Source organism: Cheilinus undulatus, unplaced genomic scaffold (assembly GCF_018320785.1).
Source record: "Cheilinus undulatus unplaced genomic scaffold, ASM1832078v1 Contig1, whole genome shotgun sequence".
NCBI classification, from domain to species: Eukaryota; Metazoa; Chordata; class Actinopteri; order Labriformes; family Labridae; genus Cheilinus; species Cheilinus undulatus.
In genome coordinates this window covers 173,966-283,688 of record NW_024571676.1, presented here as the reverse complement: position 1 = coordinate 283,688, position 109,723 = coordinate 173,966, and the positions used below count along the sequence as shown (strand labels likewise).

At 40.5% G+C, this 109,723-nt stretch overlaps 3 protein-coding genes across 6 annotated transcripts in view; 1 reads left to right on the top strand and 2 right to left on the bottom strand.

The window, feature by feature from the left end:
* The first annotated feature begins 943 nt into the window (after positions 1-943).
* Positions 944-57,909, top strand: tmprss3a (transmembrane serine protease 3a). Its single transcript, XM_041782390.1, has 14 exons — positions 944-1,010; positions 1,181-1,212; positions 2,838-3,072; positions 9,870-9,983; positions 14,799-14,915; positions 16,552-16,675; positions 17,103-17,222; positions 17,634-17,680; positions 20,018-20,183; positions 29,698-29,867; positions 30,192-30,287; positions 30,365-30,507; positions 32,203-32,355; positions 57,829-57,909. The coding sequence occupies exons 1-14, from the start codon at positions 944-946 to the stop codon at positions 57,871-57,873; spliced, it is 1,629 nt and encodes a 542-aa protein (XP_041638324.1). The 3' UTR covers positions 57,874-57,909.
* Positions 57,910-57,943: 34 nt separating this feature from the next.
* Positions 57,944-99,202, bottom strand: pknox1.1 (pbx/knotted 1 homeobox 1.1). Of its 3 annotated transcripts, none has more exons than XM_041782398.1 (11): positions 99,135-99,202; positions 87,917-88,032; positions 73,783-73,910; positions 72,801-72,972; positions 70,593-70,793; positions 68,652-68,802; positions 68,423-68,520; positions 68,029-68,157; positions 67,870-67,946; positions 66,488-66,651; positions 57,944-63,195 (listed from the first exon to the last, which is right to left on the bottom strand). In XM_041782398.1, the coding sequence occupies exons 2-11, from the start codon at positions 87,965-87,967 to the stop codon at positions 63,014-63,016; spliced, it is 1,353 nt and encodes a 450-aa protein (XP_041638332.1). In that variant the 5' UTR covers positions 87,968-88,032; positions 99,135-99,202; the 3' UTR covers positions 57,944-63,013. The 3 variants fall into 3 exon arrangements, with proteins under 3 accessions (XP_041638332.1, XP_041638333.1, XP_041638334.1); XM_041782399.1 differs by having other exon boundaries at positions 68,685-68,802; XM_041782400.1 differs by lacking the exon at positions 87,917-88,032 and having other exon boundaries at positions 99,135-99,195.
* Positions 99,203-103,919: 4,717 nt separating this feature from the next.
* The window catches only part of ndufv3 (NADH:ubiquinone oxidoreductase subunit V3), a 17,751-nt gene continuing 11,947 nt past the window's right edge, over positions 103,920-109,723 (bottom strand). For both annotated transcript variants that reach the window (XM_041782405.1, XM_041782406.1), the window contains exon 4: positions 103,920-104,206. In XM_041782405.1, the coding sequence (XP_041638339.1) occupies positions 104,049-104,206 (158 nt within the window). In that variant the 3' untranslated portion in view covers positions 103,920-104,048. The remainder of the gene's footprint in view (positions 104,207-109,723) is intronic.

The window sequence follows — 109,723 nt, the reverse complement described above, 5'->3', positions numbered from 1 at the left end:
GCAGTTTCAGCTCATGCCTGCCACTGCGGCCATCTTGTTAGCCAGGATTACTCCTCTGTTGGCCATTCTTTGCCAACAAGAGTGACACTGTGGTCTTCTGTTGCTGGAGCCCATCTGCTTCAGGGTTTGTCATGTTGTGTGTTCAGAGATGCTCTTCTGCACGCCTCAGTTGTAAAGAGTCCTTACTTGGTGCCTTCCTATCAGCTCCAACCAGTCTGGTCGTTTTGCTCTGACTGGTGGCATTTGGCCCAGAGAACTTACTGTATATTTTTTCATCTTTGTAGATGTTATGATGGTGTGTGAGCAGGTCAGCAGCATGTGAAATACTCAGATGAACAACCATTGCACGTTCAACAAATCCCCTGATCTGATGCCCAGTTTGATCTTCAGCGCATCGTCTTGACCATGTCGACATGCCTAAATGCACTGGTTGCTGCCATATGATTGGTTGACTGAATATTTGTGTTAATGAGCAGTTGAACAAGGGCACCTAAGTATACCATATTAAAACAGCAGCACACATTAAGGATTGAATATCTCATATTTCTTTAACATGACCTGAACCTTCAAAGGACATCTTAGAAGATGTCTGACCTCTCCTGCTGTACCTGTGCACAGGTGTATTCATAGGAAGCAGCTGGACAGTGAAGCCGCTGAACGACGTCCGTCCAGTGACCATCAGCCTCCTCCATCACTCCGTCTCTTTGAGGACACACGTCTGTAATCCTACCCTCTCTGAGTGGGAGGTACGGGTCACCTGATCCCCACTCCAAGAGGCAGCAATCACCTGCTCAGGTGTCTGTTTGTTACAAAGAGTAGGCCCAGCAGGAGGCCAGCCTTCAGGACAGACAGAGCAGAGGAAAAGGGAAAGAAAAGACAGGAAAGGATAGGGAGGAGACCAAGAGAGGAATATAAGGGCAGTAGGAGACTTTGAGTGGGGGATATGGTCTTAGACAACGCACAGCTGAGCGTGGACAATGGCACCATGACAAAGAGCTTGGTGGAGATCAGTACGTTGGATTTATCTCTGACTCAGGAGTAAAACTCCTCAAGCCTTTCTCATGAGGATTCCTGGAGGATTTTTATTTTCATCATAACTTTGACTTTCTGTCATCATTTCTGTCTTTATTTCTCTCCCTTTTTTCTTATTCTCCTGTTTTTCTTCTCTTTTCTCTTTTAGATCCTGATGCCAACATTGCAGCTCCACCAGTAGTAAGTACACAAACTAAAGTCACTTAAAGAAGTCTGTGATCAGCACACAGTAGGACAATTATGTGTATCTTTCTGTGTATTCTGTGTCGTGATGCCATAATAAACTGTTACATCAAAAGTGCTTTATAGATGGTCAGCTAATGAAATTATGACAATTGATATAAAAAAAATAGAGCAGAAGGTGATGCAGAAAAGGAAGAGGGAGAGGATGAAAGAGAAAGAGGAAAATCCTAACAAGTGAAGAGAGTCATGCAGAAAGGGACATGAGAGTAGAAGAAGGTGCAAGAAAATAGTTTAGAGGGAGATACAGAAAAAGAAGAGAAGGGAGGGAAGAAGCTGTACAGTCATGGACGAAAGTATTGGCACCCCTGGAATTCTTCCAAAAAATACACCATTTCTCCCAGAAACTGTTGCATTTACAAATGTTTTTGGTATACACGTTTATTTCCTTTATGTGCATTGGGACAACACATAAAAACAGAAGAAAAATGCCAAAATTGACATAATTTTACACAAAACTCAAAAAATGGTCCGGACAAAATTGTTAGCACCCTTTTACAGCTGTGGGTAAATCATTTTATTTAAAGCATGTGATGCTCATTTAAACTCACCTCAGGCAGTAACAGGTGCTGGAAATCTAGAAATCACACCTGAAGCCAGTTAGAATGTCTAAAAGTTGACTCAACCTTTGTGTTATGTTTCTGTGTGTGTCACACCAAGCATGGACAAGAGAAAGAAGAGCCCAGAGAGGAGACAGAGAAAAAGACAGTACAGGGTGATGCTGAAAAAGAGGGAGAAGGAGCTGCAAGAAAAAAGATTGAAAGGAGGTGAAGAGACAGGAAGATGCAGATGAAGAAAGGATGATGGAAAAGAAAAAGAGAGAAGAGGAGAAAAAAGAGGAAAAAAGGTGATGGAGATGCAAGAAAGAGAGAAAAGGGAGACGCAAACAAAAGAGAAGAGGATGATGCAAGAAAAGAGCAAGTTTTACTCAAAAGAGAATAAGGAGATGTGGGAAGAGAAAACTTGGAGGTGCAGATAAAGCGAAGAGAGATACAGAAAGAGAGAAGTATTTATGAAAAGACAGAGATGCAGAAGAGACAACGAGAAAGCTGTTCTTGACTTCCAGAAGGTGTTCAACTCTGTGAGTAGAGATTGCTCTCTGGAGGATCCTGGAGTCCCAGATATCCCACGTTGTTCATCCAGCTGATGTCTGTTCCATATTCTGGTCCAGAGAGGGCTGTGAAATGTGTTGGCTCCACCTCTGACTTCTTTCCAGTAGATTCAGGGGTGAGGCAGGGGTGGGTCTTAGCCCCTTCCCTCTTCAGTATGGACTGGATAATGGGGCGGGTAACAGGGGCAGTGAAGTGTGGAGTGTCATTTAGTGATGTCTAGATCGCTGATCTAGACTTTGCAGACTCTGATGCTTATGGAGACTGTAGATGCTCTTGTGGGGTCTCTTATCAAGGAGGCTCAAATGTTGTGAATTTCCTGGGCCAAAACAAAGATCCAGGAATCTGGGATTATCTTTAACGCTGCCATCATATTGGGGTCTGTAGATGGTGAGTGCATGAAAGTTGTAGAGCAGTTCAGTAAAAATTTCCCCTCTTCTTCTTCTTCTTCTTTAGGAACCAAAGACAGAAGCACCTGAGCAGCCGGACCCCTCCAAGATAGAGGTGGTCTCGGTGACAGAGGAAGACCTCCCTACCATTGAGACCCCCAACACGCTGAATGTCAGCCCCCTGGGCAGCTTCACCACTGAGGCCCAACCAGAGAACGAATCTGCCAAAACTGAAGAGACCAAACCCCCAACAGCACCCAGCCCGAGCATGCCAATCACCAAGGTGCAACCCTTCATGAGCGGTGAGACCCTACGGTGGTATTACAGTGTGGATAAGGAGGTTAGGGTTCAGAGTAGAGTTACAGAGAGATGTGACTGAAATGTGAGAGGACTAACACACTTAGTCATGAGGAGAATGGAGCTACAGCTGTCCCAGATTTAGGCGTATGCTCTGCCCTTTGTTCAATGGTTGTTGGCACTTTGATATATGAAAAAACCCACCAGATCTTTCTGTCTTATTCCTATCCATCCTCTTCAGTGTTCAGTGTCTTCATGCATTGGCATCTACATGCTTGGGGTTGGGTCACAGTGGCCACATCCACACATCCTCCCTTGTCAACGTTTTCCATCCCATCTTGGATGATTTTGAGGCAGTCCCAGGATCGTTGGGGTATTTAAACCGAACCATAAAGTTCAGGGTCCTCTATCGGTCTTAAAAAGATCCCTGGTTGCATTACATTCAATTCTCAAATCAACTGTTTGATGTTACCTCCATCTGTCCTGTGCTCCTTGAATCTATTGAGCCTGGTTTATGTGACACCAATTCCAAAAAAATTGGGGCGATGTGTAAAATGTAAATAGAACAGAAGTCAATGACTGTCAGATCTCATAAACCTATATTTTATTAACAGTGGAACATCAACAACATATCAAATGTTGAAATTTTGATAGTTTACCATTCTGAGAAAAATATTAGCTAATTTGAATTTGATGGCAGCAAGCCATCTCAAAAAAAAGTAGGGGCAGGGCAACAAAAGGCTGGAAAAGTAAGTGGTACTAATGAAAAAAAGCTTGGGGCGCATTGTCAGATTGCAGGAAAAACTCAAACGGAGGACCCAAAATGCAGATAAAAACTCAAGGATTTAATTAAACAAACAAAAGAACTTACTTGAAACTAAATCACTGGAAACAAAAATCAAAGTCTATGAAACAAAACAAAATTCACAGGAGCACGAGGAAGAGCATGAAGAGTAACAACAGGGAAGACATCTGACGAACCGATAAAGGACAGGGAGAAACACTGAGTTTAAATACACAGGGAGTGATTAACAATGGAGGACAGGTGTGGACAATCAGACACAGGTGACAATGGTGAGGGTAATCACAGAGGAGGGAAACTGAAGCAGGAAGCAAAACTGGAATCACACACAAGGGAAGGCAACTACAAAGTAAAACAGGAAACAGGGAACACTTCACAGGACAGAACCAAGAACTTCACAAGGACTAAGAGACAAATCCAAACACGAGAACTATAACTAAGGAAGCACAGACAACACAGGAGGATACAAAGAACCAAACACAAGGAGGGAAACTCAAACACAGGGAGGAAAACTGAACATGAAACACAGGGAGTAAAACTTAGCATGAAATACAGGGAATAACTAAACATGAAACATGAGAAGTGAGACTAAACATGAAACAAGGAATAAACTATACATTAAATACAAGGAGTAACTAAACATAAAACACAGGGAGTAAACTAAACATGGACAACAGGGAATACTAAACATAAAGCACAGAGAATTAGCTAAAGAAGGAACACAGGAAATTACTAAACATGAAGCACAGAGAATAAACCAAACATGAAACACAGGGAGTAACTAAACACTAGGAGTATACAAACTAGGAATCCTAAATACAATGTAAAACTAGAAACATGGAAATCACAGAACAAACAAAGGAAAACACGAGGGATCAAGAACTAAACACTAAATAAACTGAACTACACAGAATAAACACAGGAAAAACACTAGAGAATCTCAAAAACATAACAAATCAGAACCTGGATCATGACACACATTTGCAACTATCCAGGTTTATTGGCAGCAGATCAGTGATGTGACCGGTTATAAAAGGAGCATTTTAGAGAGACAGAGTCTCAGAAGTAAAGTATGGCAGAGGTTCACCAATCTGTGAAAAACTGAGTCTCAAAAATGTGGAACAGTTTCAGAAAATGGTTCCTCAATGTAAAATTGTGTAGGCATGGAATCTCCTACTATCTACAGTCCATAATATCATCAAAATCTAGAGAATCTGGAGAAATCTCTGTGAGCTATAGGAGCAAAGCTGAACGGGCCCTCAGGGGCCACTGCATTAAAACAGGCATGATTCTGTACTGAAATCACTGCATGGGCGCAGGAACACTTCCAGAAATCACTGTCAACACAGTTGGCCGTGCCATCCACCAATGACAGTTAAAGCTGGATCATGGAGAGAAGAAGCCAAATGTGAACAGGATCCAGAAACACTGCCGTCTTCTCTGGACAAAGCTCATTTAACATGGACTGAAGAAACATGGAAAACTGTTCTGTGGTCAGATAATCCAAATCTGAAATTCTTTTTAGAAACCACTGACGATGTGTCCTGCAGACTAAAGAGGAGAGGGAGCATCCAGCTTGTTCTCCTGGCTCAGTTCTAAAGCCTGCATCTCTGATGGTATGGGGTTGCATTAGTGCCTATGGCATGGGCAGCTTACACATCTGGAAAGGAACTATCAATGCTGAAAACTAGAGAGAGGTTTTAGAGCAACATATGCTCCATCCAGGAAACATCTCTTTCAGGGAAGGCCTTGACTATTTCAGCAAGATGATGCTAAACCACATACCACATCCATCACAACAGCATGGCTTCACGGGAGAAGAGTCTGGGTCCTGAACTGGTCTGCCTGCTGTCCAGACCTTTCACCAATAGAAAACATCAGAAAAGGAAAAATCCAGCAAAGAAGACCCAGGGCTGTTGAGCAGCTAGAATCCTACATCAGACAAGAATGGGACAACATTCCTCTCCCAAAACTCCATTAGCTGGTCTCCTCACTTCACAGATGTTTACAGACTGTTGTTAAAAGAAGAGGGGATGCTACATGGCCCTGTCTCTCCCTAGAAGAGAGAGAGGAGGAGAGACACGTGAAGAAGGAGGAAGGAGCCTCAGGATAAAAGGTTGGGAACCACTGCTCTAGACCATCTGTGCCAAGACAGCACTAGTTTAATGATTATTCCCTGAAAAACCTCTTAGAAAGCACATGTACAGCCCTGTACACGGAGAGACAAGAAACAGGACAGAACTTCACCTGATCCTCTGTAACTCAGTTTACCTGTAAGGTGTGTGAACGACATCATTACACTGCACATTCATATTGTCCAATGAGAGTTTGGTTTGACCTGCTTCTAGTATAATGTGTGTTTTGAACACCTGGTGATAAAACTGTATTTCTGACAAGGCTCAACAGCATTAAAACTTGGCTCAGCCCAGTCCTGGTTGAGACAAAAGGTGCACCTATTTTGAATGGGCTAAGACTGCTACAGACAAGAAAGGAGATGGTATTTTTTTACATCAAAAGGTGTTGAAACCCCTGCCTTTCCAAAAACGGTTTGTTAGGATGGCACCACACTCAGACTCATACACCTCTTCTGCTCCTTTGTTTCAAAAACTTCAAATTCTGAACATTCATGACATAAATATTTATCAAATGTGTTTTAATTTATTGCATATTATATGAAAATAACATCCCAGAGCACTTTAAAAATCATTTTAAAAGAAACTCAGGTTCATTTACATTCAACCCATCAAGCTCTAGATCTTCATCCTCCTAAATGTTTAATGAGCAGAGGTCAATTTGCCATAAGATACAGGGGCACCACATTATGGAACAATTATTCCCACCTGACTCTGTTACTAAAGCTGTCTGAAACTTTTGGCTGCTGTTGACTAACTTCTGTTGTCATGATTTTGGGTTTTTGTTGTCTAAATTTTTTGTTACTTAGGTTTCTTGTGCTCCTTGTGTTTGATTTTCTAACTCCTGTGTTCCCTAGTCTTTGTGTTTCCCAGTTTAGTTTCTAATTGTTTCATTTTGTAATCCTCATCCCTCCATGTGTTCTTTGTTTTGCTGTTCAGTGTTTCCTGTTTTATTTCTTCTCCTCGTGTGTGTTCTCTGGCTTTCTTCCTGCCCTTGTGTTTTTCCTTCCACCCTGATTGCCTTCACCTGTGTCTCATTGTCTTCACCTGTCTCACTGTCCCCTTCAGTCCCTGTGTGTTTCCCTGTGTCTTTGTCAGTTTGTCTGTTTGCTTCCTGTGAATCCTCAGCATGTTAACCTCTCCAGTGATTTTTTTTTTTTGGTGAGATTTAGGTTTTGTATTTTTTAGCCTTTAGTTCATTTTGATTTTATTAGCACTTTTGTTGTAGTTTTTGAATTTTTAGGTAAAGGGTTTTGCATTTGGGTCCTTTGTTTTTGAGTTTTTTACTACACATGACAGTTGTGTTGTTGCTTGTGGATCTTAGTTCTGGTGAGGTGAGGTCCTGTCACATTCTGTACTCCACCATAATCAGAGGTGTCAAAAGTATTCACATTCATTACTCAAGTAGACGTATAGATACTGGGATTTAAAAAGACTTCTGTAGAAGTTGAAGTATCAACTCAAGCTTTTTACTCAAGTAAAAGTGTAAAAGTACTGGTTTCAAAACTACTTAAAGTATAGAAGTAAAAGTAATGTAAGGGGGAAAAAATGCCATTAAGGACAAAGCTTAGGCCGTGCCACTACCCCACCTCCCCAAAAAGCATTTTTCTAAAAGCCATAATGACTATAATGTTATACTAAAATGTTAATATTGAAAAATTTGGGATGCACCTGCATTTATGCCCATTGAAAATGAACACATTTTCATATAATGCGAATACATTCAAGAACCATATATGTGACCGAAGCCAGATAAAGTTCCTGCAAGTCGGCATTCCGGTGGTTGAGAAAAATTGATACAAAGTCGTTTTCTTCAAAATGATCATTATTCGTTTTTTCTCATTTTATGCAAGTCCGACGTTTAAACTACCCATTCGATGTAAAAAGTAACACAAATGTGATATTTAAAAGCGCTAATTTTGTGTTTAAAAATGCCCTATTCTCACAGTTGCTGCAAGGATAGTGAGTGGAGGGGAAAGCGAAACTGCGGGGTGATAATTGGCCACTCAGTCTGCCATAGTTCCCCAGTTTCGCCCATTTGAGTTGGACAATAACAAACACCGCATGGCTCAAACGCCAACCCCCTCGGCACGTATACAGCTGTTTCTAGTTATCACCTTTATCAACAAGCCTCAAGATGCACCCTGCAGCGAAGAAAAGTAGAAGAGATGATGAGGAAGCAGCAAGAATTATCAACAGACTTGGGATGACTTCAGGATCACTCGACAGTGAAAGTTTGATGAAGGCGGATTTCTTATGGGAATATTTTGATGAGCGTCACCAGTCCAATTCAGAAGCTTGGTTTGGGTGGACTTTATGTAAATGTGGCCACAAACATAAATATATTTTTTATTAGGGTTTCATGTGATAGATCAACATAAAGTGGTGCATAAATGTGAAGTGAAATTTTTAACAAATAAAAATCTGCAAAGTGTGGTGTCCAAAAGTTTTCATCCCCCTGGAGTCAATACTTTGTAGAGCCACCTTTCTCTGCAGTTACAGCTGCAAGTCTTTTGGGGTATGTCTCTACCAACTTTGCATATCTAGAGACTGATATTGTCCCATTCCTCTTTGCAAAATAGTTCAAGCTCAGTCAAATTTGATGGAGAGCGTCTGTGAACAGCAGTTTTCAAGTTTGGCCACAGATTCTCACTGGGATTTAGGTCTGGACTCTGACTGGGCCATTCTAACACATGTATATGCTTCAGTCTAAACCATTCCATTGTAACTGTGGCTGTGTGTTTAGGGTCATTAGCCTGCTGGAAGGTGAACCTCCGCCCCAGTCTCGAGCCTTTTGCTGATTCCAACAGGTTTTCCTCCAAGATTGCCCTGTATTTGGCTCCATCCAGCACCTTCCTCCACATGGTTTGGTGTGTCCCCCACATGGCTTTTGGCAAACGAGACTCCTCATAGCTTTTTTCCAATAATGTCTCTCCTCTTGCTCCTCTTCCATAAAGGCCAGATTAGTGGAGTGCACCACTAATAGTTGTCCTGTGGACAGGGGCCCACCTGAGCTGTGGATCGCTGTGGATCTCTGCAGCTCCTCCAGAGTTCCCATGAGCCTCTTTGTTGCTTCTCTTGCCCAGTCTGTAAGTTTAGGTGGACAGCTATTTCTCCATAGATTTGTAGTTGTGCCATGCTCTCTCCATTTTGGGATGATGGATTGAACAGAGCTATGAGAGATGTTTAAAGCTTAGGACATCTTTTTATAACCTAACCCTGCTTTAAACTTCTCCACAACTTTATCCCTGACCTGTCTGGTGTGTTCCTTGGTCTTCATGGTGCTGTTTGTTCACTGATGATCTCTAACATACATCTGAGGCCTTCACAGAACAGCTGTATTTACACTGAGATCAGATTACACACAGGTGGACTTGATCTACTAATTAGGGGGCTTCTGAAGGCGATTGGTTGCACTGGATTTTATTCGTGGTGTCAGACTCCAGGGGGGATGAATACTTTTGCACACCACTTACTTTTCAGATTTTCATTTGTAAAAAATTTTAAAGCCATGCATAATTTTCCTTCCACTTCATAACTTTGTGCCACTTTGGGTTTGTTTATCATGCAAAATCCCAATAAAATATATTTATGTTTGTGGTTGTAACATGAAGTAATGTGGAAAAGTTCAAAGGGTATGAATACATTTGCAAGTCACTGTAACTGTTTCTGTCATTTTATGTATTTTTTTAATGTGCAAAATGAAATAAATAAAAATGAATAAACCTTTTGCTAGTTGACCTTGATGCAGATTCATTAATCAGGTTCTATCCTACCATCTGTTGCTATTTTGATTACCTAGTTTTTTAGTTAATTTTGTCTCATATTTCCTTGCTGTAGAAGATTCTGAATTATTTTATATCCACAGAAGAAGACTTGGAGAAAAGCTGGAAGAGCAGACTGCTGGCCCATCGCTTGGAGCTGCTCATCTTTTCCTGCACCATCTTGGCCGTCGTCCTCATTCTGGGCATCGGTCTCGGAGGTAAGGAGCTGTTCTGTGAACCAGTTAGTAATAATGGAGCTGCTGTAGCATGGCATGCCTTTGCCTCATCAATATTTGATGCCGTCCTTACCTGTTATATAATTTAGGTCCGACCCACACAGAGACCACACAAGGTCACTGACACATTGTCCCCGATATCCAGCTCCAATTTGACGGTCTGGTGTGTCGTGAGTAGAGTAGAAACTGACCTTTTTTACTGTTAAAGAGGAGGGAAGATGGAGAAACTCTTCAAATTCTTTGTGGTTATTTAGAACCTTTTCATCCTAATTTGGTGATATATCTATACAATGTGCTCTGAGTCCAGGCCGTCTATATTCCTGGACTAGTAGTCATTTGGAGGCCCATCTCTTTTCCCTAATGGTGATCAGTACTGGTGACATATCCATTTTTATGGCACTAATCAGACATTTTAGCACAAAGGAAGCCACCAATTCATAACTTCAGTCTGTAAGGACTATATTAAATTAAATTAATATGAAGACATTTTGTGTTTTTTGAGGGGCTTGGACCTTCCTGTTTGGGTCAAGGGTCCTCCACAGGGACTCTTTTGAAAATCAAAAACTATTTTGTTGCTTTTTTATCCTCTCTGGGCTCATGATTACATTCAGGATACACGTCTAAATCACTAAAAGTAATCTTAGATGTGTACCTCATGTGTGGTACATGACTATAATTACTGTGTTTTGAAGCCCTTTGGAGTATGAGGCCCCAGGCAGCTGCCTACCCAGGCCCGCCCCTGCCTATGGGCAGACTAGCAAAGCGCATCACCGGGGGGGGCCTCACTTGGAGCGTTTCTTTCTTCTCTCTGTACGTCAGACTGGTGTGTGTATGATAAATATGATCAAGGTATGTTTAGACAGTGCTGTCCTGGTCTTCACACCTTAGTCAGTTACCTTCAAGATATCTTTTTTGGAGATCGGTGCCATCAGTGATCAATTATGTTCGTGGTGTCCGCTCGCTCTGCCCCCTCCCCCTCCTGTGATTTCACCTGCTATTCTGCATCCTCTCTTGTCAAACATCACTTTCTGCCATTGTTTAGTTTGTGAATTTCTGATAAAACTCTGTGAAGTTCCCGCGCTGGTTCTGATCAGGAATTAAATGACATCATCGAACTTCCTCGCAGAAATCAGCTGTTTTGAAATCAGGTCGTGGCTGAAAGCAAGTAATGAAGAGTATGATTTATGATGTTTCAGTAAAAGAAAGGCTACTGCTGCCAACACTGGAGCAGAGACAGTGAGGAAGAGAAAGAAGCTAAACGTATGAGCTGCTGTCTGTGAGGGAGGGGGAGGGATGCAGGGGTGTGTGGGGAGGTGAGGGGGTCAGGAGCAAGCAGATATCTAGTAAAGTAGGATTAATGTTATGATGAGAATAGTTAGTTTTGGCCAAAAAGTTAGTTTTGGTCAAAGACACAGGTCTGTGGTAGTTTTTGGTATGTTATCCCTGATAAACACTTAATTATAACTAAGAATTGTATCACTGCAACTGTCTCAGGCTTTATTGCAAAAACCTTTTATTTCTTATTATTGTAGTAATATATTTTTCTAGTTATTTCAAGGTATTATTATATGAGTAATGTTCAGTGAATACGTCGGGGTGGGGCGGGGGCTAGTGTTGGGGCCTCACTTTGGCCAGGGGCAGCCCTTTACCTCATGGTAAAACCACCCCTGTATTCCTGGACTTGTAGGAGTCAGGACTAACCCAGACCACTCCAGGAGGAGCTGGTGTCAAATGTTATCGTGTTGATAACAGCTCACAGTCAGAAGATCAGATGTTTTCAATCAAAATGCTCAGGTTTCCCTGTTGAACACATGCTGATGGGATCAGTGTACTACAGCAGACTTCGTGTGAATGCAGCAGTTAGAAATGAATCAGATACACACGAAGGTATACAGACACCTTCCATGACTTTTCCTCCTCCATCATGAGATATTCATCAGGGTTCTGAGTGACACTGCATAGGAAAAGGACCAGACAGCAGGCAACAAGAAATACTATTTATTAAATAACAGTCCAAAAGGAAAACACAAAAACTTGTTTCCAAAGTCCAAATACAAATAATTCCAGAGGTACAAAAACCTAACCTTGCAAAGCAGATGGATACGCCCACTTCCTTGTTTTTTACTGGCGAATCCATCTTGTTAAGCTCCCAACTGAACCGTTTGGGCCTGCTTAGAATGTGAAAGGACCAATCAGCAACGCCGGGCAGTACTTTCAGGCACGGCAGAGTCGTGACGTAAACAAGCAGCAGCAAGAGCTGGTGCAAATATGGCAGAAGAGCTTAGCGTGGATGCTGCTAAAGCATAAGTTTTAAAAGAAGAACAAAGAACAGCAGTGAGTTGTTTTCTTTAAAACGACAAAAGTTAAGTACTTACATGTCTATAGTTGCCATGTTTCGTGTTATTCCCCTTAGCTGTGCGCCACTAATAAGCAGCTCAACAGCGGCTACGTCATGTGTTTTGTTGCTCTTATTGGGCCGTAGAGGTGTGACAGACAGAACGTTCATCCAATCACACTCCGAGTTTTTTTCAAAGCCTCTGCCTTTTCTCAAACATTTCCTATTGAAGCTTTCCCAGATGGATGTGTGAAACATCTGGTGTGTCAGGTTAACAAAAACCAGAAAAAGCATGAGAACGTATGAGGAAACATGGAGACATCACAAGAAGACAAACTGTTGGGACAATTTTCCAAAAGAGAGATTAAAATGTCACTGTGGTGGTAGGAACCAGTCAATGCTCATTTCTGATGAGTGTCCATAAGTCATATTACTGACTTCGTCTCTATTTATTATTGAAATGAACACATTTTGCACATGCATGCAACATCCAAAACTTTGGTTTTCTAAAATAACTTCAAGCATGATCAAGAAACGTTTGGCCTGAAGCTCCTACCTTCTCCAAACAAGCAAAGAACTGATTATTTTGCCACCTGCGTGACCTGCCCTTTATGATTACTGAACTCCACCCACACACAAAATATGTCTGAAATTAATGATAAATAAAATAATTTACTTAATTTTGAGTTTATTTCCCCCATAACTTATTTTCTTACTTAAATCAGTTTTAATGATCTACTTAAATGGTTTCAGATATTAAATGCCTTTTCAAAATAACATACACTATCATTCTAATGGCTTCTACACAAACAATGAAGAGACTCTAGGTTTCTCTCAAAGTCCAGGATCCTTCTAACCTGATGTGCCAGATAGACTGTTCCATATGGATATATTTCATATTGATCTGGGAAGGCTCCCATAGAAAGCATTTGGGAAAGGCAGGACTTTTCAGAAGGTGATTGGAGGAACATGGTCACATTCATGACCAATCAGAGCGACAAGACAACATGACATTCTGTGCATGCCCTTTTCAATGAGCTGACCGGCTACCACAGATGTAGATTGTTAATGGTGGAGCCAAGGTTGGTCAGGAGATGTAGGCTACCTAAACATCTTCTCTGCCAAGACAAACTTTCAGTGTGCCTCTGCTGTTGTTTTAAAAATAAGTGTGGTCCAGCTCTGATTAAACTGCCACTTACCTACAGCTACATCCAAGCTAACAGCTACTGCAGCAGCAGCAGCAGCCATAGGATACACTGGCAGACCTCACCTAAAACAATAAAAACCCATGCTAGAGCAGACCGGGAGAAGAGCAAAAACATTTTTTCTGTCATGAAAAGCTTTCAGTTTGCTCTCTGCTCTTATTTTGATAAAGACATGTTGTCCAGTTCTGACGAAAGCACCGCTGTGGCTACATCCGAGCTAATCACTCCACTAGCAGTCATTGTGTGCAACCACTCACAACAACTTACCACCACCCCGTAACTCTCACAAACTCATGCTGAAGCAGGTCAGCAGAAGAGTGAAAACATCGTTCACATCATTGAAAGCTTTAAGTGTTTTTGGCTCTTTATTTTATTCATTCATACGGTCCAGTTCTGACAAGTGCTGCTATGTTGTAGCTACGTTGTAGCTACATTGTAGCTGCATTGGGGCTAATCGCCAAACTGGAGGCAGCCACTGGAGTCAGCTAGTCCAACTTAACCCCACCCATGGCTACCACCTCGTTCTTCTCAAATGACACTGAGTGATCAGCACAATCATTTTGGATTGGAGCTTTTCGAGATGGAATTGCCTGATGGCAGGGGTGGGGTCCTGCAAATTCCCTTGCTTTCCAATGATAAACTGAACTACTTCAACATCATAACAGGATGTCCATAACATGAATGCTCAACAAGCAGAGAAGGGAAAGTTAGGCAAATAAATGAAAGTTAACATCGGCATTGACATTAAAATCCTAGACTGTAGGAAGTGCCAGAGGAAGCCTAAGTGATGTCAGACAGAAGAGAGCCTTTTACGACAGTATGTGGATGCTGTCATGTTGAAAACACGGTCTAAAGCTGGACATTAACGTTGTGATTTTCAGATGATTCAAACACAAATTTTGAGACACATTCACATATTGAAGTCGCACCCACTTTCAAGGGTGATCATGCATCGTTTGCAGTGCACAGGGGGACACAACACACAACCGTGGGCTTAGCAGTCACTCCTGACTGTTTCATATTTTGGTCCTTCAACAAAATCACCATGACAACAGCAGGAGAGCCTTTCTGATGCCCCCTGAGAGCAAGTTTGTTGCTGTTTGTGATCAGCTAAAGTTTTAAAAGGAGACTCTAGAACTGTGAGACCTCTCTGTTCACTTCTCATTTGTCTTGCTTTAGAGAAGTAAACAGAATGAAACTACTGAAATCCTCCTGCATTGCTATGAGCTCTAACCTCTTCACCTTGTCTGTGTTCAGTGGGTCTGAGCTGTGTGGGGAAGTTTCGTTGTGGCTCTTCGTCTCAGTGTATCAGTGCCTCGGCTCAGTGTGACGGAGAGATTCACTGTGACAACGGAGACGATGAGCTCGGCTGTGGTGAGACAAATAAACACACATAAATGTGCTTAAATGTTTAGTGTATAAAAGTGTGTTTATGAGCGACATCGAACTGTAGGAATCTAAATGTCAATGCTTTCTAGTGAGGCAACCAGGGGAATTCTAAAAGTGATAGGTAAAATCCAAGAATCCAAGATGGCAGTATGTGCAGGGGACCCTCCCTATGAAGACGCAGAAGGCTTATTTAGTGTTAATAAAATGAAACAGTTTCCTCTATCAGGTGATTAAACAGGGATGTAGATACACTATGTTGCCAAAAGTATTCGCTCACCCGTCCAAATAATTGAAATCAGGTGTTCCAATCACTTCCATGGCCAAGGGGGGAATAAAATCAAGCACTTAGGTATGCAGACTATTTCTACAAACATTTGTGAAAGAATGGGTTGCTTTCAGGAGCTCAGTGAATTCCAGCATAGTACTGTGATAGGATCATCCTATTAGGATGCCACCTGTGCAACAAGTCCAGTGGTGAAATTTCCTCACTCCTAAATATTCCACAGTCAATAGTCACTGGTATTATAACAAAGTGGAAGCAACTGGGAACGGCAGCAACTCAGCCACCAACTGGTAGGCCACGTATAATGACGGAGCGGGGTCAGCGGATGCTGAGGCGCATAGTGCGCAGAGGTTGCCATCTTTCCGTAGAGTCAGTCGCTTCAGATTAGCTCAAGAACAGTGCGTAGAGAGCTTCATGGAATGGGTTTCCATGGCTGAGCAGCTGCATCCAAGCAATACATCACCAAGTGAAATGCAAAGCGTTAGCTGCAGTGGTGTAAAGCACGCCAACACTGGACTCTAGAGCAGTGGAGACGTGTCCTCAGGAGTGACGAATTGCGCTTCTCCATCTGGCAATCTGATGGACGAGTCTGGGTTTGGCAGTTGCCAGGAGAACGGTACTTGTCTGACTGCATTGTGCCAAGTGTAAAGTTTGGTGGAGGGGGGATTATGGTGTGGGGTTGTTTCTCAGGAGCCGTGCTTGGCCCCTTAGTTCCAGTGAAATGAATTCTGAATGCTTCAGCATACAAAGAGATTTTGGACAATTCCATGCTCCCAACTTTGTGGGAACAGTTTGGGGATGGCCCCTTCCTGTTCCAACATGACTGTGCACCAGTGCACAAAGCAAGGTCCATAAAGACATGGATGAGAGAGTTTGGTGTGGATGAACTTGACTGGCCTGCACAGAGTCCTGACCTCAACCTGATAGAACACTTTTGGGATGAATTAGAGCAGAGACTGAGAGCCAGGCCTTCTCGTCCAACATCAGTGTGTGACCTCACAAATGCACTTGTGGAAGAATGGTCAAAAATTCCCATAAACACACTCCTAAACCTTGTGGAAAGCCTCCCCAGCAGAGTTGAAGCTGTTATAGCTGCAAAGGGTGGACTGACGTCATATTAAACCCATTGGATTAAGAATGGGATGTTACTTAAGTTCATATGTGAGTCAAGACAAGCGAGCGAATATTTTGGCGATATAGTGTATTTTATTATAATAGCGCATTTATAACATAGATTAACATAGGAGAGGGAAATGCTCAGAAATGTCTGCGACTTTGAGTTAAACGTTAAATGTCTCCTTTTGTTTTTAAATTCTGTTTTGTCTGATTTTGTGTCAGTGCGTCTGAGTGGGGGGAGCTCGGTCCTGCAGGTTCAGAGAGGGGGGGTCTGGAGGACGGTCTGCTCAGAGGGCTGGAACAACCAGCTGGGGCTCTCTGCCTGCAGACAGCTTGGATACTCCAGGTTTGGTTTTATCCTGTAACTTCTTCTGTTTGCAGGATAAGAATTTGTTTTGTCCAAATTCATCTTCAAGTTCTGTGTGTGTTATTGATCTAGACTGAAAAAGATTGTTATGGTTTCCAGAGGATGAACCCTCTAAATTCAAAATAGAATACTGGCCATCATCATCTTTTGTTACTGTTTTGAATAAGAATCCCCTGGTGGTGATATTTACATGTTTAAAGGATGCATAAATGGTCAGAATGATGTAAACATGTGAATCATGCAAAACTCTTCTGCAGGAGTCACATTACTAAAATACAGGGCTGAAATTATAAATTGTTAATCCTCTTTAATGCTTGATTTAGTTTAGGAATTCAGACTGGTAATCAGGTTGAAAGTTCAGTTGTCTTTTGATTGTCAGTGCTGCAATCTGTCATGTTTTTCTCAGATACGTGGAGTCGTTCTTCGTCTCTCTGGCTTCCATCGAACATGACCTTCAGTTACCTCTTGTGTCCATAAACATGAGCCAATCAGAGATCATCAAGCTGCAGAATGCCACAGCTCTCAGGTACACAACACAGCTTGTATTTGAATGAGTGAGAAAACATGCAAACTAGATATTAGTGATCAGTGACATCTGGAAGAATATATACTTTCCACCATGCACAAGAGCCCCAACACAGCAGACGTGATGTCTTATCACATCAAGCTCTGATAGGAAAGCCTGACCAGCTTTGTTTGGGATTTCAGGGGATTATTTGTGTTAACACAGGAGATGGGGCAAGTCAATAAAATAAGATGTCCAAGTTACTGTCCTAAATAGACAGTTTACTCCAATAAAACATCAGAACCTGCTAATTTGATTTATGTTAAGCAACTTCTTCTTTACTTCTCTCTGATTGTGAGAATCTGAACTTAAAGTCATCTTAAATGTTTGCTGAGTTTGTCTGTGATCTCCGCCTCGTCCTCCTTCTCACAGTAAAACTCAGTGCAGCTCGGGAAAGGTGACCACTCTGAAATGTCTCGGTGAGAGAAAACTCTGCAGACTGACTGGCATTAACTTTTATTTTCCAAAAAAATTAAGATGAAGTTGAGCACATGAGGTTTAGGACAAGCACAAGTTTTTGCAAGGCTTGCAAATGTGTTTTATTCTGTGTGATCTTGGTTTAAAGTGCTAACATGACTGATGTGTTCTGTGTTTGCATGTGTTGTATTGAATTCTTGCATGTTAATCTCCATGGAGTTTAGATGTGTAAAGGTTTTTCAGTGTCCTATGATAAAATCATCAATAGTATGTTTATTTCAACAATTATAAGAGCTAGTACTTTTCATTTAAATGTATAATATATACAATTTTTGCACTGATGTCTGAATTAATTCTTTTTTGGTTTTATGTAAAAGAAAGCAAGACTAAACTCTAAATGCCAAAAGAATAGACACAACCAGAAAATTAAGGGGGAAAAAGTACATAACACAGTTTTTCTGCAGTTTTGTAATCAGCAGACCAATGCTGGTTATTTGAGCTGAACTTTAGAGGCTCCGCCCATTTTAACTTTATCCAGCATTGTAGTCACATGTTTGTTTGTGGATGACTGTTTTTAAGTTTTGCATTTTGTCAGTTTTATTAAATCATAAAATTTCCTAACCTGACACGCCAGGTGGATGAGCTTCACACATCCATCCGGAAAACCACTCATAGACAGCAATTGGGAAAGGGCAAAGGCTTTGAAAAAAAACTCGGAGTGTGATTGGATTAACATTCTGTCTGTCACATGGGCCAATCAGAGCAACAAAACGTGACGTAGCCGCCAGCAAGCTGCGTCCCTCCCAAAGGAGTAAACTCCATAAGGACTGCATAATGCAAACCATGGCGACTGTAGACACGTCAGTACACAACTTTAGTCATTTTTGAAAAGAAAACAACTCACTGCTGTTCTTTGTTCTTCTTTTAACGAAGAAATGTCAACAAGTTCTGATAAAACTGGCGCTTTAGCAGCATCCACGCTAATGTCTTCCTCCATAATTGCACTGGCTTCTTGTCACTGCTTGCTTACATCACAACTCTGCTATGCCTGAAAGTACTGCCCCTTGACACTGATTGGTCCTATCACTTTCTAACCGGGCCAAAACGGTTCAGATGGGAGCTTTGCAAGATGGATTCACCAGTGAGAAACACTGAAACAGGCGTATCCATCTGCTTTGCAAGGTTAAAAATTTCCCAGATTTTAATGCTTTTGAGGTTCCTCTTTGCACATCAGTTGCTGGGCTTTTCTCCATGTAGTTTGCATTTCTCCATGTGCATGCGTTCTCTCTGGTTATTCCAGCTTCCTCCAACAGTATAAAAACATGCATGTAATTAAACTTGTGAGCAGAGGTGTCAAAAGTATTCACATTCATTACTCAAGTAGAAGTATAGATACTAGGGTTTAAAAAGAAGTATCAACTCAAGCTTTTTCCTCAAGTAAAAGAGTAAAAGTACTGGTTAGTAAGGGGGAAAAAATGCCATTAAGGACAAAAGCTTAGGCCGTGCCACAGGGGCCTATAGTGCACTACCCCACCTTCCCAAAAAACATTTTTCTAAAAGCCATAATGACTATAATTTTATATTAAAATATTAATGTTGAAAAATTTGGGATGCACCTGTTTCAGTGGCATTTATGCCCATTGAAAAATGAACACATTTTCATACAATGCAAATACATTCAAGAACCATATATGTGTACTACTGAGCATTAACGTGTTTCATGGAGTGGGAGATATGATGACTATAAGTATTGGTCTTCCTGGCTACCAACCTCCTCGCTGGTGCTTGGTTGGGACATTTTGCTCGAGTTCTCTTGAGTCTCGGCCACGGACATCTTCGTACTAGGCTACATACGTCTGTTATTTCCTTGCTGGAGTGTGACGTGATTTGTGTCGCACACAGGTGCGATGGATCACGTACAAACCAATAGGGTATCAGAATGGTATTATGTTTATACTTCTCATCCAACCACAATCAAATTCCCTCTATCCAGATGGCAAGATTTATCTGGATAAGGTTTTTTATTTGTGTTTTTTTTTTTTTTTTTTAAGATGAAAAGTTGGCTGAAAAATAATTACTCCAGTAAAGTATAGATACCCAAAATTTCTACTTAAGTAAGGTAACAAAGTATTTGTACACCTCTGCTTGTGAGTACCTCAACATGCATGATGTAATCAGTGATATACATCACTGGAATAAAACTTTTCACTGAAGTATATCAAAACTGCAGATGGCTGCTAAAAGTGTTTTTATGGAAGAATGTTTGTGAATTTTGGCCTGTGTTTGTGTCAAAGCCTCAAAGATTCACTAAATAAACAGTAACATGTCTCCTTTCTCAGAGTGTGGCTCTCGTCCTCAGTACACCACTCGTATCGTTGGGGGAAACATCTCAAGCCGGGGTCAGTTCCCCTGGCAGGTGAGTCTGCACTTCAGCAGTGAGCACCTGTGTGGAGGCTCCATCATCACATCACGCTGGATCATCACTGCTGCTCACTGTGTGTACGGGTACGTGTAAACTAAAATCATAAACATGTCAGATGTGAACAAATATGTGAATACTAACTTAAAAACATGGGACTCACTGCCTTATAAGGATTAAGGATACATTTTAGGCTTTCAGATACCAAATTCTATACTTAAGTACATGCATCCGTATCTGACCGGATATCAGAACTCACTGTCCCTCTTCCTATTCTTAACAACAGCCCTTAAATCATTTCAGCGGCCCTCTCATGCTGTATGCAGTGAAGTTGCTAATGATAAGAATGAATGGAGGTGAATTCGCTATGAGCTAAGAGGACAGTGGTGCTTCTTTAACAGCTTTTCTCCCTTATATTGCCATGAAAATGCTTATTAAACACAGTGATTGACTATTTAACAAATAAATTTCATGAGGTACTGGTTTGATTGAAATGACAACTCAATTTGAGACAACAAGATATTCATGATGTGCCCTTCAAGGAAGGGCCGGTTCTAAGAGTCCCCTCATTTTGTGAGCAATGGGAGCCAAGTCACATTTAGGAGATGGTTCTTCTTTTTTTGTTGCTGTTTTAAGATCCCTAAAAAGAGCTGCAATTCCCATCACTCTTAGACCTTTCAGACTGGCAGGCTCTGTGCTGGCTCCAGTTCCCGAACCTAATTTTGAATCAGCTGGCATGTGTACACTGGAAAAAAAAAAAAAAAAAAAGGTTCACAACCTGAAAAAAATTGGTTCTCAGCTGGAACCAAAAAACAGTTGGTTTTTCTCACACACTGTGACATCATCAGTGGGTGTGTCATATTCTAGGTTGTGGAGACAAGCAAAAAATGGAGAATAAGTGGTCTGCAGGATGACTGAATGTCTGGTTATGATCTGGGCATCAACAGAATTCCAGGTGAAGCTGGAGTAGTACAAGGAAGAGAGAACTATATGCTGAACTTGCAGAAGAGATGTCAGTGAGCATTCACACAGAACATGCTAGGCTACAGCAGACGGGTGTAGCTGCTCTGCATGATCTAATGAGTTTAAGGTAAAAATGGAACAAAGTACAATATTGGTTCGATTGCACTATATCAAATATTTTTGAAGTATTTTGTTTTTCACCAGAAGGCCTCTGTGTTTGGCACGATTTTGCAATGCAAGTTTCAGATTTGTATTTTTCCACCTCAGTGTATCTCATGATCTGTTTGGGGTCACAGCCTTCGTCAGAGGAAACAAGAATTAAGCTAAAACTAAAATAAGTGGTTTTGACAATGGCATGCTTTTTACTGTGGATATGAGGGATACTTTTATGGGCTGGATTATTCAGAGGCTTCAGATGGAGACTCAATGGGAGGAAAAAGAGAGGAGAAACTTTAATAAAAACTGAAGTCACCTGCTGATGGAGGTGTGTAAAACTGTGCACCCATAAAGACAGAGTTGGTGCTGTCAGGATTGGGAAGCTTCTGATTGGGAATAGCGGCTCACAGATGCCTGCAGCCTGCATCACTCCCCATCCAGAGTTGCCTTACTGAATGCCGGTGTTTTACCGACCTTCCCCAACTATCTGAAGATAAATTGGAGAAACTGACCCCGACCAGAAGAGATGAATGGAAATTTATCATCCAGGTAAGTTTATGGCTGTGGCTTTATTCCCCTAATGCAGGGTTTGACAACCTTTTCTGCTGAAAGAGCCATTTTTGCCTGAATCCCTTTCCAGTAAATCTTTGAAGAGCTGCAAAACACATTAGATTCTTACAATGAAGGTGATGCAGTCAATTAAGTCCAAGCAAAAGTATGTGGCCAGCCATCGATATGTTTTATCACACTGAAACTCTGCAGTTAGTCAAGTTATGTAATTCTTACTTGGCATTCTAATCATATTTTTCATTTTGATGCATTTATGGATTTAGAACTACAATAGAAAAAACTGCAAAAAAAAGTGCTATTAACAGCCAATATTTTTATCCTTAATGATACTGATATAATCATTATTTCTTTATAATGATAATAATAATAATAATATCTTGAATTTATATAGCGCCTTTCAAGAAACCCAAGGACGCTTTACAGGAAAACACACTCATTACACTAACTGTCAGACAGAGTTAATGCATGAGATTGTAGTAGCCTACTCTTCGCCTACAGAGGAAACCTTCTCTACCTTATTTCCTATCTCTGTCATATGCTGCTGTCTGTCTACGTTACATGCAGTAGGAAAGACACGTTGCTGATCAATAAACAACAGCATCCAAGATCACTGTGTAGTATCAACGACACAGTCAGAAGGAAAAATCAAAGTAATCACGATAATCACTAAAAATACCCACGAGAGAGTAGGATCAGCTGTTTGCAGTCTTTCTCCCTCTCTTTAGCTGACAGATATCAGACAGCGCCACATTATGAGTGACACATGTCAGCACCATGGACAGCGCTACATTAACAGACACAACATTTTCGCCCCCCCTCGTGGCCCAATTGTTAAAAAAACCTGTGTTAAAGTGCCTTCTTGGGAGCCAAAACGTGTGTTAAAGTGCCCTCTTGGGAGCCAAAACACATGCTGAAGTGCCTTCTTTGGAGCCAAAAAGCATGCTAAAGGCTAAAGTGCCCTTTTGGGAGCCAAAACGCATGCTAAAGTGCCCTCCTGGTTGGCAAAACACACTAAACTGCCCCCTTGGCTGGTTAAAACACACTAAACTGCCCTCTTGGCTGGTTAAAACACACTAAACTGCCCTCTTGGGTGAAGAAAACACTAAACTCCAGAAGACCATTAGGACTAAGAAATACTATGAAACATTACTGCTGCTATGACTTTTAATGTTGGAAACTTTTTTGATCTATATTAAGCTAGAACTATATCTCACAGAACCAGTTTGGATTATCTGGTACTAATATGGTGTTAAAATGCACTAGAATACAGGAAATGGCATCTACTTCATTGAAAATGTTCTGGGGGAAGACCCCCAGACCCCCTAGGGATTTATTTATTTATTTCTGTGTGTTCTTCACAGTCCAACAATGAATCTACACAGTTCTTGTGGATGCTGATCCTAACTACAATCTAACTTGAGTAGTAGTAGTAGTCTGTCTAGTTAGTGTGTTTTAAGGCTATATAATGTGCCATTTGCATAACATACACTGCTTGGCCAAAAAAACGTTGCCACCTAAAAAAGGTCACACACTATAATATTTTGTTGGACCGCCTTTAGCTTTGATTACAGCACGCATTCACTGTGGCATTGTTTCAATAAGCTTCTGCAATGTCACAAGATTTATTTCCATCCAGTGTTGCATTAATTTTAATATTGATGATGGGAGAGTCTGACCACTGCACAAAGCCTTCTCCAGCACATCCCAAAGACTCTCAATGGGGTTAAGGTCTGGACTCTGTGGTGGCCAATCCATGTGTGAAAATGATGTCTCATGCTCCCTGAACCACTCTTTCACAATTTGAGCCCGATGAATCCTGGCATTGTCATCTTGGTATATGCCTGTGCCATTAGGGAAGAAAAAATCCATTGTTTAAGAAATGAGAAGTTACTCATTGCATCAGCTGGGGTTAAATAACTTGTTGCCAGCTGAAAGATAATCGCCCATGCAGTAATTATCCAATAGGAGGCTTGTATCTATTTGCTTAGTTAAATCCAGGTGGTGACTTTTTTTTTGGCCAGGCAGTGTATAAACATGTCTAAAGTGACCTCGAGAACAGGCGAAACTTAGTGCCCTCTTCAGTGATGAGAATGCGCTGTACCCTATGTGCCTTTTTTTTTTTTTCGCCCCTGCCCTCAAAAAAGTCTGTGCACACCTCCACATGTTCAGGTTCCACTGCACATGTTGCCGACGGGCCTGACAGTGAAGGGTAGTCATGGCAGGCCTCCTGGCAGCCCTATTAGACCGGAGATTGTTTGCGTGCAATCTGTTCCGGATTGTCTGGGCAGAGAGCCGTCAGCCATACTGTCCTGAAAACCTTGATTGCAAATCTGCAGAAGACAGGCTACAGTACCTAAGTGCTGACAGGGTGAGGAAACGGTCTTCTTGGGGTGTCGTCTTCTTGGGACGCTACTTCGCGGCCTGTCTCTGACATCCCCCGATATATGGAACTTGGCCAGCTTGGTTTTGCAGAACACCATCTTGAAGTTGCTCTATCGCATGGGCCCTATTCAGATCAGTCAAACGTGGCATGCCGATTCTTGGAGCAGACATCTACTGACCACTGTAGCAGGGCCCATGCTCACAGGTGCTGCCAATCAGGCACCTGATTGGCCTCTAATGGCTGCCTCCACTGCTCTAAATACCTCGGAAGCTTTTGATTTGATTTGATTTGATTTGATTTATGTGGATCCCCATTAGCTATGGCAATGCCAAAGCTATTCTTCCTGGGGTCCATACAACAAATTTACAATGTATCAATGCAATTTATGTCCCATACAATACAATCCATGTTCAAATACAACATAAAACACAAAGAAATACAAACAGATACACAACACAACAATACATGGACAATACAAGACAGCTTCCTAGGTCAGCAGTGGTATGTAGTATTTACATATCATGATGTCAGTACAGGTCTACATATATTATGTATATTGGTCACACAATTAGAACTCAAGTTTCTATAGCCCATTGATGTTACATCCAGCGCCATTGAAACTCAATCCCAGAATCAAATTTGACAGAATTAAAACAGATTTGACAGTTTCCCAAGAACTATATCTGTTGCAAAAAGGTGTCATGCTTGTACTTACAATTGTCCAGTATTAAATATTAAATCTCTATGGTGAACAGGTGTTTCTTGACTAACTTCTTAAAAATTATTTTACTATTTTGTTGTGTAATGTTGTCTGGTAGTTTGTTCCATTCTTGCATAGCTCTGTACATAACCATTCGTTTAATTGTGTTTGTTTTTTTTTTTATTTTGGTAGTGTAAAATTTCCTCTAGTAGCATGTCTGGTTGCATAGCTATGTGTATCAGAACTACAATATACCTTTTTATACAAGATTGATGTTTTTTTGTTATTAAAATATTTTTAAAGAAAACCATCACTGAGTACAATAATATTTTCTTAACTGATAGCCAAGGAAAAATAAGATCTAATTTGTTCACAGACCACAGTCTCCATAATTTTACTCAACACAGGCAGCAGACTTATAGGACGACTATTAGGTCCAGAAAATGACTGTCTTGCATTCTTTGGCAATGGTGTTATTTTTGCCTTTTTTCATTCTTGTGGACATAACATTTCTATTAAACTTTGGTTGATGATATGACAGATCACCGGGGCAATCAAATCAGTCACCATTTTCAGAAGCTTACCGTCTAATCCATCAATACCTGGTGGCTTATCTTTACAATTTCTCAACACGTTTTTTATACGACTAATATTTACACTATCAAAATTAAATTTACAATTTTTCCCTAAAATAATTTCATCTCTTATTAATAAGTATGATGATTCATTATCCATGTCTTTAAAGTTGTTTCTTAAATCATTGATTTTTTTAATAAAGTAATTATTTAGGTAGTTTGCTATCTTGATGGGTTTGGTGAGAAAAAGTCCTTCTGTCTCCAAGAAAGATGGAGTAGGTCGATGACTCTTTCCCATCAGACTGTTAAGTGTACTCCATACTTTTCTGCTATCATTCTTTATCTCGTTTATCCTATTTTCATAATATAATTTCTTTTTCTTTTTATTTAATTTGGTTACAAAATTCCTTAATTTACAGTACACTTGCCAGACTGATTTAAAATTAGATCTATTTGCTGTTAATTTAGCTTGATTTCATTCTATCATATATTCTTTTAATTCATTGTCTAGCCACGGTGTACTGGTACTTCTGACGGTAAACTTCTTCATTGGCGTATGTTTCTCCACTACTTTCATTAAAACAATGTTAAACTTCATCAGCACTTAGTCTGGATTGGTTTCCATTAAAACATCTGACCAACAGAGGCTACTCACCTCCTCTCTAAATTTAAGCTGATCAAAGTTCTTGTATGATCTTTTCATGATTACCTCCGGGCCTGGCTTTGGCATTTTAGTTCTTCTAGCAAGTGCCACTACATCATGATCGCTGCAACCAACAGGTACTGATACAACTTTTGAACATAGTTCAGCCACGTTGTGGGGGGGGGTGTTGCAGGTGTCCCTGGCGATATTTTGAAGGTTCAGGTGTCTCTTACGTTGCTTTCAAAGTCCAGGGAAGGGTGGACGGGAAGGGATGGGACAGGGGAAGGTGAGGGGTTAGCGTGATCCCTGGCCGATGTTTGAAGATGAGTGGGTTTGGGGATACGGGGGGGATGAGGGAGGCGCGGGGGGTCGCGCACTTCCGCATTCATACCCTCACCCATGCACATGCAGGGATAGTATGAGAGAGGGAGGGGGTAGTGCACTCTCACACTCACTCATTCCCACTCGCACGTGCACACATACACACACACACATACACAAACACCCACACACAGTCAGATAGGTTTGATCACGATGTGGAAATACTTCTCCACGCTCTTGCAGTCCTTGAAGTATTTCTTCTCATCTTTGTAGGTGACGATGAGAGTGGCTGGATGAATTATCCCATTTCTAATTTTCTGCTCTTGTAGTTTCTTTCTTATGTCCTTGAACTGGGCTCTTTGCTTGGCAACCGCAGCTGTCAGATCTGGGAATATCCTCACTTTCATGTCCTCAAACACGATTTCTCCTTTTTCCTTTGCCAGTTTTAGAATGGCTTCTCGTGACGGCTGTGTCTGTAATCTGACTATCATTGCTCTATCTCCTGATAGATTGGCTGGTCCGACTCTGTGGGCTACTTCCACCACCAGCTCCTCTGGAAGTTTCTCCTTGAAAACTTTTTTGAAGAGTTGTGCCATGTATTCAGTCGGATTGCCTTTTTCCACATTCTGCTTCAGTCCAAACACTCACACATTATATTTGCGGCTATGTGCTTCCAACTTTTCTGCCTTTTCTTCTAGCTTCTCCACTTTATCTTTCAGCTTCTCATTCTCCCTTTTGAAGTTGCTTCTGTGAAGTCTCTAGCGCTGCAGTGCGCTCCTCCGCATGAGTGAGCCTCTCTTTACATTGTTTTACTTCTGCTTTCACTGATGTGATTTGCAGCTGGAGTGCATTGATTGCAGCAGTATGATAGCTCTCTTTAAAATCAGCATTTCACTCTGATTTTCGCTTAAACTGTCGAGTGTTGCCATTGTTACCCGAGGGCTCCGATTAGACACAGGTGTGTCCCCCGATGAACTGGACTGATCAATCGGATTCTTATTCCCTTTGTTCTTCTTTCCTCTTGTCATCGAGCCACTTCAAGTCACCTTTGTTACTTTACTTTTCCGTCTTGTCTCACTTCAATCTTGTCTCATACCAAGAATTAGATCAAATTTTTCAAAATGTTTGTGGAGCTCCACTTTCGTGCGTTCACCTCTTGCAACCAGACATGACGTTGTTTTCATGTTGGGAAAGATGTTTTCACTCTTCTGCTGACCTACTTCAGCATGAGTATGTGATAGTTACAGGGAAAGGGTTACTTGTGGTGTGAATGCTTGTGTACACTGGCTGCTAGTGAAGCCATTAGCGAAGACTTAGCCACAGCTGCACTTTTGTCAAAACTGGACATTTCTTGATACAAAAAAGCACATGGAGCAACACTGAAAGCTTTCCATGACAGAAAAGGTGTTTTCACTCTTCTGCCAACCTGCTTCGGTATGACTGTGTGATAGTTAAAGGTGCAGTGTGTAAAACTGAATATCAACACCTAGTAGTGGGTTCTAAATTGCATTTCTCTGCTGGAAACTTTGGCAACCAGTTGAATTTAATGTGTATCTGTAATGTGAATACAATACAATACAATACAATAACTTTATTTATCCTTTTTTTCCTCTATGTTACCATGGAAACATGTAAAAATCCAAGATGGCGGCATCCATGGAGGGGACCCTCCCTATGTATGAATTAAAGGTTTATTCTGAGTTGTTTTTTGTAAAATAGCTATTTTTGAATTTAGATGACTAAATACTTATTTAGATAGACTGTCTTAGAAATGTTTTGCTTTATTTTACCAAGTTTGTTCAGCTAAATGCTACCAGGCTAAATATTACACACTGCACCTTTAAGGGGGGAAGGGTTGCTTGTGTGAGTGCTTGTATACCAGGCCAGCTAGCGGAATGATAAGCGCAAAATTAGCTAGAGCGGCACTGTTGTCAGAAATGGGCAGCATTCCTTTAGTAAAACAAGTGCATAGAGCAACACAGAAAGCTTTAAAAACAATGGTGTTGCTCTTCTGCTGACCTGCTTCAACATGAGTATGTAATAGTTAGTTGGGTTAGTTGTTGCAAGTGGTTGTACACCAGGCCTGCTAGTGGAGTGATTAGCTTGGACTTAGCTGCAGCAGTGGTTTGGTCTGAGCTGGACTAAGTCTCTTTATTGAAACAAGTGCAGAGAGCAACACTGAAAACTTTCCATGACAGAAAAGATGTTTCACTCTTCTCCTGGTCTGCTTTGGTACGGGTTTCCAATCATTACGACAGCCTTGTCCAGTGTATTCAGGGCCTGCTAGCACATTAGCGGTTAGCTTGGATTACTATTCTTTCCCGTCTCCTCCCCACACAAAACAGCACAGAATAAAGGGAGGGTATTCTCTCAGCGTTCTGCTAACATTAGCACTGTGGTTGACTAGATGTGTCTGTGTAAACACACCTGTTTCTGTGTAGCCAAATAAAGACATTGTGTATAACATTATGTAAAATTTAATCATTCTTTCAGTTTTATGGTTTATTTATGGTCCCCATGCTCCATTTAGAGTTTGATTTATTTGGAAAATATTTTGCCAAAGCAGTGTTATTTATTTTATTATCATTTTACTACTACTCACACTGTGATCTATGTTTTTAATAAAAATACAGTTTTATATCAAGCATTATGTAAAATTTTTGCTATTGTGAGAATTAAAGGATTTCGTCCAACAGTTTTTGGAAAAATACGGATCTCTGAACAGAGCAGGAAGTAGGATCCTTCAATTCTCAAACCCACAGCCTTAACAGCACAATTACACACCAAATAATCACTCTGCCAGAACACACACTTCCGTCAGGCATTTCAACAGGCATCCCAGGTAGATGCAGTCAGCCATATACTAGGTTTTAGCCTAGTCTTGTTACCTTCAACTTGCAAAATTATACAGGGCAGCTGTACCTGATTACCACTTGGTATCTGAATGCCCAGATGCATAGTGTTGTCCATAGTAACTGAGTCAACCTCCATCACTCACTGTAGTGTTGGACCAGAATACCAACTGCCTCCAGTCCTATGTTGACAAGACAGAAACTTTTGAAATGAGCTGAGGGTTTCTGCAAAACTCTCAGATCTACTTCCATCTTCTTGTGCTATATCAACATGAACACAAACACAGGAATCAGATTCCTAATCAACCTGGCCAGATGATAAACAAGCCCCTCATTTAGAGAATGAGTCTAAATCCTGTGATTGGTTCGTTCAGAAAAAGAACCAAGGAAGTAAACCGTAAACATGAACTAGATGTTCTTCTGCTGTTTGCCATCAGGTTTGCAGACCCATCCATGTGGGCAGTTCACGTTGGTCTGACGGCACAGCCGCAGAACGCAGCTCAGTCCCTGTCTGTGGAGCAGATCATCTACCACGCACGCTATAGACCCAAAGGACTGGACTACGACATCGCACTCATGAAACTGTCCACGCCTCTGGTTTTTAATGGTAACGGTGCCTTTTTTAGACATTAAGGACACTGCTCTCTCTCACCCTGCTCTTTCCTCATAAACTCATTCATTCAACTGAGTAACTAAGTCTTAGCTGTTTCTACATCACTTTTAAATGGCGTAAAATGTTTACCTTGCTCTGGACAGGCCATCTATATTGAGCTATCCAAGGGGGTTGGCTGCTTCCTACATGTATAAAATCTTCACATTTTTTAACCTTTAACAACATGTGCAGCCTCACATTGCCCTGTGAGGCTGCACATATAACCTCCTGGCATTTGTAGTCCATTGAGAGTTTGTAGTGCATTCCTGTCCTCTCTAGGCCTTGTGGAGCCAATCTGTCTGCCCAACCACGGAGAGGAGTTTGAGGAGGGGACCATGTGCTGGATCTCTGGATGGGGGTCGACGAAGGAGGAAGGTGAGACACAAACTTCATATTAACTTTCATCACTATGTGCTATCTTGTGGTTCTGATTTAAACGGTTGTATTTTCAGGAGAGACCAGTATGGATCTGCATTCAGCCATGGTGCCGCTCCTCTCCACTAAAACCTGCAACCAGCTGGAGGATTATGAGGGTCTGATCTCCTCCTGGATGATCTGTGCGGGATACTTAGAGGGAGGAATAGACTCCTGCCAGGTAGACATTAATGCTGACTTTTAATATAAGAGGAATCAGTGATTTACTACTACTACTACTACTATTACTACTAATAAAAATATTTTAGATTTATAAAGTGCCTTTCAAGAAACCCAAGGACGCTTTACAAAACACATAAGACTTGGACGGACTATGTGAGGGATAAGATGAATGTTAGGAGTACTACACAATCTTGCCTTTTGAAATATGACGTATGGCACATTATGGACACTCCCTTACAGTACATTATCCAAGTCACCAGTTGAGAAGATTCTAGGTAAACTGCCTCTTTTCAGCTACATTTTAAACTTTTTTCTGTTTGAATTCTTGGAACATTGCAGGAGAAGCAGCACGGCAGGATTAAACTTTACAAAAACAGACACAAAATGACTCTTTGGTGTGTTAAGATGCAAATTAAACCCATGACCCTGTTTATACCTGGCATTAACACAGATTAACATCCATTATGGGCATTCTGATACCAAGTGATAATCCTCAATGCCTTGTGTAAAATGCAAAATAAAACAGACTGATATCTGATAAGTCAGACAGCATACAGATGATGTCTGGGAATTCTTCATCTGGATTGGAGTGGCTGCATGGATGCTCTGCTGTAGTTTTGTGCTGCTTACTTGACCAAATATGATTATTCTCTGCTAAGGGCTGCACAGTCTTACACCCAAGTGCTCCCTGTTCAATCCAACCCATTTTATTTGCATAGCACATCTTAAAAACACTGAAGTTTACCAAAGTGCTGCACGGTAAAAACACAAAAATAGAACACAAACACAGCAGAAATAAAAACATTAGGAGGAAAGAAATAAAAGCAAATAAGAATACCATAAAATCAAGAAAAGGAAATATAAACACATAATAACAACATCAAAACAAATAAAAGCTGTAAAAACACAGGTATTAAGAAATTAAAACTCTCATACTGAATTAAAAACCAAAGAATAAAAATGAGTTTTTAGATGTGATTTAAAAGTCGGTAGGGTGGACAGTTGGTAATTCATTGCACAATTTAGGAGGGACGCACTGCTCAGCCCTGCCTGACTCCGTGGCTCACTTCTTGTTTTTCATTGAGGAGTCATCTCAATCCGATTTACACACATTTACACATCTATTTACTGAACAGTAAACCAATGTTTTACTAAAAGAGGGCTGTGTGATCTCAGAATGCTCTTGAAGTAGCACTTTACATTTACTGGGAAGGCCCTTTTAAACAGCTTTTCTCCCTCATTACGTGAAATTCATCCCGGGAAATAAAAATGGCGTTTTACTTTTTATTTAGTAAAAACAACTTATGGAGGCTCAATTGAAACAAGTAAACAGCGGTGGACAAGAGTGAGCAATGAATGTGTTCTCGCCATCTTTAGGTTTGTTTTGTATTGAGGTAGAATGTACATTCCGTGTGTTTAAGCAAAACTGAATTCTCTTTTCAAAAGGTAATCATTACCAGTCTTTGAACTGGAAATTTTGGGAGTTGTAAAATCATGAGATATAATGTAATTAGAATCCTTTTAACTACATTAGACATGCTTTTACAGACTAAATGCCATTAGAATGGAATGGAAATGTAGACACTGACTATCTTTTTTTTCTGCAACCATTTGAGGCTTTAGAGTTTTGGTGATCTGGTCAGAGAGATTGGAACTTTATCATCTTATTTTGTCTGTGTCACTGTTTCTTCAGGGTGACAGTGGGGGTCCTTTGGCCTGCGAGCACTCGTCTGTTTGGAAGCTGGTCGGAGCCACTAGCTGGGGAATCGGCTGTGCGATGAGGAATAAACCAGGAGTTTACACTCGTATTACACGTTCACTAAGCTGGATCAGACAGCAGATGGAGGTCAGTACCTGAAGAGCTGTTTAGGACATGAACAAAGGTCTGAATTGAGGAGACATAAGACTGGTGTTAACCTAGGGTACTGGTTTCCAACCTCGGGACCAGGACCACCTGGAGGGGGGGCACAAGGCCTTGCCTGCTCTGAGGTTGTCAGAATTAGATTTGCAAGCATTTGATAAAATCCAAACAAAACACTCATTAAATGGTTAAAACAAAGGTCTTCGAGAGAGATCGACATGTTGGCTTATTTCCTTTGTGTTCTGTTAACCTTGAGACCAACATGGTCATATATGAGCACAGGAGACACAGGTTACAAAAACTTAATAAACCTTTGAACAATAAACAGCTATCCATGCCTTCATAGCCCTGACGGACACTTTTCTAGTGAGCCTGAAACTTGGGTGACTTCAAAGATTGAACCCACACAAGAAACCCTAAAATTGAACGCCTTTTGATCCATTTTTTTAAAATCAATTTTTCAATAGTTTCTGCCGCTAGCAGCTAAAGCTGTCTGCCGTATTGTCTAGTTGTATCCCACAATGCATCATGACAGGCCAGTGGAAGGCTGTTCTGTCGTTATGTCAATGCTTTGCCAAACTGTGCATGTCTTAGATCATGCAGGAGACAGCCTGAATAGCTCATAATGGAGAGAAAGAGACAGACTGTGACATGTCCCTCTGTGTCTCTGCAGACAGGAACTGCTTTGAATATTGACTCAAGTAGAGCCATTTTGAAGAAGTGCATGTTTTTTTAGTAAATGTGTGAATATTTTGAAGACTTTATGCCACAGAATGATTTTTTTTTTTCACTTTTCCTTAGTCATATGGTTTACTGCGTGTAATACATACAAACCTTTGAGTTTTAATTTGTTTTGTTTTTCCTTTTTTCTTTATATTCCCATAATGTTTTTAAATTTCCAGTGGCATTACTGCAGAACACATATTCTCAAAGCCCAGGTTGTTCTGAAAAAAAAAAAGATGTTTATAGCTTGACTTTGCACCTCTGGGTTAATGTTTTACAAGCTTTTTGAGACAGTAGGTCCAAGGAGACCCACAATAGTTCAAAAATAGCTTAATGATCAAACTGATGTGGATTTTTGACAGAAGTGTGTCTTTTTGTTTTCCTTCATTTTGGTAATGTGGAGCTCAGCTCTTATTAGACAAAAAAAGGGGGCTCCAAGAAGAAAAATATCTAAACCTGAAATTATCAAAATCATAATTTCTCTAAACTCTAAAGCTAAGGATAATTGTGCATACAATACAAACTTTTTAAAAACTCACTAAGAATGTCTGGTATGCCAAACAACATATTTAGTTAAAATAAAATAAAATAAAGAATTCATCATTTCCAACATTGTGGAAGGTGGCCATGGTTAGCTCAGTATTTAAATCAGGGAGTAATCCAAATATGAAGTATCCTATTGGTTATTTCTAAAGTAACAGAAAAATGGGTAGTCACACAACTAACTGATCATTTTAACAATGGCCACACTGCTCTGCACCTCGAGCAGTTTGGTTTTGTGCCCACCATTCAACTGAAACAGCTCTTAGGCTCTTGAAAAATGAAGCCAAAAAATTGCAAAAAAGTGCAAAAAATTGTAATACAGCGAGTGTCCACTTTAGGCTGGCTGCAGGAACACCGGAAGTCCGGAACATAACACGTGTTAAAAAGCCATTTTTCGTAATAGAAACAAACTGGTTTACAGCCTGGTTCAAAAAACCAAATGCGTCTCATTAGCTAATGTCTTCATGTGCTCTCACTGTACGGGGGTACCACAGTTGTTTTGATTATATTGAGGAAAAACCTCACTGCACACTGACTGTCAACCAGAATGCTAGCTAGCTAGCTGACAGGAAGTTGAGTTAGTGGGCGGGCTGTTAGGTTGATCCAAAGTTCGGTTGAGACAGTGATTTCAATATGGAAGCCTCCACAGATTGGCTTCAAAGCTGTTCGAGTCCACCTATTGTAAACAGAGGGCTGACGTCACACAGGGTTTCTCCAATTCTTTTTACAGTCTATGGTTGGACCCTTCCAATCAAACCTGCAAGGGTACAAGGAAAATAGCACCAAAGAAGATATAGTTTGCAACCCACCAATTAAACCAGGAGAAGATAGAAAAGGCACAATTTATAATTTAAAGCAAAACCCATCTTGGTTGTGTACCATGTCCCTATTGATAGTTTTGCTCCCTGTAGATCGGTGGTTCTCAACCTTGGGGTCGGGACCCCCTTGGGGGTCGCGAGACACTAAGAGGGGGTCTCCAGAATCCATGAAAAAATTAAGAATATTTTTTGAATTAAACCATTGCCCCTTTACACCAATTTTGCCAAATTCTAACCCCTTTTCATAATTTTTTTCCCCCAACAATTTTAACACATTTTTACCTATCAACACCTATTTTTGTCATTTTTTAACCCTTTCCACTACTTTTTTCTGCCTGTTTTTACCACTTCTAAACCAATTCTTGCCACTTAAGCCTAATCTTGCCCCTGCTGACCCATAATTACCACTATTAGCCCTTTTTTTTTTTTTTTTTACTAATTTTGACACCCAATTTGTCCCACTTTAACATTTCATTAGCTGATATGCCAATATTTGCCAGTTTAACCAATTTCTGCCAAGATCTACATGTTTTTTCTTTCTCACTTAACCCTTTTTTCCAAGTTTCTATCAATTTTTCATCCTATTCCACCTAATTTCCACCCATTTTTGCCAATTTAAAGTCACTTCAGACTCTTTTAACTCATTTTTCTCCACCATTTATACTCATTTTTGGCATTTTTATGTAATAATTGCCACTTCTAACCCATTTCTGCTACTTTTATAATCCAATTTCACCACCTTTTCCAACATTTTTTGCCATTATTAACCCATTTTAGCAATTTTTAATCCATTTTCTTTCCTTTTTTTAACAAAAGGGACTTACATTTTTAAGAAGGCTATTTACTACACAAATGATTAAAACAATATCTGTGTCTTTGATAAGTGTGGTTATTTTTTCTGAAAATATAAATTATGGATGTCAGAGCTTAACTTTACAATAGACCTTGTTTTTGCTGACACCCATGGGCCCCCAGTTTGACTGGGTGCCAGAAAGCTCCCCCCTTATGGGCAGCCTTGTCTGCACACGACTATTCTTAACTGTGCATGGCTGTGTTCAACCACCTTCAGTTACAATGGGGGTCCCCGGTCTCTGGCACCTTTATTCTGGGGGTCACCAGCTGAAAAGGTTGAGAACCACAGCTGTAGATAACATGAACGCCGACTCTGCCTAGTGACTGACCTGTAAACAACACTTAGTCACATCCCTAGAAACTCTAATCTGGTTTTTGCAATTCAAATTTGGCAACATTATGCTTGAATCAATTAAAATAATTTCAGATTTCTCTGAGCTTGTGCACAAGATGGATTTGCAAAACTAAACCAGCTAAGGTTAGCTGCTATCATGGCTGACTGGTCATTACTGCAGTCTCTGTGTGTGATAACCCTCGTATATCCAAATATTTTCTTTAAACAAGTAATTTCCATTCAGAAAGTGTACTGTTTACTTCCTGTTTCTTAAGCAGACGTGATGTAATGACTTTGGTCGATGGGTGATGATGATGTAATGACGTAGACTAAACATCTGATTGGACGACATTGAGTGGGTAATGTCCAAAGCTCTAACATGGGCAGAGTCAAAACGCTACAAGAGAATATTAATCTAAAGCCAGGTTGTTTTTTTAAAAGGTGAAACTTGACCTAAAGTCAAATGCAACAGCTGTTTAGCAGCCTAATGTCAAATCGTTCTCTCGCTACAAGTGATGGGAATTCTGTCTCTTTTCAGAGATCCTAATCATTTGGCTTAGTTCAGTTAGAAGAGCCAGCTCTTTCAGCTCTTCATTCGGTACCACTTTGGCTTTTAATAAATCAGAGAAATTAAGCATTTTTGACCCATGGGTTACAAAATATATATAAATAACTGCATGCATTTTTCAGAAAATTGTTGGAGTAAATCCTTTTATTCTCAGAATAGCACAAATTTTACAAAATGCTTGACATAAAACTTTAATTTTTTAGATAATCAAGTACCAGTTCTACAACTTTTTAATATGCTGAAAGCTGAAAGTTATTATGTTTTTACATTAAGCATGAAACATAACGTGAGTAGTCTTCTGGCCATCCATCCATCTTCATTTGCTTATTCGGGGCCAGGTTGCAGGAGTAACAGGCTAAACAAGTCCAAAGATACCCCTTTTCCATCAAAAGAACCAGGTGCTCGTTCGGTGCTAGTGCTTGTGCCAGTGCTTAGTTGGTTCTAATCACGTTCTTCATAAGAACCGATTTGGTTTTCCACCGGCAAGGAGCCAAGTTGGAGCCACGTCATTGCGTCACCGTAAAACATCAATATGTCATTGCATTTTACCCAAGGACGCTCGTGCCATGAGGAAGTAAACGAAGAAACTATGGAGGAGTGATGATCCTGGCTTTGCAAGCCTGCATAAAGATCCAGAGCCAAAAATAAAACAACTGCTACAGGCCATCCATCTTCGTCGGAGTCACAGGGAACAGGACTACGTTTGAGAGTACAGGTAATTATCAAAGACGTTTTGATTCATAACAATGAACGTGTTAGTGTTAGCATTTGCTAGGCTACTTAGCTTCGACTACGCTTGCATCAAGTATATAGCAGTTAAACAAACGTAACAAACTGACGGTGATATCTTTGTTTATCATTATAGATGGTCTTTTGGCTGACTGTGTGGAGGTGCCTTCTAAAAGAAATGACTACAAGCTGGAGCTGAGCAAGAAAATGTCTATGACCTGCTGTGTACTCCATATTTAACCATGCAGATCGGTGATTTTCTTTGTGTGTGACTGAAGGCATGCTGTTCTATCCAAATAAACTGTAATGAGATGTACAGATGTTTGTATTTAAACAGCCCTTTCCATCATGCTGTTCACCTTTGGCTGATGCTGTAATTGATGCTCAAGGACTCATGACAAGTTATTGTGACATTCATGTTTTTGTTTTGTACCCTGCGCTGTTGTTTGACTTGTTTCAATAAATTGTTTGAGATGAGGAAATCACCATTGCATTCTTTACTGAAATGTCCCACCTTTTATGTCAGTATAACATGAACTTTTTACATTTTCCATAGATTTATCAAAATCTACAATACAAATCAGATAATGTACATGCTAGGGTAGGGCAGTGTATCTGTCTAGTTTGGTGTGAAAAAAGAAAACGATAGTTACGTATGTAACTATAGTTCTATGAATCCCGAATGACTGCCAGAGGCGGTGCTTTAGCACTGGATTGTCAGTCTTGCACATGTGCAGGTCGAGTCTTACATACCAACAGAGTCACTTGTGACCCCCTGATGACCCCGGTGAGTCTATATCTTCCGGTGTCGTCAGGTGCTCAGTCCCTTAATATTCTCTCAAACCACAAGAATTCCAAGTGACTGAGCCCTCTGGCGTTCATCTGGGATTCATAGAACCGTAGTTACATACGTAACTATCATTCTATTTCATCCCTGCTGACCGCCAGAGGCGGTGCTTTAGCACTGGATGACTTGTATCAACAAGGTCACGAGGAATCATCAGGATGGATGGCTAAGGCACATACCTTAAAGGGAAGAAGTAGTAGGGTGTTGCCACATGACTGCCTCGAATGGCTGGGCTGTTGCAACGTTCACCCTGTAAAACCTAGAAAACGTACTGTGTGATTTCCATGAAGCTGCAGCACAAATAATATCAAGTGGCACACCCTTTAGGGCAGCCCATGATGTCGGCACACCTCTTGTAGAGTGACATCTAACTCCAGATGGTGGTGTGTGGCCACCTGCCTCATATGCATGGGAGATAGTGTCAACCCAGTAAGCCAGGTGCTGTTTAGAAACAGCACGGCCCCTGGGGACCCCCAAAGCACACTAACAGGCATTCTGACTGTCGTATGGCCGCAGTGGCATTAATGTAGGCCTCCAATGCACGTACTGGGCAAAGAGGCTCAGAAGGAGTGCCCATGTCAAACCGTACGAGACGAATCGGCTGACTAAGGGTGGATGAGGACAGCACCTTAGGGAGGACGGAGACGTCAGGCCAGAGTGTGATGCCTGACCTGCCAGGGCTCCACCTGAGACACCTGATTGACAGAGCCTGCAGCTCACCTACACGTTTAGCCGATGCCATTGCCAAGAGGAATACAGCCTTCATTGACAGCCACTTAAGGTCCAGGTGCCCCAAGGGCTCAAAAGGAGATAAACATAAGGCATCCAGCACCAGTGACAGATCCCACACTGGTGCAATGGGTCGTGATGGAGGGTGCAATCTACGTGCAACCTTTAAAAACAGGGATACCTGTTGGTGGCTACCAACTGTGCTGCCATCCACATCAGAGTGCTGACAGGATATTGCAGCAACATACACCTTCAGGGTAGACGGAGACCGTCCCTGATCTAGCAACACCTGCAAGAATGTCAATATATCTGAGACTGGGCAGTGTACTGGGTCCACATCCCTTTCACAGCACCACCTGTTAAAAAGCATACAAAAGTCGGGTGGACGGGGCTCATGCACTTAAAATAGTGTGTTGGACTTTATCACTGCACGTCGGCAAGGCTCTCGATGTCCTGCAGGGGCCAGACCCAGAGCTGGAGGCGACTTGGGTTGGGATGCAATATCCGACCCCCCAGCTGGGATAGGAGATCCCTTCTGGTTGGGAGGCGCATGGGTGAGCCATTGCAGGGTCTGCGCAGCAGATAAAACCAAGCCCTGGCTGGCCAGAATGGGGCCACCAGGAATAGTCTGTGGCCCTCCTGAAGGACCCTCTGAAGTGTTGGAAATATGAGGAGGACAGGAGGACATTCGGCCAGTCGTTAGCCAGGGCATCCTGGCCCAGAGAACTGGGTTTTTCTGCCAGGGAGAACCACAGGGGGCAGTGGGTCGACTCTCTGGAGGCAAAAAGATCCACCTCTGCCCTCCCAGCGATCCCAGATCTGCTGCACCACATCTGGATGGAGTCATCACTCCCCCAGCGGAGGTTTCTGGTGAGACAAGAAATCGGCTACCAGGTTATGTGTCCCTGGTATGTAAACAGCCCTTAAGCTGGCCAGATGGGGGGCTGCCCAGGTTAGCAGCTGCCAGGTCACCTGCAGCACTCTTGCTGACTTGGTTCCCCCCAAATGGTTGATGTGATACACTGTAGAAGTGTTGTCTGATTGCACCATGACATGTTTCCCCTTCAGAAATGGGAGGAACTGCTGAAGGCCTAGCTTTACTGCCATAAGCTCCAGCACGTTTATGTGCTCGCCTTGGTGGCAAGCAAGCCATTTGCCCTGGCCAGTTCTGACCTGCCACGTTGCACCCCACCCCCTGGGGGATGCATCTGTGCAGAGAACTTCCCTGCGTGACGGGAGGGCGCCCATGGGAACCCCCCTCATTATATAATCCCTGTTCCTCCACCAGGCAAGGGAGAGAAGGCATCGGCGGGACACCGAGACCCTCCTCTGTCTGTGTCTGAGTCATGTGGCGTCCAGACCGAGGCTGGTCAGCCACATCTGTAAGGGTTGGAGAGACAACAGCCCCAGAGGAACCACCACTGAGGCAGCAGTTAGCATACCCAGCAGACTGAGAAACATGACGAAAGGCAGCACTCTGCCCAGTTGAAAAGTGGGGAGCATGGACAGAATGCTGTCCATTCGCTGCGTTGAGGGACACGCAGTCATAGTGAGTGAGTTCAGGGTCAATCCGATAAAGGTGGTGACATGTGTTGGAGTCAGGTTGCTTTTGTTGAAGTTTACCTTGAGGCCGAGATGACCTGCATGATCTAGCAGCAGATTCGTATCCCAGGTCACCTGGTCTCATGATGGAGCACAGACCAGCCAGTCGTCCAGGTAGGGCAAAATCTTCAGGCCACTTGCCTGCAGGGGCAAGAGGGCTGCTGCCACACATCTGCTGAACACCCTTGGTGAGAGGGAAAGACCAAATGGAAGAACCCGAAATTGGAAGTGCCGGCCTTGAAAGGTGAAACGCAGGAACTTCCTGTGGTGAGGTACAATCGGAAAGTGAAAATATGCATCCTGCAGGTCGACCGAAGTGAACCAGTTGCCCTGGGCAATTGCCTTACGCACATCCCTGTTGCTCAGCATGTGAAATGGTATCACTTTTAAAAACACATTTAAGGCTCTCAAGTCCAGGACCGGGCGTAATCCTCCGGTCTTTTTTGGAACCAGAAAGTAAGTTGAGTGAAAACTCCCTGGGTCTGCCAGGGGGTCTACTAGTTCGATAGCACCCTTGGCCAGGAGTGTGGAGATCTCCTGGTTCAAGACAATAGCTTTCCCCAGGTCTCTGATGAGTGTCATCTTGACCTGGCCTGAAACAGGGGGCCGGCGTCGGAATTGAAGGTGGTATCCTTGGGATAAGGTAGAAATTACCCAAAGGTCTGGGGTTTGAGCAGCCCAGTAGCTGAGCTGCTGTGGGAGAAATATCCAACCGCCGGCCCTGTGGCTTCATCTCCTAGCCCCCTGACCCTCTGAGGGACTGGGGGGGTGCCGGGTATGTCGAGGTAGGTGTGGGCCGTGAAGGCTGGAAGGGTCCTGTCGGTAGTGTACAGGCCTCTGACCATGCTGTTGGGTAGCTGGTGCTCCAGTGAAGGGGGCCGATGGAACCCAACGACCTCGGATGTCCATGGCACTCCTAGAGCCACTGTGGAGAGGCCCACGTCTATTAAGTCCGGAGAGCTGCCTCCGGGTGTGTATGGCTTGGGCAGTACGTTCCAGGGCCTCAAGAGCGGCTGAGCCAAAGAGTTCCCCTGGGACTACAGGAACACTCCTTAGAGTCTGCCTACATGGCTCCGATAAGGGTGACTGTGCAAGCCAGACCTGGCGGTGCGCCTGTACCAGTGTAGAGAGCACGTGGCCAAGCTCCCTAGCCATTAGCACAAAAGTCTGTAGCGAAGTGTCTACCAGGGTACAAATTGGGGCATCAACCAAGGCATCCCACATGGCAGCAGAGAGGCCCAGTAACAGGTGGGACAGCGAATTTCCAATGCGGCCCATATGTGCCCCGGCATTGTAGGCTTTACAAAGAAAATCGTCTGTAACACGACATTACGGCCAGGGGCACCTGGCATCTGCCCGGAGAGCTTCATCCAGGGACACAATGAGGGACGCGATGGGAGGCTTCACTGCAGGCATGTGCCCAAGTCCAAACTTGGGTGCATCCTGCATAGCAGTGAGAGCCCTACCATCTGAGGTAGGACGAGAAAACGCCCTGTTATTGGTCCAGCAAGCATGAAGCGTCTTCAAATACTCCTCCGAGGGGGGCACTGCCAATGTGGAGGGGGTGGTAGTATGCCTGAAGAAGGCGCTGGTAGAGGCTGGCAGAGACTGCGGCACATCCAGCTGTAGACGGGCAAGAGCTGATAGCCGAAGAGACAGACTCATTTGAGCCCCCAAGTGAGCCTTCAGAGACCTGAGAGCCAGTCTTTGAAGCAACTGAAGCAAAATCTGCGAGGCTCCCTTGAAAGTGAGTATCTGAGGCAGCAATGGAAATAGCATCCTCATCAACACCCATAGCTGTTTCCTCCACCTCTTGGCTAGAAGCAACACTTACCTGCTCCCCTTAGCCTGAGTGCAGGGCTTGGAGAAGGGACTTAACCCAGTCTGGTTCAGCTGTTAACAGATCCATTCTAGCTGACATCCCCTCAGACCTGTCCTTCCTAGCCCTCTTCTTTGGGGCAGGTAATGTGGCTTCCACCAGGCCGCGCTTGTTGCTAACAGGCTGGCCTGGTGTCAGCAGGTCCAACTGGGAGCCCTCTGTCGGTCCTGATTTCGACACAGCCTCGGAGAGGCGAGCAGCGAGGGTTGCTTGGGGCAAAATGCTGCAATTCATGCAGGGGTGGTCAGAGAGACCCTCTCTTAGATGGTCAATGCCCAGACACAAGTCATGGCCATCATCAGGTTGGAGGGGTGCGCCACAGGCCCCACAGGTTAGTGACGCTAACATTTCAGCAATCAACGCTCAAAACAAAAGATCGAGCAGAGAACGCCACTACTGTTGAAATTCTGTAGAAATTATAACCCCCTGCAGCAGTGATAGTGGATAGCGGGAGGGGACTACACCGCTAACTCGTTATCATAAAAGCGGATCTGGCTGAGATTGCCACTACCGCTCCAAACCATATAAACAGTATTAATGACTGAACTTAGATAGCAGAAGGGGTGAAGATGCCTCCATTTAATGAAACTAAATCAGACTGAGCAGAAACGCCACAACTGATAAAGGTGTACAAATAACAACATAAACCGCTAATAGGTTAAGTGTTAACGTGAAAACAACATAAACAGTCGCCATACCGTAGGCTGTGATATCAACACAAAATCCTGCATCATGAGAGGGGCAAACAGCACCATCACCAACCGGTAATACAATTAACCAAACTAAATAGCGCCGACAGCTACTGTGACACGTTCTAATAACTACTTGGGGCGAGACGCCGCAGTTACTCAAGAAACAAACAAAGTAGGAATCTATCCCGAGCTCTGTAGGCTAGCAGTTAGCAGCGCTTACCTTAAAGCTGAATCAACTCCGAGAACGGTAGTCACGGCCTCGGGAGGGCGAGACAATCCCGCAGCTCCAACCTCACGAGGCTACAAGCGACACATAACAAATTCCACACAATCAGCTTCAGAATCTCATATACCTGCTCCAGCAAACCTGCATGCGAGAAGATGAAAAGGGACTGAGCACCTGACAACACCGGAAGATATAGACTTACCGGGGTCATCAGGGGGTCACAAGTGACTCTGTTGGTATATAAGACTCGACCTGCACATGCGCAAGACTGACAATCCAGTGCTAAAGCACCGCCTCTGGCGGTCAGCAGGGATGAAATAGAACTCACATGCTGCTGTTATGTTTGAAACTAAGAATGTGTGGATGAACTCATTTTTGACACTGTTAGACCCTTTTCATTATTTCATTTGGCCATTTCTGCAACATTTTCTGCCCCCTTTAAGCTATTTTCGCCCATTTTGCCACTCTTTAACCCATTTTTACAAGTTTCCCGCCAATTGCTCTTAACCCCTTTTCACTACTTTGCCAGGTTATTTTTTCTATATTTTGCGACTTTTAACCCATTTTTTGATGCTTTTTGCCTCTTTTATTGTCATTCTCTAACTCCTTTTGAACCACTTTTCCTGCAAGTTTTATCCCCTTTGTGTCACTTTTTTTATCCATTTTTGCTTTTTAACCCCTTATCATTAGTTTTTGCACTATTTTTGCCATTTATAACCCATTTTTATATCTTTTGCCCCCTTTTTCCTTTTACCTGTTTTTGCCACATTCTAACCTCTTTTCCTGCATACTTTTGCCCCTTTGTGCTACTCCAAAGCACATTTTGCCACTCTAACTCCTTTTCATCCCTTACTCTGGGCATTTTTGCAACATTTCTGCCAGTCTTAACCCATTTTAAAAGAAATTTTCTAATAATGGCTGACGAGCAAATTTCTGTAGAAACAGATCAACATCAGATCATTCTAAAGCTATTTAAATAGTAATTGTTTTTGGGGTGGATTTAACAGCTGCAGACATTTGAAGCCAAAAGATACTCTTAAAACAAGAGCCTGATTTGGCCCTTAGGCCACCAGTTAATGATCAGTGGATTATAGACGAAACATGCATCTCTTATCACAAATAACTTTTTATTTACACAAAGTACAAATGAAAATAATCACAAATAAACTTTTAAACCAAACTATTTGGTCCGAGAGGAAGACGAGGCAGATCAGCTGCAGGATGGGACTGGCGATGCTGGCCGTGGTAACAGAGCCTCCAAATCCTCGGTTGATGACTGAAAATGAGCAAGAAACATTGTGGATTACCTTACAGTTCAGTGTTATAATTAAACGGGCCATTGTGTAACAACGAGGGAAGTTCTGAATACAGGTCTTGCAGTGAAACATTGTTGCTTTGTTCAGGATTCATTGTTATTGTTTGTTAGCTTACTATCGGCTAACTGGCTAGCAAACAATAGCACGCACCACATCAGCTGGCGTAACATTCATAATATTGATGAGGGAATATTGTAGTAAGCATATTCATAGTAGGCGAACAACAGGATGAAATAAAACTTACCAGGATCAATAACGGTAGTCTGCAAGCCGGAGCCGACCAGCATGTACTCCATCTGTGGCCAAGTTCAGAATGACTGGTTTCCACTGCGTCATGATCGTCACGATAACCCCCCCCCAGTGCCTGCTAAGCACTAGTTTTTAGAACCTGGAGCTAGTGCTTTGTTGGTGGAAACGGAAAGAACCGGTGCTAACCCAGGCACTAGCCTGGAACTAGGCCTAGCACCAGCTCGGTCGAAAAGGGGCACCAGATGTCCCTTTCCCCAGCGACACTTTCAAACTTCTGCAAGGGGATCCTGAGGCATTCCCAGATGAGACAGGATATGTTATCTCTCAGGCTCATTCTGGGTCTTCCCTGAGGTCTCCTCCCAGCCGGACATGCCCAGAATACCTCCACAGGGAGACGACCAGGAGGCATCCTGATCAGATGCCCTTACCACCTCAACTGGCTCCTTTCGATGTGAAAGAGCTCTACTTCTAGCTCCCTCCAGACGTCTGAACTCCTTGCCTATTTCTAAGGCTGAGCCCAGCCACCCTCCAGATGGAACTCATTTCGGCCGCTTGTGTCCACAATCTCATTCTTTCGGTCATTACCCAGGTGAGGGTTGGGATGTAGATCGACCGGTAAATTGATAGCTTTACTTCTTGGCTCAGCTCCCTCTTCACCACAGCGGTCCGGCACAACCTGCAGTACTGCGCCAATCTGCCTGTCAATCTCACGCTCCATTTTACCCTTACTCATGAACAAGATCCCAAGATACTGAAACTCCTTCACTTGGGGCAAAGACTTACTCCACTGATCCACCGTTTTCTGGCAGAGAACCGTGGCCTCAGATCTGGAGGTGCTGACTCCCATCCTGACTGCTTCACACTCAGCTGCAAACCATCCCAATGCCTGCTGGAGGTCCCCAGGTGAGGAAGCCAACATAACCACATCATCGGCAAAAAGCAGGGATGGAATTCTGAGGTCCCTGAACTGGTTACCCTCCTGCCCCCAGTTGCGCCTTGAGATCCTGTCCATAAAAATCACAAGCAGAATTGGAGACAAGGGGCAACCTTGATGGAGGCCAACATGCAACAGAAACAAGTCCATCCTTTGTTGCTGAGGTTGCGGACACAGCTCTCAATTTGGTCATACAGGGACCTGTTGGTTCAGCTCAGTGCCCTGGGACCCCAAAATCCCACAGTACTCCCCACATGACCCCATGAGGGACATGATCGTAGCCTTCTCCAAGTCTACAAAACACATGTAGACTGGATGAGCAAACTGTCCCACAGCCAGGATGGAATCTGCATTGTTCCTCCTAAATCCTGAGGTTTGACAATCAGCCAGACAGCCCAAAAATGTCCAAAGCCTTCAGCATCTCAGAGCGAATCTCATCTACACCTGGCACCTTACCACCAGGAAGCTTTGGACTACTCTACTTTGGATGAGGTTGTGTTGGCCGGATTAAGGAGATCCTTAAAGTGTTCCTTCCACAGCCCAACAACATCCCCAGTCTGGGTCAGCAGTTCCCCACTCCTGCTGAGAACAGCCTGAACCCTGCTTTTTTCTCCTGAGTCGTTGGATGGTTTACAAGAATAACTTTGGGGCCAACAAAAAGTCCTTCTCCATAGCCTCCCTGAACTCCTCCCACACCCAGGTTTTTGCTTCTGCTGAAGCAGCAGCCCTCCGAGTCACCTGATACCTGTTAGCTGCTTCCAGAGGACCCTGGGCCATGCCCGACAGGCTTCTTTCTTCAGCCTGACGGCTTCCTCCACTGGTGTCCACCAGCGGGTTCTCAGGTTGCCACCACGACAGGGACTGATGGTCTTCATTGACAGCTCCCAACAGCTGTTTTCAGAATGAAGGATTTGAACATGGAACACTTAAATCCCATGTCTCTGTCAGACATTCCCAGTTCACCCACACTACTTGTTTAGGTTTACCAGGTCTGTCCGGCAGCTTTCCCAGCCATCTGATCCAACTCACCACCAGGTGGTGATCAGTTGACAGCTCCACTCCTCTCTTTACCCAAGTGTCCAAGACATGCGGCCGCAGATCTGATGAAACGACAGCAGATGAAAAGTTGATTATAGATCTTTGGCCTAAGGTGCTCTGGTACCAAGTACATTTATGAGCAACCTTATGCTTGAACATGGTGTTTGTTATGTACAACAAAAAAACACCACTCGGGTTAAGATTGGGCAGGCCGTTCCTCCCAGTCACCCCCCTTCAGGTTTCTCCACCATTGCCCATATGAGTATTGAAGTCCCCCAGCAGAACTATTGAGTCCCCAGACGCCACCCCCTCCAGGACCCCACCCAGAGACTCCAGAAGGCTGCATACTCCGAACTGCTGTTCTGTGCATAAGCACAAACAACAGAGTCTTACCCCCTGCCACTGCCAGTCACAGGGAGGCAATCCTCTCCTCATTCACCAGGGAGAACTCCAACATAGCTTGTCAGCATCCCCGGCGCCCGGTGCCTCTCACCTAGGGCAACTCCAGAAAGGAGAGAGTCCAGCCCCTCTACAGGATTTTGGCTCTGAGGCCAGAGCTGTGTGTGGAGGTGAGCCCAACTATATCCAGTCGGTATTGCTCCAGGTCCTGCACTAGCCCCCCCCCCCCCGTGGACCCACCACCTGCAGGTGTGGCATGGTGCCAGGGTGCAGTGCACATTGGATGGCAAGCGAAGATGGCAGCTTTGGCGTCCTGACCCCTGGTGGCACCAACTAACAGTAGTCTTCTGTGATTTCCATTAAAATACAATTAATAATGATAATAAAATCTATAACACTGCTTTGTCAAAACATTTCTCAAATAAATTAAACTTTAGAGTTTAAAGGAGCATGGGGACAAAAAAATAAACCATAAAACTCAAAGAATTACTACATTTTATATAATTAAAAAAAGATAAAAACGTTTAATTCCTTATTTATAAGGAATTCATTGTTACTGTTTGCTGAAATTTACATTGTTTACTTATTTGTTGACTGAATGTTCACAAAGCACCAAGCAAAATCATGCCCCTCCCCTCAAGCTTTTCTGTTATCGCATCTGACTGGATATAAGCCATACACACAAACACATGCAGCTACACACCAATGGAGTCAAACAATACAATGCAATACAATACAATTACTTTATTTATCCCGCAGGGAAATTCAATTTTCAAACAGCACCGATGTTAATGTGGAAGTGTGTTTAAGGTGTTGGCTGTGGCAGAACAGTGAGGAGGAAATATCCTCCCTTCATTCTGTGCACTTTTGTGCGAGAAGGAGGGGCGGGGGAGGGGTAGACAGCTCTCAATTGTGTGTCGGCTCCCATCGTCCACACTAAAGATCCGGCACAGACTCATCCGCGAGTGACACATCACTACTCACGACTGACCATCATGTGCTGTGAAAGTCAAACTTCTGGCTATTTTCTTGTTGGCAGAAGGCTAGAACCTCCTCCTTTTGGCTTTTTGTGTAAAATGTTTTACTCAGTACTCAATGCTTTTGAGCAGTGAAGTACAATACATCTCTCAAAATGTACTAAAGTAAAAGTAAAAGTAGTGATTTTGAAAAGAACTCAAAAAAGTACAAGTACTCAATTACAGTAACTTGAGTAAATGCAGTTAGTTACTTTACACCTCTGCTGAAGACAGTGTTATGAGCCTGGTTCTGATCTCTACACTGTCTGATTGACTCTACATCGTTTTAAACAAAAATCAATCTGTAGACTAAAACTGGTAATAATAAACTGGTGATGGATGGAAAAGCAAATCAGCATTGCTCGGTTTGGCTTGACACGGCTAAAAGTTACAGTGGAAGCCCCATTAGACTTCAACATTCCACCTTTAGACAAAATGTAGTATCTTTCACAGGGAATGTGGCTTGGTTCAAACCGGGATTGTGACTTTGTTGAACCATTTCATTATCTCTATGTATGCATGCTTCGATGTATGCATCTTCCGTCCAATAAGATACACTTATGTATGTTATGCCTGTGCTATAATATATGCATCAAAACATCAGGATATGCACATTTAATGCAATAGGGCTATGTGAAATTATATCAGCACTTTAAATAAATGGGCTCAGAGCAAATGTGCAATTTCCTTAAGCACATTCATGATTGTGTGCAATACATCAGCACATCAACTTGCTGGGGCCCATGGATGGAAATTGGCCTATGGCTACGATCTGGCACATTTACATGTCCATGTTCATTAATGTGCACTGTCCCTTAAAATCAGTCAATCAATCAATAAATAAATAAATCAATCAATAAAAAGTTTGGGAATTGCTGATCTAGGGTGATCATAAAGACAGTCTTCTTTCCAAACTCCATGTTCTGGGTACTAATGAATATCTACTAAACACCAATAGGTCTCTAACCTGACATGCCAGATGGATTAGTTTCACAAATCCATTTGGGAAGGCTTCAATAGGAATCATTTGGGAAAAGGCAGAGGATTTGAAAAAAGAACTCAAAGTGTGATTGGATGAACGTTCTGTCTGTCACATCTCTACGGGCCAATCAGAGCAACAAAACACATGATGTAGCCGCTATCGAGCTCCGCGTGTGCAGCTACTGTGGAATAACGCAAAACATGGCCATAGACATGTAAGTACTTGACTTTTGAAATTTTTGAAAAGAAAACAACTCACTGCTGTTCTTTGTTCTTCAAAGAAATGTCATCAAGTTCTAATAAAACTGGCGCTTTAGCAGCATCCACACGAAGCTCTTCCGCCATAATTGCACCGGCCTCTTGCAGCTGCTTGTTTACGTCATGACTCCGCCACGCCTGAAAATACTGCCCCTTGACGCTGATGGGTCCTGTCACTTTCTAACCGGGCCCAAATGGTTCAGACGGGAGCTTTGCAAGATGGATTAGCCAGTGAAAAACAAGGAAATGGGCGTATCCATCTGCTTTGCAAGGTTAATAGGCCACTGTTTTGAGCAGCTTTTCCAGCAGTCGCCGAAGCGTCACCACTTTGGTACAATTCCCTATAAACAAGTTTTGAACAGAACCTGTCTCAGTTTAAGCCTGCTGTGAAACACCAAAATAATAACAACATGGATGCATCACTCAATCCTGCTGCCAAGGCTCATGTTATTTAAACCAATAAGAAAGCCTCACTAATGCATCATGAGTTTAAGTTCAATAGTGACTTATCTAGGCATTACCTATAGACATGCATTCTTGAAATTCTGTTCTACTCTGTTTCCCTCTGATAAGTTCAATCAGCCATTTCTCAACATCTGTAGAAATGACCTCTTTATTACAGGAAAAATAAACATCATCAATCCAAAATAATGTTATATAAAGGCAGGAAGAAGGAGAGAAAACAACCATTATCACAGGATAACAGGGTAAACTTAAGTTCCCTACTGAGGAAAAACATTTGTGTTGTGGAAAAAAAGAATGTTAAGAAAGAAACAGCTGTGGATTATTTCCAAACCAGACGCTTATGACAAAAATAATTGTTGACTTTCTGGTTTGCTTTGATCAGTCAGTTTATTTTATTAAGTTCTTCAAATTCCCAGTTTGGTCTCAACACAACAAAATCAAAGAAAATCAATGTGAAATACAGCCCCTGAGGGTAGAATTACCAAGCATATTCCATGTTTTACAATCTAAATTTCCAGTTTTTCTGAATGGAGTTTGGTAGCTCTGAAATGACTGATTTATCAGCTGTTGTCACAATAAGCATCTTCCTCTTCAACAACAATCTTTGTCTCTCTGCAGAGGTGCTTTGGGAAATGTTTTCAGACACTGAATAACAACGGTAGCTTGTCAGGGACAAAAACAACCACTTCTAGTAAATGCACTTTGATCAGCTCCAGGCTTTAACATGGTCATCCACATGCACGGTCTGCTCTGTAGCTGCCGGCTGAGTTTATGCCAAAACTTTTGTTCCCTTTAGCCATTGGGACTTTAAACGTAGGGCTTATGTTTCACAATAAACCAATAACATCTTAAAATCAACCATTAGACAGGAATTTGAAGAAGTGTGCAGCTCCACAAACAGCCATTGTTACAGCTCCAGCTGTCACAGCCTCGTCTGATGTTTGACCAACAGCTGGTTTCTCTCATTAAAGGAATCTGAGTGCAGCAGCTGGAAGAAAGGAAGTCCTCTATTTCTCTGAATCCAGCTGTCTGCATGTGGAAAAAAAAACCTTTGAGCTGCTGCTTTGACACTGAGCTCTTTTAAACAATTAGGTCTTCTGATAACAGAGCCTCTTTTCATAACAGTTGCCCTCAGACTACATTGAACCCAGCTACAAACACAGAGAGATGGACAAAACCAAATCATAATTATATGCTGTAAAAAGTAAACACTTGCAAATATGAAACCATCATATCTTACTTCACTTAAATGAATTTTCCCATGGAAAATTCCCTTTCAAGTGCCTAGTACCACACCAAGTCTATTTTTCAAATTTGACATATCCAATTTTAAAGTGATGCAGTGGTGAACATCTTCCAGACCTTACATGTAATGCAAGTTTAACAAAGTCATGCATATTAAGGGTTTGTACACTCTGAGGTTTAACAGCAAAATTAGTAAAATACACTATATTGCCAAAAGTATTCACTTACCCATCCAAATAATTGAAATCAGGTGTTCCAATCACTTCCATGGCCACAGGTGTATAAAATCAATGCATGCAGACTGTTTCTACAAACATTTGTGAAAGAATGGGTCACTATCAGGAGTTCAGTGAATTCCAGCATGGTACTGTGATAGGATGCCACCTGTGCAACAAGTCCAGTTGTTAAATTTCCTCACTCCTGTAATGTAATGTAATATTTATTCCACAGTCAACTGTCAGTGGTATTATAACAAAGTGGAAACCACTGGGAACAACAGCAACTCAGCCACCAAGTGGTAGGCCACATAAAATGACTGAGCGGGGTCAGTGGGTGCTTAGGCACATAGTTCACAGAGATCGCCAACTTTCTGCAGAGTCAATTGCTACAGACCTCCAAACTTCATGTGGCCTTCAGATTAGCTCAAGAACAGTGTGTAGAGAGCTTCATGGAATGGGTTTCCATGGCCGAGCAGCTGCATTCGAGCAATACATTACCAAGTGCAATACAAAGTGTCAGATGCAGTGGTGTAAAGCATGCCGCCGCTGGAGTCTAGAGCAGTAGAGACGCGTTCTCTGGAGTGAAATTGCGCTTCTCCTTTTAAGGAGCTGGGCTTGGCCCCTTAGTTCCAATCAAAGTAACTCTGAATGCTTCAGCATACTAAGAGATTTTGGACAATTCCATGCTCCCAACTTTGTGGGAACAGTTTGGGGATGGCCCCTTCCTGTTCCAACATGACCAGTGCACAAAGCAAGGTCCATAAAGACATGGATGAGAGAGTTTGGTGTGGATGAACTTGACTGGCCTGTACAGATTCCTGACCTCAACCCCATAGAACACTTTTGGGGTGAATTAGAGCGGAGACTGAGAGCCAGGCCTTCTCGTCCAACATCAGTGTGTGACCTCACAAATGTGCTTGTGGAAGAATGGTCAAAAATTCCCATAAACACACTCCTAAACTTTGTGGAAAGCCTTCCCAGAACAGTTGAAGCTGTTATAACTGCAAAGGGTGGACTGACGTCATATTAAACTCATTGGATTAAGAATGGGATGTTACTTAAGTTCATATGTGAGTCAAGGCAAGTGAGTGAATATTTTGGCAATATAGTGTATTTTGTGATTTATATGACTGCAGTGTTATTTAGTATCATTCAAATACACAGGTGTTCATTTTGGTGATGTTTTGAGCAGTGTTAGTTTTGTCATTACAGCTATGGCTAAAAAAGATATGCTGACTAACATTTTTCAACAAAAAAGACAAAGACTGCTATAAAAAATCTTTAGTGGCAAAAAAAACTCAGTTTTCATCAAGGCAACTGTTACGCTGCTACACTAACCCCAGCTACTGATATCACCTGATTCCAGGGCTAGAGCCTGTTAACCTACAAGATGCCCTTTACGTGTACTTGTTACCTGGATGTCCCTCAGTGAGTATAAAACTACCCTCTTTGGTGGGTGACTTAGCGCCTTGATGCTCCATGCATACCATGACCAACTCCAAAATTAAGGTTTTGGAGTGGCCAAGTCAAAGTCTGGACTAAAATCCAATTGAGATTCTGTGGTTTGAACTTAAACAGGCAGTTCATGCTGGAAAACCCTCCAATATGGCTGAGTTAAAGCAATTCTGTGAAGAAGAGTGGGACACCATTCCTCCAAAGCAATGTGAAAGACTCATCACCAGTTATCACAAACACATGATTTCAGTTATTGCTGCCAAGGGCGGCACAACCAGTTATTAGGTTCAGAGGGCAATTACTTTTTCACATAGGGCCAGATAGATTAGGATTCCCCCCCCCCCCCTAAAAATTAAATAATCATTCCTACACTGCATTTTGTATTTACTTGGGTGGTCTTTGTGAAATAGGGGGCAAATACTTTTTCACGGCACTGTGGATGTGTTCTGGCCTGGACTGTAATCAAGCATGTTAATTTTATTTTAGATATGACCATGTATACCATGATTGTTTAAAAAATTTTGGCAAGACAAAATGGCGACATTTGACTTTGATGACCTGCTGAGGCCACACCCTCTGACGAAAAGTCACAGATTTTTGCACAAGGCTAAATCCACTTTTTTGACCTTCCTAACACAAATTTGAAGTGGATATCTTGGATGGTCTTCAAACTGTAGCTTGCACCATACACCTTGACATTTCCTGTCACCACTAGCTGGCCTTTGATCTGTAAATATCTGACCATATGAATGGTTGCAGGTCTTGACCATCAATATACCTGAGCAATAATTCCAATTGACCAATGCACAGCTGAGTTATAAACTACTTCCTACCAAAAAATATGCAAATTTTAGGGCTCTCCACGGCCACACCTTTCGACTGATGAGCAGTCCTAAATAATTTTTCATCAGCCACGTAGCTCTAGCTCTGTGCCGAAGTACAAGTCGATCGGATGAAATATCTCGGGGAAGTCTGTCCAGATGTGACCCTTAGAAGAGGCTGAAAAAGCCCTTTTTTTGCATATTTTTTTAAAAATGGCAGATTTCCTGCACCTGCTCACAAAATTTCATGAATCTATGACAAAGTCAAAGCAGGGGGCTTTAACTTTGAAAACTGTTAGGGGGCGCTATTTAGGTAATTCTGAATGATCGCACAGAAAACACAAAAAAATATCAAATTTTCTGATTTACCTGCAAAGTTTCCTGAGAACTAAAAAAATTATAAAGGCCTCAAAAGTTCATGCATTTTACAGCAAATAATAATAAACACTAGGGCTGCAAGCAGCTCTGAACGGGCCCCCGCACCTTCTCACACCTCAGGGCTTGGTGCACGTCTGACTTGTGGCACATTTGCTATATTGCATTTCTTCAGAGACGTCACTGACAATAGGTGGCACAGTGTACGATTGACAATGGGTGGTCTTTTGAAATGCTATTTATTTCCTCAACCTACTCATGACCCATTGTCAATTTGCAGCAGTGAGCCATGTTACATCTTGGGCAGTGGTCTGAAAACACAAATAAGAGCTGGCCCTCTTTAGCTGTTCAGGAGTTTTAACACACTAATTCTGTTTCATGCTTTTAAATAGGAGTCTTTATTAAACTTAGTATCTTTTCTTGACAGGGTAGAAGTCATCACATTATGATGCTACTACTGTCCCCATAATTATTGTGGTTAGGTGTAATGTCACCAAGAGACAAAGCTAGTCGTTCAGCAATAATCCTAACTCCCATCTGATCAGAGGAAACAGAAAATTAAAAACTAAGAGCCTAATGTGATCCATCGATCATACTGATCGTCATTGACTATCATTTGCAAATCAGCAATATGCTGATTTTAGATCAACATTAAAAACTGTTCACTGACAGAGCGGGTTACCTGTCACATTTTTAGCTCAGAACAAATGTTAAAGGACAAGTTAAGATAATTTCTTTCACTACAATGTCTGAGAGTGAGAAAAAGAAATAGGGCCTCAACTGTTAGCTAGTTCAGTACCTTTTAGAAACACTATTTTCTTTCAAACCCTTACATAGCAGACTTAAAACTAAATGAGAATATGTATCATCTTGACATTGAATTGTTTCGTATTAATTATCAACTCCCACTTCACAAAATGTTTTTATTTTAGGTCTTTACTATCTATGTATATATATTTGCTTTAAACTAAACCATGAAAAATTATAGTTCTCGGGGAGAATTAGAAATTGAACCTTGATTCAAGATAAGAAACCCTCTTCATATAAAGGCCTGGTAAATTCTGTAATTTTGTAAATAAAAGCCCTGGTCTTTATTTTCAGATTAAAGCTCATGCAGCACAGTTGCCTATGCCTGTCACATCCTTGGTAAATTGCTGTGGGTATAATACACAACTCCTTATATGGACATCCTGGGGGTGTGTTTATAGGCCACATCTTCTGGCTTTATAAATGTGATTTTTCCATCTTCTTATGTAATTGAGCCAAAGTTATGATTAATTTTATATCACATACCTTTTTTTATAACTCCGAGGACAGTGTTGTCATATACAACAAGAACAGACACACCTTGTCAAAGTTAAATAACTTTTGAACTGTAACTCATCAGCACTTACTGGTTTATCCTCTGAAAGCCCTCTGTTGTGCTGTTCAAATTCACATCTTCGTAACTCTTACAGAATACTTAATAGCGAGCCTGGAACTTGGCTAACTTGCTGGGTCCTTAAAGATTAAATCCACACCAGTAACTCTGATATTGGATGGCTTTTTATCCATTTATAATCCATTTTTTGATCATTCCTGCAGTTAACTGGTAAACCCGTGCCAAAAATATAAATATGCCTTGTTTTTTACCAGAGGAAATCAAAATGGTTGACTTCCTAGATGATTTACGATATGGGTCCAAGAGGCTTTTTTATGCTTCGGGATATGACACACATGCCTACAAATGTTCGAAATCCTTGGTTGAACCTGCTGAGGTTTTATGGGGCGCCATTGAGCCAATAGGCCACGCCCACTAATGAACATCCTATTAATTATCTCAGCATGCTAATGAGACATTTTTGCTGAGTTTTGTTGGCAAAATGAAATGCCCCTGAAAATTCTACTTCCTGTTTCATACCTGACAAAAAATCCCCAGGGCCACGCCTTTTTACGTAAACTTTTGACCCTTGCATATGCGTGAGAGTAACTCCTTGGGAACTGCCTGAGCAAATTTAAGCATGATTTGGCCAACCATGTTGGTACTGGAATGTGAAATTCAGACCAAGTGACTTTCTCTTGCCAGATGGTGGCGCTGCACAATTTTTCAAAATTTAACATATGAATGTGTTCTAACCTGGACTGGAATCAGGCACATGAAATTTGTCTAAGATTCAACAGTATATACAAGAGTTATGACTGTTCAGAAATTTAGGGCAAGACAAAATGGCGACTTTTTTGTTTGTTGCCAAGCCCTCTGGCGAAAAGTCTCAGATTTTTTCAGACATAAATCCACTTCTTTAGGCCTTCCTGGCACAAATTTGAAGTGGTTATCTTTGAAGGACTTTTAACAACAGCTTGTACCATAAACCTTGACATGTCCTGTCACCACTAGGAGGCACTATGATCAATAAAAAATCACCCCATAAACACAGGAAGACTGAGCCCAATTTGACAATGCATAGCTGAGTTATAAACAACTTCCTGTTTGCAAAAAAATATGCAAATTTGAGGGCTTGTCATGGCCACGCCTTTTGACTTATGAACATGTCCATAGGATTTTTTCCTTATCCATGTCTAATCTTGCTCTGTACAGATGTACAAATCGATCTGATCGATTTGTACCGATTTACAAATCGATCAGATCAAATCAAGTTTGACCCCTGGAACAGGCCTCAAAATGCCCAATTTAGGCCAGTTTATTCAAAATGGCGGATTTCCTGTTGGAGAGAGAAACATGGTCCGACTGGGTTTTCTGTAGATCTCCCCAACCTGCATCTACACACCTAATTTCATAAATCTCAGTAAAATTGCCTTTTGACAGTGTGAGTCTGTGCTGAGGGCAACAAAACGCAGTGCTTACACTTACAGATCTGAGTACACATTGGCAGATTGTGTGCAGCAGAAGTGTTGCAGCAGTCATGTGTGTATTACAGCCAGTTGAGTCAGACTTTAGTTGTAACTGATGGCTTTGTTGGTATTTTTTCACAACTTAAGGCGAAGAAGAGTGAGTTTTCTGAACCAAAATAAACTAAGTCCAAAATTACAAATTCGTCCAGACATTTACAGATCTGTACACACATTTGTGGATTTTTGCATGCATTCGCAAATCTATCGACCGTATTTTCCAGACTACAAGTCGCTCTAGAGTATAAGTCGCATCAGTCAAAAAATGCATCATGAAGAGGAAAAAAACATATATAAGTCCCACTGGACTATAAGTCACATTTATTTGGTGTATTTCTGACACACTGTTTTCCGTGCTCTGATAGGGGCTGTTGCATTGCATGAAACACAAAGAATGCCCGCCTCCAAAGTCATTTATATTCATCTCCTTGGCAACTACCAGGGCGTGGAGACGTAACTGCACCTTTGACAAGCCTCTCCTGACAGCATGTTGTTCAAGCACCCATTGGTGGACTCCTCCAGCTCTGGCCATCTTGCTTTCAGCCAGCGATTAGCTTTCTTTGTTTTCTTCATTGCAGTAAGAGTAACCTCTGCTTTTCGCCAGTCCCTCACAAGTTTCTCACTCACTCCAAACTTTGTTTCTGCTTTCTTTAAGTTGATGTTTCAGTTCATTTTTTTCAGTGATACAGGGGCAGCATATAGTTGTCACAAGCCTAGAGCGCCCTCTAGTGGCTTTAGACAGTAATGTTTACTCCTTGGTTCATGTCAGTCTGTATGAATTAACATTTAAAAACGTGTTAAATTATATATATTTTGATATATAAGTCGCACCCGAGTATAAATCACAGGACCAGCCAAACTATGATAAAAACGTGCGACTTCTAGCCTGGAAAATACAGTACACATTTGCAGATTTCTGTTCAGATTTTGTACGTACTTGCAAATAGTTTTGCAACAATAATAGCTCCATATCCACTGAGCTGTCCAAGTTTTTAAAACTGTGAAAGCAGAAAGACACTTGAGCTGCTGCTGTGCTACAGTAGCTGAACTACAAAATAGCATACAATTGTTATTAAAAACTTTCAATTTATTCATTTTACACTGTTATGATAAAAGGACAGGCCTAGTGTAAGTGTTAAGCAGACTCAGGGCAAAGATGAACCTTTAAATTAAATCAATTATGACTACAGACCTTGATTATTAACTTTGTATGTCACCTTTTTGTCCACTTGTCTTGAAGTTTTCTTTTTTGTCTTTTAGAGAGGAGAATCTCACAGTCCTGCTACTCTGAGCACAGCCAACTGAACCAACCCACCCTGGACACTGATGGGAATTTTTTAAATTTTTACACTCAACAAAAAGACTGAAAACTGCAGAGAGTTAGGCATCGTTTATTCCAAAATAGAAAGCTCTAAGGCAAAACAGACAAGAGAAAAGTGAAGAACGTTTCATAAAAAGCAAGACAGACGCGAGTAAAGAACCGAGAACTCAGCGAGGGTCCACTAGGACTCAACATACCACCCCGGCTGCTTCAAATTTCAAGTCTCAACTTTACAAGAGGGATATAAACCAGATTACTCAAACTATTGACAAACGACTGTTGTACAGTACAATATTACAGATATTCAAACAAGAGGCACCCCAGCTTGTGCAGTAATATCAACATATTGATAAAGAGATTTCCAATGGTTTCACTACATCTGTAGTGGCAGGGGGACCGACGGAGGCTGCAGAGATTCAGTCCTTCATGCAGCCTGTGAACGAGGAGTCCAACTTTTCCACACTGCTCTTTGTTTCAGCGCAGTAGCATGTACATAAATAAAAGTTTAATGCGTGCAAAAAGTCCACTGCTTCTTGTTGATAATGAGTTTCCACATCAGACCCTCATGATTGTGTGATTAGCATAGTGTTCTGGATTGTGCATTTGAGAAAGTGACACCTACGTTACTACTGTAAAATGATATACACAATGACGGTAAAACTGGGGGGTGTACCACAGAGCGAGATTAGAGGGTAATCCTTGTCTGTTAAGCTTAAATCAGAGTTTTCAGTGTCAAGAAGCTGGTTTTCTTTTAACCCAGCTGGATTACTATGGTACTATAAACTCAAAATCTGGTTGGAGTTCTGGCTTTAAATCGGCTGTTAAATGTCAGCACTTTTAGTAGTCATTACCTGGAAATGACTTCTGCTAGTAATATAGATCTTCACTTCTGGAAATAAATGTATGGAAGCTTTTAAAATTATGACATTACAGTTAATGTCACAGAACAAAACCATGTGGTTTGGCCTACAGTAACAGCAGATATGGCTTTGCATTGTGCAGCTCCTAACGCTCACTGTCCACATTTCTCATATCCAAGGCATTGGACGGACCCCACTGTTAAGAGCAATCCATCTGAGTATTTTTTTTCTAATGATGCTGACCTTGTCCCTTTCTGGGTAAAAACATTCAATCAAGTATATATATTTCATGTTTAATTTTTGTACATTGAGAGCACAGCTAACAGTAGTCAAATTTCTAGTTGTGCAGGCATACTGGGCCAGTAAAGCAGATTATGAAAAACAGTGGTAAATAGGAAAGACAGGGTTTTAGAAGCATGAAATACAAAAACCTTATAGTTTAGAATAACCTAATAGTCAATAGGATTCCAAATCCAGCTGCCAGTAAGTTCAACACTTCTCAACAGGGATTGGCATTATAATGTTGTAAAATTAACAAAATTATACGTGTATATGGGTGTCTGTTCAGATTTTCTCATCTAACTAGACAAATGTTATTTTCACCGAGATAAAGGAGTTGGGTCTATCTTTAATCACATCGACCAGTAGTCGAGGACTGCAGCCTCAGTATATGGGCATCAGCTGTACCAGCCGAGCTAAACTGGCGCTCATAAATTGTTTAACACTCTGGTAACAGTCAAATGTATGACCTTCGTAAGCCATTCAGGACAAAAAAAGGTCCACTTTGAAAAACATTCATAAGAAAAATATAGAAAAATAGTTTCTTCTCTAATTTTGCAGGGTTAATTCTTTTTATGAACTTCAGTCCTGAATAAGACTATTTTATTTTTATATTTGGGGGATTTAGTCCCTTAAATTCTAGTTTCAATACAAGAAGTCACTTCTGTTTTTATAAAAAAAAAAAAATATAAAAATCACAAAAATGAGCAATTTTCTGAAAAAATAAAAGACAGGGAGCTAAGGGATTTTTATTTTAAAGCACATCAATTTAAAGCAAATTGATGTTGATACATTTTTAGTTTTGAGGATTGTCTGATTTAATTTTTCTTTCTCCTACAAAGCCAAAAATGTCCAGTTCAAAAAATTGCAATAAAAATATTAGGTTTTTTTTTCTTCAACTTTTTAGAGGTTAAACCTTTCATTCAACATCAGTTCTGATCAAAACTACTTAATACTTACATATTTGGGGAATTTAACCCTTAAAATGCTTATTAGAGTGCATGATGCCTCTGTGTTTTTTTACATATGGTAAAGCAAAATTCCCAAAATTAGCTATTTTACATACACAAGCTAATTTTGTGTGATTTAAAAAAGTTTGAAAGCAGACTTTTTCAAGCATGGCCCTGAATTTCCTCAAACAATTAAGACAAACAGATTTTGTGCAGTCTTATTTAAAAAATGATCACCTTACTAAGCCATTCATGGACACATATGACCACTTCCACAACTAATATAAAAATATAAGGGGCTAATATATTTCCTCTCTTTTGTGTCACATCTTTCAACAGGCTCCAAGCCTGATCAAAACAATGAAAAACTCAGTGATTTTCAAGATTTCAACCCTTGAAATGCTACAACAACAAAAAATCCTACAACAAGAAAAAAAGAAAAACATTCTACACATGTCCTACCACTGTTTTCTAATCTACAGCCATTCAGGTTTGTTACACCTTAATGAAATCATGCAGGATGGCCATAAGTGAGTTGGGATTCTGCCATGACTGTCGTATGGTCGGCTTGAAATCACACAGTGTCTGCCCGGCTTTAGATAGATGTTGTTTCAAAAGGGCAGAACCTTAAAAGAAAAACAACTCTGAAGGAAATAAAACTTTTTCTGTCACACTCATTACTGGCCAATCAGAGCAACAAAACATGGCTTGGTAGACATGCCCCACCACAGTCAAGAAGTAAGCTAAAACTGGAGAGCTGGACTAGCAGCTGTCGGAATTTCAATCAATGATTCTTGCCGTTTTTGGAAGGAAAATTTATGTTTATGCTTCCACTAAACTACACTGAAGCTACCGTCTCTTTCTCCTCAAATGACTCTGATTGGTCTGGTCACTCTCTGACCAGGAACAAGCGTATTAACTTGATGCTTTGCAAAACGGATCTGCCCCATCACAGACATGAAATCTGGAAAATCCATGCGCTGATGTCTACACTACATCAATTGCTTCTCTGATCAGTTTGACATGGAATGCTTTTATTCTGAATGTGGAGAAACGAAAGCTTCATCTCCATGCTAACACAGGTCACTGCATCCCTATCTCCATTGTGTAAAATATACCAACAGGCATGCAGAGAAATGTGACAGAAATCAAAACAATTTTCCTGTTGGCCCTGCTGGTGTCTTGTCATCTTACTTGTTCCTCAGTCTTCATTCTTGTTGAGCAATTGAAGGAGAAGTGAACATGGTGCAGGCATTAAAAACAGCACGGTGTGGCATTTCTCTGTGCTGCATTACACTTAAGCTGGTAGAAAACTCCAAAAACAATCAGTAACAACTGAATTAAGCTTGAATTTTGTCACTGCATGCTTTTAGGACACGCTGAAATGCTTTATGTGACACATCACAGAGATTACCTTGTTTATACGTTTCAGTGAACACTTACTTCAGCGAATTATCTCCACATTTAAATGTCAAAACTTCTGGTTTTGGTCACAACATCTTCAAAAATCTGTTCAACTGAGCTGGTTCTGCAATAAAACATACATATTTAGTCTTGGAAGTATTACCCATAGACCAGAGCCTGTATTTCATGATCATGTTTTGAATCAATTCAACAGACCTTCAATTTGACTTTATTTCTACAATTACAGAAGTAATTCTCACATAGTTTCCTACCATAAGGCTTTATGGCCCATTTACAGTTGATAATAAATATGTAATATTCAGATTAGAAGTATTCACATAACAAATATCAAAATCCCCTAATTACAAGCTGCTGCAGCAGTGCTGTTATTGTTTTGTTAGGAGATTTATTTTTTGAACTAGTTGCCTTTATTTTGAGAACAGGACAGTCAACAGTGCCGGAAAGCAGGAAGAGAAAGCAAGAAAGGAGCCACAAAAGGCTAGCCTCCATACAAGAAGAGTAATCCTAACCAGCTTATGATATCTTCCATCTCTTACTGGATCTTAGAGCTTTGCCGAGCCAGAATAAAGACCAGGTACACTGAAATGTTGAACTTGCTTTGTGGTACAACCCCCTGTAGAGCTGCATTTAAAAACCAAGCACCACAGTGAGTTAACTGTGTTTGAACTCGTCTGATATCTGTTACAGAACACAAAGATAAAATCATTAACAATGCTCTGCAGAACCACGCACATGTTCTGCACTTTAGTGTCATTTTTGACCTATTTCACCAAGCAAGGGTCAGACTTTCTTTTTGTGCTTCTTGGCAAGAATCGTTTAGAAAAGAAAACACGTAAGGCCTTGTTAGTATTGTAAGTTTAAAACCAATTTAAATAGCAATTTCATCAGCTTTCAATTCCTTTTTCTATTTTTTAGAAAACTTCAAAGAACCCCGGAAAACAGGGTCGCTAATCTTAATTATGAATCTGTACATAAATATTCCTTACAAAACAGGAGAACACAAAAATGGAACAAGAAACACTACTTACATATGTTTGTATATAAAAATAAGCTTCTCTCGTTTTTTTTTCTCCCCCGATTCTCTCCACGCCGGCCCGTAACAGAGCTGTGGAGTCAGTCGTAAGAGTGCGCACATCTACTCAAAACACAAGCATGCAAAAAGTGAAGACAAACCCTTACAGATACGACTTTAAAGTGTTGGCATCCAAAATGAGAATTCAACTGGAAGAGGGGGAACGAGGGGCCGAGAAAAACAAATCAGTCAACATTTAGTAACGGAGCATACAAACTTGTTTCGGGTGTTTTTTAACACTTCTTTTTTTTCTTCCGTTTGTTTGATTTAATCTTTTTGAGCTTAAATATACAAAAAAGTGCACTCGCATACATCAACTAAATAATTAAAAAATGGTTTCTGAAATGAAACTCATGATGTACACACGCAGCATTGACCGCTGTTCAGCAGGGACAAGGGTTGGAAGAGGGCAGTCGCTGTGACGTCCTGGTGATTTGTGCTCTGTGTAAACCTAATGTGTTTGTTTGTTTGGACTTCCTGTCTGTAGACTTATTTGTCGCATGGTCTGTGTGTACATGAGAGTGAGGGAGTGTGTCCTCTACTGCAACGAGTCGCTGTTGTCCAGGCCCAGCCCAGCCATATCTGCATCATCGTCCTCATCCCCGCTGTCCCCCGACTCGTCCTCGCTGTGGCCCCCCAGCATCACCTGCTGCACCGCCAGAGTGGCCCCATCTGACGTCAGGCTCTGCAGACCCTCCATGTTCATCGTAACCATTGTACCTGTGGATGAAAGGAAACATTCATATTACATTTATTTATTTATTTTTATTGAGATTTATTTAACCATTGAAATAAAGAATCTGATTTACAAGAGTGTCCAAGCAGCAGTACAATGAACAGAGTAAAAAACATGAAACATTAAACATAAAAAAATCACTACAAAACACAAATCAACCAATCCTGAGTCACAGATCAGAAAGTCATCAGTGAAAACATCTACATTCTGATGCACTTCCTTCTACCTTCAACCTACTTTTAAAACAATTTAAAGAGAACAGCTCCCCAATACATACATTTTCCTGCAGAAAATTCCAGGCCGCAGGAGCAGTGTACCTGAAACTCTTTCTACCCATCTCAAGACAGACCTTGGGCACAGATAGCAAAAGTAAATCCTGTGACTGAGTAACAGAAGCAAAGACTGTAGTTTCCAAAACTTCTCACATGAATAAAACCACACAAGCATATGATGGAGGCAGATTTAATGAAGCCTTATAAATAGGTATATGCCAATGATTTAGCCCACATGTGGTATAAGAACGACAACTAACTCCATCATACAGAGTACAAATATCACTTATTAATAAAAAATATGATGATCAAATGATTTATCTCTAAGAAAGCAAAAAAGGAGCACACTCCTTTTTAGTATTATTTCTCAGGAGGGAAGTGGCCACAGAGGGCGCATTCCGGCTCACGGTCATCTTCAGCGTACATTGTGGCCACTGCCTTGCCTAGAAATAAAAACAGACATTTTTGGAGTGCTGAATCCTCAGTTTGCAAATTATCATCCCTATCCCTGCAGCATTTTTGGGTAAAACACTCTTGACACAGCTCTTTTATAAGCCTATGGCAAGCCAAAGGAAAACTTGATTAATTAAAATTACATCCATGTAACAAATAATCACAGTTTCCATTAGCTGGCATGTGCTGGTCTTTCATGAGTTTCACAGGCAGAAATCCAGCAGATAAAAATCTTCAACAGCCAAAACATCCGGCTGAAAAATATGCCAATTACAAAATAATGAACAATTACATATCATATTGTTTTGCCTAGAAGAGTTCTTTAATATCAACTCAAAGTAATTTCACTTTGACCTATTTCCTGTTTGGGGCTGGGGGTGTTTATCTACATAACACAGCACATGGCTAATTTAGATGAATATTCATGTGATCAACATGGATGAGGTCAAACAAAGCCCATCTCTGGGGAAATTTAGAGCTACCGAAAACGAGGCAGGGAAACTGGTTGCAGTGGGCCCAGAAATACATGAAGACTCATTTTCAAACAGTCTTGTTGACTGATGAGTGCTTTGCAACCCTGGATGGTCCAGATGGAGTCCCAATAAGGCTGTGACGTCAGCAAGGAGGTGGCGGAGTCGTGTTTTGGACCGGATTCATGAGGAGAGAGCTGGTAGGCCCCTTTAGGGTCCCTGAAGGTGTGAAAATGACCTCGGCAAAGTATATAGAGTTTCTGACTGACCACTTTCTTCCATGGTACAAAAAGTGACTGACCACTTTCTGCCATGGTAAAAAAGAAGAGCAGTGCCTTCTGTAGCAAAATTTTCTTCATGCATGACAATGCTCCATCTCATGCTGCAAAGAATACCTCTGTGTCATTGGCTGCTATGGGCATGAAAGGAGAGAAACTCATGGTGTGGCCCCCATCTTCCCCTGACCTCAACCCTACTGAGAACCTTTAGAGCATCCTCAAGTTAAAGATCTATGAGGGTGGGAGGCAGTTCACATCAAAACAGCAGCTCTGGGAGGCTATTCCGGCATCCTGCAAAGAAATTCATGCAGAAACTCTCCAAAACCTCACAAGTTCAATGGATGCAAGAATTGTGAAGGTGATATCAAAGAAGTGGTCTTTATGTTAACATGGAACTTGGCCTGTTAAGATGTTTTTGATTGAAATAACTTTTAATTTCAGCAAATATGACCTCCTAATGCTGCAAATTCAACAAATGACCATTTTCAGTTCTTTACAACCAAAAAAAATGTTTTAAAACTCTGTTATGCTTAATAATGTGGAAAAAAAGCATTTTGGGGTTTTTATTTTTTTAAAAATAATGGTTATCACAGAAGTTTGTTCAAAAACATTTGAATTATGCTCTAATGGCTGATAACTTGAAAAATACTCTGACTGTCATTTCCATAAATATTTTGGAAAATAAGAGAAAAATGTAGTTTGCTTAATAATATGGAAAGCGGTGTACTGTACAACTGACTGCATGTCTAAAGGAACAGCATACAATTTTCATTTATTTGGACAGTTTACACAAAGACAAATAAAGGAATGTCTTTCTCAGTTATTTCCCAGGTCTGGTCATGTGCAATATGTAGAAATAACCAGGCTGTAATAACAATCTATCCCTGGTTGGCTTGGTTTCTACTGTCTCGGTATTAGGTCAGTTTTGGAAATAAAAATGTGGCTCAGACATAAAGCCATATCACAGGGTTTCTGTTTTGTTGCTGTTAAATGCAGGTTACTGGCCACATGGCTATCTAAAACGAATGTCTAGTAGGTGTTCTAAATGGCTGAAATTCTTTGGGACTTCCAGTCGTTTTGGTTGCTGAAGAAAGAAGTACCTATAATGGAAACACTGGCAAAGGGGACAAAAAAACTGCATGTTTCAGAGACAGTGTCCTCATTGCACCAGTTTGGATATTTAAATCAACTTTAAAATAAACATAAGCTTTTAGCAGCTAAATGAACATTTTTTACATCATTATGAATGCTGAAATAATAACTGACTCAAAGACAACCAGTGTGCATCCTTCGTATTAATGTGATTAATGTCTCATGATCACAGCACAATATAGGCAGATCTATTTTGGTTAAAATAAAGGATCATAAGGCTGCTGCTGTACTCACTGCTCATTTACCTGTCCAAATGTACCATTCTACCTCTTCGCTCACTGCATCAAACTGACAGACACATTCAGTGATATGTATATGTGCTGCGTATATGTGGTTGTCGTCTGGTTAAAATTTGGTAGAGCTAATGTAACTTTGCAAGTCTCTCTTTCATTCATCAGCACTGAATACACTTCACTAAACGAAAGGAACAGACCAAGAAGATTATGCATTTTATAGTTGACGTCTGTAATGTTTGCCCTCAAGACTTTTAACGCTTCATCTTTATTATTTTAAACTTATTCTGAGGGAACACATGGAGTTGGTGGGAGTATTAAGTCAAAGAAATGCAGAGGATTTAATCATTTTATCACATTTCTTTGAATCCTAAATGCAGAAAGAAAGAAAAAAATAATTAGTGTTGTTGCTGTGTACCGTCTGGCATGGTAACTTGCTGGTGAGTCCCTCCTCCAGCGATGGAGTCGGGCCAGAAGCGCTGCAGAGGTCTGTTCTGAGGCGTCTTCTTCTTGGCTTTTGGCGTCTCAGACGAGCTGGCGTCCAACATGGGTTGCAGGATCCGCCTCCGTGCATTTATGAACCTAGATATACAAAAAAAGGAAGAAGACTTTTTTTTTCTTTTTTTACAATGTTAGGAGTGATAAGTGACACTGGAACCTTTAACTTTTTGTTTTTCTTTTATTTTGTATATAGGACTGGTTTTCATGTGAGAGATAAATATTCAAGCTGTGTTAAAACTGCTGACAGTCTTAGGGGTTCTTTAGACAATGCACCACTCAGATTAGCAATGCATTAGACAATTGGACTCTACAGCCAACACATACCCATAAAACAAGTGTCTTTCTTTACTCTAAAATCCAACCAAACTAAAAATACACTCAACTAGAAAAGCATTTGGAGAGCACAGACCTCCACCATTAGCCCTATCTCCCAACAGTGAAGAATCCTTTAAAAAATTCCTGGCTCCGTCCCCATGTGCCCCCCCCCCCACCATGGCATTCGCCAATTACTCCTTTCCCGGTGGGGTGGAAACACAGTGAGGCAAAGCATTGGCTTCGCTATAGGTGGACTGTCATGGTAGAAGCATTGCCTGCTGGTGCCAACAGATGCACTGACAGTCTCACCCATGGTCTCACTGGACAACTGGAAGTCATGGCAGAGGGTGAATATTCCTCTATTCCTCCCAGCATTGTGAGTATTCTCACTACAATTTGCTGTCTTTCTCTCTGTTACGCTCTGACTCATCTCCTTGACCGGGCATGCATCTTTCAAGCTCTACAAACTCCAAAACTTTGAATAGCAACACACCCAAAATGCTGCTGGGATTGAAGTTACTCATGTCTGCCATCTCCTGGTGAAAGTGGTAACAGCGCAGACCTCAGTCATTAGCCCTATCTCCCAATAGTACAGAGTCCTTAAAAGACATTCCTGAATTCAGACGGTGATCCGGGTCACTCCCAAAATCTAATCATTTCTTCCTTATGTCATTTTGACATTTCCTGAAAATCCGTCCACAACTTTTTGAGTTATGTTGCTTACAAACGAACAAATGACAAACCCACCCAATTACATAAGCTCCTTGGCGGAGGTAATGAGGCCTGGGCTTACCGCTCACCACAACTCCATTTCATCCAGGGCAAACAAGGTCTGAAGACATCAGTGTACATCTGTGTCCCCTGTCATGAAACCAGTCTAGTCCTCCTGATGCCCTTCTCTTTCCCACATTCAAACTTCAGGTTAGCTTGCATATACTTTGAATAATGTCTCTGTGGACCAGAGGAGAAGATGACTAAACTCACCAGTTGTTGACCTGCAGAAGTGTCAAATTTGTCTGGGAGGCAATTTGTTTTTTCTCATCCTCTGTTGGATATGGATGCTGGTGATAGAAAAAAAATATTTTGTTGTTTTCAAAGGATTCAAGTGTTAAAAAACAGCAGACTTTGTGTGCACAGACTCACCCCGATGTGCTGGAAGAGCCATGAGCGCATGACGTTGGTGGCTTGTTTGGGTAGAACTCCACGTTTGTTCTTGGTCGAGTTGTCGTCATGATTGAAGAGGTTTAGGTCCTGGTGGAACTGCAGCTGGAGCTGAACAAAGACATGGAGATTTAACAGCCATAAGTGTGTAGACTTAAGAATGAGTAAAGAAAACTTAATTAAACAGTTTCAAAAGATAGAAAAAGACGCCTATTCTGCACCACAGTTCATGGATTATGCACTACATATGGAAGGATTTGACATCCTATGTTGACATTTTAGCTGTCTTTAAATAAAAGACAGCTTTAATTTTCTGCTGTAGGTTTTAATCACATCGAGAGAAACATGTGCAGAGCAGTCACCGATAGTGTTCTACCTGATTGTTTTGGACACGTATTGTCCCTGGAGAGAGTGCCTGTGTTACCACCTGGCCCTGCGGAGTGACGACTGTAACAGGCTGGTACACCGTGCCACCTGGATCAAACACAAACACACACATGTTCAGTGCAGTATGATCTACTGAGAATAGTCTGCAGAGAAGCTCTGATCAAAGCGTCCCACTGGTACATGTCAGTATGTCAGCGGCAGTCACAACAGTACAGTACCTGAGGGAGAGGTTGTATGCCATGGTGACATACCTGCGACCACCTGGGTGGGGTTAACAGCTGTCACGGTTACATTCCCTTGTTGCAGAGCTGAAGCTGGCACCACAATCTGACCCTGAGGACTGATGGTCCCCGAGATGGAGCTGGGGGTCTGCAGAGAAAATGGTTGGTTGTAAAGCACACTGATGCAAGTTATGGATGTTAAACAGCAAGTTAGATTAAGGCCATTTACACACTTAAGATGTTTGGTTAAAACACACTCAAGCTTGATTGCCAAGTCAGAGCAGTTTGTCTGCTGGTGTGAAAGCTGTCAAACCATGGTGTGGACCAAACAACCATACAGAGCAGTTGAAAAGCAAGGTACCACACAGCTTTTAGCTTTCAGAATCTGTTGGGGTGGTTGTTTTGGAGTAGGAACATGAACCAACCAACTAAAGAATCAGGAACATAAATTGTCTCTGTGTCCAAAAAGTAAAAAGGCCCAAACCTTCCTCTTACTTGACACTTTTCATTCATTCAGCATGTTAAGTCCAATCGGCCGAAATTTTCTTAGCTGCCAATATGACAGTTCCCCTTTTTTTTTTAGCTAATATCTTATATAATAAGATAATAATAACAAAATAAAATAAGTTTTAAGCGAGCAGCTGCTTGCAAAAGCTACACAATGAATGGGGCTGTTTTTTCAATCACATTAGGTCTCATGTAGTGTGTGATGGTAGAAGCTGTGCTTGTCATAATAGAGCTTTGTCAGCATTTCATACAGGAATACTGGTTGCAGCTTATGTTAAGATGAAAAAATAAGTATAAGTGTGTCTTATACACCAGAGTCTATGGTAACTGCAGTTGCATTGTACTTTTAAGGATTAAATCAGCTACTGTATCTGAACACATTAGGTTGGCCACACAATATGGGAATTACAGCCCAACTTGAGGAAATATTTGCCTCTGATCATCGGCAATCATGGGGGCGTATCCCGAGTGAAGGCTTGTTGTGATTGATTATATGTCTTAATAATACTCATGTCTGCGGCATCAACACGATTGACAGAATCCTAAATATCAAACAAGTTTGACATTTTTAAAATTTTTTAAGATTTAAATATCGTCCAATGTGTGGCCAGCCATAAAGAGCACAGACAGACCTGACAGATCTTTATGAACAACTCCTGTGGTTGAATAGGTCATGGCTCAAAATAATCCACACACATCTCCTCAACTATCATGATAAACACCCCCAGTGACTCCAGGACATCAACAGTGTTTTTTTGCCTCATAATCAAACTGTATGGTTTGCTAAAATAATAATACTTTTAAGAAAATAAAACAAAAAAATAAAAAACAACAAGCAGTCACAACATAAATCCATGTAGTTGTCTGGTCTATTCTATAAGTAGAAATGACCTTTGGAGCCAACACAGCCAGGCGACATTCAGCTACTCTTTGTTTATTGTTAGATTTTTCCTGCAAGAAATTCTGACCAATCAGTGCCAATTCACACGAGGCAAAATAAGCCACAAAAGTTACTGTCATGTTGTCTTTGTGTTGCTTCAGGGTACCGGCTCTGTGAGACTGTGTGCTTTGTAAACAATTTATGCCACATTACAACATGATGGCGTATCTGTGCTCAGGCTCAGAGTGCTTGGGCTTGGAGCAGAGTAAGTGCAGACCAGCAGGGGACTTGGGAGGGTGGTTAAGTGTGCTTCAGCGCAGCGCGGGGCAACCGACTCTAGTACAGGTTCTTCCTTCAGAGCATTTCTCATCCTTTTACACATTTTGTCTGTTTGTAAATGTCCCAGAACTTAGAGCAAACCTGAGATAATTGTGCAACAACATAACATAGTCAGTGATGATCAAATCAGACCAAACAAACTATAAGTGTGAAAACGGCCTAAAAGAAGGAAAATATGAAGATGACAGGAGATGCTGGTGAGGGCATCATACCTGAGTCTTTGTGGGGGAGAAGTTGGGGGCCTGGCCTTGGACGGGGGAATAGGGACTTCCTGGATCTCCACTCAACAGAGTCTCACTGTTCATCTTGGTTTTGAGACAGGCGATGTAGCGGCTGCAGAAGTCCTTACACAGATCATTCACTTTCTCCAACTCCAGCAGGTGGATCCGCAGCACCTGGATGGCTTTCACCATCTGGGGTACATTTGACAGATATTTTTTTTTTACAATAAAAAAGATGAAAAAAGGAGCATGACACTGTGAAGCTGAGCAGGCTTTTTAAAATAGAACATCTTGTGAACAAGTCTCACTTTCTATCTTGCCCATCTCTCCTCTCTCAAGCACAATAAACAGTTTTTGCGGGATTTACTAGGTTAAGCATTCTAAGACCTTATCAATTCTATTATTATACTTCCTTCACAGTAATTCTAGCCAAACTGACTCCAAAGAGAAATGGAAAATAATTTTACTACTGTCCGAGAAGAACCCTTGTATTACAACTATTTATTATAAACTATTTATACTCAAAGAAATTGTATTCCTTTTTAAAGTTCCCTAAACAAAAGTTTTTAAAAAATGAATGAATTCATTCATTTCCCATCTTAACGTTAAAACAAAAAAAGTTTAAACATTTTTAAGTGCACCTGTTGTTGATATGTGCATCAAATCTATGCCAAAGCAAACACTGTAGGCCCATGTAGCCCAAAACCCTATGTATACCCCTATGCAGGTAGCCGACATGCACCTCTTGTAACTATGAGTCCCTAAGTACTGCGTCTAGTCTAATGAGCAGCACTGGGTGACTGCCAGTCTGAGTAATGTCTACATATTATGTGTAATGTGCTGTGAGATGAATGGCTGTAGACGGCGATATGGCTAGTCAAAACTACGCAGTATATCTGAAAAGAATCAGACGCGCATTTCCTCATCCATGTCTCTCTTAGAAGCCAAATGAATGCAGAAAATCCCTCCATCTTCTGCCCAAGCTAATTCAGCCTTTGTACTTTCCATCTCTTTTCTTTTTTGCAGTAACTGCAGTATAATCAACTGATGATCAATATTTATCAGCTTCAACTCCAACAGATTACACTCTGTTTTTGTTGCCAAGTTCCCCTAAAGGCCATTTCAGACTTCACAAATTCAGCCAGATTTTAGCCTGACTGCAATGTTGCAGGTCATCATCAAACCCCAGGCCAAATTATACGTATGTGGAATGACAATATTGGTCTGGTAGTGTGGCATAATCAACCACACGTTCGAGACACCCCAAGCCACAATTTAACAAGAGTGGCATGCCAGAATATTTCTTGCATTGCTGTCTAGTTTAACACCCTGACCCGATATCAACAACGTTAATACAGTAGGAGAGCATTTTCTCCTCATCTTTGCATCATCATTTACCAGAGTGATATTGAACAAGTCTGCATTTTTTCTCCGTCTGGGGATTTATGTGTCCCTACAGTGTTATCTTTGACATTTTATCACATTCAAACCTCAAGTTCTGTTTAATGGTCTACATCTGGTCAATAAGTCCTCCGCTTGAAGTATCAGTGCAAGTCAATAATTGTTTGTTTTTTTTTTCTTCTTGTCAGAGTAAAAGTCTGCTAACATCACAAACAGCACTTCTGTTGTTGCTATTATTCACTCTCTCTGACCTGACCATGACTCCTGTGTATATGTAGATGCCACATTTAACTAAAGGTATAGTTTGAAAAATGCATATTGCAAGTGTTCAGTGTTTTGTTACAAACAAAAAAAACACATGTACTGCTTTACTGTTCTGATTGTGGCATTTAAACATGAACGAGGGCCCACACTCAAGTTAAAATGTACCAAGAAACGTCAGTGGACAGGATTGTATCTCAAGGTTCTGCTAAGGCTACAGGTCCCTGACATACAAGTGTATGAGTGAGGCTTTTTACACATTTCCTGTGAAATACCTCACGTGCTTTGGCTTTGTGAAATACTTCAGCATTAAAAATGTCTCTAGTTTCATCAAAAGCTCGAGAATATTAAAAATATTAACTGAAGCTGCTGGTTCGACTTCAAAATAAAAAGTTACAATTACTATGGTACTGCAGTTTGGTGATGTTTGCCGCCTGAAATGCAGAAGCAGAGTCTCACCAAAATAAAAAGTTACAATTACTATGGTACTGCGGTTTGGTGATGTTTGCCGCCTGAAATGCAGAAGCAGAGTCTCACCAGGTTGTCGAGTTCAGGGTCCTCACTGAAGAAGGGTTTGCCCTCCTTCTCCTGACAGCGGACAAAGTTCTCGATGTCCACATCAAAGCTGGCTGAGGTGATGCATTCAGAGCTCAGTGTGGACTGTTCACACTTCTCGAACAGCAGGGCCAACAGCGGGAACAGAGGATGCCTGTGAAAGGTGCACCCACACAAAGACGAGACAGAGAAATGGGCTGTATTTAATTTACAAGAAAAAGACATTATATAAAAAGGATATAAATTTCTCTTTACTCAACAAAACAAGAAGGTGTTAAATGCTGCTGTCATGAAAATGAAACAAAGGCTGAAATAAAAAAAATCACATTGTCAGGCTTGCTGCAAACTTCTGACATTTCATTTAGGACCAAACCGGTTTAATTTCAGTTGTTTATAGTTTAAAGGCTTTGCATATCTTTGCCCAAGATTCTTCCACACCAACGACTCTCTTCATTTTTTTTATCTTAAAGTCAGAATTCTCTGAAGTTTCAATTCCTTTTTGGGGCAGTTTGCAAATACTTACATACTATGCTGCTATAAACCTACTAGATCCACAAATAGGCAGAAGAAAATAATCAAAGAAAGCTAACATCATGGCGTAGATAAATTAATAAGATTTCTCTGTCATATGCTACCCAAACTAATGTAATTATCATACAAGACAAAACCTGACCTGCTAAAGCATTTTATAACCTTAAATTTGATTTTTATTGCATTATGACTCTGCTCTGACACTTCACTAATACCAATTCTTAATTAAGCTCTTTAGGACAATGTGTGACATATTTCGAGGTTATGATTAGACCATAGGTGTACAGTGAGGAAGAGGCAAACGAGATCTCATCACACCCCTACTTCTTTCTAATTGGAATGTGATACTCTTTGGCAAAACATCACAGATTTAGGACTGGTAGGTGTCATTCTGTTTCTCCCTCCCTATGCACATGCATTTTTTATGCTCTACCGATATATGGAGGCTTTTTCCGCATCCATGGGTGTCTGCGGCTCTGTGGGTACCGGGCTCGGCACCTCTGCCAATGTCCCCTCGATAAACTTCTGCTCCGTATCGCTGTCTACCTTCACTACTTGCATCTGTGGAGAGCCAGAGAACAAATAAGTTAGAAATTGAAAGTGAGGCATCACACACACAGAAAGAAAAACAAAGAAGAGCTGAAGAAGAAGGCGGAGAGTGAGATGTTAAGGCATCATGTGAAGATCTGGAGTCGCTGCAGGGAAAGATTCACAGAGCTCTGCTTTAATACTCAAAAAGTCACAAGAACCCATTTTAAAAGTACATATGCGTATTACATCAGACTTGAATCTGACTAAAATTAAGACTTTATCGATGCAAAATGAACTGAGTGTAACAGATATTACTCACTGAATGTTGTCAATATGGTTCTCTTTACAAGATTTTTAAACTGTTCATTGTAAAGCAGGTTTAGTCATACATGAATCAAAAATGATTTTTTTGTACATTACCAATGAATAAAGAGAGGATGATAAGGTTGTTTATACTAGATATTTTCAGCGAATCAATCTCTGTTCTTTAATTAATTATGGCATGATGTATTACTGAAGCTTTTTAAGAAAAAAGCATATATTTTATGAGAAAGGTGTGCTGGGGAGGAGAGATCTGTCAAAACTGTGCAAACTCACGTTTTTACAATTTGAGAAGTGCAAGAATTTCCCTTGCCATATTTGACAACCAAAACCAATATTGGACCACTAAACCTGGGCTTCAACTGCAACATTAGTGTGGTTTGAACTGATTTTTTATTTTGCACAACAGTGTTTGCCTGTAGTTTGTCATGCAGTGTACACAGGGGCACAATGGGCGATCACAGCTTGATCAACTGTTCGTCACAGGTATGATTAATTGCAGGTATGTTTGGAGTTTGCTGGCATGTTTGGAATCAGTCATACAATGTGGGCTGATATTCCACCAAGACATTTTTGAATGATGCAAAAATCACTTTTCAATCCCCTCAAGTACCAGAAAAATCCATTTCCTTCCCCCTTCTCTTTCACCACTCTTCAGAAAACGTGTGCTGAAACAAGCTGTTCTCAGATTTTCCCTCATGATGTCATGTGGGGAGTTAGCACCACCCCCAGGTTTGGTTGGCCCTCCCTGCTTGGAAGAAAGTTGCCCTCCTCTCCTGAGCCTCCTCTGGCTCAGGAGAGCCACATCCATCAAGCCAAATCCATTTCCTGAGAGGGGTGGAGTCAGACAGCTCAGAAATATTTGAAGCCACAGACACAGAAACAGCTTGTTCTGAGCAGGACTGAAACACAGACATGAAAAAAAATCAAACACTGAAGTGTTTTTTTTCAGCAGCAAACTTCACAGGCTTGTTTTGGGGACCTCTGAGACCAAGATAAACTCGTCTTAAAAGGGTAAAATATGTCCCCTTTAAAATCCAACAGACTACCCCTGGTTTGCTACAAGACTTGAAATTTTGTTGCCATGGTACCTTAAAAGGAACCCTGCATGATCAGACAAGTTCATCTTGTTGGAAATGTTCTTTTTATTTGTCATATGTATATTGAACTAAAAAACACTAGATATCTGCATTTTGAGTAATTTGAGTTTATAAACTAACAAAGAGGTTGCCGTGTTTTGGTCTGCACTGGCTTTGTGATGTCACAGTGCCGCAGCGCTCCTCGCCATTCCTATGCAGTAACCGCTGTTTCAGACTGGCAGCCAGTGTAAGGGCTACAACTCAGAGACATAGCACGTCTCACGCACAAAGAATTTTAAGATTCGAGGTCTACTCTATTTTTTCCTTGCACCATGAGGTTATCTGTCCATCTAGACAGGAAAATGATAAATACAGAGCCATATTTACCTTGTTGTAGCAAGTATTAATGACCAAATGGGTAGAATATGTTTGAAATCTGTTTCTTGATGAACCAGATGAAGGCCACGAGCTAAAATGTGTCTGTTTAATAAAGTTGTTCCCCAAACTATTTATGAAGCTTTCTGTTTCCACACGGTTCACAATGTTGCAGGTAAAGATAAAGACAGAATAAAAACTATTGTTGGGCCATTAACGGCGTTAACGTGCTACGTTAACGCGAGACTCTTATCGCGCGATAAGAAAATTATCGCACGTTAATCTATTCACTTAAGGGGCTTACAGACACACCGCCGAGCACATGTAGTGGGCTACCAACACGCCTCCAGCCATTTCCAATGGGAGGAGGGCAGAGGTTTGGGTCTGCTGTGAGCAGGCTTACACTCCGCTGAACTGGACAACGTCTGTTTTTCATGAAAGAGTGGATGCTTGGGTGTGTGATTACAACCAGTACTCGATATTACATATTGTTTGCACATAAGCACAAACCAGAGGTTGCGCTGGGACAGAGTGCCGTATCAGCTTTATGACGTCACCATAAAAACTAAACTTCTTTAAACAGCGCGGCAGTTTGTTCACCTTTTTCCTCAATAAAGGGCGGAAATCATCAGAATCTAGTCAATAAATGGTCTGTTGTGACTCACCTTACAGATGAACACAGGCTGGAGTCAGTGAGAGGAGATGCAAAGGCAATAAAAGTCTCCTGTCACCTCAAAAACCACTGTATCTCTGCAGCCTGAGCCCATTTCATCCTCTGAGCTGTAGTAGATGTGCAGATACGAAGAGCGAAATTGCTGGCATCTTAAAAGTGATTTTAATCATCCATGGATGCATGATGGACTTTTTGCTGGGTCAAAACAAAAAACAATCTTCTTCTTCTTTCTCCTCCTTTGGGGGGGTTGTAAACCAGCTACGTGCATACCGCCACCTGCTGTTTAAGACCAAGTAAATACGCAAGTGCGCCAGGGCAGGTTTGATATTGCTAGTGTGAAAGCATGCCTGCGGGGGAAGGGGGAGGGGGAGGAATTGCGCCGCAGCGCGGTTCGAATCAACTAGGCCTAATGTGAAAGCACCCTAAAATCCCGCTGGATCCATCCTGACACAGAGCTTCATACAGCACACGCTCATGCATCACAGCACTGAGACAAGTTGGAGAGATGGAGAACAACTTTCTAATTCTGTCTCTGTTATGACCTGTGAGTAGGCTACAAACGTATGCCTTTATTTGTTAGATTTTCATGACTGATATCATGGACACTATGCTGTTAAAGTGAGGTTCAGAGAAAGAGAGAGAGAGGAGAGTCGGGCGGTGGTGAGCGAGCAAGAGAGAACAGGCTCTGATGTGAATCATCCTTCATCCATCTCTCTGTTATGTTTCCATGGTTGAAATCCACATGGTAAATGAGCAAACTTTGGTGTTTAAAGGGAGGGTTCAGTGGTGAGCAAGCGAGGTGTTCTCAAGCAGTCTGTGATGCATTTTCCTTAATATTTTGCTAGGTCAAGCATTTTTTTAATGTCTTCGGTAAAATTCAAATCTAGCATCTTAATCTAGATTAATCTAGATTAACTACAGGATTGCAGTGAGATTAATCTAGATTTAAAAAATGTATCTATGCCCAGCATTAATAAAAACACTCCGGTTTGTGCTTTTCAAAGTAAAAGCCCACTTTAGCATTTCTTTGGAGAAACCCCCTTTATATGTACAGTGCTTAACAAATTTATTAGACCACCCTAAACCTAACCAAAGTAAGGTTTATGCCACAGCTGCCCTAAATTAACAGCATTGGTAATTACCAAAATCATTCTTTATGTTTCTGCAATGGTTAATACACCAATATGTAGAAGCTCTTTAATCCCAATGATATTTTTAATAATAAAATATAATTAGGGCCCGAGCACCGAGTGGTGTGAGAACCTAATTGTTTTTGCTCGAGATGTGTAATTTTTTGTTATTGCGTGGACTTTTGAGGCCCTTATTATATCTGAATTCGTGTAAAGTTTTGCATGTACATCCAGTCTCACGAAAATTTTAATATTTTTTGGGTCTTCAACATGAAAATTCAGAATTGTAAAACTAGCGCCCCCTACCAATTTTCAAAGTTAAAGCTTCCTCCTTTGACTTTGTCGTAGATTCATCAAATTTTGTGTGCAGGTGCGGCTTGGGGAGATCTACAAAAAAGCCTCTCGGCCCACACTCTAACTCCAACAGGAAATCCGTCTTTTTGAATAAATTGGCGAAAATTGGGGTATTTTTGGCCTCTTCCAGAGGTCTTATCTGGATTAACTCCGCTGAGGGATTTCATCCGATCGACTTGTACTTTGGCACAGAGGTAGATCAGACATGGATGATGAAAAGTTATTCGGGGTTTTCTCATTAGTCAAAAGGCGTGGCCGTGGTGAACCCTCAAATTTGCATATTTTTTGAAAAACAGGGAGTTGTTTATAACTCAGCCATGCATTGTCCAATCTGGCTCAGTCTTCCTGAATTTATGGATGGTCCCTTTTTGCACACATTCATGTGATTACATGTCTTTTACAGTCAAAGCGCCACTTAGTGCTGATAGGGAATATCAAGGCTGATAGCAGAAGCCGCTGTTTAAAGTCCTTTGAAGATATTTACATGAAATTTGTGTTAGGACAGCCTAGAGAAGTGGATTTATGTCTGTACAAAAATCTGTGACTTTTCATCAGAGGGCATGGCTTCTACAGGGCGACATACAAAAAAGATGCTTTTTTTGGTCTTGCAATCAATTTTTAAACAGCCATAACTCTGGCATACATTCTTGTATCTGAAACAAATTTCATGTGCTTGATAACAGTCACACCCAGAACAAATTCATATTTGAAATTTTGAAAAATTGTGCAGCGCCACCCTCTGGCAACAGAAAGTCACTACACCTAAATTTTGCTTTATGATACCAACATAGTTGGTCAAATTATGCTGAAATTTGCTCAGGCAGTTTCCAAGGAGTTGACCTTACACATAATTGAAGGTCAAAGATCTATGTCAAAAGGAGCGGCCATGCCAATTTTTTGTTCGCCATGCAACCAGAAGTAGAATTTTCAAGTTCTTAAGACAATTTTAGAGGAATTAAACTTGGCATAAAAATTCCCAGTACCATTCTGAGATGATTGAAAAAAATTCAGCCTCTGCAGCAGGTTTAACCTAGGATTTCGGACAGGAGTGGACAGATGCGTCATGTCAGGATGCACAAAAAAGCCTCTTGGACCCATATCGTAAGTCTAACGGGAAGCCGGACATTCTGAATTCTTGGTAAAATGAGGCATATTTTAGGGGTCATATTTGAACAAACTCTTCCTAGGGCGTTCATCCCAACTATTTGATCTTTGGTGTAGAGCAAGAAGAGATGTCTTAGGTCAAAAGATACTCTGGGATTTCTCATTAGTTGAAAGGCATGGCCATGGCAGCCCCTCAAAGTTAGCTATTTTGCCAAAAAATCTGATTTTGCTGTCATGGAAACATGCAGGGCCAAAACATACCACATTTTCTCAAACATTACTGTTTTCCACATCTTATCATGTCAGCATGCCAGAATTAAAGATCTGGAGATTTTCATCAAAGGGCGGGGGCGTGGCATCCTTGCAAATTTCAATTTTGACGATAAGGTCTCGCCATACAAACACAATCTGTTTTATCTCAGCTATATATCATAACATCTTAACTAGATTTTGTGTGCTTATTGGAATTACATGGCTGAACAACTTTCGTACGCAACATTTTTCTCTAAATCATAGCGCCTCCAGCTGGCAGCATGAAGTACTGTTTATGTATAATTGCCTCTAATTCCTCCAAAACTGGAGATATTGCAGTCAACTTTTATTAAATTTATGAAGTTTCATTGGGGTAATCAGATTTGTAAAGCCCACATATCTGCTTGTAACTCAGTTGCCACAATGAAGGATCCTTCGCCGTGAAACATGAAGTACTTATTTGAAGAGCTTAAACTTCTTATAGAGTCCTGAAACTTGGCACAAATATGCTCAGTGGAAAATTAAGATGATTGATATAAATGTTGTGGGTGGGCGTGGCTTTTTGGCTCCGTGGCACCCCTACAACATTTCAAAAATTCAGCCACTGCAGCAGGTTTAACCTAAGATTTCGAAAAGTTTTGAGCTTATACAACATCTTAAGATCTACAAAAAAGCCTCTTGGACCCATGCCGTAAAACAAACAGGAAGTCCACCATTTCAAATATTGTGGGCAAAAAGCAGCATATTGCAGACGTTACAATTTTCAAAATTCCTCTTGGGGAATTCTTCCAAACACCTCCATGTTAAAGATATTGTAAGAGGACATGTCAAAGCTGAAAATTTAATTGGAACGCTTTCATTACTCAAAGGGGTGTGGCTATGGTGAATTTTTCTTCGCCATGAACAGGATATAGATTTATCCTGGGCTTAGAAAACTTGTGGATTCTTGAAACCTGGCACAAAAATTCACAGTGGGAATCTGAGATGACTGCCCTTTGTGTTTTGGGTAGGCTTTGTTTATTGGTTCAGTGACACCCCCCACAATATTTTAAAAAATCAGCCCCCGGGGCACATATTACCTAGGCCTTCAAAAATGCTTAAGCCTTTATGTCATCGCAGGACCTACAATTAAGCCTCTTGGACCCATATTGTAAAACAACAGCAAGTCTATTTTTTCCCTTCATTTTGCAAGTTGAAAGCTTCAAAAGTACCTCTTCTCTGAATGGAACCAAAATTAAGGCTATGCTGCTCTCTTGTAATAATACAAAATGCTGCAACACCATTTAGGACAGGGTCCAAACAGCAACCAACACACTAAAATGTTTGTATCTATTTTCATGGATAAACAGATACAAACATTAAAATGTTTGTGTCTGTTTATCCATGAAAATAAGAAAAAATGACGAACTGAGATGAGATAGTAAAGCACTAAGGAAAATAATAAAACGTGTACACATCTGTATCTCTGTATTTACTCCTCTGCTCTTCATCACCAATGATTGGAACATTCAGAAGACAGTCACTGTTTTAGCCGCTTAGCCATTTTTCTCCTGTGCAGTGAGCGCGCACACACAAGGGAGAGGGAGTGAGGCTGCAAGCATGCCAGAGAGAGAGAGAGAGAGAGAGAGAGAGAGAGAGAGAGAGAGAGAGAGAGAGAGAGAGAGAGAGAGAGAGAGAGAGACAGAGAGAGAGCAGCTGAGCCCAGCAGAGCAGAATGAGGAGCTGTGAGGTTTACAATCCTGTGATTTGTTCATATTCTGGAGGTGCATTTAAATTTTCAGGGCTCATACCTCCTGCCCATTTGTTTGACTACCAAATTAACTACAAGCTCTGGATATTAATGAGGGGTACCATCTTCTGTTTCTGTGAAATTGTGAGTGTTGCAACCCCAATATACCCCATGGGTGCAGTGTGCCGTGTTGCTGGCACTCAACGGTTGCCACACATCCGCGGTTGTGACACGTCCCTATGTGCAGTGGGTTGCGAGGGCCCATCATCACTGCTTGCAGCTTTAATTATTATTGTTATCCATCAATTTTCAAATTTACTGATTTACAAAAAAACTGAAAAAATAGTAAAGCACATTTGTATTTCTTGATTAATATGTCAAATTATAGTTATTTACTTGCATTCATGAACAGAAAAATTAGTTTTAGTGGTTGAATGTTATGCTTGATTCATTTCTGACTTCTCAGAGAAGGCCAGTTAGCTGGTTCAAATTTGGGTGAATTCAGTTTGAAATCCCTCATTCCTGTTCAAAATGGTAAAACGTGGAGAGCTGACTGAAAATGAAAGAGTCCGCATTAAGGCACTTCATGATGCAGGATGGTCTTTGAGACAAATATGACAGGTGGTCTAATAAATTTGTTAAGCACTATACATAATGCTTTTATTTTGAAAAGCTACTGGCACGCTTCCTCTACACACTGAATCCAGTCGCTTGTAGGGAGGTTTATTGAGGTAAAACTTAGTAGGAATGACAGAGCTTTGCAAGAAGAAAAAACATACTGCCATTATGAAACGGCGAAAAGCGCTGCAGCTACGTGACGTCACAGTACCAGCGTGGACCAATATGTATCAGCCTCCTGGTGATTTTATAAGCTTGCATTTACTCAAAATGCAGATATCAACTGAGATTTTTAGTTGAATATACAAACGAGAGATACAAATATCTATCCAACAAGATGAACCTGTCTGATCATGCAGGATTCCTTTTGAAAAGGTATCAATGTTGTTTGACTGTTATCAAAATCAACATTTAAATTTCTGGAATTAGGTCAACAATAGCGTGGAAATACATAAAGCAAGTAGACAACAGTACTTATACTGTCAATAAAACAAATAGATAATACAATGTGCAAGATGCTGTTTAGGAAATGTGTAAATGAAAAGAACAACTATCTGTTGTAATGCTTGTGTCAGCCTGCTTTTTACCCCATTTATTTAGTGCATTAACAGGGCTTCTAAATCTGCTTTGGGCATTCAGATATCAATTGCTAATCATTAACACTTTGTGTGGATGTACCTCTGTGCGTACTGAAAACTGATATCTCATAGCTCAGACTGCATACAGAGGTGATCTGGGATGCCTTCAGCCTAGGTCTGGGCCATTCATCAAATTAGATTAAATTGCAACATGGCGTGCTGCAATTTTCAAATCGCAGACAGTGCAATATTTCTTTAACCTGAAATGAGTCAAAATACCAGTTTGATACAATTTTTTTGAAGCAGAATTTTTATGCTCTACATATAATGCAAACATAAAATTTTGTTTTGTTGTTCTGTTTTTACAAAATGCCTTCTTTTCTTCTTCATGTATATGTTTTTCTTATTCAAAACAAGAATAACAAAGAAATGATCATCCCTTCAATATACCAATTGATATCAGGCTTAAATTGTGTGATCCAAAATCCCAATCAGATCGTTTTGTTAATTGTTTAGCCATAGTTTATTCAATTTATCTAATATTGTGCAGGTTATAATGAAGACTGATTCATTTCTTGTGTTTTTAACAACATAGTAGATGATAAAGTATTTGCATATTAAATTGCAATATGGGGGAAAAAACTACAATTAGATTATTTTTGCACGTTGGTCAGCCCTACTTCAGCCAGATTTGACCGAATGTGTGGACGCAAGATGCACTAGCACGCACTGAAGACCGCCCATTAACTGACTGCTAGTAAACGAAAAGCATGGCTTTATTAATGTCCAGCCTCAGAGTTATGAGAATCGTGGCTCTTTTCAGATTCCGATTCAGAATATTTGTCTCAGCTCAGTAAGAGGGCTGTTTTTTCTTGCTCCTAAACAACTCTTCATTTGGTACCACAATTCCCTTCCTAACAACAACAAAATGGGAAAAAAGTAGGGAAGCATGATATTGGTTTTTGGACGATATCCGATATTTACAGAATAATTTTAGGCGATACTGATACGATTTTCAAATATGTATTTCAGCCAAAAACTCCAGTCCTTTAAACATGTTAATATATAAGGATGAACACAGAAATAAACTTGACAACTTTAAACACACTTCGAACTAAGGTTGTCCTGATCAGCATTTTTGGCATTCCGATCCTGATCTGATTTTTTAATATTGAACATCTACCGTCACCAAGTCCTGATCCGATACTAATAATTATCTGGATTAGAATTGCAATCGTTTTTGTTTGCAAAAATAACTGAAGGAAACTGAATAACTACTAGATGTCTCAAACATATTCCATTTAACTCGGTACAGCCAACATAGTTGTAAAACCTATAAAATCACATTTCTGCTCAGAATGGTGGTAAAGCTCTGTTTCGCTTTAATCATTTGTCGAAAAGATAAAGTTACATTTTCACTTAGTGCAGTGTTTGAATTCAATCAGACAGTCAAATATCTCCTTAAAAGTGGTCATAACAGGTGACAGACCTGAGCAGTCAAAAATAACTCAAATAACCTCAAGCAGAGTCAATAGTCACAATAACAAATTAATTCAATAAATGAATTTAAAATATTACAATTCCTCTTAGAAGTGGTAATTAACTTGATTCTATTAGTCACAACAAAAACTGAACTCAAGAAATGAATTAAAAACATCCTAACTCCACTTTAAAGTGGTTTAAACAGTTTAACTTAAACAGGATCAAAAACATATGAATCATACAGATTCAAAAAGACACTGATGAAGATTTTATTTGTGAAGTACAGAAGCTTTTAAAAAAGGCCACACCCTTCAGAGGTCCTTGCATGTCATGTGATGGCACTGGACTGTGGTTTCACCTCAAATTGTACAGGGCACAGCAGGTTGTAATATGATCTACAGTAATATACAGTTTAAACATGTCTGTAACCCTTTTTCTGGTGGTAAATCAGTGAAATGAAATTCAATGAAAGCTCATCTCACAGCATAATGGATACTCTCATCATTGCAAGACCAGTGTTTCCCACCAGAGGCCTACGGTGGGGGAACTGTCAAGGGATTCCAGGGGCATGATCCCCTGACGGAAAATTTTGTACATTTTAACGTTAAATGAATTGTTCTTGTGTACTTTGAGGGAAATTAAGAGGTCAAATCTATAAAAACCTTTGTTCTCTATGAAAAATTTTGTGTTCTTTAAGTGTACTGATTCCAATTCAATTGGTCAATCAAAAATGATTTTCCTGGTCTGAACTCCAGATAAACTAATTTGGATCATGACACTGATGATCTTTTCTTAAAAAAAAAAAAAAAAAAAAAACGTTTCACTGTTTTGCGGCATGCAAGATGCTAACTGCAGAGCAGACCACCACCCTTATAGAAATGTGACTTTAGGGGGGCACATTTGCTATGGTGGCAAAGATTAGACTATGGAGGGCTATAATAGTCAAGGCAACAGAAAACACTGCATGTCTCATAGATCTTATTCAAAACACTGAAGAACATTTTATCATCCTGTCAGACAGGACATTGAGACCAACATGCTGGACTCACTCCAGTGTTCAGGCACACCATAACAGAGTGCAAGCAGTAACCATTGTGGTAAGCAGCAAACAGTGAGTAATAAATATTTAGAACTAAACTTTATCAAATTTAAAGCACATGAAACATTACCCAATATTATCAGAGCTTATCTGATAATTATCTTAGAAAAAATAACATTTGAGTGAGAGGCATGAAAAGAGAGCACACGTGCACCAGTGCACACAGCTGTAGAGGAAATATAGAAAAAATTTCACTGCTCTTCTGTCCTGATGTAACTCTGTTCATCAGTGAAGTTTGTGTACAACTATTTATTACTTCTAGTATTCCTTTAATAAACGTTTGTGTACTTATTGTGTTTTCGACTCTATAAAAGCATCGTTTTCTCAAAGGATTAAACTAAGCTTGTGTAGACGTGTGGCTCTGCTTACTAGTTGTGTGCTCTGCATGTCGAAACGGGTTTGGTCTGAGCAGTGACTTGTGTAAAGGGATTTTTAATCCGAGGACAGTACTATCATACTGCAGGGAAATTTGGATAAGAGGAGGAATTGTGAGTTCTCATATCAGGTCATCGCAGAAGAAGGATTATTAACCCTCTGATCCTACTATGTCCGTTTTGAGGACATTCATCATTTTTATCATCATTTTTTTTTGAGTTGATGATAACATTTTTATAGGCATCAAATTTGGCCAAAGTTATTATTTTTCTTCATATAAAAAAACAAAACAAAACAAAACAAAACAAAAAAAAAACATGTTGCCCATAGAACTCGATTGATGTGAAATAGCTCCATCCATCCTTGTCTGTCCAAATTATATTTTCTAAATAAATACGGGAAAAATAACATGAACATTCATTTTGATCGATCATATCCAATAGACTTTTTTTTACCTCCATGTTTCTGAGTTGGAGGTCCAACTTTAAGCAGTGTCACAGCGCACGTATTTACATCGGAGGTCGGAAACTTCAGAGTACCGAGCTCACTTGAACACATCATGGAACTTTTCAAACGCTGCTGTGAGCAGAGATGCTCTCTAACCTCGCAGTCTCTCCAGTTAATCCACATTATTCTTTGTTTTATCCCGCTGTTGTTTTCTCAGATGAAATGCCGCTCGATTAAACCACGCTGGTTTTTGTGCCCACTCGCCATTGACGTCCTTTCAGACTTGTTGTGGAAAAGTCTGTTACAGCTCTGATACTACCTCTCAATCCGGATCAGAGGTGGGGCGAGATCAACCCCCCATTGTGGAACGGTCACTTTCTTACAGAACGGTGTTGCAGAGGAAAGGCGTAACAGACATGGAAAAGAGAGGCAGTGTGAAAGTAGCTTATGTTTACAGTAGGACATGCCATAAGTGGAGTGTTTACAATTGAAAATGTTACCTCTGAGTTCTGCAGTCTGAGACTAAGAAAGAGAGCCATTTGGACAATTTCAACTTTGCCTTCACTTCATAGCAAGTGGATGGACATGCATGAGGATCCATGGGTCCTTTCGATCAATAGATAAGAATGTGTAATATATCTCAAAGATGCAGTAAATTTATATATGCGCGTAATTGGCAAATTTGTGGTCACATTTTGGTTAGAGGTGGAAATGTGTGTGTTCGTGATTCATATCCTACATATATCCTCTGATTTTTTATGCCTGTACATAAAATAAACTTAACATGAACAAATGCATTCGCTTGCTTATAATTTGGTAGAGGACGAGGCTCGAGAAAAGGATGGTAAAACTGGCATGTTTTATGCACCGATAGACTCATCTGTTCAGCATGGACTAGCTAGCTTACTGAATCCAAGTCATAGGCATAGTGTACAATGAGTGGCATAAAAAGGGTGTGACATCGAATTTTTTTTTTTTTTTATTCATTTATTTTTTTTAAATTCTATTTATTTAGTAGTCAGGGTTGAAGTTGTTGAAGAGATCTGAAGAAAGTTTAAAAAAATGAAAAATGAGTGTTTTATTAACACCTTTCCGCATGTCTGTTTTCTTGACAAACAAGGACAGATGGAGCTAAAATATGTAATTTGGCACTACAGAAAAAATTTCAATGCATCAAAATCAATTTTACTACTTATTATTGGCATGGCCCAGACTCTATTTATTGAAAAAAAGATTTTTTTCTAGATCATTTTATATGGGAATTATGGTGTTTTTACCATAAAAAAATACCAGTGACATGGTGTACAATAACTGGCATAAAAAGGGTGTAACATTGAATTTAAAAAAAAAAACATTTTTAAGTGGTCAGGGTTGAAATGTTGAAGAGATTTGAAGCAGTGAAAGTAAAAAAAATTGTTGAAAAATGATTATTTTATGAACACCTTTCTGCATGTCCGTTTTCTGGACAAACAAGGACAGATGGAGCTAAAACTTACAAGGGAGTGAGGGTTAATACAGAGTATGGACTTGGAACCTGAATGCCCAAAACAGATCATTAATCCATGATAATGCTTTGTCTGAATAACCCTGTTTGGCCTCTAGTCTCTAGTCATGTCTTTGTTAGAACAACGTAACTTGACTGAAACCAGACAGTGTCATGTGTCAAGTGACAGTCTGAATGCACACCTAAACACCTTGCTATCTGGTGTCACAATCAAATCACAAAAAAGACACACCTCTCACCTGATCCAAATAAAGGGAAACATTAAAGATGGCCAAAGGCTCTGCAAAACATTACATTCACTAATAAAGAGCCAACTCTCTCCTCCTTTTTCTTTCACACATTTTTTCACACTGTCTCTGCCTACCAGCCATGTAGAGCACAAATCTCATCCCCAGCCATGTGACTGAGCCCAACAATGACTTAGATTGAGCGCAAACAAGCTAAAAATAAGCATTGCTTGGGGCGGAAAATTTCTCATTAGTCATAGATCCATTTCAGCTCTCAACACCCCCAAATTTGGCACTTGAAAAAGGATGTTTGGTAAGCAATTTACATAAGCACAGACACAGAGACAGAGCAGAAAGCAGACTTCATACTGCATCAGTGTCTCTCTCACACAGTGATTTATTTGTGTTGGTCTGCCACAGACAGACACGTGCTGCCAGCAGATTACTAGAACTGATGTAATAGTGTGTTCTAGTGTTTCATGCAGAAAGTGTTTCCCTTTGTTTGGCTCTCCAGGCAGACTTATCACCACCAAAAATAACTGGAGGGAGAATGTTTAAAAGTGGTAGTCTGAATCATTTAGGTGTTATTACAAACACTTCATGCTGTTATCATCTGTTAACTTCAGCAAACAAGCAAAAAGAGTGCAGTCTGAGCAGGTTGTGTGGGCCCAGAGGTCCCTCTCACCCACCTGCTGCTCTCCCTTTGGGTACTTGTCTACGGAAACCGACTGGGCTGCCATCACATTCACTGCAGATGCTGCAAACACTGGGGCATTATAGGGAGCGGGAGGGACAGGTGGCCAACCTGCACAATACACACAGTTTCAGTTAGACTACCTGAAAGAGATGCCCACGGTAAACCTACACAGAAGCTTTCAATAATGAAACCACATGACGTCAGAATGAAACATTATCTGCAGCTTTTAAACTAAGTGTGTATGATTTACACCTGAGCTACAAAAGTAGCAGTCATCATGACATTTTGCAATATAATATCTGCTAAAATAGACCTATGTAAGCATCAGACTCGGGGGTGTACCACGAAGCAAGATAAGAGGGCTGTTGAGGCTAGAGTCAGAGTTTTCCATGTATGAAGCTGGCTCTCTTTTAACTTAGCTGGATTAACATGGTAACAGACTCTAAACTAAAAAACTGATTGGTACCATGTGATGTTCAAAGGCTTGAATCAGCTGTAAAGTGTCATTATTTTCACCAACTATTACCCAGAAACATTCTCCACTGGTGTTTTAGATCTTCAGTTTAAGGAAAAAGCTTACGAAATGTAATGCAATCATAAATCTATATTTATAATGTAACACAATGCAGTCTTGCTGTTACAGTAATAAACAGTGTAATAAGGAGCCTGGCTTGTTTTTACCCATTTTTATTTTTAAGCATTTACCGTGAACAGATCATCTCCAAATAAAGGGAACAACTAGGGTACAATAACTTAAGAAATTAGCCCTTCCTGAAAAGTTTGTTTAACACAGTTGATTTTACAGTAAAATACAGATGATCAATCGAGATACACCAACTGTGAAAATTAAGAGTCAATACAGCTGTCTTTTTCAGACCACTCCCAATTTGACCACATTTTCTTTCCTTTTTGACCACGAAAACAGATCAATGTTAATGTCAAACAGGCAACTTATTCTGCCAAGTAAAAAAATCTCTAAGATGATTCAGAAGTTAGATTTATCAGATGGCGACAGCACAAAATCCACTGGATACAATGGCTAAAAATTGGCTATTGATATCCGTCATGCCACATTGTTTGCCCATGGCCAATGTCTTTCAACAGAGCAGATATCAGCTGATGCTGATGTTAAATCGATAAATCCCTATTAATAAAGCTGAATAAAAATGGAAAGGCAGCACATCTCAAATTCCAAGCCACAGAGAACAAAACACAAACTTTTCAAGACATAGCTAATGAACAAACCTTACGGATTCTGGCATGCTCTCAAGAGCTGAAATGCGCAGGTTTTTTATGATTTGGAACCAGGAATTTGAGATTTGCAATTTTCAAATCACAGAGGGTGCAATATTTCTTTGACCTGAAATATGTGTCAAAATACTAGTTTAAATTTTTTTGGCAACATAGATGTTAAGCATTACATATCATGCAATCATGCATAGTGTCCAAAAATTCCTATTTTATTCATTTCCGTATGTTTTCTTGTTAAATATAAAAATTTTACAAAATTATCTTTCCCTTTAATGAAACAGTTTCATATCCAATTTGCAAAATGAGTCGTCATCACAATTTGATATTTTTTCAAAATCGTTCAGCCCTATTTTAATCTAATGTTTTGTTGGTTATAGTATAGAATGAATTATTGTTTGTTTTTGTTGGAGAATACATGAGATGAAGAACTTAAGAAACAATCGCGTATTAAGAGATGGAAACTAGCAAAAGCTATAATCTCTATATGTGAAACATCAGTTACTTTTAGCTTGTTTGTAACAGGCTGAAGTTGCACGATGTAATTTGCATTGTCCCTATCAAATAAACTTAATAAATGAATAAACTGCAATTGCAATATTGGGTAAAAAAAAAAAAAACGCAATTAGATTATTTTCCCAAATTGTTCAGGCTTACCTCAAACTTAATAAAATTCATTATAGTGCAGCAGATAATTGCATATTTCACAAGAATCATTCAAATAGTGATACAAGCATGACATTTGGTACATGTAGCCTAGTCTTTAAGGTCTACTCTTTTCAAAAATAACGCTGGCCACGTAAAAATACAAGATGGCAGTCATTTTTCAAGATGGCTGCCTTGCCTGACCACATTTTGCTTTATTTCCTTTTATTAAATTGTTGCCTGATGATTTTTTCTAGGATAAAAATGTGTTTTGATAACCCGCTTCATGAGTTTTGTTTTAATTATCGTCATAACATAAAATTTGTTTACAAAGATGGCATCCAAGATGGCCACCATTAGTTTAAAGTATTAATACCTAGGCACCTACTGAACAGATATACATGATTTTTTTGGTGTGCACATACATTTTTTGGGTCATAGAATCCAATGGAGCCATTTTCACATTTGTAAGTACAGAACCGAGGCAATAATGAGAGCTTACAAATGCAATAGAGTAAATGTCAGCACACAACCAGGGCACACTGGTGACATTGCTGCTGTGTAACTCAGCATGGGGTTCAGTGTCGACTGATCTAGCTTTACTAATGATGTAGTATTAGAGTAGTAGTTGTAGTATAGTTTAGTTTAGTGTCCCAAATGCTGTCTAACAGCCCCATATCAATTAGCTAGTAAACAGTAGTTGGTAGTTATTAGATATAGTTAGATAGCCACACCTGAACTGACAGGGCATGCCAGCGAGGGAGAGCCGAGCCAAGGGTAAGGGGGCTCTACATGACTTGCTCATGTAGTTACCCGGATGGTGTACAGATTACACGGGACTTAAGTGACAGCGTTCTGCATCAAGGGCAAGAAAACTGCCTGGCAAATATGGGACATTTGTCCAGAGGCCTCCCCTGTCTTCTCCAAGCTGATCAGGCTGTTGTGGCAGGTACAAGTGCTACAGGCTGGGTCTCACCTGTACAGCACTGTGCACTTAGAAATATGATGTGTGACTCTTTACTCCTCTAGCATTTTTTTTATTTCTTTATCTTTATTTCTTATCATGGTGCTTATTTGTACTAAAATGAATGTATATATACATGTGTGTTGTTTCCTATGCACCATCAATAAGATCTTTCACTTCAAGCAGTTTTAGTATTTGCAGTATGACCTTGGTGGGTTAGTGTGACATGAAAAAAAAATTGTCAGTTCAATTCATTCTCTTCTTATTACGTGTTTGTTTATTTATCTTTTTTAAATTAATGCCATGGTGTAATAGTCACTATTGTCAGCGTACATTAGGGACCCTGGTGGTTATTTATGATAGTGGGACCTACACTTTTCATAAAGGGTTACATTAACCAATAAATTGATGCCACATTCTTGATTACTTTGACATCCATTAGAAGAATGAAAGAATGAAAAGTGTACCATTGCTGAACTTTGGCCTTCTTTTGGAACCAACATGGCAGCTGACAAAATCTTTGAATGAATGTAAAACTTTAAGTTTCTTATAAAGTTTTCCTCGGAATCACCTAACCTTGAAAATATGGGTTTTAAGACAGGATAGATCTGTGTATTTTTTCTTTGTTGGATGAATATCTTTGGAAGGCAGGATCAAACAAAATAGGCAATTTTTTTTTAAAGATTTGTTTTTGGGCCTTTTCCTGCCTTTATTTGGAAAGAGGAGGACAGTGGATAGACTCAGAAACAGGGGCGAGAGTGGAGGAGAGACATGCGGCAAAGGACCTCAGGCCGTATCCGAAACCCAGACTGCCCGCGTACATGGTGCGCACCTTAACCACTCAACTACCAGTGCACCCGGCAATATTTTTAAATGAAAATATATGTTTCATGGAAGACATCTTTAATGCCATTTTTGATGCAGCAGTTCAGGTAGCCTTTATGGTTATTGGAACAAGTCCATTAGATTCTATGACCCGAAAAAGGTAGGATTAGACACAAAAATCATTTTCTATTTCTATTAGTAGCTGAGAAATGGCAAAATTTGTCTTTTGCGGCAGCAACCTTAGGCGCTATCTTGGTTAAAGTCTAATATGCAACTGCCATGGACAAAATTACCTTCACTTGCCATTTTAGTGTCCAAAAAACCTAGACTTAGACAATAATTGTGTTTTTTTTCCCCTTCAATTTTTTAACCCATTACAATGGGGCTCAGTGTGATGTGTCGGCCATCTTGGAAAATGGTCGTCATCTTGGATTTCTGCGTGGCCAGCATTAAGAGTAGACCTTGAAGAGTACATGTACCCAATTTCATGCTTGTATCACCATTTGAACAATTATTTCACTTATCTGCTCCACTATTAGTCTATGGGTATCATCTTTAAGCTGTAGCCTGTACCACATTTTCATGTTTTGAATCACTTCAGTGAATTAATATGACATTGATTTAGCCAAATGTAAAAGTTATTTTCCCCTTTTCTACAGAAGCTGGTCACCTTGAGGCGCGCAGCCCAGTTTCAAATCCAACAGCAACAGTTCTTTTTTGGTGCAGGGGAAGAGTCAAAAATTACATTGGAAGGACCCTTTAATCTGGGTGTACACAATCAGAGGCGAAGAAAGTTATCAGAGAAAGCTACTAACCAGCTTATGATACCTGAAATCACTAACTAGAGCTTTAGGCTTTTCCAGGAGCACTTATCCAAAAAGCCTGGATACGTTAACTTGCCTTGAATTGTCCCAATGTATTCATACATTTTTTCAATATTCTTAGTTTTATTACCTTTAATGGTCACTAACAGCCACATTAAAGGCATGCATTATCACTTAACAGTTTGGCTGTTTTCCTGATCCAAAACATGCTATTCATTGTTGCCTGGAAACTATTATTAAATTTATTCTGTGCATTGAAATTCATATTAGGGACGCTTTCATGCCCAGAAGTCCTACACTAAGAGGAAGAATTAAATAGAGATAATGTTATACTGATATCTATCATTATGCAATCTTACGAGCTCTGACCTTCAAATTATTTCAGTGTCAGATAATGGATTTATCATGTATATGGGACAAATTATGTGACCTGATGTTTTTTTTCTACCCTTTCTAAAGCTTATGCAGTACCTGTTACATTAAGGTGGTCTAAATTTGCATTGGTTTAATACTTTTTGATACCACATTTATAAAAACATACAATTGTTTTTTATTGATTGTTAAAAAAAAAAGAGAGAAACTCTGATGCATGATATTGAGATTTTGCTGATACCCTAAATGCTGATATTTCCAAACCCATTTTAACTGAACTTGTTTTATTGTTAAAAATGAAAGAGTGGGGAAGTAGAAAGTCTGGTAGTTGTTCTGTGTTTGGGACTTCCAAACACAGAACAACTACATATACATCCAGGGCTAACAGTGGGCTCCTTTAAGTGTGTGATGCCCTAGACCAGAGGTTCCCAAACTTTTCAGCCAGTGACCCCCAAAATAACAATGCCAGAGACCTGGGACCCCCACCATCCCTGGAGGTAGTTGAAGATACAATGTTGCACAAGGAATCATATAGAAATGCTCATTTTAGAGAGTTTTTGTACATATTACTCTTACTAAGGCACAAATCTCACTTGACAGCTATGGCTTTTTTTTTTTATTGAACTTATTTTAAAGGTGCAGTGTAATATTTAGCTAGAAGTGCGGAACAAACTTGGTAAAAATGAAAGATATTTTTAAGTAGGTTTATCTAAATTATTGTTTATTTACCTAAATACAAAGATTATTTGTTTTACTTAACTCAGAATAAGCCTTTTACTTATACATGGAGAGGGTTCCGATCCATGGACATCACCATCTCAGATTTTTGCATTGTGCATGTTTCTATGGTACCCTCAAGGAAACAAATAAGAGAAACACATTTTTTAATATTCCACTGGTGGTCATACTTTTCATCAGAGAATGAATATCACATTCTAGAATTGACTGCTAAATGTGGATATTCAAAATTTTACACACTGCACCTTAAAGAATTTTTTAACAATAATAGACAAAATATACCACTTTAAATCATTTCAAATTGCTCATTTTTGGAAAGCATCCTGCAACCCTGTTAAGTGTTTCACCCACCCAGGGGTCCCAACCTCCACTTTAAGAACCACTGCCCTAGACAACCACCTCTACCTGATAGTACAGATGTAGGTTTTACCAGACTCTAACGCTAATGTATAATTATGCTGAAGATATTCTTAAGAAGTCCTTACAGCAAACAATTTAAAGTTTGAAGATGAACAAATTCCAGTCCTTAAAACACATTTTAAAGTGTAAGGAAAGATGATGAATAAAGAAAAAGGCTTCAGCTGACATGGGTCTGTTTCCAGCCATAAATTCCAGTGACTTATTCTTACTTACTTAGTAATTCTTTTAATATTAATTTCTATTACAGATGTTTACATTTACTGAAGAGCTGACTGAGTGAATTATGATAAAATGATTTTATTTTCATGATTTTATCATTGATAAAATCCACACTGTTAAAGAGGGATTAGTTGGTGAAATAAGAATTCCAGCAACCTCACAAACTAAAGAGAGAAATGTTTAAGTGCTGAATGAACTCTGCATCCTCTGTGTAGCATATAAGCATGTAAGACAGAAAGGCAACTGGCTGCAGACATCAGACATCCATAAAGACATGCGCACTTAGACAACCACAAACTCGTGCGCCCTTAGACAGCCATAATCTTTTTTTCAATCATCTCTTCTTTAGATCCATAATCTATGGCCCCACTGAACATGCCAAAGTGACTATGTAGAAAAGGTGATCCCAGAGCTGTTTAATTCCTCTTTCAATGGTGCTGGGCAATCCTATGGAGCAATGTGCTCAGCCCATGTCAGTTGCCTGCTACCTCTTTTTAATTGTGGTGTCTTTTCATAAAAAACTGAACTCTGATAGGTGAAAGTACTTCACAGTAAATCAACGTTTAGTTTCCATGGATGGATTTCACCTTTTCATAAAAAAAAAAAAACCAAACAAACAAAAAAAACTGTTTTAAAGTGCTAACGTATTCCAGCTGGTGCTTCTGACAGACATGGAAAGCACTTTTGGGAACCTGATGTAGTGAAAGGCCAAACTATGGTGGCACTTTTAAAAATGTTCACTCGCTCTAAATGTAAGGTTTATCCACAAAAATGAAACGTTGGTTTACTGTATAGCAGGGGTGGGAATCACTAGTGGCCCCACAATACAATATTATTGTGATTTCAAACATTTTGCCATACAGTTAGTATTGCCATACAATATATTGCGATATATTGTGATCTATACCATTTTTTCAACTGTTTGCTGACTTAGCATTAGCCTTGCCCTCATGTTCGTCGTATTTCTGCAGTATTTCATTTTCCTGTAGCACTTCATGCAAACCTCATGTGTCATGTCCATCTTAGTTGTGCCCCAACCTGACACGCCAGATGGATTTGTTTCACCCATCCATCTGGGAAAGCTTCAATGGGAAACGTTTGAGAAAAGGCAGAGGCTTTGAAAAAACCTCAGAGTATGACTGGGTGAATGTTCTGTCAGTCACATCTCTATGGGCCTATCAGAGCAACAAAGCATGAGACGTAGCCGCTAGCAAGCTGTGCGTGCGCAGCTACTGAGGAATAACACGAAACATGGTGACTATAGACACGTAAGTACTCGACTTTCGTCGTTTTTGAAAACAACTCACTGCTGTTCTTTGTTCTTCTTTTAATAAAGAATTGTTGTCAAGTTCTGATAAAACTGGCGCTTTAGCAGCATCCACGCTAATCTCTTCCTCCATAACTGCACCAGCTCTTGCTGCTGCTTGTTTACGTCACGACTCTGCTGCGCCTGAAAGTACTGCCCTTCATAGCTGATTAGTCCTGTCACTTTCTAACCAGGCCCAAACAGTTCAGATGGGAGCTTTGCAAGACGGATTCGCCATTGAAAAACAAGGAAACGGGCGTTTCCAGTAGGCGATATGTTTTTTTTTTTTACAAGGGGGATGCAACTTGTTAAGTGCCCTCTTTGGAGCCAAAACACGCTGAAGTGCCCTCTTGGGAGCCAAAATACACGCCAAAGTGCCCTCTTGGGAGCCAAAATAGGTACTAAAGTGCCCTCCTGGTTGGCAAAACACACTAAACTGCCCTCTTGAGTAAAGAAAACACACTAAATTCCAGAAGACCATTAGGACCAAGAAATACTATGAAACAATACCGTTGCAATGACTTTTATTCTGGGCCCTTTTTGATCTTTATTGAGCTAGAACTATAGCTCACAGAACCAGTTTGGATTATCTGGTGCTAATATGGCATTAAAATGCACTAGAATACAGGAAATGGCATCTAATTAATTGAAAATTAAAAGTAAGCCTTAAAAGAGCCGCAACTGGTCACTAAAGAGCCACATGCAGCTCGAAAGCCACGGGTTGAGTAGGCCATCGCCGGGCTAGGTTGAGTAGGCTATCACCTACAGTGTGAAACTCCGAGCTTCACTGTACACTCAGGAGGAGAGAGGGAAGGAGGCGGGGTAACAGCGCAGCATCAGTGCAGCATCAGCGCATTGAGCAGGCTGTGTATCCGTGGGACAGTACAAGTTATGCTGGATGGAAATGCCGACGTGAAAACAGGGGGGCTAATGAAACAGTAGCGATCCGCTGCAGTTTAATACATAAATGGGAAACCCTGTAAAGGATCACTGAGTATGGCAGAACATACTCAACTAAGCATCCCTGCTCTTCCCTGACAGAGAGGGGATGGCAGGTTAACAAAAGGGACGTATTTTGGTCATTTTGCTAACAAGGGGGATGCCATCCCCCCTCATCCGCCCTAAAATCACCCACTGGGCGTATCCATCTGCTTTGCAAGGTTAGTTGTGCCCTGCTTGCATTCCTGATGTCGTTCCCCTGGTGCTGCCATGTTTGTTGTACTAACTTTCTCCTGCTGTATGACCATCACCTCTGCCAACAAGCAATTAATTTGAAAAAAAAAAATTGATACTTGGTGGACGAGATGATGCGTTAGTGCCAGAAAAAATATCCTGATACTATTCTGTATTGTTTTTTTTTCCCGTCCGTACTGTATAATACCTACACTTTATGGAGTTCAGTTTTAATGAAAAAAACCTTGGCAGCACATGTGTGTTTCTTAATGTCCAAGTGTCCATGCATTCATGGATGTCTGATGTCTACAGCAAGGCTATCTTGAGGTTGTGTCCCAACACTTTTAAAAAACATGATCATCCCTATTACAAAAAGAAAACTGACATGAAGCTTATGATGTTAGCTTAATATACTAATGTACCTAAATGGCAATTTCTTCACTTCGTCCTTTTTGATAGAGGGTGGAGGAATAATAACATCCTGTTACAGGTGTAAGGGATGGCGTTTACATATTTGAATCTCCAAATCACTCTAATAATCAGGATAATAATCTTGTTACTATGCAAAGTTCCAGTCTGACAGTAGGAACCAGAAGATGCACTCGCTTTTCACACTAAGTATCATGGGGGCTAAGAATAAGGTGAATAACTATACAAAATTACCTTGTTTTAGTTAACTCAAAAACAGTTTAGTCCAGTTTAAGTTGATTAAACTCCTTACATGGGGCACAGATAGTCTATTGGTTTAAGGTGCGCCCAATGTATTTGGGCGGCCGGGGTTTGAACCCAGTCTGTGGCCCTTTCCCACCTTTCTCTTACCCCTCTCATCCCTGTTTCTGACTCTATCCACTGTCCTCCTCTATCAATGAAGACAAATAAAACTCCTTGCATTTTAGTCTAAACTTTTCAGCCCCTGTATTCTTTTTCAACTTATTCAAATCAGCCATATTAAAATTAATATAGATGTAAAACACTTATACTAATGCACTTTCAATACTTAACTGACTGAAAATACACTGATGAAAATACTGACATAAGTCATATGCACAGACTTTATTAGTCCAGTACTAACTTTACAGTCTTATTCAATTCTCCTTGATAACTGAAATCACTTTTTCGTCATTTTTTTCTCAAAAAGGATCTATTTTTTGATCTATTCTGTTTATGAAAAAATGCAGTTAGTTATAGTTTTAGTCGATGAAATTAACACTTCATTAATTTTTAGGATAGTATATGCCCGTGTTGATATTATGCTCCTCATATTTCCCTGTATAGAAGTGATTTTCCCGTTAAAATAAGCTGAAAAAAATATCAAAACATAATATATGGGTGTATTTAAATGATCCGGGGTGATATATGAACAGACCTCAGCTGCCTCTGAAGAATCAGGATATACATAAAAGGGGCTTATTTTACTCTAACCGTGTTGTTACTAATAAACATTTATGTCACAAGAGTCCTGGGAAACTAAGTTGTTTAATTCGCTAACAATGTGGTTTGTTACAATAGAAACAGTGAGTTTATGTTGACGTTACCCTGAGACTACCGCTAACACACCCACCACGATGGACTTAGCATTTAGCCCAGTATTAGCAGTTTGTGGCGGCACAGAGAGGTAAAAGTTGATGAAAGCCTTTGGGCTAATATTAGCTAACTGCCCTTTAACTGGGCTAGCGTTGGTGCTATTTACGGACAAAGCAGACCGCCTTGTTTACCCATATTATTTGCTGGCTTCAAACGCTGATGCTACACTGATACAACATTAGCTCGCCAAATTAGGGTTAACTGAAAGAGAGCAATGCTAAAGCTAACGTTAGCAACCAGGCTAGGTGTTAACTTAAAAGTGTTTCTTATGCTGATACGGTGCAGCCAAAAGCAAAGCGCCATATTTAGCATGGGAGAAACGGTGCCAAAAACAAGCTAACCCAGCTAGCCAGGTATAAAAAAAGACCCCGCTGCGGATTGATACGAAGAGAGCCAAATGCCCAAAGAACGAGACGTCTTCGGCCGAGCTACCGTCTTTGAATTAACATTTAAAATGAATATGCATTTTACAACTATGTAGAGTAATTCTACATTATTATAAAAGAAGCAGCAGCTTCAGACAAGGCTAGCCCGACTCTTCGTCAAATCCTTCCCACATCAGTCAATCAATCAAGCGGGGACAGCTGCCCTCTGCTTCCCCTCCCCTCCGCGCTAACGTTACAACTGTCGGGCCTCGTTTCTCGCGCTCGCCCTTTGCTTTTCCTCTATCCTCCTCTGCCCCCAAAACGCCGACATATTTTTTACCCCCCCTCCCCTGTATACAGATTTTTTTAATTCTTCCCGGAGCTCTGCCGCTTCTGCTTCCCCTCCAAAAACACCCTCCGCTGCCCTGACTAGGTCCGCGCTCCTCGCCCTGGGGCATTATTGCGTGCGGCCCAGATTGTTTGATTGATAGGGAACGGAAAAAGAGGGATTTTGAGTGACAGCTTACCTGAGTGCCAATCTTCGTCACACTGACAAGCGGCTGCAGCAATCGGGACCCGCAGTTGTCGCGTTGCGTCATCGCGTAAGGGCACGCAGGGGCGCTCGGCTCATAAATATTTATGATGTGGGCGGAGACATGACGTCCTGCTGCCTAAAGAGTCCCTCTGCACCCTACTGGGGGTTTGAAATGACTGGAATTTAACTCATAAAAAGCGGTAAATATTCTTTAAGTTTTAGCTGCTCATTGTCTGACAACCGTTCAGCCAGGAGGGTCGTTTATTCGACTACATTCTTAATGAAGAATAACACAAGAACAAGAATCTTAAATTTCCCTCGGGATTAATAAAGTATCTCTATCTATCTATCTATCTATCTATCTATCTATCTATCTATCTATCTATCTATCTATCTATCATAATGTACTTATTCTCCCTGGGGAATTGTGCATAGGCCACTGTCTGTTTTCTCCTTGAGGTGATATCCATCAAAATATGTACGTTTAGAAGTATAAGGAATCCATATCCCTTGGGCATATAGGCTAAACAAAAAATAGCATATAAGTGAAATATCCAGCCAGTCAAATTACATAAATCTGCTTCTTTAGATGTAGGGAAGGGGAAGGCAAACTAGTATAGCCTGGAAAAGCAAGTTATTGACCAAGACAAGGCCAGACAAGGTGCAAGAGTAATCTCTGAAAGGGTTGTATTATACTGATGCTGTATTTCAATTTAATTGAACATAAACATTTTTCAGTGCCTTTCTCCTTACATATACTCCCCTTCTGCATCATCACACTGCTGCATTCAGGTCTTCCACTGATCAAAGCAGTGCAGTAGATCTTCAGACAGTTGTCTCAGAACCTCTGTTGCTCTTTCCTGAAATCTGACAGACTTTAAATGTGCTCCTTGAGCACAGATTTGATCTTAGGATAAAAGGTGGTATATCAGGTGAATAGGGAATGTGATCAAGTACTGTGATCTGTTGTCATAATGGAAAATTATACCTTTAATGTCAAAGAAACCATGTATCAACATGGCCTTGAATTTGGATTTGCTTTGTTGTGCTTTCTTCATCCTTGGTGATGATGGTGTTTTTCAACACTGACGTTTTGTCTCAAGATCGTATTGGCAGATCCAAGTGCAAAATGTTTGTGACTGGTAGATTCTTGAATCCACCAGCCACAGCTGGTACGTGAAAAAGTTCAACTCCAACCCTGGTGTCTTCAGAGACATTAATGCTACTTGGGAAGAATAAGTAGGGCTAAGATAAATAAATATTCAAAAAAAAATCTGTGACTTTTTAGATGCCTGATCAAAACAAAATAAATGGCAGTGGCTCATTAATGACCTCCGCCAAGGAGGTTATGTGATAGGGTGGGTTTTTTTCATTTGTTTGTTTGTTTGTTCGTTTGTTAGCAACATAATTCAAAAAGTCATGGACAGATTTTCATGAAATTTTCAGGACATGTCAAAAATGGCATAAGGAAGAAATGATTAGATTTTGGGACTGATCTGGATCACCGTCTGGATCCAGGAATATTTTAAAGAATTCTTTACTATTGGTAGATAGGGCTAATGGCGGAGGTCTGCGCTGTTACCACTTTACACCAGGAGATAGCGAACATGAGTAACCTCAATCCCAGCAGCATGTTTTTGGTGCATTTCTATCAAGTGGCAACCCCTGGTCTTGAAAAATGAAGCCAATGCGGAAGTGCAAAAAATTGCTATACCCCAAGTGTCCACTTGAGGCTGGCTGCATGAACACCGGAAGTCCCCTCTGGACACATGTTAAACAGCCAGTTTTTACACTAGAAATAAACTGGTTTACAGCCTTGTTCAAAACACCAAATGTGTCTCATTAGCTAGTGTCTTATTGTGCTCCTACTGTACGGGGGGTACATTTTTTGTACCACAATCGTTTGGATTATATTTAGGATGAAAGCTGATTGGCGCGTCTCATTGATTGACTGATAGCGTAGCAGGCAGAGGCTTCGTTTCTGTCAACCAGAATGCTAGCTAGAAAACTGACAGGAAGTCAAGTTTAGTAGGCGGGGTGTTAGGTTGTGACTGTGATTTCAATATGGAAGCCTCCACTTGGCTTCAAGAGCCGTTTGAGTCTGCCTATTGTGAGCAGACGACTGACGTCGCATGGGGTTTGTCCAATTCTTTCTATAGTCTATGGTTTCTATTCAAAATTTTGGAGTTTATAGAGTTTGAAAGACGCATGCCCGGTCGAGGAGATGAGTCGGAGCGTAACAGAGAGAAAGATAGCAAATTGTAGCAAGAATACTCACAATGCTGGGTGGAATAGGGTAATATTCACCCTCTGCCATGACTTCCAGTCATCAGGTGAGACCATGGGTGCTTCCACCATGACAGTCCACATGTGGCGAAGCCAATGCTTTGTCTCACTGTGTCTCCACCCCACTGGAGAGGGAGTTATAGGTAAATTAGATTTTGGGACCGATCCGGATCACAATCTGGATCCAGGAATGTTTTTAAAGGATTCTTCATTACTGGGAGATAGGGCTGATGGTGGAGGTCTGCGCTCTCTGAGTGCTTTTCTAGTTGTACTCTGTGACCCTACAAACACTTTTCGAGAATCTGAAAGCCAAGCTTTCACATTGGATTTACCAAAAATATAATAAACTAGAAAAGCACTCGGAGAGCGTAGACCTCCACCATCTCTCAATTGTACAGAATCCTTACAAAAATTCCTGGATCAAGACGGTGATCTGGATCAGTCCCAAAATCTAATCAGTTCTTCCTTATGCCATTTTTGACATTTCCTAAAAATTTCATGAAAATCCGTCCATAACTTTTTGAGTTATGTTGCTAACAAACGAACAAACTAACTAACAAACTAACAAACCCTGCCAGTCACATAACCTCCTGGCGGAGGTAATTAAAGCTTCATGTAACGGTTGAACAAGGGTTTTGGTGGGCCTCAGATAATTGGATCTCAGATTGGGCTGCAGCATGCAGACATTTGGGGAAGGCTGTTTGCACTTTCTTTCACAACAGAAATAAGGTAAAGAAAAAAAAAATTTGGGGCATTGTGAAATTCTTCTAAGCATGCCAATTCAAGAGTCATTTTGAAACATTAGACAAAAATATTGAGTTTTCTGCTTTTCTCCAATGTAAATGCGAACATTTGATTTATCCATCATGTATGGTGTTTTTAAAAAGTAAAACTACAGATGATAATATTGTATTGAATCTTCTTTTAAGATTTATTTTTGGGCTTGTCATCATTGTAGAAATGATAGTATAAAAGATCGGAAACAGGGAAGAAAGAGGGGGAGTTACATGCAGGAAAGGAGTCAGAGTGGATCTGATCACAGGCTACCCATGTTAAATGGATTTAACCACTAGGCTATCACCAACCTTTATAAAGCCTTATCTGTTAGGTATTTTACATATTGTTGTATATCTAAGCGTTTAGACAGATGTGGAGTATGTCTTTTAAGGCATATTGACTCTGTTTGATATACTTTAGTGTTTTTAAATGCATGATAAGCAATGAAACAAACTTAATTTGTTCATTTTAAGAAAATCTGAGTATAACACATGTATGGTTGACATTGCACAATGCACCTCGGGCAGTGATGCCAGATCCTGGCAGTTATAATAATATGTTTAAAATAAATAGTTTTGTTTCTGTGTGCAGAGTAAAACAATGTTAGCATCCAAAACAAAACAAGGATGTTTGGAAAAGCGGTGTTAAAAAAATCGTTGCTCTGTTTAACAGCACTTGGGAAATACCTTAAAAATGCAGTTACTTTCAAAAAGCTGAGGGGATAAAGCCTTTTAGAATTAGAGAAATTAAAAACAGGTCAGCTTATGCAAAACAAAACAAAACAAAATCCAATGCTGAATATCCATCCTTCCATTCATTAGCTATACCTCTTCCAGTTTGGGGTCACTGGTGCTGGAGCCTATCCAAGCGGTGATTGGATGAGAGGTGGAGTTCACCCTAGACTGGTCGCCAGCAATCACAGAGACACAAACAAGCAGTCACACTCACATACGGCCGGTTTAGTGATGATGTTTTTGGCCAGTGGGAGGAAGCAGGAAAGTGCATGCTGCACTGAAAGACCCCGTCTTACCAGGATTTGAACTGGGAACCTTCTTGCTGCAAGGCAACAGTGAAAACCCGAGTCATCGTGCAGCCCACACTTAAATGAGTCTGTTTACTGATTGGAAAAATATGCATTTACAAATGTGAATAGATTAAACTAATTCCACTTTAAAAAGATACGACACTGAACTGAAAAGGAACACTTGAAATAAAAATCCTTCATTTCTCCATTTAGGCATAAATTTTGTGTATGTATTTTGCTTGTCTTGCCCTATGTCTTTGTTGGTGTAGTTTTTAAGGCCTCGTTTGAAAATAAAAGCAGAAATTAAATGATTACGATTTCACAACCCTAGTAAGAGCCTAGTTTTTATGTACATCTCCATTTTTCTTTCTGTGCCTTTATGCATATTCTCTCATCCTGTACACTCTTGTTCACAAACATAAAGACAGATGCTGATTGTTTACCCCTTAAAGAATGCATACAGCTCGAATAATTAGGGTGCTGTGTGCAAGCAGGCAAGCAAAGGGAGTGAAAACTGAACTCATTAAAATAGAAACACAGATAAACCACTTGCACACTCAGCTCTATTCAAATGACCCCCCTAAGGCAGAAAACAGCATGAAAGACGCTTTTGATCTTTGCCTATCCTTTTATATGCCTTTTCTTTTATAAAAGGCACAACAGCATCACACCAGGCAAGCACACACTTCATTTCTCATTTGTATATTTTAATAATATAACAGCATAATTTCATGCAGATCTGACAGGTAATGGGGGTCGATCATAAGTAACAAGGGACAACAATATCATCATCTTCTTTAAGCTTTAGAAAGGTTTCCTCTACTGTCTGCCCGAGGACGGCTGAGGGAGGCGAAACTTGGCCATCTCTACATCCAGGTCTGCAAATGTGTAGGGGGTGTAGTCATGGTGCTGGTAGTTTTTGTAAGTGCTGTTGTCAAAAGGCTCCTCAGGCTCTGGAGGCACCGCTGCTGCAGCCTCTGCAGAAGGAGGGGGAGAAACAAAAGTAAGCATTAGAAAAAGCTGATAGAAAAGAGCGTAAACACATCCTTCTGGGTTTTAACTATGTGCTTATCTTTGTAGCTGATTTTCATGCATCAAGAGGTGTCACTAGACCTTCATTTAGGCATCTATGATAAGTTAGATAAAAATGTGGCCTGCTCTTCAGATACTGAGAGATTTTCCATCAGACAGCTCATTTACATTTTCACACATGCTGAAAAAGGTGGTTTACGGCGGGACATTTCCTTTGGCAGCATTACCCCCAACAGAGTGTAACGGCACGGGTGTGAAAAGCCTCCAAGGTGCTGATTGTAATAATTTAAATCTCTCCTGGAAACCATGTTTACCCATGCTGTGGCAGTTGAGTTAAAGACAACATTTCAGGAAAAACACAGAGGAATACACCAAAAGTCATATTCACATTTTTCATTAGTCAGAACCATGCCAATCCCAAGTTTTCATGTAACGAGGAGATTTATGGAGTTAAAGGGAGAGAAATAAACAAGAGGTGAAATTAACAACTGAGACATCAAGGGGGCCCTTTCAGGAAGCAGAGTCACCCAGCTGGTCTGAAAGTGTGGGGTAAAGAAAGACCTACTAACAGACGCAGAGACATGAATGTTTGATCCAAGATTTAACACTGAAAGAGTAACTTTAGCATTTTTAAACCTGGGCTCTATTTTAAACACGTTGGGGTCTGAAATTGGCTGTAATGGCCCGAGAAGATATTTTGAGATAAACCTTACAAGGTTGCTTTTGTCACTGACAGGCTACGACTGTTGTTCTAGGAGTCTGATACTGCTGCAGAAATGATCACTGCAGAGATTTGCCTTTTTGACAAATATTCAGGCAATTTTTTGCAGCTGACACAAAACTAAACTGATAGTACAGACAGACTGGCCAACTGGAATTTGAGCAAATGCTTGAGGGGCCACCACACTATGGTTCCTTTGGGACATTAGACTGGCTGTAGACTGACATTTTTCAAGTAATGAAAAATTTATATCAAAATAATGATAACATTTAATAAAAATTAGGGATGTGTGATAGTATTGCATGATATTGGCACCAGCAGATATAAAAATATCTTCTGATAATTTCTCTAATATTGGGCGTATTTGGGATGAACCAAATCTGAAACTTGTATTCCCGATAAAATGTGGATAATAATAATTGTAATTTTAATGTTTTTAATTAAGATAGTCATTCATCACACCAAAAACATGCATATATCTTTCAGTCATTAGATAGTCATTTTTGACATATTTAAAAAATGAAAGTCAAACATTTTCAAGCTTTAGTGCCTTTTAGTCATCAAGACCCTAAATGTGTCAAAAAAAAACCCATGGTTTAAAATCTAGACCTGCTAATGGGTTTGAATCATCAGATTTCCTGTTGTTGATTCAGTCAAACATCTGTATAACTGGGTAATTCTGCCTCCTGAAACACTTCCCCTGACTCCAGCCACTCCTAGCTTCTGCTCGTCCAGCTGCTGTTGGGGAATGAAAAAACAATATGACCATGTGCACTCTAACATTACTGTTAGCAATAGCATTACCCGGCACAGAGAAAGCATTACCTGTAACATTAACATTAACCTGGAAACCTTTGCTCAATATAGCATTTCAAGCAAAAAAAAAAAAAAAAAAGAGTAAGCAATAGGTACCAAACATGAGCCAAATATGGAACAAATACTCTGGGAGTGAAGATGGAGGTGCTGACTGCAAGGAGGCCAAAGGAGGGGATAAAAAAAGAGTAAAGTATGAAAGGATGGTGTAAAGGCAGAAATATGAACAGGATTAGTGCCACAGAGCTCAGCAAGCACTACCAATGCATTTTTTAAACAAATGTGTCAAAAAATACAAGGCTACACCTTAGTTTGCAATATGGCTGTACAATGCTATTATTGTTGCATTATGAGCATCCATAATAAATACTGAAAAAGTTTGAATTTACCACAGTAAATTATTTAATGGAAATGGTGCCTCGTTCATTCATACATTTGTCTAGCTGAATGGATGCTTGAGAATTAGGGGTGCAGATACTTGATTTGGAAATATGAGGCATTTCCAAACTTATTTTAGCTGAAACAGATATTTAGACACCCTTTCATTGTCATCAAACAGAAAGTGTCTTGCCTTACACAACCACCTTACCTGATGGTAGAGTTGTATATTTTCTAGATATTTAAGGCCAATACATGATTTATACAGATGATATGTATAACCAATAATACCATGAACAAATGTTCATGTTGTTATGTTCATGTTCAGCAGGTCTCTGTTGAAGACCCTGTAAAGTAAAAATAAATCTGTATTTAAGTTTGACGTATAATAGATCACTGTGTTATGAACCCCCAGGTCAAATTTCAGTCAAATAAAGCATCTCCAAGTTTATAAAATTAAGCTTCAAATCATGAAAAATGAGGCAGTAAAATCTGCTCCGGGATGGTGTGGGCTGTCTGTTGAATGAGCTGAAGCCACGCCCACTCAGGAGGAATATGATCCTCTCAGGTTTTAAAAATGTTACAATCTGAATGGAGGAAAGCACTCATGCCATTAGCCTGTCTTTTGACCTTTTGTTGACCTTAGAAGAAGAGACAAAGTCTGTTCAAATCTCTGCCATGATACTTTAAATGATCCATAGACCACTGTTGCTCCACTGAGACGAACTGCTCTGGGACTTAAGATAGTGGTAAACTGTGATGAGGAGTGGCTCATAGATAAGTTGAATGAGTTTGACAAGAACTCACGCAGTGAGCATAAGCAGCTATCTTTTATTTAGAACCACAGATTAGGACACATACAGGCAGCCTAGTCTGCAGCATTATACCCCTCACTCATGGTGTCACAGTTGGAAAAGTATTTTCCCCTAAAAACATGAACCAATAAACAAAACATGCATAATTGTAACTTTGCAATGAAACATAACCATTATAGAACGGTACAAGAGGGAATTCTTTTGAACAAAATAATCCCAGAAGACCCTGCTCCAGGTGACTGCTTCCTTCCACAATTTTGTAGCGTTGGAAGGGCAGGGTCATTCCCTACTGTGGGCTCATGACATCGCGAGCCCACATATTGGCCTCGCCCACATGAAACCAAGCCAGGAAAGAGGTGAAATGGCCTAGATCCAGAATTCAGTCCATGTAGATCTCAGAGTTTTCACATGTTTACAACAACCATATTCCAACATATCTAGAGTGTTAAGACAAAAACTTTGGATTTCACTTTACAGGGTCTTTAATACTGGCAGAATATTAATATTTGACTGTCAAAGCTATTATCTGCTGATACTGATGTGCAGGTAGTCCCATGCATCCCTACTATACTATTAAAGCAATGCTCAGCTGAAGCCAACAGCTAACCTTGGGTTAATTCTTGATGATTGATTTAGATGATTTAGAGGTGAAGAAACAATGCTTTTTGCATTTATTTTGGATTCATGGGAAACGTGTTGCAAACAGCTTTAGAAAAAGCTAGGCAGAGCAGAGAATTTTAGCTCATTTATTGCACTTCATATCCTTATCACAATTTTGCAAAGTATTGCACATTTCATTTATTTCTCATATGGTGCAGGTCTAACCTTGCAAAGCTGATTGATTATCTGATTATTTTTAAAAATGACCAGACCAATAAACATCATTTAAGGAGAACAAGGCAGTAGCTACAGGAGTGGTTAGGTTGTGTTGCATAGAACTGCACTGAAATCTTGTCTGCACAGAAAGATGTGCTTCTGCTCTTTTCCTGACCTGCCACCACATGAGTTTGTAGTATTTAAAGGAGGGGCTTTGGCTGTACTGAAAGCCAGTAAAAATTAGCTTCTGTCAGTGAAGAGATTCACTTTAATGGCAGAAATTCACAACATGTCTTTATTAAAGAAAAGCTAAGAACTGTACTGTACGCATTTCTTGGTGGAAAAGATTAGGATACATACAGTATCAGTATGATATCGGCAAATATTGGCTTATAAAGTGAATTACTGGTTTGGGCTAATATGAAAATTTCTTTCAATATTTACAATATATATTTAGCTAAAATAATCTGCCTATATCAGCTGTAAATACAGGCTTCACAAAAAATATGTGTAGTTTTAGGCTGGACCAATAGACTTATGTCAGCTGAAGTCTTTTTCTTTACTCATCATCATTCCTTGAACTAAAGTCTGTTTAAAAGTCCTTGTAAAGTGAAATCCAAACTTTGTGTCTTAACACACAAGATATTTTGGGATAAGGTTGCTCTAAACATTTAAAACACAGAGATCTATACTTGACAGATTTTTTTATTTGGACCGTTAGAAAGTTGTCCATGGTTTTCCTGGCTTGGTTTTATTTGAGCATGGCAAAAATCTGAGTCCATGACATCACTAGACTTAAAATTAACCTGCCCCCTAAAGTCTGGTACACACTGTGCAATTTTGAGCTGTCCCAGACGAAGCATGACCAACTGTGGCAATACCTTTGGCCGTGGCTCTAAAACAGTGGTCCTACATTGCACCGAGAGACAGGTTGACAGAATGTGTCAGAAATTTAGGATGACTATCTCACAATGTCACTGCTCCTGTGACCTACATCTTACCAATCAATAGGAATGTAGGAAGAAATGACGCAGCAGTAAACCCAACACTGGCGCAAACAAACTAACAAGCATTGGGATGGAGACAATGCCAAAAAGCAGAAGTCTGAGGGATTCCAACAAGGTGGAAAATCTTGATCTCAGCAGTTTTTCTAAGTATACAAATGCTAAAATTACAATGGCTTTGTTGTTGCCTTGCTTCATGATTTACCATGGCATTGGCGACACAGATGAATGATGCATGCCGATGAGGTTGATTTCTTGTATATGTCCTAGCCTGCAATTAAGCAATCTTGTGGGAGTTGTCATCGTACAGTCTGCATACATCAAACTTGATATCCTATGAGATTCATGACCCACTGTGTAGCATACCACAAACTAAAAAGATTGCTAAAACACACAGTCTGTAGGAGGCATAATGCTACAATGATATAAATTCACCTAACAGTTAATCTCAGCATAGTCTGTGGTGTGCTGGTGTCACTGCCTTCATTGAAAGTTAACACTGTAAAGTAAATTTCCCAAATCTATCAGTCACAGTGGTACAGGGCATTAGCAGCATCATAACAGAGATTTGTACAAGAAAAGAGTTAAAGATCTCCTTTCTGGCATGGGCCTGGGCAGCTGCACTCTGATCGGAAGCATTTTTTAAAATCGGAGAGATCATTTTTCTCGTGAGTGGGTGCGGCTTCAGCTTATTCAACTGAACATCTACACCATCCTAGAGCACATATTACTGCCTCAGTTTTCATGATATTGAAGCTTATAAATTATAAAGCCTTTATAAATTTAGAGATGGCCTGTCATACAACAAACCTAAAATTAAGATTTATTATTTTGCAGGAACTTTAAAGGGATACTTCAACATTCTGGCAAATTCGGCCATTGCCATAATTCCTATAGTCTTAGTAATAGGTTCGT

What these genes read in the sequence shown, in the direction of transcription:
- tmprss3a (XM_041782390.1), top strand. Translation starts at nt 944, where the DNA reads ATGGTCTTAGACAACGCACAGCTGAGCGTGGACAATGGCACCATGACA. An exon ending in TCTGGGCATCGGTCTCGGAG is followed by an intron (nt 9,984 to 14,798) that starts GTAAGGAGCTGT and finishes GTCTGTGTTCAG; the next exon opens with TGGGTCTGAGCTGTGTGGGG. An exon ending in CAGAATGCCACAGCTCTCAG is followed by an intron (nt 17,223 to 17,633) that starts GTACACAACACA and finishes TCCTTCTCACAG; the next exon opens with TAAAACTCAGTGCAGCTCGG.
- pknox1.1 (XM_041782398.1), bottom strand. Translation starts at nt 87,967, where the DNA reads ATGGCAGCCCAGTCGGTTTCCGTAGACAAGTACCCAAAGGGAGAGCAG. An exon ending in TCTCCCCCACAAAGACTCAG is followed by an intron (nt 68,803 to 70,592) that starts GTATGATGCCCT and finishes TTTTCTCTGCAG; the next exon opens with ACCCCCAGCTCCATCTCGGG. An exon ending in GCATACAACCTCTCCCTCAG is followed by an intron (nt 68,521 to 68,651) that starts GTACTGTACTGT and finishes TGTTTGATCCAG; the next exon opens with GTGGCACGGTGTACCAGCCT.